General features: G+C 42.6%; 3 protein-coding genes across 6 annotated transcripts; 1 reads left to right on the forward strand and 2 right to left on the reverse strand.

Annotated features, from left to right (window-relative positions):
• Window positions 1–6,077: 6,077 nt before the first annotated feature.
• On the reverse strand, window positions 6,078–23,693 carry ATP5F1C (ATP synthase F1 subunit gamma). 3 transcript variants are annotated; one of them, XM_011762677.2, is made up of 10 exons: window positions 23,546–23,693; window positions 14,393–14,427; window positions 13,682–13,813; window positions 11,986–12,190; window positions 11,256–11,399; window positions 11,080–11,144; window positions 9,050–9,205; window positions 8,621–8,717; window positions 6,880–6,916; window positions 6,078–6,223 (listed from the first exon to the last, which is right to left on the reverse strand). In XM_011762677.2, the coding sequence occupies exons 1-9, from the start codon at window positions 23,599–23,601 to the stop codon at window positions 6,910–6,912; spliced, it is 897 nt and encodes a 298-aa protein (XP_011760979.2). In that variant the 5' UTR covers window positions 23,602–23,693; the 3' UTR covers window positions 6,078–6,223; window positions 6,880–6,909. The 3 variants fall into 3 exon arrangements, with proteins under 3 accessions (XP_011760979.2, XP_011760982.2, XP_011760980.2); XM_011762680.3 differs by lacking the exon at window positions 23,546–23,693 and adding an exon at window positions 14,776–14,909; XM_011762678.3 differs by lacking the exon at window positions 6,880–6,916.
• A 101-nt stretch (window positions 23,694–23,794) lies between these two features.
• LOC105494348 (Kin17 DNA and RNA binding protein) lies at window positions 23,795–62,774 on the forward strand. Of its 2 annotated transcripts, XM_011762681.2 has the most exons (13): window positions 23,796–23,989; window positions 29,705–29,799; window positions 35,679–35,722; window positions 35,808–35,930; window positions 36,963–37,144; window positions 40,167–40,215; window positions 41,070–41,130; window positions 46,535–46,664; window positions 49,096–49,146; window positions 51,379–51,447; window positions 52,610–52,709; window positions 55,100–55,200; window positions 59,222–62,774. In XM_011762681.2, the coding sequence occupies exons 1-13, from the start codon at window positions 23,876–23,878 to the stop codon at window positions 59,282–59,284; spliced, it is 1,182 nt and encodes a 393-aa protein (XP_011760983.2). In that variant the 5' UTR covers window positions 23,796–23,875; the 3' UTR covers window positions 59,285–62,774. The 2 variants fall into 2 exon arrangements, with proteins under 2 accessions (XP_024652500.2, XP_011760983.2); XM_024796732.2 differs by lacking the exon at window positions 59,222–62,774 and having other exon boundaries at window positions 23,795–23,989; window positions 55,100–55,281.
• A 4,298-nt stretch (window positions 62,775–67,072) lies between these two features.
• Window positions 67,073–113,295, reverse strand: LOC105494388 (inter-alpha-trypsin inhibitor heavy chain 2). The gene is made up of 21 exons (XM_071070494.1): window positions 113,086–113,295; window positions 111,425–111,499; window positions 109,471–109,503; window positions 107,521–107,690; window positions 103,391–103,495; window positions 98,836–98,998; window positions 95,731–95,838; window positions 94,912–95,040; window positions 93,010–93,126; window positions 88,794–88,962; window positions 88,084–88,209; window positions 85,765–85,946; window positions 83,931–84,116; window positions 83,455–83,594; window positions 80,816–80,985; window positions 77,150–77,287; window positions 73,548–73,661; window positions 72,516–72,714; window positions 71,830–72,002; window positions 70,092–70,203; window positions 67,073–67,407 (listed from the first exon to the last, which is right to left on the reverse strand). The coding sequence occupies exons 1-21, from the start codon at window positions 113,167–113,169 to the stop codon at window positions 67,260–67,262; spliced, it is 2,841 nt and encodes a 946-aa protein (XP_070926595.1). The 5' UTR covers window positions 113,170–113,295; the 3' UTR covers window positions 67,073–67,259.
• Window positions 113,296–137,378: the final 24,083 nt, after the last annotated feature.

Here is a 137,378-nt window from a genome sequence, read left to right on the forward strand (position 1 = left end):
AAGGGAGGGGAAGGGGAGAGAGCAGGACTGGGACAGGGAGACATTGGGCTGCAGCTCACCAAGGCCTCAGTCAAGCCCACCGAGAGCTGTGAGGCTGGAATGGCCCTTTGCAGGGTCCTGAGCCAGGCGGGGGTCTTTATGCTCTCATGCTGATCAGGCACTGGATGTGGGTGCTTCTGGAGAGGGCTGTGACCTAGGGCAAGGTGATCTCCAGCTGAGGCCAAACGAGGGTCGGCAGCTGGGGGCTGTGTGCTTCCGCCATTCCCAGTGGAAGGTCCTTCTGAAGGGGGACCGGGATGGTGCATCACAGCTCCCACCTCCCCATAATACCATGATCACACTCAGCAAATTAAGATTGACACAATAATATCCCACAAGATAAAGTGCATGTTCAGATTTTCCCATTGTCCCCAAATGCCTTTTATGGCTTTAAGTTTTATTTATTTTTTTTGAGACAGAGCTTTGCTCTTGTTGCCCAGGCTGGAGTACAATGGCGAGATCTTGGCTCACCACAACCTCCGCCTCTCGGGTTCAAGCAGTTCTCCTGCCTCAGCCTCCCAAGTAGCTGGGATTATAGGCGTGCACCACCACGCCTGGCTAATTTTTATCTTTGTAGAGGTGGGGTTTCACCATGTTGGCCAGGCTGGTCTCGAACTCCCAATCTCAGATGATCCACCTGTCTTGGCCTCCCAAAGTGCTGGGATTAAAAGACGTGAGCCACTGAGTCCAGCACGGATTCTTTTCTTTAGCTGGTGTGTCGTGATCCATTACCTTCGTGATTCTCTTGCTGCTTAAATTGTCCCATATTTGGCCAGTGGGAGCCCTTTCCAGCTGGCCACTGTATTCTTGTACTGTGTCACCATCATTCTTGGAGGACTTGCTACTTGGTGCCAGTAGATTTTCCAGACTCACTTTGTACTTCCCTTGCTCTAAGCTTGGAAGTAGCCATCTTAGGGGCCCTGGTTCTTTTCTTTTTCTTTTTTTTTTTTGTTTTTTTTTTTTTTGAGACAGAGTTTTGCTCTTTTTTTGCCCAGGCTGGAGTGCAATGGCGCTATCTCGGCTCACCACAACCTCCGCCTCCCGGGTTCAAGCGATTCTCCTGCCTCAGCCTCCCGAGTAGCTGGGATTACAGGCATGCGCCACCACCCCGGCTAATTTTGTATTGTTAGTAGAGACGGGGTTTCTCCATGTTGGTCAGGCTGGTCTTGAACTCCCGACCTCAGGTGATCCACCTGCCTTGCCCTCCCAAAGTGTTGGGATTACAGGCGTGAGCCACAGTGCCGGCCCTGGTTCTTCTTAGAAAGGAATATTATTTAGAACCAAGATGTGTGCTAGCTGATCTTCATTACTACAGGGAAATCATTGCTTCAGGGCCTTTGTAGTGGAAAGAACTAAAAAATATGTGTCTTTTTTTTGAGACGGAGTCTCCCTCTGTCACCCAGGCTGGAGTGCGATGGCCGGTCTCAGCTCACCGCCACCTCTGCCTCCCAGGTTCAAACAATTCTCCCTTCTCAGCCTGCAGAGTAGCTGGGATTACAGATGTGCACCACCTCGCCTGGATAATCTTTTGTATTTCTAATAGAGATGGGATTTCACCATGTTGGCTAGACTGGTCTCTAACTCCCACCCTCAGGTGATCCGCCCACCTTGGCCTCCCAAAGTGCTGAGACTACAGGTGTGAGCCACTGCATCCAGCAATATGTGTACTTTTGAAGTGCAAAGTAACGCAGATGCCTCTGATTCAAGTCTAAAATTACATATCCCCTTCCTCCTCCCATGTCTTATTTGCATATCCTGTTTCTCCCAAAGTGAGAAACCTGGCTTCAATATCAAAGATTTGACTTATCCTGCAATGTCTTTGCCTCCTTTTATTATTTATTTATTTATTTATTTATTTATTTATTATTTGAGATGGAGTCTTTCTCTGTCACCCAAGCTGGAACGAAGTGGTATGATCTCAGCTCACTGCAACCTCTGCCTCCCAGGTTCAAGCAATACTCCTGCCAGCCTCCCAAGTAGCTGGGACTACAGGCGCTGCCATCATGCCCGGTCATAGCTCACTGCAGCCTCGACCTCCCAGATTCAAGCAATCCTCCTACCTCAGGCTCCTGAGTAGTTGGGACTACAGGCACATGTCACCATGCCTGGCTCATTTTTGTCTTTTTTATAGAGACAGGTTTTGCTATGTTGCCGAGGCTGGTCTCAAACTGCTGGGCTCAAGCGATTTGCCCGCCTCGGCCTCCCAAAGTGCTGGGATTACAGACCTGAGCCACCATGCCTGGCAGCCTTTGTCTGCTTTCACAGTGTTTGTTCTCTTTTCATAGGATTCACCTCAGTGGTTTCATCATTAGCTGTGTAAAGATGACTCCTTAATAAAACGCTTTATCTCAGATTGTTCCTGAGTGCCATGCTACCATAGCTAACTGCATCTAATGACTAATGTCTGCTTGGACGTCCGATATGTAACTCAAATGTAATTAATGTTTGAGGGCTGTCCAAAACTAAAATCATTCTATTCTTTGCTGTATGCTTTGAGGGGGCGGGGGGGCAGGATCTGTGTTCATCTCATTCACTAATAAATAGTACCTAGCAGTTAGTCATATTTCAATAATGCCTTTGAATAATTCACCTCACAATGATGTATAGAGTGGATTAGAGCACAACTCTGTGAATATGTGAAAAACCACTGAGTGGTAGAGTTTAGAAGGGTGAATTTCATGGCACGTGGATGATATCTCAATGAAGCCACTATTTAAAGAGAGTAATTAGAGGTGAACAGTGGAGGCCAGGAATCAGGAACCTGTTCAAGAACAGCAGCGGCAGAAATGGAGAGCAGCTGTGAGACTGCACTGAGCTTAGTGGGACACGAGATCTGTAGAATGAAATTTTTCCCTGAGATCAGAGCTCAGACTCATCCAAAAGGCCTGCTCCTTATCATTCTGTCTTGGGGGACGAGGAAAAGAACCAAGAGCAATGTGGGAAAGGCGAGTACTGGGGCGCAGCGGTCAGGGCTGACGAAGGTTACAGTTGAGGACCAGTGAGTCCAACTTCAGCCAATGGCAGCACTTTTTCTTCAGTTGGTGCCAGGAGGAGCTCAGTGACTGCACACTTCTCAAGCTTCATTTAGAGAGTTTTGAATAATGATAATAAAGTTTCTGAAAGCTTCAACTATTCCATATTAAAGCACACAGAAAAAGAGTTTCCTAAAGGCACATAGACAACAGTTGTAATGATGGAAACTCAATCCTAGAATATTAACAGACCTAGCCCTTTACGTACTGTGTACGTGTTTTCTGAAAATAGGATAGCCAGGAGCAGTGGCCCCCGCCTGCAATCCCAGCACTTCAGGAGGCCGAGGCAGGCAGATCACTTGAGGCCAGGAGCTCGAGACCAGCCTGGGCAACATGGCAAAACCCTGTCTCTACTAAAAATATAAAAATCAGCCAGGCACGGTGTAGTCCCAGTTACTTGGGAGGCTGAGGTGGGAGGATGGCTTGAGCCCAGGAGGCAGAGCTTGCAGTGAGCCAAGATCCTGCCATTGCACTCCAGCCTAGGCGATAGAGCCAGACCCCATCTCAAAAAAAAAAAAAAAAGAAAAAAAAAAAAAAGATAGCAGTTTGAATTATGTAATAAGCCTTACCAGTGGACATTTATCACTGTAATTGCAGTTATGCTACTTAGCAAAAGGAGAGGACAGAAGTTGGGGGAAAATTTCAAGCTTACTCTATGATTCCTTCCTACATGTCTAAACCACACAGCATTTCCAGATTTATCTTGCCTTTCTCGTTCTCTGTATTAGCAGTTTTCAGAATGTGCTTTCGAACAGATTTCGGACTTTGCTTTTTCTGCTTCCTTGGCCTGAAATGCCTTCCCTCCCCACCAGTTAGCTCTAGTAATTTAATTTCTACTGTTGGTCACTGGTCCTTGAGGACTGTTTAGACCTCCCTTCCTCCAGGCTGGATGGCCTTCTCATGCCCCTTCAGTGTCTCTCCTGTGGCTCACCAGTTGTAACTTACCGCATTCTGTCATTTGCTTGTGTTCCTTCCAGGCTGTAAGTTCCTGCAAGGAAGTGTTTTGTTATCACTGTATCTTCAGAGAGTCAGAGTGCCAGGACACAGAAGGGCATCGCTAAATGCTACATGGAGCTGACGATTACTTTTACATAGAGCAGACATTTAACCAAGAATATGGCACTTATTCCCTGTTAGATTCTCAGTATTTTAAAATATTAGCTCATTTAATCCTAACGACCTTTTAATCTCCATCTTATAAATGATAAAACTTAAAGATTAAGTAACTTGCCCAAGGTCACTGTTGGTAAGGGCTGAGCTAGTAGTATTCCAGTTCAGGCACAGATTATTCTTACTTATATTGACTGATTTCAAATTCCTGCTTTTCCTCCTTCCATGGTTTTTACGACACTCAATTCACCCTCACAGATGTGTTCTGCTGTCCTGGAAACTGGAGGTGGGCCAAGCCAAGCTTAGAAGCAAAATACACAACAGGCTGGGCACGGTGGCTCACACCTGTCATTCCAGCACTTTGCGGGGCCAAGGAGGATCACTTGAGCCCAGGAGTTCAAGACCAGCCTGGGCGAAATGGCGTGTGTACACACACACACACACAAGCCCCCAGAGGCATGTGGTTCATTGCTAACGTTCCCCAAAAGGTATCTGGTACTGGTTCACACTACACCTCCATCCGATTCCTCAGTTGTGAGCTGTTTCTTTCTCCTAGCCTCAGCCACCAACCCCTTCAGAAGTGGCTCCTGAAAACTTTGAGGGGAGTTAGAAAATTACCTTGAAGCTCTGGTCAGTTCACTAAATCTTTCTATTCATTACTATGAAAGTAGTTGTAAATATTTAAAGAATCCATTCTAAATACATGCATTCATTTGTTTTTAAAAGTCAAGAAGAGCTTAAGAATGGGTTTTATATTGTTTATAATTTTATGTATTTTGGAATTTATATATTACTTTTGTAATAAAAAAAAAAAAACAAGTTTTCGATTTTAAACAAATAGAGAGGCCGGGCGCGGTGGCTCAAGCCTGTAATCCCAGCACTTTGGGAGGCCGAGACGGGCGGATCACGAGGTCAGGAGATCGAGACCATCCTGGCTAACACGGTGAAACCCCGTCTCTACTAAAAAATACAAAAAACTAGCCGGGCGCGGTGGCGGGCGCCTGTAGTCCCAGCTACTCGAGAGGCTGAGGCAGGAGAATGGCGTGAACCCGGGAGGTGGAGCTTGCAGTGAGCTGAGATCCGGCCACTGCACTCCAGCCTGGGCGGCAGAGCGAGACTCCGTCTCAAAAAAAAAAAAAAAAAAAAAAACAAATAGAGAAAAGCCTGAAATTTTGGCATGGCCAAAACTTCCAGTGTGGAATCAACGCAGGCATCTAATCTTAATTGTGATCTAAATGTGAATATCGTACTTTTCTCAGTGTTTGGAAAAGATATTTTAAATAATTTATTTAGAGTAAGTATATGCTTGGAATTTTGTATTCAGAATTCCAAGCAAATGCGTCCAGTGGCATTTTTTTTTTTTTTGGAACAGAGTCTTGCTCTGTTGCCTAGGCTGGAGTGCAGTGGCACAATCCCTGCTCACTATAACCCCTGCCTCCCAGGTTTAAGCAATTCTCCTGCCTCAGCCTCCTGAGTAGCTGGGATTACAGGTGCGTGCCATTTTTGTATTTGTTTGTTTTTAGTAGAAACGGGGTTTCACCATGTTGGCCAGGCTAGTCTCAAATTCCTGACCTCAAGTGATCCACCTTGAGTCTCGGTCTCCCAAAGTGCTGGGATTACAGGCATGAGCCACCGCGCCCCGCCTTGTTGACTGTTCTTTAAGGCTGTAATAAGGAATAGAACCGGGCTGAGGTTGTGGCTGCAGTGCTTTCCCTCTACCTTGTCCCCATAGAGGCTAGACATTTTAAGGTCAGTGGAGCACCATCAAATCAAAAGAACCTCTTAAATTATCTTCTACTAAAAAATTTTAATAGTAGCATGCTAATATTTTTAAATGTTTTAGTATCATCCCATTTCGAAAACTATATCTAATGTTCTTATATATAAGAAAAACAATTATTTTATTTTAAGTTGTTTATTGTAAGATAATTTACAAATATCTTGCTGTCTTCAGTAATTCAAATAATGGAGAAACAGTTTCTTCGGACAAAGACAGCAGTATGCTAAAAACAAAATCAACTGGCTGAATTTTCCTTCTTTACCTGAAAAACAAAGTACAGAACAAGTAAAAAAATCAAACAGCATTTTTTGGGAAAATAATGATGTCAAGAGATAATATTAATACCTATTTAAGTGGGGTACAGAGAACTGAATTTACACAATGATGTGTTACTCTATACCAGTGATTCTCACATTTTGGTCTGGGGAACCTTTCATGGGGTTCATGAGGGCAAAACTATGTCTATAATAATGTTATTTTGCCTGTTTTATTCTCATTCTCGAGTATACAGTAGCGTTTCCCAGAGGCCACATGATCCATGACATCACAACAAAATGAATAGAGAGAGATGAAAATCTAGCTGGCTTCTGCGAAATCAATCAGACATTACGGGGTCCTGAGACCATAAAGTGTGACAACCACCACTCTTCACCACCTATATATAATATCTCAAAATAATGTTAATTCTCTATCCTCAAAGTTTATTTCCTTATATCTACATTTTCTATGATCTACACACTCACTACAGAAAAAGTCCACTAGCGTTGCCCAGGTGCTCCCGTGAGTTGGCTGCTACTATAAAGTGGCCCATTCATCTAAATCTCTCAGAGGACACTTCTAGGATTACTAAATTAGCTTCACTCATATCTGAATAGGTTTCTTTTCTGAGCAGACATGGGAAGAATGTGTGAACTTTACCTCTTGTCTGAGGATGGAGCTTGATTTTCATTAATCCCTGGTTATTATATTAGAAGAAAAAGAAACACAAAACAAGCAGGTTAAGAAGCAATCCATGCTAGTTAATCACATATGCTTTCCCATGAAAAAAAGTCAGTTTTTAAACTTGATGCCTTGAGTATATCATGCAAAAATACTTACCACAAGATTATTTTAAAACAGACTCAATGACTGTTATAAAAAGTCATAGATTTCAATCCAGGTTAGAAGCAATAAAAATATGCTCATGCAAGTAGGCAAGACTATGAACATACTAATTTAAATTACAATTTTTCTATAAATTAACACAATATATTTAGAGTTTTTTTTGGTGGTGTTGAGATGGAGTCTCGTTCTGTTGCCCAGGCTGGAGTGCAGTGGTGTGATCTCAGCTCACGGCAACCTCCTCCCGGGTTCAAGTGAGTCTCCCTAATAATTTCATCTATTTCCACACTATAGATACTTTTTTCTTATAACTCTTTAAAAATGTAGAAACCACTCTTGGCTCCAGGCCACAGTTCAGTAACCTCTGTTCTGCTGTGATTTCTTATTTAGTGTCTGTCTTTACTGTTAAAACAAATATTGTTACCACTATATTCTCAGTGTCTAGCACAGGGCCTGACACTTAAGGGGCACTCAAATAATTACCTTTTTGAACTCAGGAGAGAAATGACAAGGATCTGCATTAAATGCACATAAAGAAGGGGAAAGATTCAAGAGATAGAAGGTGAAACTTAGCATGGTAACTGATTAGTAGGAGGTAAGAAGGAATGAGTCAAAAAGAACTTACCACCATTTTTATCTAATCACAATTACTTGTATGTTTCTTACCCTATTAGACTATAAGTGCCTTAAAAGAGAGAATCACATCCTTAACACTGTGTCTAGCACTGTACTGTGCACATAGTGGCTATTCAACTTAGTAACTTCTTGAAATTCCCATTGTCTTAACCTTTTTTGCATAAACATTAAAGTTTTTCAACAACTAAGAAATTTTCTTGAGGAAAGCAGTATATAGTTGGCCCTCAGTATCCATGGATTCAACCAAAGCTGATGAAAATATTTGGAAAAAAGACAAAAATAACGATAAAATAATAAAAATAAAAACCAATACAACAACAATTTACATAGCATTATAACTAGAGATTATTAAAAGTATATGAGAGGATGTGCATTTGTTATATGCACTACTGTGCTATTTTATATCAGGGACTTGAGCATCTTCAGATTTTGGTATCCTGGGGGAGGTGAGAGGGAGTTCTGGAACCAATCACTTGCAGATACTGAGGGATGGCTATACTATCTTTTGGTACTGATATAGAAAACATAATGATTAAAAAATTCCTGGACCTTCCCAACATGCAATAGTTTATAGATTTATGTAAAACCAAATCTGAAACTAGCCCTGTAACTCAGAAAGCTTACAATTGTTTAAATTCCAAAAAAAGATTTCATAAATGATACTGAATTATCCACATCCCATTCCTAATGCTTTAGAAAAGTGAAAACTAAGCCCGAGTGTTTCCAGCTGAAACAATAAAAATAAACCAAAGAGATCCCATTTTTACCACATCTTTATAGCCTAAGAGTTAGGATGCAAGATTCAGCAATGAGTCATTTCAACTTCAAAAGACAAAAACAAAAACTTTTAAGCATCCAAACAAGCAGACACAGCAAGAGGGGAAAAAAAATTCTCTGAAGGCAACAATCTACAATTACTTACAGAGCCGCAGCACCAGAGATAATTTCAATCAATTCTTTTGTGATGACAGCTTGGCGGGTACGGTTGAATGTCAATGTCAATTTGTCAATCATCTCAGCTACAAACAAGACAAAAAGATTGCACAAAAAATCTGAAACTAGAGAAGAATAACTTGTTAACTAACTTTTGTTGCTTAATTTAAAAATAAGAGATTTTTGGATAACAAAATTGGCCTCTCAAAAAATGTTAGGAAGATATTTTTACATCTTCCATAGGATACCTTTTCACAGTACTTGCAAATCAACTACCTATCAAGATATACTTTCCTACAGGTAGAGGAATATTAAGTTAATGTTGTTGATGCTACTCTCGGCAATGGACTCCTCTCAGCTGAGATTCACTGTGTGCTCACAAGCATTCCTGCTGGCACCATCCTTATTGTGTACTTACAAGCATTCTTGCTGGCATTGTCCATGGCTGTCATTCTGGCACTCTGCTCACTAGTGCTGGACTCCTTCAGAGAGTAGTAGATGATGTTGGCCAGATTGTATTCTTGGTAATTTTGTAGCACATCAGCATCAATATCATCATAGATACTCATGCTCTCTGTTAAAACAAGTGATCAGTTTCTTTGAAGTTATACAGAATACTAATTCATCAAAAACAGCTTTTCAGTGTAAAACTCCTTTATAATTACAGAGCAGAAATTAATGTAAGATAAAGTAAATGAATCTGTTCTAATAATTTCATCTATTTCCACACTATAGATAGCATATTTTTAGCAAAATATAATGTGTAAATAAAGCATTCGATATTCTACTCCATATAACTTTAGAAAAATTAAGTCAACATTTGAAATAACTGTACTACATTTCATGATTATGAGGCCCTCTGGACAGCATTAGCATGTGCCTGTTACAAAGCCAGCAAGCACTCAATGCTTTTTCCAATTAAAAAAAAAAAAGAGAATGAATTGAAACCAATATAGTGTAATACAGGTTGAGCATCCCAAATACCAAAGTCCAAAATCTGAAGTGCTCCAAAATCTGAAACATTTTGAGCACTGACATGACGCCACAAGTGGAAAATCCCACACCTGACCTTGTGTGATGGGGTGCATTCAAAACTTTGTTTCATGCAGAAAATTATTTAAAACATTGCATAAAACTGCCTTCAGGATATGTGTATAAGGTGTACAGACTCGGGTCCCATCCCCAAGATACTGCATTATAAATATGAAAATATTCTGAAATACCAAACATTTCTGGTCCTAAGCATTTACACAAGGGATACTCAACCTGTGCAATAATTCCAACTTAGTCATTTGATTACTGAAGAAATCTGAATGTATCAATCTGGAAAATGAGAGAGGGAAAACCTTTCTAAGCACATGAAAGAGGGGGAGAACTAGAAACTGATATGAATTGTAGTTTTAATGTTGTAGCAATTTAGTAGTACATTTCAAAATTCATTCATTGGGGTCAAGTGGTGAAACAGTACTGTATTTCATCAAACTGAAAATGGTACTGGTTGTAACACCTACTTTATTTCTCATTAAGAGACAAAAAAATGTACTCTATTACAAATGATACTCCATTGGCTGGTAGAGCCATCTCAATTTCAGAAACATTAACATATAAAGTACATACTTGCAAATAAATGAAGTATTAGAAAATAGATGAAAATAGATGGTATATACAAGGGGAAAAAGCCTTAGGAAACTAAAATCAGTTCTAGAATATTATTCCAGGATGCTTCAATGATCAATGACGGCTTTCTTCCAGCAATAAAACAAGAGAATTGGGTCGGTCAGTGTAAATTAGTTGTGAACACTGTTCAACTCTCTATTCTGTTGTATTGTAGTCAGAGGTCCCAAACATGAATTGCAAAGCCAGTTTCTAGCTACGCTCGTCAATCCTTGAGGACAAAAAATCTAATGATGAACCTTAATAGATACCAATTTGTTCAATTAATGACGGAATAAAGCAGGAATTATCGAACAATGACTGAATTAAGTATCATGGAAGTCAAGAGATGGCACTTCAACAGCCCCAGATCGGCAGGGCACAGTGGCTCACACCTGTCATCCCAGCATTTTGGGAGGCTAAGGCAGGTGGATCACTTGAGGGCAGGAGTTCAAGATCAGCCTGGCCAACATGGTGAAACCCTAACTCTACTAAAAATACAAAAATTAGCCAAGTGTGGTGGTGGCATGCACCTGTAATCCCAGCTACTTGGGAGGCCGAGGCAGGACAATTGCTTGAACCCGAGAGGCGGAGGTTGCAGTGAGCCAAGATCATGCCATTGCACGTTAGCTTGGGTGACACAGTGAGACTCTGTCAAAAAAAAAAAAAAAAAAGCCCCAAATCATTTGCTATAGTGCTATTGCTACCACTGCACATCTTGACACTGTCTGCCTTAGTGGACAAATCTCTTCATTCTACATGCCAAAAAATATATGTAGTAGAAAAACTACTCACCAGCACTTGCAATGGTATTAAGGGAAAAGATGGGCTTTTCTTCTGTCTTATAGGAGATGACAGACCTAGAATTGACAAAAACAAATGTAAATCTCAAAGTAATTTTTAAATGTTATTTCAAAATATGAACAAAAACATGAACATAAAAAAAGCTTTGATTTCTAAATCTTTCTTGCCTGAATCGATTAAAGATGATGGAGCCTTCATCAAATTCATATCCAGAATTTAGTAATTCAAGGGCAATGACTGACGCATCTCCAAAAGTGGGGGGCTTTCTTCCCACTTCTTTGAATGCCACCAGAAACTGGTCAGAATGAGTCCTATAAGAAAAGCATGAGCTCACATAGCTAGTTTAACAACACTTCTGAAAGAGCACAGGGGACGGGCAGGAAAAAACATCATCACCATGGATCAGGTCTTTTGGGGTGTGGGTGGTGGTGATTTCCTGAGTTGTTCCACACACTATCATAATTCCTTTCCCTCAGCACCTGCAAAGAACTAAGAACTAAAAATGAGGTCTGTCTTGTTTTATATTCGTTTTGCCTTTATTCCTCTCCTAATCCTAATGAACTATTGCTAACATTTCCAGGCTGGAACAGCTCCTCAGATGCCTCATTTGGCTGAATGCTGATAGCTTTTGATATTCACATGGCACTCAACTTATGATCCGGATGAAGAAGCAAAGGTAGAAAACAGGGGAAGGAAAACAGAAATGTTCCAATATATCCTGGAAAAAAAAAAAAGGAAACGAACACCTCCCTGTGAGTATACCAAAAAAGGCCCTGAAGAATATACCTTGTTTAATTAAACTATCGACGAAGGATTTCAGAGTTTGTCAAAACTTCTGCGAGAAGATTTATTCATGCTTGCACCTTTATGAAAATAAACAATATATATTTAAATTACCTATAAAGTATGCCTCTGATTTTGTCACCAATTCCAACAAGCATAACTTCTTTCCCAGCTGCTGTTAGCGTAGCAACCTCACTTTTCATCTGTTTAGCGACGGAGGAATGAATAGCACCACACAGTCCTCGATCTGAGGACACACCAATAAGGAGGTGTTTCTTCTTGTCTTCAGGAACCTTGATATCAGCTTTTTCATACAAAGCTTAAAAACAAACAAAAGCAGTAAGTTTTATATGCAGTTTACACTAAATACAATAAATCTCCAATTTACAAAGCAGTTGGTTATTTTCAAAATATGCATTTACATTTAGCTGGCAACTGCCTAGTATAAGCAAGTGTTCTTAGGACAGCTGTAAGTTGAGGCCGGGAGTGGTGGCTCATGCCTGTAATCCCAGCACTTTGGGAGGCCGAAGTGAGTGGATCACCTGAGGTCAGGAGTTTGAGACCAGCCTGGACAACATAGTGAAACCCCATTTCTATTAAAAATACAAAAATTAGCCAGGTGTGGTGGTGGGGCTGTTAATCCTAGCTACTGGGGAGGCTGAGGCAGGAGAATCGCTTGAGCGTGGGAGGTGGAGGTTGTAGTGAGCTGAGATTGTGCCACTGCACGCTAGTCTGGGCAACAGAGTAAGACTCCATCTCAAAAAAAACAAAAAACAAAACAAACAAAAAACAACACACACACACACACAAAGACAAAGGACAGCTGTAAGCTGAGATTATTGAAGATTTGGTAGATAAATAGGGGGTTCACTGCATGATTTTCTTTACTACCAAATTTGCATAAATCTTCCTTAAGTTAAAAATTCTTTTAGATACCCTCAATTCCGGATAAGAGAGCATGATCATAAAAAAGGTAAAAGAATGTAATTACAAGTTAAAATAGAAACTTCTTTCCCATTTCCAGCTCTTTACAATTTTATTTCCAAGATAAATTCATAATCAAATAAGTATAAAAGCATTTAAAAACACAATATCAATTCTTTTTAAACTGCCGTATCTCTTTTCCATTAAGAAGACTAATTAAGGATGGATTACATAAATTTCTGAAGGAAAAATGTCTTCATGCTTTTGAAAAGATAAGAATGGTGATTAAGTATCTTGAAAATGAAGGTTCTCAGCTGCTTTTCCTGCTTCAACATCATTCGGATTCGTCTCACAACACCATCAAGAGTCATATCCATGACCACCCAGTCAGCTCTCCACTGCAATGCCCCCTACCTGCCCCCACTGCAGTCCTAAAATGCCACACTACAAGGTCATAGGATGAAATTAAGCTCTTGCATCTAATGCATGGTTTCCAAGTTCTTCTGATGGTATACTTAGTAACCGGGAAAATTTCAGAATATTTTAAAAGTTAACACGGTCACGTATAATGGTTAACAAATACACAAGCTCTGACACCAAACCACATAGGTCCAAACAGAGGCTCTTCATCCTTCTATATGTGATCTTAGGCAAGTTACTTAACTTCCATGTGCTTCAGTTTTTCTCACTGGAAAGCAGGGATTCTAACAGTTCCTACCTGCATGGGTTGTTATCATTATGTGTCAGGTGGATATAGATGAAAAATAAGTACATGTCAAGTACTCGAATAGGCTTGACATCACTGTAAGCTCTAGATACAGGTCATCAGTAGTCTTCTTTGTGTTAAACAGTTCTTCCTAATTTGTGAATTACACTCTTCCCTTACCCAAAGATCCCAATCCATATATTCGAGCTGGTTTCAGCTCTCTCTCAGCTCGGGCATATTTTGCTGCTGCTACCATTTTCATAGACTTGGTAATTTTCTGGATGTTTTTGATGGACTTTAGTCTCCTGGTAACTGAAAAATAGAAGTACTGTGTTAAGACAAAGGAATTACCGTCTAACTTCATTGTGAATTTATTGAAATATCTGTCTAAGTCCAAGGCAGAATAATGAGCACTTAGATAAACAATAAACAGCATGATGCTAAACCAGTCTTAATAGTACTAATAAAAGGAAGGCAAGACTAGCTACTACTTAGGACAAGCAAATGGCAACATAAGACAATAATATACATTTAAAACATTAAATGGTATTGAAAATTGCCTTAACCACATATTCCGTAACATTATTTATATATAATTCCATAACATTATTTACCCCTCCCCACACGTACACCCACCCACACCCACCCTGGTATAGTTTTTTCTAGTTACGTCACGATCATTCTACAGACAACAGAACACAGCTTTCTCATGTGTCCTTTCTTACTGGTCTTTTCAGAACAAGTCCAGCGTCCCAAACATACAATGGAAATCCATTTGGTCAGTTTTGATCAAATATACAATGGGCTAAAGCAGTGTATTTTTGACAGTATTTGTATTTGTCAAAATTTAGTTCTTCTTAATTCACATATTGAAACAAACAACATACTTACTATCTTTCAAAGTTGCCATATTTCGAACTTGAATCCTGAGGATAAAAGTTTTAAAATTGTTTCAGTTTTTTGAAAAATAGTTCCGTTACACAAGAACAACTTTCAGAGTTAATACATTTATTTAAAGAATATCCCATAAAGAAGCAATCTATCAAATACAGGACTCAGAATGTATATGAATAGACATATATTTAAATTCCTTAGTAGTGGTGCGAATCCCTGTATCGAAGGCCTCCTTTCATTTGGCCTGTCTCTAACACCACCGTCCCTGAAGTCAACATGCTCTATTGACTCCCACATGTTCTACTCCCACCTCCATATCTTTGCTTATGTTGTTTCCATAACAGAAAAGCCCCTCCCCTTGTTAAGCTGCCCAGCTATACTTCAAGTCAAGGCCAGCCACTCTAAAAACTTCCTTAGTTCACAGCAACCTCTTCCAGCAACACTTGGAGTCAATGATGTAGTCGAACATGACTACACATGTAAAAGTAGTTTATATCCACTGATTCTTAACTTTTTCAATTCAGCTCAATAAACATCTGCCAAGCTGCTCTACATTCCAGGCACTGGTAAACATGACATGATCTGACATATTATTACCTCATAAACAAGGTTCATGAAAAATTACATTTACATAAAGTTTAATATTTTTTCAAGTCTTTAAAATTGAAATGCTAATGTGCAGAAGTCAAAATGATAAGACTTAAATGAAATGTTGGTGAAAGATGAATATGAGAGAATTCCTGCCCTAATGGGAGAAGACATGCTAAAAAATATGAGATTATCTTCCTGCCTTCAAATCCATACAAAGTGCCTGTGTCTGCAGGCAAAGCTACGCTGGAGAATTGAGCAACAAGTAAATGTGTTCACAAAGGAGGGACCTAAGGAGGGGATTCTCAGGAACGGGATGTCATTTTAAGAGGATTCATGTTCAGGAAAGAGTGAGAAATGGAGAAGGGGAAGCTGGAGACATGAGCTGGGTTTGTTACTTTAAATAATTAATATTTTTAAATATTAAAAAAAGCAAATCGGTTTAAATCTTATTTGTAGGTTAGTAGGGAAATGAACGTTTTTGTAGGTTAGTAGGGAAATGAATGTTTATAAGCCCACAAATCAGTTTAGTATTTCAGCAAAGTATCTCAGATGGCAGTGATAAGCGTAAAATGAGGTTGGAGTTTTGATGAACATTGAAAACATGGGGACATAGGCTGCCGCAGCCTCACAAGAGACCTCAAGAACCTGGACAAAGATGCCAGCAAAGCAATAGGAGACTAGATTTGCGAGCATTTAACTTCTTCACATGTACATTCATAGTAGAAAGGAAAACAATAAGAATGATTTAAGGTTTCTCTAATTGAATGACTTCAGTGGACAGTGACTAATATCGCTCAAGAGCATAGATTAGATGCAAAAATCCTCAACGGTGTATTAGCAAATCAAATCCAACAATGTATTAAAAATAATTATGCACTGTCACTAAGTGGGATTGACTCCAGGTATGCAAAGCTGGTTTAATATTTAAAAATCAATACACCAGCCGGGCGCGGTGGCTCAAGCCTGTAATCCCAGCACTTTGGGAGGCCGAGACGGGCGGATCATGAGGTCAGGAGATCGAGACCATCCTGGCTGACACGGTGAAACCCCGTCTCTACTAAAAAATACAAAAAACTAGCCAGGCGAGGTGGCGGGCGCCTGTAGTCCCAGCTACTTGGGAGGCTGAGGCAGGAGAATGGCGTGAACCCGGGAGGCTGAGCTTGCAGTGAGCTGAGATCCGGCCACTGCACTCTAGCCTGGGTGGCAGAGCGAGACTCCGACTCAAAAAAAAAAAAAAAAAAAAAATCAATACACCAACAGGTTACGTCAACAGGTTAAAGAAGAAAAAAGTATACAATCAATAGGTGCAGAAAAAGCATCCAACAAAATCTAACACCCATTCATGATAAAGTCTCTCAGCAAACTAGGAATAGAGAACTTCCTCAACCTGCTAAAAAACAAAATACAAAAACCTTGACTTAATGGGAGAGGCCAGGAGCTTTCCCCATAAGATTGGGAACAAGACAAGGAAATCCCCACTCATCACTCTTCTTCAGTATCATACTTGAAGTCTTAGCTAATGCAGTAAGACAAGAAAATAAGAGGCATAGAGATTTGAAGGGAAGGAATAAAACTGTTTTTGTTCATAGATGACATGCTTATCTATGTAGAAAATCCCAAAGAACAAAAATAACCCCTCCTAGAGCCGATAAGCATTTATGACAAGGTTGCAGGATATAAGGTTAGTGTACATAAAAAGCTAGTTGCATTCCTCTACAGCAGCCCTGAACTACTGGAGTATGAAGTTAAAAATGCCCGCACACAATTATATGGTTAAAATTATAAACTTCATGTTACATGTGTTTTACAATTTTAAAAATCCACTAAAATCTCAACAAGTTACTTTGTGGATATCAATAAACTGATTTTCAAGGTTATACGGGATGGCCAAAGACCTAGAAAAGCCAAGCAATGTTGTCAGGACTAACACTACCTGACTTCAAGACTTCCTCTAAAGTTACAGTAATAAAGAAACGGCCGGGGGCGGTGGCTCAAGCCTGTAATCCCAGCACTTTGGGAGGCCGAGACGGGCGGATCAGAGATCAGGAGATCGAGACCATCCTGGCTAATATGGTGAAACCCCGTCTCTACCAAAAAAATACAAAAAACTAGCCGGGCGAGGTGGCAGGCGCCTGTAGTCCCAGCTACTCGGGAGGCTGAGGCAGGAGAATGGCCGGAACCCGGGAGGCGGAGCTTGCAGTGAGCTGAGATCCGGCCACTGCACTCCAGCCTGGGCGACAGAGGAGACTCCGTCTCAAAAAAATAAAATAAATAAAATAAAGAAGCAAAAACAATTAAAGGAAAAAGGGATATTCTAACAAACAAATGGTACTGGCACAACTGGACACTTATATGCAAAAATACTAATCTGTACAATGACTTCACAAATTTCACAAAAATTAACTTAAAATTAATCACAGGCCTAAATATAAACTGCCAAACTGTAAAACTTCTAGAAGATACCACAGGAGACAATCCAGGTGCCTTGGGTTTGGCAATGAGTTTTTAAATACAACATCAAAAGCATCACCCATGACAGAAAAAATTAATTTGGGCTTTATTGAAATTTAAGACTTCTGTCCTGTGAAAAATACTGTAAAGAGAATGAAAAGTCAATCCACAGGCTGGGAGAAAATATTTCTAAAACTATCTCTGACAAAGGACTTGTAACCAAAACAAACAACTCTTAAAATGCAATAAGAGAAAAAACAACCCAAATTAAAAAATGGGCAAAAGATCTGGAGACTTCACCAAAGAAGATAAACAGATGGCAGGGCGGAGTGCAGTCGCTCATATAATCCCAGCACTTTGGGAGGCCGAGGCGGGTGGATCACGAGGTCAGGAGTTCCGAGACCAGCCTGACCAACATGGTGAAACCCCATCTCTACTAAAAATACAAAAAATGAGCTGGGCGTGGTGGTACGCGCCTGTAATCCCAGCTACTTGGGAGGCTGAGGCAGGAGAATCACTTGAACCCGGGAAGCAGAGGTTGTGGTGAGCAGAGATGGCACCAATGCATTCCAGCCTGGGCGACAGAGCAAGACTCTGTCCCCCCGCAAAAACCAAAAAAAACAAAACAAAAAAAAAAAAACCACATGGTAAAAAGCACATATAATGCTCAGTATCACATCATTAGAACACTGCAAGTTAAAACAGTAAAATACTACTACACACCTGCAAGAATGGATAAAACCCAAAAAACTGACCACCAAACAATGATAAGGATGTGGAACAAAAGGAATTCTCACTGATTACTGGCAGGAAAGTAAAATAGTACACAGCCACTTGGGAAGATGTTCTGGCAGTTTTTTACAAAGCTAAACCTAGTCTTAACTCATGATTCAGCAATCAGTATTGACCCAACTGAGATGAAAAGTTATGTCCACATAAAATCTACACATGAGCATGTAAAGCAGCTTCATTCATGATGCCAAAAGTTGGAAGCAACCCAGATGTCCTTTGATACATGAATGAATGGATCTAACTCTGATACATCCATACAATGGACCATTATTCACCAAAACCACAAAAGAGCTATTAAGTCATAAAAAGGCCTGGAGAAACCTTAAGTGCATAGTGCTAAGGGAGAGAGGGCAGTCTGAAAAAGACCAAATCCTGTATGATTCTGGCTATACGACACGCCAGAAAAGGCGACGATCCAGCAATAGTTGAGAGAAGTGGTGGTCAGGGTTTGGGGGAGTAGAAGAGGGAATTTTTAGGGGAGTGAAGCTCTTCAGTATGATATTGGTTTTTTTTTTTTTTTTTTTTTTGAGACGGAGTCTGGCTCTGTCACCCAGGCTGGAGTGCAGTGGCGCAATCTCGGCTCACTGCAAGCTCCGCCTCCCGGGTTTACGCCATTCTCCTGTCTCAGCCTCCCGAGTAGCTGGGACTACAAGCGCCCGCCACCTCGCCCGGCTAGTTTTTTGTATTTTTTAGTAGAGACGGGGTTTCACCGTGTTAGCCAGGATGGTCTCGATCTCCTGACCTCGTGATCCGCCCGTCTCGGCCTCCCAAAGTGCTGGGATTACAGGCTTGAGCCACCGCGCCCGGCCTTCAGTATGATATTGTAATGGTGGGTACATGTCATTACACATTTGCCCAAATCCATAGAACTGTATAACAAAGAGTGGGTCTTTGTTTTTTGGGGTTTGAAGACAGGGTCTCGCTCCCCTCACCCAGGCTAGAGTGCAGTGGCGTGACCATGGCTCCCTGTGGTCTCGACTTCCTGGGCTCAGGTGATTCTCCCACTTCAGCATGAAAAATATTAGGTTTGGTTTTAAGAATAAATCTACTACTTTGGGAGGCCGAGACAGGAGGATCACAAGGTCAGGAGATCGAGACGATCCTGGCTAACACAGTGAAACCCCGTCTCTACTAAAAAATACAAAAAACTAGCCAGGCGTGGTGGCGGGCACCTGTAGTCCCAGCTACTCGGGAGGCTGAGGCAGGAGAATGGCGTGAACCTGGGAGATGGAGCTTGCAGTGAGCCGAGATCGCGCCACTGCACTCCAGCCTGGGCGACAGAGCAAGATTCCGTCTCAAAAAAAAAAAAAAAAAAGAATCTAGTAAAGGAAAAGATAAAAGCTGGCAAATCCTGACAAGCTCTGTTATTTCAGAGCACAAACTACCTGCCATGACTGTTCTACTGGCAACAGCTTTTCATAATCACACTTAAAAAGTAATACCAGTTTTTGGCCAACCTTCCTTTTTTGGTGTAGTAATGACTTTTCTCCCTGAACACAAAATTTATTGGTTATAACAAGTCACACTTGGATATTATGGTTTTAGGCAGACACTTAATTGAACTGACACAAGTTTCTGGTCAGAGAATACCGTATGGAACAAATTTGAATTGCATACCATATTTGGACAAAGACAGAATGTTTTGGTTTCCTTAAGTACTCCAAGTTAGAGGTATGAAGAGGTAGCATCTTCTGTGATAATGCTATGCACTTGCCCTAATTTCATGTGTTTTAAAGCACTCTCATGTTTAGCTTTCATTTAATTCTGAAGATGTCTATGTTACTCCTTTAATTTTTAGGTACAATTTGAGTAAGAACAGTGATGAGCTAATTGAACTCTCTTTAGGGATAGCTTCCTTTACTAAATATACATTTTTTGCAAATGAAGAGATAAAGCTCTGAATCATTGCACGTCCTGACATCCTCCGGAGACTAAGAAACACAGCGGAGGGAGAATCAAATGCACTGTGGATTACCACTATCTACCATGATCCCACAGCACTGTTACAACAGCTGATGAAGGCAGGGGAGGAGGGAGTCAGGAATGACACCCTTCCAAGAAACTACAATTTGAGAGATTTTTAAGGAGTGTATTAAGATATATAAAACCTTAAAAAGGAAGCAACATTGGCTAATTCTCAAGGAAAAGAAAATTATGAAGTACTTCTAATTCTGATATTAAACGTGTAAAAGTCCATCACCTGCCACCAGCAAAAACTGATTCCTTCACACTTCTCTAACCCACACCACGGACTGCATCATCTTTTTTTTTTTTTTTTTTTTTTTGAGATAGAGTCTCTCTCTGTCACCAGGCTGGAGTGCAATGGCACGATCTCAGCTCACTGCAACCTCCGCTTCCTGGGTTCAAGCGATTCTCCTGTCTCAGGCTCCCGAGTAGCTGGGATTTCAGGCATGTACCAACACATCTGGCTAATTTGTGTGTTTTTAGTAGAGACAGGGTTTCACCATGTTGGCCAGTATGGTCTCTATCTCTTGGCCTTGTGATCCTCCCGCCTCGGCCTTTCAAAGTGCTGGGATTACAGGCGTGAGTCACTGCGCCTGACCCGCGACTGCATCTTCTTTTCCTCTTTTGGCAAGTCCAAGCAATCTTTCTTACATTACATTTGATGTAGAAACTGTACTTAAACTCTTCATTTATGTAATGATATACAGCATTTGGATCCCTATCAGCATTTCTCCCACTGTCCTACATGCTTTGCAAATACTCTAATCCTCACACTAACCCACTGAATTGTGCACTTTTATTGCATATATTTGACAGATGAGGAACTGGTGGGACAGACACTAAGTAACCCGCCCAAGGTCACAGAGCTGCTAAGTGGCAATCAGAATTCAATCCCTGCCATCTGAATGGAGCCCTTCAGGGCTGGCTACAGAGTCTCTCTTTTTATACAGTACTACACTCTGCTGCCTAACATTTTTTACATTTACTAGTAAATATCTGCCCTTATGGTCTCTGATGACAATTTGTCTTTTCTCTCCTGAAATGCCATCTCCTTTTCGGTGTATGTAGTTTATGACTACTGACACGCTATTATAGAACAGTTCCATTTTAGAGACTACTGAACTCTAAGACATAGAAATAAGTTTTTCCCAGATTTGAAGACAGTAAAATCAGGGACTCTTTCTCTCCAAATTTTTATTTCCATTTTCTTAAATGCTACTTTAAAAAAAAAAAGGTTTAATTTTCAAAAAGGGTATTTTACCGATACCCTAACAACTATTAAAATAACCACTGTGAATTTAAGTAAGACTAATGTTTAATTTATGTTAGTATGGTAACCTCTCTGAAAACGAAAACTAAAACAATAACAAATTGTACTTTAAAAAACTTCCAGTAATCAAGACAGAAGCGTGGAAATATGCCTCTTCATGGTTCGTTAAGGCAAAGGTATTTTTTTCCCCTTCCAAATTAATTCTGTGGAGTGGTTTTAATTTCTGAATTCAAAAGGCAGTTATAATTAATGGGAAGAGAAATGGCAGAAGAGGCAGGAAAGACATTAAGCACCAGGAGTGAAGGAATAAGTGAAAAGAAGAGGACAGAATATGCTTTCATAGTGGAACACTGTTGATTGATGACTTAAAACCACTATTCCAAAGGGATTAAGGTCAGGATTAGGACCTTTATATGCTGATTGAGGTTCCGATTTCAGCTCCTAACAGTGGTTGTCTCCAACTGAGAGCGCTTATTTAAAACGATCCTTTACTAAAAGAGCTTCAAATTATCTTACGAGTGCTTTTAAAAAAGATATTTCTAAATTTTTTTGTAAAATATTGTCTTTGCTTAAGAAACTCTTCCCATTTTTTTAAAGATCAACTTAGAAACTAAACTAAGGTTCTAAAAATACTGACAGATAACATTAATGCGTGGCAAGAAGGTAAGGACAGGAGAGCTGATGTTCGCAGAGCACCACTGCATGCCAGGCACTGTTCCAGGAAGCTGACGGAGACCTTATCTATTTGTTCACCATCACATTTTGGCACCTTCCAAGTACCACCGGGTGCAGTGCAAGCACTCAGCTAACGTCTGCTGAGTGGTTAGTTAACAAGTGGGGCAATCTATACAACTCAGAATCCAACTACAGTGACCTTTTAATTCCCATGAATTTATTTTTCCGTATTAGAGAAAAAAAATCTGACTTCTAAGGCCAAGCTACCAAAAATTCTATGTGGCTAATTCACATCAGATTTCATTCTGAAAATCTCGTATATTACTATCAGTTATTTGCTTAATGCAAAACGTATTTATTTCAATTAATGTTTTATGGACGCTTCAATATAAATTAGGATGCAAAAAACTGTAGCGCCTTAGAAATCCTCCATACTGTTTAGAGCAGGGAATTGCTACCACACAGCCTATAATCCCCTTAGCAGCGTGTCTGAAATTCTTCCAGATTCTGTCAAGATTCAAAACTCAACAGCACGACCCACAAACCAACTTTTACCTGCCCATTCCCAGGCCTTCTAATATGCATTCCCCCAGCCCAGGTCCCCCCACCTGGAACTAATGTTTAAAATTCTCGAGGCTCGTGGCACCATTTAGCTGCACCTCAGTTAACAAATACCACTTAAAGCCCACCGACCTCCTCCCCCTAGGACCTTGGGGCAATTTCATGACCTTGCAGGGTTATGGTGTCAGCAAGTGGTTTCAAGGCAGTGCTAGGTGTCCTTCCCTTCCCCGCCCTCAGACAGATCTATACCGTCCCTTCTGCACCAAGACCACCCTCAGGGGCATCTAGGATGTTCGCCTTTGCTGTTCCAGCACCCAGCAAAGCGTCTGCAACACGGGAGGTGCTCGACGGCCGCGCTCTCTGACTCGATCGAATCTTAAAGGGTCACTCTGTCCAGCACTGGAGGGTTTCAAAGGGCGTCAAGGACAAAAAGCACAACTTAACATTTCCCCTGGGCTATCGCTCAGGCTCCCGACACCTCGCGGGCCCTGAGACTGGGGGCCTGGCTCGCAGTGGAAGCTCAGGAAGTGTTGATTAGCTGAGGGAACTCAAGACCGCCCAGACGTCAATTTGGACTCAGGCCGCAGTCCCGAGGTCCCAGGTGGCCCTCCGGCCTCAGGGGACCGGGCGGAACCTTGCTCCGCCGGAGCCGGGCCCTGCGCACGCCTCGCCGGCCTCAGAGCCACTTTCTGCAGCCCCCGCTACCCGGCGCTTCCGAGGGGCCAGGGGCCCAGTCAGGCCCTGCGACCCCAGATCTGCTCCTGCGCCCATCTCCTCCTCCCTGCCCCGTGCCCAAGCTCTTCCATCCTTTGCGGTCCTGCCGATCTTCCCGCAAGTTGCCATACCATTGAGGCTGCAAGGTCCAGGCCGACAGCCCAGCTACGCCCGCGCGAGAGAACATGGTAGCCCCAGCCCTGCTGAAGGTCGGTCAGGCAGGCCTCAGCGCGCATGCGCAGAAGCCTCCTACCGCGCCCCTCCCACCTCGCTCTCTTCTTCAGTCTCGTTTCCTCGCGCTACGGCGAGAGGAGTCTCGCGAGCGTTGCAACCCAGTCTTCCCAGGCCCCACCTCTTTTCGCCTCTCAGCTGGGATTAGTCCCGCCCACCGCCGCCAGCCAAGTTCCGTTTCCGGCTTGCTGGGCACTAGGGTCCAGAAAGTGACCGCTGCCGTGGTCGCCATGGGGAAGTCGGATTTTCTTACTCCCAAGGCTATCGCCAACAGGATCAAGTCCAAGGGCCTGCAGAAGCTACGCTGGTATTGCCAGATGTGCCAGAAGCAGTGCCGGGACGAGGTGAGTGGGCTCGGAGTGGCCCCGTCTTCCCAGGAGGGCCCCTGGGAATCCAGGATCAGGTCCTGGACGCGGGACTGAGGGCGCGGGGCCGGGGCTCCTGGGATCCGGGTCGTGAGGCTTCTGAGGTCTGCACTGGGCGAGTCAACTACTCAGCGCACTAGAGCCGTCCCTCCCCGCAGCCCGCGGGGCCAGCGGGCAGCCTGTGTTCTGCGACCCCTCATTCCTTCCTAGATCCGATCCCCACCATCAAAGAAACGACATCAGAAAAGGTTTTGCAGCCCTCACAGGGGCGGGGATACTGCAATACTAGATGCCCGGGCAATGCCAGTAACAGTCATCAGCTCTGACTTGACTTGGCTCTTAAGAGAAACAGGGTGGTTAGGATTCACACCTCTTTTGGGATCAGTTGAAAAAGGAGAGCTAAGCTCTTCCACACAACTCATCTAGCAAGCATTTATTGAGAACCTACACTGTACCGGGCACTGAATAATACTGTGGTTAAGATTATGGATTTATCTGGTTTATGGATATATCAGACTGTCAAAATTTAAAGTCAAGCTGGGCCACTTACCAACCATGTGGTCTTGGTCAAGTTATTTACTTATATTCTCCTTTACTTATCTCTAAAGAGGGAATAATAATTTCACCTACTTGTAGGATTGTCGTTGAGTTTTAAGTGAGTGAAGTATATATAGAGTGGCTCAAGGAGTCTGGGCAGATCTTGAAAAGCCTTATATGCTGCACTATGGAATTTACGCTTTTCCCCATTAAAGAGGTGGTTGATGGAATGCTGTGCAGGCTAGCGATGTGATCATAATTTTCTCCGAAGATCGGACTGGATTGGGTAAGGGTGGAAGAACACTGAGGCAATTGGAATAATCTAATCCAGTGTTTCTACAAGTGAAGGAAGAGATATTTTAGGTGGGACTCATACTGACTAACATTGATACAGTTATTCTCTTTAGTTCTATTAATGAATACCTGTATATCCATTATCTAATGTCTTAGTCTGCTTGGACTGCCATATAAAGTGCAATAGATTGGGTGGTTTAAATGACAGAAATTTATTTCTCACAGTTTCGGGGGCTGGGAAGTTCAAGATCAAGGTGCTGGCATGGTCAGATTCTAGTGAGGGTCCTCTTCTTGGTTTGCAGAAACTGCCTCTATCCTCACGAAGCAGATACAGCAAGCTCTAGTAGACACTTCTCTTCCTCTTTTTTTTTTTTTTTTAAGATAGGGTCCCACCCTATTCATCATGCAGGCTCTACCCTTGTGACCTCATCTAAACCCGGTCACCTCCAAAGGCCCACCTCCTAATGCCATCCCCTTGGGGGTTAGGGTTCAACATATGAACTTTGGGGGGGACGCAAACATGCAGTCAGTAACACCCAGACTTAACACTTTAAGTAATCTTGCCATGTTTAATTTATAAAAAATATTTTAAAGTAAATTACCAATATCAAGATATTTCACCTCTAAATACTTAAATAGACATCTCTAAAATTTCAGGATTCTTTTCTATATAACCACAATATATGTAATCAACATAACAAAATTAATAGAAGTTCCTCTTTATCTAATACACATTCACACTTCCTCAGTTGTCCTCCAACTGCTTCTTGAAATCAAGATTCAATCAAAAGTCATGGACTGTTACAGATTTGGTTATTAGGACCCCCACCCCCCGAGTCTCCCTCATTATCAGCATCCTGCAACAGGCTGTTATATTTGTTACTGTGGATGAAACTACATTGACACATCAGTATCATCCAGAATCCATAGTTTACATTAGGGTTCACTGTTGGTGTTTTATATTCTATGGGTTTTGACAAATGCATAATGATATGTATTCACCATTATAAAATCTCACAAAATAGTTTAACTGCCCAAAAAGTTATCTGTGCTCTGAGTTATTAGGACTTTTAGTTTTCTCCAAATTTAATTCTCTCTATATTCTGAATTTAGAGTATAACCCATTTTCTCTCCACCCCTTTTTCTTTTTTTTTTTTTCCAGAGACTTGCCTGTCTCACAGGCTGGAATGCAGTGATGCGATCTCACTCACTGCAGCCTCTGCCCCCCGGGTTCAAGTGATTCTCATGCCTCAGCCTCCCAAGTCGATGGGATTACGGTCACCTGGCACCACGCCTGGCTAATGTTTGTATTTTGGTAGAGGCAAGGTTTTGCCACGTTGGCCAGGCTGGTCTCAAACTCCTGTCCTCAGGTGATTCACCTGCCTCGGCCTCCCAAAGTGCTGGGATTACAGGCGTGAGCCACCGCGCCTAGCCTTCTTTTTCTTGACATTGACTTGTTGAAGAGAGGAGGCCAGGCTATTGTCCTGTAACATCCCATGTGTGTTGACTTGTTTCCTCTGATTGTCTTTTGCCTTCTAAATCGTAGTTTCTGTCAACTGGAAATTATATCTAAAAGCTTTGATTGGGTTAGGTTAAACATTTTGGGGAGAAAGAATACTTTGTAGGTGATCTTGATAGATTAATTTCAGGTTAAACACTTGTGGGGAGGAATATAGTTTTTTTTGTTTTTTGGGTTTTTTTTTGTTTTTGTTTTTGTTTTTGAGACAAGGTCTCAATTGGTAGCCCAGGCTGGAGTACAGTGGCACGATCATGGCTCACTGCAACCTTGACCTTCCCAGCTCAAGCAATCCTTCTCCTGCCTCAGCCTTTCAAATAGCTGGGACCACAGGTACATGCCACCCATGCCTAATGAACTTTTTTATTTGTATTGAGATAGGGTCTCACCGTGTTGCCCAGGCTGGTCTCAAGCTCCTGAACTCAAGCAGCCCTCCTGCCTCGGCCTCCCAAAGTGCTGGGATTACAGGCTCAAGCCACCATGCCCAGCCTATAGTATTCGTTATAGGTGATCTTGTATATTTCATATAGCATCACATAAGGAAGCCAATAATGTTTGGTAGTACTTAAATTGAGTAAAGGTGACAGCTTGTAAATAATATTAGAAAGTAATATTTTCCCCCTTATAAGAGCAAGTGAGTATTGGCGCAATGCTTAGAAATCCTGCCTATATATCTAGTTTCCCATTATCCTTTTACTTGTGTGTTTTAGCATCCTTGCCTGAGTCAGTTATTTTATTAGGAGTGTCAAAGAGGTTATTTTTCTAATTTTTTTTAACATTTATGATTGGCTGCCATGCTTTTGTACAAATGAGCTTTTGCTCATCCACTAAGGCTATTTGGTTATCCTTAAACTTATTGTTTTCTTTTTGAGACAGGGTCTTACTCTTGGTCAGACTGGAGTACAGTGGCTCTATCACAGCTCACGGCATCCTCTAACTCCTGGCCTCAAGCAATCCTCCTGCCTCAGCCTCTCAAGTAGCTGGGACTATCGGCCCATACCACCCATGCCTGGCTAATTTTTAAAAAATATTTTGTGGAGATGAAGGTCTCGTTGTGTTGCTCAGGTTGGTCTTGAACTCGGAGGCTCACACAATCCTCCTGCCTTGGCCTCCTAAAGTTCTGGGATTACAGGCATGAGCCACTGTGTCTGGCCATCCTTAAATGTTATACTGAGATGCAATTTTTATGGGGAAGGAGTAAAGGATTAATTCTTTTTTGTAATTATCAATTTTCAGAGTAAGGCCCCCGTGGTGTTTCTGTGTCTATTTGTCCTCAGATCTATTCATTGCCCGGAATTCCCTACCTGGGAGGTGGGCTGGGAGAGGGAGATAGGTGACCCCTACGGTTTCGCTTCCCCATCTTCTATCTCCTGATACTGGAAGACTGAAGAGAGTGAAGGTCAGAGCCAGTGTATCGCCCCCGTCTACTCCTGGGTTTCTAGGATTTCATAACTTTATCGTTTGTTCACTTTATTTTTTCTTAGTTTATAGAAAGTGATACTTTTTTTTTTTAATTTATGAGGCTGATACCAAGTTTCTTTTTAAAATAAATTTAAATAATAACTGTGATTCTTATAGGGCACAGATGAGGCAAAAATTGTAAGAAGTCCATGATCTAAAGATTAGGAAACTATTTGAAGCAAAATCGAGTGTGGAAATCTGGACAGTGTCAGTGAGATTGAACAGAGGGACTGGATATGGGTTATTAAGAAGCTGAATAGGCCGGGCGCGGTGGCTCAAGCCTGTAATCCCAGCACTTTGGGAGGCCGAGACGGGCGGATCACTAGGTCAGGAGATCGAGACCATCCTAGCTAACACGGTGAAACCCCATCTCTACTAAAAAATACAAAAAACTAGCCGGGCGAGGTGGCGGGCGCCTGTAGTCCCAGCTACTCGGGAGGCTGAGGCAGGAGAATGGCATAAATCCGGGAGGCGGAACTTGCAGTGAGCTGAGATCCGGCCACTGCAGTCCAGCCTGGGCGACAGAGCCAGACTCCGTCTCAAAAAAAAAAAAAAAAAAGAAGCTGAATAGACTTCCTATTAAATTGAAGGTAGAAAGAGAAGGGGCCGGGCGCGGTGGTTCACGCCTGTAATCCCAGCACTTTGGGAGGCCGAGGCGGGTGGATCACCTGAGGTCGGGAGTTCAAAACCAGCCTGACCAACATGGAGAAACCCCGTCTCTACTAAAAATACAAAAATTAGCCAGGCATGGTGACGCATGCCTGTAATCCCAGCTACTCGAGAGGCTGAGGCAGGAGAATCACTTGAACCCGGGAGGCAGAGGTTGTGGTGAGCTGAGATCGCGCCATTGCACTCCAGCCTGGGCAAAAAGAGCGAAACTCCGTCTCAAAAAAAAAAAAAAAAAAAAAAAGAGAGGAAGGAATCTAGGATGTTATCTGGTTTCCTGGCTTGGGTGATTGTGCTTCAGTTAGAGATAGGGAATAGAAGAAAGGCACATTTTTCGTTTCTATTACTAGTGAAGAATGAGGTTCAAATATGAAGGACAGGAGATACTAAGTCAAAACTTGCATGTTTTTTTCCAGTCATTTTAAGAAGGTACAGATGTTTAACAAGGTTATATGCAGCAATGTCTTTTGGATAATGAGCTGAAGTAGAGGAAAGTGAGCGAAAGTAGTTTCTGTGTTGGAAATTCACTAATGACCCATTTTACTCTTTTAAACACTTGTCTGACACTTTGTATAAAGTAGGTGCTCAATAAGAATCGGTTAACTTAAGTCTAAAAACTGGAATCTCTCTTCTGTTTCTGTGCCTGGTATGTTTCTTTTTTTTTTTTTTTTTTTTGAGACAGAGTCTCGCTGTGTCGCCCAGCCTGGAGTGCAGTGGCCGGATCTCAGCTCACTGCAAGCTCCGCCTCCTGGGTTTAGGCCATTCTCCTGCCTCAGCCTCCCGAGTAGCTGGGACTACAGGCGCCCGCCACCTCACCCGGCTAGTTTTTTGTAATTTTTAGTAGAGACGGGGTTTCACCGGGTTAGCCGGGATGGCCTCGATCTGCTGACCTCGTGATCCGCCCGTCTCGGCCTCCCAAAGTGCTGGGATTACAGGCTTGAGCCACCGCGCCCGGCCATGTTTCTTATTAACGTCTGTTTTCTACAGCAGTCTTTTGCTGTCTCTTTGATCGCAAGGATTATTCTTTGATTAGCAGAGTTGAAAACTCAACTCCATAAAAAATTTTTTTGAAAACCTGATAGAGTAGTTACAGCTAGTGATTTGATTATTTTTTAATTTATCATCAAAGAGCAGACTTTTTGGGTTTTAACTAAATACTTCTATTTAGAGCCCATTTTGATGACCTAAATCAGAATTTATTACTTTTACATTTTTTATAGAATGGCTTTAAGTGTCATTGTATGTCCGAATCTCATCAGAGACAACTATTGCTGGCTTCAGAAAATCCTCAGCAGTTTATGGATTATTTTTCAGAGTAAGTAACTCAAAGAACTCTTTATCTTATAAGCTTTATTCAGTTGAACACTTAATAGATGGTTAATATTTTAAATATTGGAAGTTCTATTATTTCTTATATGTTAACATAACTGTATTCTCTCTATGCTTAGTTTTTATCTTCTCTTGAAAATTAATCATACTCTTAAGACTGTTACAAAATTATTTCTCACAACTTAGTTTTTCCTTTCTTCCACTTCAAATATATGAAGCTGTCTTTCATTCTAACACACTTGTGACAAAGAACATAGGTTCTGCGTTCAGACTTCCCAAACTCAAATCCTTCTCCATTTAAAAACTGTATGCCTTTGGATGACCTACTTACGTTTTCCTGTGGTTTATTCTCCTCATCTCTAAAATGGTGCTAAAAAGCCAGGCGAGGTGGCTCACACCTGTAATCCCAGCACTTTGGGAGGCCAAGGCGGATGGATCACAAGGTCAGGAGTTCAAGACCAGTGTGGCCAAGATGATGAAACCCCATCTCTACTAAAAATACAAAAATTAGCCTGACGTGGTGGTGGACGCCTGTAATCCCAGCTACTCAGGAGGCTGCGGCAGGAGAATTGCTTGAACCCGGGAGGCAGAGGTTGCAGTGAGCTGAGATTGCACCACTGCGCTCCAGCCTGGGCGACACAGCAAGGCTCCGTCTCAAAAAAAAAAAAAAAAAAAATTGGCACTAAAAATAGCAGCCTCTTCTAAATATTGCTGATCCTTCATAGAGTTTATATGAAGGTCAATGAATTAATATTTTATGAGTGCTTAGAAGAGTGCCTATATTCAATTCAGATTAGCTGTTTTTACAATTACCATTGATAACCATCTCTTTGCTTGTTACCATCTCTTTCTTTCCAAACTTCTAGACATTTTGGTCCTAGGACCCCATTATACTTATAAAAAATATTGAAGACCCCAAGAACTTCTGTTTATGTGGGTTATATGTATCAACACAGAAATCAAAACAAGTTTTTTTTAAAAAATTGGTTTATAAATTATTGAGACAGAGTTTCACTCTTATTGCCCAGGCTGGAGTGCAGTGGCATGATCTTGGCTCACTGCAACCTCTGCCTCCTGGGTTCAAGCGATTCTCCTGCCTCGGCCTCCCAAGTAGCTGTAGCTGGGATTACAGGCATGCACCACCATGCCCGGCTAATTTTTTATATTTTTAAGAGAGAAAGGGTTTCGGCATGTTGGCCATGTTGGTCTTGAACTCCTGACCTCAGGTGATCCACCCGCCTCAGCATCCCAAAGTGCTGGGATTACAGGCGTGAGCCACCGTGCCCAGCCATAAATTAATTTTTAAAAATAATACACTTATGTGTTAAAGTTAATAATGTTTTTAATGAAAAACAAGTACATCTTCTAAATTTTAAAACATGCATTGTTTTACATCTTTGCAAATCTCTTCAATGTCTCACCTAATAGAGGCCAGTTGAATTCTTGAATCTCCGTCTGCATTTAGTCTGTTGGGAAATGTTTTGATTGAAGCACAGAAAGAAAATCCAGCCCTTGAGTTCACAGTCTAGTAAGGAAGAAAGAAAAATCCAGCCTTTACATAGATATGTAGTTGGAAGCAGGGGGAGTATTTTAATAATATTTTCAGATAATTTTCTTCCTTGATACTACATCAGAACACAATGCATGGCAGTGTCTTAAAGATTAGTTCCAGTGGGGACTCTGAAACCAGGTCAGTGAACCTTTTGTACTCTGTTACATTAAAATCCATGGGTTGTCTTTGATTTTGAGTGACTCTTATACCCCATGCATGATTTTGTAACATGCACTGGTCATTTTAAAACTTATCATTTCACTGACTTTCATAGATCTTCCCAATGGTGACAGATTTTATCAAACAATGTCATAAAATCATTCATTAATGTCAACACTGAAGTCATCAGAAACATCTTTAAAAGTATTGGGAATTATGTCAGCCTCACAGTGGCAGATACTAGTTTGAGAGTTCAGATTTTATCATTGGCAACAAATACTGTCAGTTGTTTCCCTTAATGTGACAGACACACTTTATTTTTTAGAAACTGTTTGCCAAATACTCAATTTGGAATAATGGTAGTGTATATATCAGGTATTATTTCAAATAAAAATGTTGTTCCATGAAAAAGACATTTCAGCTCACAGCTCACCACGTGCTTTTCTCAGGCCAGCTGTTGTTCAGCAGCAGAAGTGGTTCATTCATAAATTTCATTTCCTGACACACAGCGTTAGACGTGAACTGGAGGGCTGACATTTGATACAGTCCTAATTCTGACTGCAAGTGTATGATGGTAAAGAACGCTTTGACCGCTAGCGTGGTTTGGGCTCACTGCTTGCTGCCTTGACTTTGCTAAGCTGCCAGCGAGCTTTCCCTCCATGGCTTTTATACCATCAGTGCAGATAACACGGTGACAGAGGCGACAGTTGTTTATCTGTGAACCACCTCAAACCATCTCGAGTGGCATGTGGTGCATGTGCTGTGCTGGAAAGCACCGTTTTGGCAAGAGCCAGCTCCACCCAGTGCCCTCCTCTCCACTCCTGTTCACTCCCCGGTCCCCTGGAGACTGACTTCCGCCCCTTCGGGGCCTGAAGAGTCCCTCACGCCTTTTCCATCTTCATCATCCTTGATCTTTCTTCTTACCTCTTCACTGACACCCCTGTCTTTCATTCTTTCATAGTTTTCCTGCTCCTACTCCCACTGTGCATCTTTCTTCATCAACCCCGTTCCTCTCTAGCTCCTCATACAGGAAAGTTCTTCCAGATGCCCACGTGACTCCTTCTCACCCCACTGCACACGGTCTCCTGGAGTCCCGTTATTCTTTTAACTGTTACCTTTCTGTCCGAATGATTCCGAAATCTTGATGTTTATTCCTAACATCTGCTTTTGAGTTACAGATTTTTTTTCCCTTCCTGGGTGATCTAATCTGTTTCTGAAGGCTGTGTCAAAGTTAACGTTTCTGAAGTTGAACTCAGTATTCTCTCCACACAACTTTCTTTCTTTCTTTTTTTTTTTTTTGTTTGAGGGGCAGGGAGAGGGGGGATGGAGTCTCACTCTGTCACCCAGGCTGGAGTGCAGTGGCACAATCTCGGCTCACCACAACCTCCGCCTCCCAGTTTAAGCGGTTCTCTTGCCTCAGCCTCCTGAGTAGCTGAGATTACAGGCACGTGCCACTGCACCTAGCTAATTTTTGTATTTTTAGTAGAGAAGGGGTTTCACCATGTTGGTCAGGCTGATCTTGAACTCCTGACCTTGTGATCCACCCGCCTCAGCCTCCCAAAGTGCTGGGCTAAGCACCTGTCTTTTGTTTTACTAAGACAGGGTCTCTGTGCCCAGGCTGGAGCATGGTGGTGCAATCATAGCTCACTGCAGCCTCTATCTCTCTGGCCTAAGTGATCCTCTCACCTCAACCACTCAAGTAGCTGGGACTACAGGCCTGGCTACTTTTTTTTTGTTTAGCAGAAATCAGGCCTCACCACTGTTGCCCTGGCTGGTCTTGAACTCCTAGGCTCAAGCGATCTTCCCTCCTCAGCCTCCCAAAGTGCTGGGATTACAAGTGTCAGCCACCTCACCCAGCCAAGCCTACTTCTTCTTCTGTGCTGGCGAATAGCCATCTCCCACCCTCCTCAGCTGTAAACCGCAAGTCCTCTTGGAATTTCCATTTGTCAGTTGTCCTGCACAACGTCCTTTATACTATGTCCTTTCCATTCTCACTGGCCTAGCAGTAGTTCTCTGCATCTCTCAGCTGAAGTATTTTAGTGAGGTTCTCACTGGTCGCCCAGCCTGCAGCTTCAGCCCCTTCTGTACGTGTTTTATACCAGTGATTCACAAACTGCTGAGTGCATCAGAGTCACCCGACTTCTGAGGCAGTCAGTGTGGGGCAGGGCTGGGGTCTTTTAGTTTCTGTCAAGTTCTCAGCGGCTGATGCTGCTGGTCTAGAGGCCACAATTTGAGAATTATTGTTCTCTGCTGTCTACCAGATTTTAACACATTTCTCCAAAGTTTTAAAAATATATTTAAAAATTTTTAATACTATATATATGTGTGTATGTATATATATATACGTGTGTGTGTATATATATATACATGTGTGTATATATATACGTGTGTGTATATATATATTTATATATATATTTTTTTGAGACAGAGTCTCACTCTGTCCCCTAGGCTGGAGTACAATGTCATGATCTCCGCTCACTGCAACCTCCGCCTCCCAGGTTCATGTGATTCTCCTGCCTCAGCCTCCCGAGTAGCTGTGACTACAGGCACCCGCCACCACACCCGGCTAATTTTTTGTATTTTTAGTAGAAATGGGGTTTCACCGTGTTAGCCAGGATGGTCTCGATCTCCTGACCTCCTCGTGATCCGCCCACCTCAGCCTCCCAAAGTGCTGGGATTACAGGCATGAGCCAACGTGTTGAGCCTTTTTTTTTTTTTTTTTTTTTTTTTTTAAGACAGGGTCTTGTTCTGTGGCATAGTCATGGCTTACTACAGCCTTGACCTCCTGGGCTCAGGCAGTCCTCCTGCTTCATCCTGCCATGTAGCTGGGAACATAGATGCACGCCACCACACCTGGCTAATTTTTAAATTTTTTTTGTTTAGAGATAGTGTCTCACTTTGTTGCCCAGGCTGGTCTCAAACTCCTGGGCTCAAGTGATCCTCCTGTCTCAACCTCCCAAAGTCCTGGGATTACAGGTATGAGCCATCGCACCCGGCCCAAACAAAATTATTTAATGCTTTTCTATTGACTGCACAAAACTCAGCCTCTTTCGCGTGACATTCAAGGTACTTCAAAAATTAGCCAAACCTTATTTTGGTTTTCCAGCCACATCATCTCCCTTATTCTACTCTACCCTCCCTCTCACTCTGATTTTTATCAGCCATAAATTTTAGTCAAATTAAGCCATTTCTCAGATATGTGAGGCTTTCATGTTTCTTTGCCAGCTGGAAAGAACTTTCTCTTGCAGTTCACCTCTAGGGTTCTACTTATCCTTCACCGCCCACAATAAAATCACCTCTGGGCGTCTCCTGTGACTCTTTCAATGATATTTTGTTACGTTTCTTTTTCATTATGATTGGTTCTGCTAGATTGTAACCTCCTTGAAAGTTAAGATTTATGTCTTATTCACCTAGGTTTATCTAGCACTTACTACAGTGTACCCAGCTCAGAGCCACATATTAAGTGCCAATTTCACGTGGAATCAGGGCAGTTTTGTTATCATAGATAGACTGGGGTCATTATGCCACCATCAGTGGCACTAACAGACTTCATGAAGGAACCATTCCGAAGGTACATGGTAACTTTTTCTATGACTGCTTTACCAAGACAAAACATTTCAACTCCAAACTGTCTTTTAACTTAATCCTTAAAAGCTGTAATCTTTTGGAGTTCTTTCCTTGATCAGTTTTTAAAGGTTCATAGCCATATTCATGTAGATGTTTAATATATCGTTTGGGCATTAAAACTATACTGGCTGGATGCAGTGGCTCATGCCTGTAATCCCAGCAACTTGGGAGGCTGAGGCAGGTGGATCACCTGAGGCCAGGAGTTTGAGACCAGCCTGTCCAACATGGTGAAACCCCATCTCTACTAAAAAATTAAAAAAAAAAAATTAGCCGGGCGTGATGGTAGACCACTGTAATCCCAGATATTTGGGAGGCTGAGGCAAGAGAAATCACTTGAACCTGGGAAGTGGAGGTTGCAGTGAGCTGAGATCATGATTGTGCCATTGCACTCCAGCTTGGGTGACAAGAACGAGACTCCATCTCCAAGAAAACAAAAACAAAAAACTATACTACTGCTTAAATTTCAGAAAGATTATGCTTTATGTTTGTAGAAATTACCTTAATGCTTTCCTTTCTTTCTTTATTAGGGAATTCCGAAATGACTTTTTAGAACTTCTCAGGAGACGCTTTGGTAAATATTTTAAGTATTGTGCAAATAATAACTTTATAAATCACATAATCTTCTGAGGATCATCAGTGTCGTATTTTGTTCTCAGGCACTAAAAGGGTCCACAACAACATTGTCTACAATGAGTACATCAGCCACCGAGAGCACATCCATATGAATGCAACTCAGTGGGAAACTCTGACCGATTTTACTAAGTGGCTGGGCAGAGAAGGTAAGAATGAGATTTCAAAGTTGCTTTTTCTTTCCCATTTCTAATCTTTGTAGGATGAGATGTTTGGGATAAGAAAAGAAAAAAAATTGGGTCAATGTTTTGCTTATTCATCATGTTACTTGATTCCATTTTGGGAGCATAATTTCTGCCTTAAGTTAATAGAACATCATATAACCATTGGGTATTAAATACTTAGATAGAATTGAATAAACACTATGCAAGATAATGCAGTTGTCTCTCGGTATCCATCGGGGATTGGGTCCAGGACCCCTTGCTGATAACCAGAGTTCACAGATACTCAAGTCCCTTATATAAAATAAAATGATATAGTACTTGCGTATAACCTATATACATCCTCCCTCGTACTTTAAATCATCTCTAGATTTCTTGCAGTATTTAATACAATGTAAATAGTTTTTATACTCTCTTGTTAGGGAAAAATGAGAAGGAAAAAATGTCTGTGCATGTTCAGTACAGATGCAACCATTCGTTTTTCTTTTTTTGAATATTTCTCACCCACAGTTGGTTGAATCCATATATAGTATCTAGATTTCATTAAATATAAATATGGAAAATCCCATTTGCTGCATGAATTTGTGTATTTGCATGTATTTTAGTATATTTGGTGTTCTGTTTTGTTTTTGAGACTTGAGTCTCACTCTGTTGCCCAAGCTGGAGTGCAGTGGCGCGATCTCAGCTCACTGCAATCTCCACCTCCCAGGTTCAAGCTATTCTCCTGCCTCAACCTCCTGAGTAGCTGGGATTACAGGTGTGTGCCACCATGCCCAGCTAATTTTTGTATTTTTAGTAGAGACGGGGTTTCACCATGTTGGCCAGGCTGGTCTTGAGTTCCTGACCTCAAGTGATCCGCCTGTGTCAGCCTCCTAAAGTGCTGAGATTACATGTGTAAGCCACAGTGCTCGGCCTGATTTGAGTGTATTTGAATGAATAAATATGCAGCGATGAAACACATTCATATTTATGTTTTGCTTTGATTGTATGCTAATTTATAGTGGCGGCTGTTTTTTTAAGGCTTGTGCAAAGTGGATGAGACACCAAAGGGCTGGTATATTCAGTACATAGACAGGGACCCAGAAACTATTCGCCGGCAACTGGAACTGGAGAAAAAGAAAAAGCAGGACCTTGATGATGAAGAAAAAACTGCCAAATTTATTGAAGAACAAGTGAGAAGAGGCCTGGAAGGGAAGGAACAGGTGGGCAAGCAATATCATCCTGAGAAGCAATGTCCAAAGGTCTAAAGAAGCACAATGGCTTGGTTTTTTGTTTTTTTTGTTTTTTGAGACGGAGTCTTGCTCTGTTACCCAGGCTGGAGTGCAGTGGCACAATCTCAGCTCACTGCAACCTCTGCCTCCCGGGTTCAAGCAATTCCCCTGCCTCAGCCTCCTGAGTAGCTGGGACTATAGGCGCTGCCACCATGCCCAGTTAATTTTTATATTTTTAGTAGAGACAGGGTTTCACCATCTTGGTCAGGCTGGTCTCCAACTCCTGACCTCAGGTGATCTGCCCGCCTCAGCCTCCCAAAGTGACAGGATTACAGACATGAGCCACCACACCCGGCCAGCTTGTGTTTTTTCAGCATTGAATCAAGTTTCTGTGCGTACTGTTCCTTAACTAAGAGGAGAACCAGCCTGGTGTCAAGAGCACATTTGATTTACTAACTTCATAATCTTGTATAATTACGTAGTCTCTCCAAACCTCAATTTCCTTATATCTCAATAGAGACGCTACCTAATGGGAAGACATATACACAGATCATTTCAACTGATTATAATTAATTCAGTACTGGAGGTAAACGCAGCGTGTGGAAACATAGAGAAGCAATGTTTACTCTGGCCTGGGGACGATAGGGTATTTGAGGGTGGATACAACCTCAGTGCCCAGGAGTCTTGAAGAATCAGTGGGTGCAAGCCAGATGAATGGGGAGGGAAGGAGCTGAGGTGTTAGAATAACTAGGTTGAGGCATTTATTTCAACATATATTTGTCAGCGCCTCCACTGTGCCAGGATTCTTATAGGTGCAGGGAATACTCAGTGAACAAAAGGTACAAAAAACTCTCTCCTGTGGCTTACTTTTGTTTTGTTTTTTTTTTGAGACGGAGTCTCACTCTGTCACCCAGGCTGGAGTGCGGTGGCGCAATTTCAGCTCACTGCAACCCCCGCCTTGTGGGTTCAAGTGATTCTTGTGTCTCAGCCTACCAAGTAGCTGGGACGACAGGCATAAACCACCACGCTGGGCTAATTTTTTGCATTTTTAATAGAGACGGGGTTTCGCCATGTTGGCCAGGTTGGTCTCAAACTCCTGACCTCAGGTGATCCCCCCCTCCTCAGCCTCCCAAAATGCTGAGATTACTGGCATGAGCCACCACGCCCAGCCTTCTGTGGCTTATATTCTAACACTTGTGTGTGAGCAGGCAAATATAGCCTGGTGTGTATGTGAAACTGAGTGGTTTTTGAACTGTTTATTGAGCTCTAACATACATTGATTAAAGTGTATGAGGTGCATTAATCTTATGTGTACAGTTCACTGAACTCTTACAAATATATGTGTGTAGAAAGAGTGACAGATAACGTGTGGAACCACCACCCAGATAAAGATATAGGACTTTTCTAGTATCCCAGAGGGTTTCCTCATGCTCATTGCCGATTAATACCCCATGTCCCAGAAGTAACCATTGTTCCAATATACCACTATTGATTATTCATTAGTTTAGTCTGTTCTTGAACAGACTTTAAAAAAAAAAAGTTTTTGCTTTTCCTAAAGTTTATTGCCTTATATTTTTGTTATTTCCTGTTTAAGTTGTAATAGAAATAAGAATATAGGTAAACCTCTGCCGTTTGGTACAGAAAAGCTACTTTTGGTATTTAGAATAATTCTCAATTGGATAATATATGCAAAGGATGTAAGTTCTAATTTTTTTTGAGAGACCGTGTCTCTCTGTCACCAGACTGGAATGCAGTGGCGTGATTACAGCTCACTGCACCCTTGACCTCTGGTGCTCAAGTGAACCTGTTGCTTCATATGAGTAACTGGGACTATAGACAGGCACCACCATGCCTGGCTAATTTTTTTTTTTTTTTTTTTTTTTTTTGTAGAGATGGGGGTTCTTGCTATGTTATCCAGGCTGGCCTCCAACTCCTGGCCTCAAGCATTCCTCCTGCCTGAGCTTGGCCTGCCAAGGTGCTGGGATTACAGGCATGAGCCACCATGCCCAGCCAAAGCATGTAATTTCTTTTGTTTTTTGTTTTTTGATTTTTTTTTGAGACAGCATCTTGCTCTGTCACCCAGGCTGGAGAGTGCAGCGGCACGATCTCGGCTCACTGCAACCTCCACCTCCCAGGTTCAAGCGATTCTCCTGCCTCAGACTCCCAAGTAGCTGGGATTACAGGCGCCCGCCACCACACCTGGCTAATTATTTTTAGTAGAGACGGGGTTTCACCAAGTTGGCCAGGCTCATCTCACTCTTTCGCCCAGTCTGGAGTGAAGTGGCGCGATCTCAGCTCACTGCAACACTCACCCCCTGGGTTCAGGCGATTCTCCTGGCTCAGCTTCCTGAGTAGCTGGCATTACAAGTGCCCGCCATCATACCCGGCTAAATTTTTGTATTTTTAGTAGAGACAGAGTTTCACCATGTTGGCCAGGCTCGTCTCGAATGTCTGACCTCAGTTGATCCACCTGCCTTGGCCTCCCAAAGTGTTAGGATTACAGGCGTGAGCCACCGTACTGGGCCAAAAACATGTAATTTCTTTTTCTTTTCTTTTCTTTTTTTTTTTTTTTTTTTTTTTTTTGAGACAGAGTCTCATTCTGTTGCCCAGGCTGGAGTGCAGTGGCACAATCTTGGCTCACTGCAACCTCCGCCTCCCGGGTTCACGTGATTCTCCTGCCTCAGCCTCCTGAGTAGCTGGGATTACAGGTGCACACCACCATGCCCAGCTAATTTTTTGTGTATTTTTAGTAGAGACAGGATTTCACTACGTTGGCCAGACTGGTCTCAAACTCCTGACCTCGTGATCTGCCCACCTCAGCTTCCCAAAGTGCTGGGATTACAGGCATGAGCCACCACATCCAGCCAAAAGCATGTAATTTCTTCATTAGGATCTTAATCACTTGCGTGTTAGAGCTGCCTGGCAACACAGGTAGCAAGTCATAATTTAGGCCTATTGAATGGTGATAGTAAATGCACTGTACACCAAAACCTTAAAACTTTCTTTTTTTTAGGAGGCCCCTACTTTTACGGAATTAAGCAGAGAAAATGATGAAGAGAAAGGTAGTTTTATTTTTTCTTTTCTTTCTTTTTTTAAACATAGATGCTTTTATATTGGTTTTGTCAAAAATGCAACTTGTCAACATATCTGGGAGTAAGACATCCAATCTGTCTGAGTTACATTATTCTTATTGATTTAATGAAAAGATAATACTAATGAATTAATTAGATAGGCTAACTGAAGCTGCAAGTAACAAAATTGACTACAGTTAGCTTAAACAATAAGGAAATATCTTGCCATAATAAGAATCTCAGAGGTAAGGTTCTGCATGCTGTATGGACACAAGGTAGCTGCCAACACGCCAGCCATCACATGCAGACTCTGCATTGTCGTGAGGGTGGCAGAGAGCATCTCTGGATGCTCTTCTAGAATCCTGTTAGGAGCAAGGATACTTTTCCAAGAAAACACTCCTCCCTTCAATAGATTTCCTTTCAGATGTCATTGGCCAGAACTGTGTCACACGTCCACCCAAAAAGCAGTCACTGGGATTATGTTGATTGGTATAGACAATCAGAATTTACCCCAGAGATGAAAATGGTGTTATGTCCCCCGAGCCACAGGCAAGAGGTATGGAGACCTAAACAGAATTGGAGTACTGTTCCCCAGGGGAAATAGGGATAGAGCAGGGAAGTGCCTGTGTGGTCTGCCACGGTGACATGGCGTGCAAGGTTCCTCCTGTTCTATGATTGTCAGTCTGGGACGTTTTACAGGAATATGTGGTCTCCGCATAGGAACATTTTAGCTCTCGTTTATTGAAAATGTCCCTGAGATCCTCTGTGAACACTTTGTAGTATCTGAGAAGTTTTATTATGATTTTCCTGAAATGTACATGTGGAATAACATTTTTTTCTTCTAGTCACGTTTAATTTGAGTAAAGGAGCATGCAGTTCATCCGGAGCAACGTCTTCCAAGTCAAGGTGAGCTGCATCATTCATGGATATCTTAACACTTTAGGATTTTTGTGAAATATTGGTTACTGCATTTTAAAGTATTGTGAATCTTTTTTTTCTAATTGTAGTTGTAGTTTTCACCTTTTTTTGGTTTTTGTTGGTTGCACTGTTTTCCTGTCAATTGTTCTTTTTTTTTTTTTTTTTTTTAAGAGATAGGGTCTTGCTATGTTGCCCAGGCTGGCCTTGAACTCCTGGGCTCAAGGTGATCTTCCTGCCTCAGCCTCCCAGGTATCAATAGCTGGGATTACAGTCACACCCTACTGTGCCCAGCTAGCAACTGTTCTTTTCCTATTTGCCTGTGATCAGATGATTCTGTTTTGTGAGGAAAGCCTCATTTTGATTATATGTTTCACATGAATAAACTTGCTTCTCCATGAATCCTTCTCCATTTAACAGTTCCTTGTTTGGTATATAAAACTGTTTATTTTCCTGTCTTAGCCCACTTGCCACAGTTTAAATGTTAGCTGGGTATGCATTTTTCTTTCGCTTGCTGCACTGTGAGTTTTCTGAGAATAGAGATTATCAACCTTTCTCCTTAGCCTCCAGTACAGTGTAAATATACCAGGAAACACTCAGTAATCATTACCTGCCCTTCTAGATGGTCTAGCACAGGGTAGGGGTCAGCAAACTTTTTCTGTAAAGAGACGCACAGTAAATATTTTAGGCTTTTTTGGCCAGATGTCTTTGTCACAATAACTGAACTCTGCTGTCGTAGTGAGAAAGCAGCCGTGGACAGCGCATGAAGGAACTGAGCATGGCTGGGTTCCAGTAAATTTATTTACAAAAGCTGGTGGCAGGTGGCAGCTGGCATTTGGCCTTTAGGCTGTTGTTTGCCAAAACCTGGCATAGCATGTGGTCAGGTAGTTCTACCTACTTTCTACATTACTTCTCTTGCAATTTTTAATGTATTCTTTCACCAAATCTTTATTCACTATTTCTGACATGCAGTACATTCAGTTTTGTCATGGAGGTTAAAAAAGATGAGTAAGACAAGATAGTCAAGGACTAGTATCTACTGGAATTTGCTTTTAAACTGGGTGATATTTTCTATGTTACTTAGTACTTTACATGTTTTTTTTTAAGATCTAAGTTTTTCAGGTTTGTTTATAGGTCATTGTTTATTTACACTATTGAATAAGCGGCTAGGAGTATGGAAGGAGATAGATAGGCTGAATCAGCAGTATAGATCAGCTTTAAAATGATTTGCCAGATGTCTTAACTTTGGTCAAAATAATATTTCAAAATTAACACCTACATTAGATATAATCAAGAAATTGGTTATTTGGGTTCTACATCTGGGTACATTCCGGAAGAATTGTCTAACATTGGCATGATATGACCTGGAAGATAGGCTCAAATATAACACACATGCCTTATTGTTTTAGAACGTTATGCATTTCTGTCTGTTCTTTTGAATTATGTGTTACTCCTAGATGTCGATAGATGTTAAAATGGGTTCCAATGTTCCCCAAATTGACCTCCCTTGTATTAGCTTTCTATGGTCGCTGTAACAGATTACCACAAACTGGGTGGCTTAAAACAACAGAAATATATTCTCTCTCTGGAGGTCAGATTCCGAATCAGCATCACTGGATTGAAATCAAGGAGCCTGCCTGCCGGCTGTGCTCTGGGGAAGAATCTGTCCCTTGCCTTTTCCAGCTCTGTTGGCCACTGGCATTACTTGGCTCATGGTTGCATCTCTCCAGTATTTAAGAGCAGCATCTTCAAATGTCTCTTTGCCCCATCCTCACATCGCCTTTTCCTCCAGGTGTCAAATCTCCCTCTACCTTGCTCTTACAAGAAAAGGAACGATTGCAGTTAGGGTCCACCCTGATAATCCAGGCCAAGCTCCTTATCTTAAGATCTTTAACTTTATCTCATTTGCAAAGACCCTTTTCTTAGATAAGGTAACATTGATAGGTTTCAGGGATAAGGACCTGATATTTTTGGGGGTCTATTCAGCCTGCTGTACCCCTATGCCACGCCTTGATATTAGAAAAAAGATTTGTTTTATTTGACCAATTTTGATAATTTATTTGATAAGTTAAGATGTTGTGACGTGAGTCCATGAATAAGGAACAATATAAGTATGTAAATAGTGTCATAGATAATACAACTGAAAGACATCTGATTTTTTTTTCTCTGAGATTATCGTACATAATATAGTTTGGGATTCATTCTTCTGTGGATTTATATCTCTTATATATCTAAAACCTAGAATAAACTAAATGATGTAGATATCAAAGTGGACATTTTAGGCTATGTTGAGGCACGAAAATGAGCCCCTTTATTGGTTGAAAAAGTTTACTTGATTTTCATTTCCGTTTCTTCTTTGGGCTTATCTCCTTTGAGAAGGGCCGGAATTCTCTCTAGTTACTGAAAGCAAAAATGAGGGCCGTTCAAGGAGCCTTCCTTTCCATTTTCTATCTGTTCATATTCATACCTTGCCTTGATTTTATTTTAACTCTGCCTTACCCCTGTCTCAGTCTCTCACCCTTCTAATGGAATCTTGATATTGCCAGCAAAAGGACCTTTCTAAACTTTAGCTCTTACCATGTCACTCATTTCTTAACGTCTCTTGGTTTCGGCATCTCTGAGATGACCTTGAATTTTTTTTACATACTATTAAGTGACTTTTGTGATCCTGTGTGTCTCCTGCCGTTTTCACTCAGCTGTGCCCACTGATTTGTGCTTTCCTAAATGAGCCTGGAGTCTCACCCTTTCTTGCCTTTATATCTGCTATTCCCCTTCCTGGAATGCCCTTTACATCTGTTTTCCCACTTCACCCTGAGGTCTTGCTGGGCTCTTCTTGTCGTCTTTTTTCCCCCATTATTGTCGCATTCTAAGCATTTAATGATGCTGAGTAAATTTTCTTTTTCTTTTTTTTTCTTTGAGACAGAGTTTTGCTCTTTTTGCCCAGGCTGGAGCACAATGGTATGATCTCAGCTCACCATAGCCTCTGCCTTCCAAGTTCAAGAGATTCTCCTGCCTCAGCCTCCCGAGTAGCTGGGAGGACAGGCATGCGTCACCATGCTCGGCTAATTTTTGTATATTTTTAATAGAAACTGGGTTTCACCATGTTGGTCAGGCTGGTCTCAAACTCCTGACCTCAAATGATCCACCCACCTCAGCCTCCCTAAGTGCTGGGATTACAGGCATGAACCACCACGCCAGCCCAGTTCAGTTTTAAGAAGAGTAAATAATAGCCTTAAATAAACTCAAGTGTCTAAGCTGAGATTAACACCAAAATACTGAAATAATTTATAGATGTATTAATATTTGGGGACTCACTGTTGAGAACCTCTGAGTAATCATGGAGATTGGTAGAGGAGCCAGAAGGCAGAAAAATAAGCAAATATATATTTTTTTAAGTGGAGAAAAATCTTCAGAAAATAATAGATTAACGAGCATTTCAAACAGATTACGATAGGAAATAGGTGGTTTGTGAACATGAGACGAGGAAGTGGTAATCACTCAAGCCAAAAATAACCACTTAATCCTAACTCCTCTTTTGCTAGGGTTATTAGTGCCTATTTTGTAGACATATTGTGGTTGATTATGATCTGAATTATCCCTGGATCCCTTGTTCAAAGTATACTTAAATCTAAAGAACATTTAAGTAGAAAGTTGAAGAGCTTATCTTTACATGGACTTGGCCTGTGCAAAACCCATGTCCATTATTTATAGTTGTCACACCCTGCGAAATGCGTTCAGTAATAGAATCAGAGTTTAAATATATGTTCGGTGGGTTGAATTACAGGTCAAAACCCAGTAAGTAAAATTTCACAAAGGTAAATGGAAAGCCTGACAGTTAGGTAAAGAGGAAACAACTCCCATAAAAACAGAGTGACAGAGTCCTGACCTACAATTCTCCATTGAGAAAAGATGTAGGGGTTTTAGTTGACTTCAAACTTAAAGTAACCCAGCAGTTCATCAATCTAATGCTACCTTTAAATGTATCTTTTTTAAAGTCCAAATAAAGGAAAATAATAAATCTGTTGTATTCTCTACTGATCGTATTTTTTTTTCTTGGTGAGCTCCATGGTAGCTTTGTATAAATATTTATCCTTTGCTTCATCTTTTGTAAATATGACACATTAAATGATTAGATGGGTAAAAGTCATTTGATCAGCAAATATTAATGGAGCATCTATTTTATGTGAGTTACAAGATAGTTACTGCTACTTTGTAGAAAAAAATAGATGGTTCCTCCCTGCTGCAAGAGAGGAGTCGTACATACAAATGATGATCGCACAAGGTGCAGTGTGATGCATGCCACAAGGCACTGTGGCAGTTCAAAACACCGCAAGATCCAAGAACCCTCAGGAAGAACGGACCTTAAAGAATTTTAACAAATGGGGATAAAAGGAGAGATTATTTTAGGTATAAAACAAGGCATGTGCAAATTTTCAGAGGCTCAAAGCATAGGGCATGGCTCAGTCAATAGCAAATTGTTCTTAGTGACTGGTGTACATAGAAGGTCAGGGAAGGTGACTAGAATGGTATTCTGAGGCCAGTGGTGACAATTGTATATTGGCAGTAAAGAATTTAGAATTTACACTGTCAGCCAGGCCAGTGGCTCATGCTCATGCCTGTAATCCTAGCACTTTGGGAGGACAAGGCAGGTGGAACCCCGTCTCTACTAAAAATACAAAAATTAGCCCAGCATGGTGGTGCGAGCCTGTAATCCCAGCTACTTGGGAGGCTGAGGCACGAGAATTGCTTGAACCTGGGAGGTGGAGGTTGCAATGAGCCGAGATCATGCCACTGCACTTCAGCCTGTGCAACAGAGTGAGACTCCATCTCAAAAAAAAAAAAAAAAAAGGATTTACATTGTCAACTCTGGGCAGTTGGGAGCAATTAAAAATTTTTGAGTAACATGTTGGAATTTTGCTTTACAAAACCAGAACTGAGAGTAACATGCTAGACTTAAATCGGTCATTTGAAAACATGTCATTTAATTATTGCATTTGAGTTAGGAGTTGGGTCATGTTATTATCTTCATTTATAGATGAAGATTTGAGGCTTAGGAAAGTGAATTACCCCAGGTCCTAATAGAGGTAGCCTCAAACCCTAATCTGCCTCAACACCAAAGCCTAAGCTCACTACCATCATTTTACTATGTAAAGTATAGTAGCACTGACTGAAGGAGTGAGGAGAAGGTATAGAGAGTTAAAGACAGCATGGGTTAAATGCTCACCTGGTGCTGATAGTTCTGTAAGAGATGTGGACAGGTACTCCGTGGTTTTCACTCATCTCCTGTAAATTAATCATGTCACACATTTATTCTATATTGTGAATTTTGCGCATCGTAAAGCATTCGTCTGTGTAACAAGTTCTTGGTAACAAGCATGATTCTCCTGTTCATCAGTACTCTGGGACCGAGTGCACTGAAGGCAATAGGAAGTTCAGCATCAGTGAAACGAAAAGAATCTGCCCAGAGCTCAGCTCAGTCCAAAGAAAAGAAGAAAAAGAAATCTGCACTGGATGAAATCATGGAGGTACAGTTTATGGACTCCATATGGATACCTTAGAACCCAAGGAAAATTAATCATTTCACCATTTATTAGATTAATAGAAAATTAGGAAAATTATCATATACGGACTAGGGAATAGTGACCTCACTGCATACAGTTCCCTGAACCGGAGTTGGAGCCCCTCTAAATAGGTTTATTTATTTATTTATTTATTTACTTATTTTTTATTTTTTTGAGACGGAGTCTTGCTCTGTTGCCCAGGCTGGAGTGCAGTGGCATGGTCTCGGCTCACTGCAACCTCTGCCTCCCAGGTTCAAATGATTCTCCTGGCTCAGCCTCCCAAGTAGCTGGGATTGCAGTCGTCCACCACCACACCTGGCTAGGTTTTGTATTTTTAGTAGAGATGGGGTTTCACCATGTTGGCCAGGCTGATCTCGAACTCCTGACCTCAAGTCATCCACCCACCTCGACCTCCCAAATGCTAGGATTACAAGTGTGAGCCACCATGCCCTGCCTATAGTTTCCTTTTATGCCTCAAGTGCTGTCTTTGAAACTCCCTGTGTAGTTAGGGTCAGTAGAATTCAATTAGAAATTGGAGTCCTCCGTGGTTGGCCTCCCTCCTTCAACTGCTACTCTCCTGTTGACTGTGACTTCCACTTAGCACCTCCTAGCTAGCAAGAGAAACCTGTGACATGTTTTTTTTTTTTTGGTTGTTGTTGTTGAGACAGAGTCTCTCTCTGTCGCCCAGGTCAGAGTGCAGTTGCACAATCTCGGTTCACTGCAGCCTCCACCTCCCAGGTTCAAGAGATTCTCCTGCCTCAGCCTCCGGAGTCACTGGGATGACAGGCACCTGCCACCATGCCTGGCTAATTTTTTACATTTTTTATAGAGGCAGGATTTCACTATGCTGGCCAGGCTGATCTTGAACTCCTGGCCTCAGGTGATCCGCTCGCGTCGGCCTCCCAAAGTGCTGGGATTACAAGGTGTGAGCCACTGCCCCCGGCTGGCTGTTCAGTCTTCTCTGTTCCTAGTCCTCACACCATGCAGGATGATCTAAAAAACTTCAAGTAAAATATAAGATGAATATACTATGAAACTGAGTCCCTATTATATGCTGCACTTTGTGCAAGGCTCCGGGTCTGTAAGTAGAAAGAAAAACAGTCCTTGTTAGTCATGGAGCTTTCCTTCTAACGACAGAGCTGTTCAGCAGTGCGCCAGTGAATGATCACAAAATGCTGAGCGCCAAGGAGGTATGAGAGTAGGGCCTGGGGAGAGATCCTGTGAACCGTGCCTAGACAGGAACGATCAAGCATCTGAAGGAAAGGCCTACGGGACTGGAGTGCAGCAAGCACATGGTGGCGTTTGAGGTCAGAGAGCCAGGAGGGCCAACACCACAGAGGTCTTGCACGCTGTGACAGGGAATTTTTAAATTTAATTTTATTCAAAGTAAAATGGAAAGCCTTCAACCTTCTTTGAATATAATGAATACTAATTTTAGAACATTGTTGAAAAGTTGAAGGATTTAAAATGAGTTTTTTTTCTTTTTTGAGATAGAGTGTGACTCGGTGCCCCAGGCTGGAGTGCAGCAATGTGACCTCGGCTCACTGCAGCCTCCGCCTCACAGGTTCAAGCAATTCTTGTGTCTGGGACTACAGGCGTGCACCACCATGCCTGGCTAATTTTTGTACTTTTAGTAGAGATGGGGTTTCACTGTGTTGGCCAGGCTAATCTCAAACTCCTGACCTCGTGATCCTCCCACCTCGGCCTCCCAAAGTGTTGGGATTACAGCCGTGAGCCACCGTGCCCAGCCTAAAATGAGGTTTCGAATCAACCAAGGGATTATTCCATTGTTTGATCCCATTGAAAATTGGTACTTAGGGTTAACTGTAAGTAGTTGAGAAAGAAAAGGATTGGATATTTTCGCCAAAACAGCCAGGCAGCACTCTTTTCTTTTGGTCACTCTCAGTTATTTACCTCTTGGTGGTATTTTTCTTCCCTTTCATTCATGAACTTTACTGTCATTTTCGAACAAGGAGCCCCCTGTTTGCTACCAGGCTGTATGCTTACCCATGCTGTGCCACACTGATCCATGCGTTACGATTTTACTGCATGAAAACGTGGCCTCTTTTCCAGCTCCTGACAGTCACATGGGAGAAAGTGGGTGAGGGCAAGTATGGGCTGGTCTTGCAGCTGGAAAAGGGGTTGTGTCTGTTTGCTTCCTAGGTCAGTTGACTTGCTTTATTACATACTTTTAAAAATGCAAGTTTTTTAAAATCAAAAACTAATGACAAATAATGTTTATTTGTATTTATCAGAGCTTGCAAATTATGTCGTTGGTCTTCTGTGAAGTAGAAGACTTCACAGTTTTATGGTGTTATTTTGTTAAATAGAATAGTATTTTGAAGTCCAGTGAGAATTTTAAGGAGATAATTTTCAGACATTATGTGTTCTACAGATTGAAGAGGAAAAGAAAAGAACTGCCCGAACAGACTACTGGCTACAGCCTGTAAGTATTCAGTTGGAGTTTCTTAAATTCTAAATGTATGTTTAAGTGAATGATTTAACTAGCATTTAGTATAAGTAACTAAACTTTTCAAACATGTATAATCTATATAGATAGAGTTAGTTATAACTTATAATGACTTTTCTTTCTATCAGATCTTTAATTATTGGTTGCACTTCTATTAGAGGGTTACTTCATGCTTATAGACTAATAATGTTCCTTAAGTTTGGTGCTAAACTTGTTTATGGACATCTTGAATTTGAGCCAGAAATTTTCAATTTTTGCTGTAAGACAAAAGGTTGTGTTTTCAGAATTGAGTAGAACTATAAATGCTCAAGTGTTGGTTTTCAATTTACAACTTACTGAAACTAGAATTGTCCATTTATTAATAGGTACATTGTGGAGAAAAGCAGGTTTTAATTTTACAAACTCAAGGGAGTTTTATATTTTATTGCTTATTTATTTATTTTTGTTTTAAAAAAATTTAAAATAGTTTTTAAACATTTAACAATATTGTTAAATGATTATTTATTGATGTTCTATTTTAGACTTACTGAGATGTGACATTTTCATAAAACTTTCAGAGTGTCTTATTCTTTTTTTTATTTTTAAATAGAGACAAGGTCTTGCTCTATTGACCAGGCTGGTCTCAAACTCCTGGCTTCAAGCGATCCTCCCACCTCAGCTTCCAGAGTAGCTAGGACTACAAGCATGCACCACTAATGCCCTGCTGATTTTTGTGTTTTTTGTAGAGACGAGGTTTTACTCTGTTGCCCAGGCTGGTCAACATAGCAGCCTCAAGTGATCCTCCTGCCTCAGCTTCCCAGGCTGTCAGGATTTACTGGCCTGAGCCACTGTGCCTAATTTCTTTTTTTTTTTTTTTTTGAGACGGAGTTTTGCTCTTGTTGCCCATGTTGGAGTGCAGTGGCGCAATCTCAGCTCACCGCAGTCTCCACCTCCTGGGTTCAAGTGATTCTCCTGCCTCAGCCTCCCTAATGGCTGAGATTACAGGCATGGGCCACCATGCCCGGCTCATTTTGTATTTTTAGTAAAGACGGAATTTCTCCATGTTGGTCAGGCTAGTCTCAAACTCCAGACCTCAGATGACCCACCTGCCTCAGCCTCCCAAAGTGCTGGGATTACAGGGGTGAGCCACCGCGCCCAGCCCACTGTGCTTAATTTTTAAACTCAGAAAGGAAATATTTTTAACAGATCTATTTGTGGGCAAGGGCCAATAAGTACAGTGGTGTAATGAATTATCTTCTAAGTACTGGATTGTGAACCCATGAGAGCCTTTGAGAAATTAGCCCAGAAAATAGTATGGCTAAATTGGAGAAGTTGTTTTGGTATTAATTGGCTTCATTTAGAAAGTCTTAAAAGAGAGACTTCCTTAAACATATCTTTCTACTATTAAATACCCTCTCCCCAAAGTCCTTCCTAAGGTTTTGTTAGTATGATTTTAAGCATGGCTTTATGAAGTACTTGCGACCATGTCTTTGATATATTCACTTGAAGTAGAAAATATAGAATCTCTGCAGTGAATATTGCATTGTTAGGCAATTTAATTTTCCTTATTAGCTCTTAGACAGCTAATCCAAATCAGGAAAAAATGGTAAAGAAGCAAACTCCAAATTCATTAATAGGAAATAAGTCCAGATTTTCCTCCCATTTGAGAATTAGATGCTCAGAAGAACAATACCTTTAGCTATAACTAATCTGGAGGAATCCTATTTGTACCAAAATTCAAAGCAACCTCATGAGAAAGGGGCATTGTGAGAACTGTCCTGCGTAAGCTCGAAGGCTCAGTGTCTTGCAGTTTCCGGTGAGTCTCTTGCAATCTGCGTTTTTATCAGCAGTGAACACCTCAGTGCTTTTCACTTCCTGCAATGGAGAGAAAGAAACTATCTACGAAAGACGTAAAGTACTAGAGTTGAGATTTACCGATAACAGTCCTAGATTTCCAGAACTCTTCAATGTAGAAATCAAACATTTTGTATATACATGTGTATGTTTTTTTCCTCTTGCTAACCATGATGAACAGAAAGAGGAAGAATGAATAAAAGTTTGCTAAGGAAATGTTTGCCATTGTTGGGAAGGCAGAGAACTTCAGCATTTCTTATTTGGCAGGGCAGTTACATTTTCCTGTGGTTTTGGGTAACCAGTTTAAAAGGAAGAAGTAAATAAATGATCACTTCTGTCTTTCCTTTCATCTTTTTTTTTGTTGTTATTTTCTAGGAAATTATTGTGAAAATTATAACCAAAAAACTGGGAGAGAAATATCATAAGAAAAAGGGTATCGTTAAGGTAAGGACATGCAATTATGAATGGAATTTGTGAAAAAAGCTTGGGTCACTAAGTGAAGCTATTTTGGTATTTCTTGAAAACCAAGTCCTGGTAGCAAAAGTACTGTGTCTAAAATTCTTGATTATCCCATGAAATGGAAGCTGAATTCATGATTGCTGGAGAAATATTTCTTTTTCATCCATAGTTTATACTCAACATTGATCTGTTTTCTTACTAGGACAGATTGTATGTATGAAGTCCCATCAGCACCTCTTCAAAACCTCAGCATGCATGCCTTGCTTGTCAGTAAAATGTATTTTATTTTTTAATCATAGGCCGTATATTAAAAGTAATGGCAAAAACTGCAATTACTTTTACACCAGCCTAATAATTATACTGTCAAGGTCTCACGAGGACTTCTTGTGTTTTGCTTGAGAGACCGCCTTTTGGCTACTCTGGGATTTTATTTATTTTTATTTTTATTTTTGAGACAGAGTTTGGCTCTGTTGTCCAGGCTGGAGTGCAGTGGTACGATCTTGGCTCATTGCAACCATCATCTCCTGGGTTCCAGTGATTATCCTGCCTCAGCCACCCAAGTAGCTGGGATTACAGGCACCTGCCACCACTCCTAGCTAACTTTTGTATTTTTAGTAGAGACGGGGTTTCACCAAGTTGGCCGAGCTGGTCTCGAACTCCTGACCTTAGGTGATCCACCCGCCTCAGCCTCCCAAAGTACTGGGATTACAGGCATGAGCCACCACACCCGGCCTACTCTGAGATTTTAAAGTTTGTATCAATATTCTAGGCCTTTTCTCCCTTTTTGCCTTTCCTAAATTTAGTTTTATTTTAGCACCCAGCCTTGTGCATGCCTGTTGCCCTTCTTCCACTGTACATTAAGCTAGGCAAAACTACCCCTCTTGTTAGATTTCTTAAAGTCTTATTCCAGTACCACCAATCTGTTATTCTTTCCCGATGAAAACCTTTACTAAGCTTTGAATTGAGTTCTTTATTGAGAACCATAGGCTGGGAAATCATGTATCGAATCTAGAAAATAGTGTCATTTATAGAAGGAGTAACTCCTATCTTTTGATTGATATTTTGTCTTCATTTCATTTACTTTTGTCCTTTTAAATGAGTGTGCACTTACTTCTTCTATTATAAAAGTGTTCATTTTACATGACAGGAAGTAATTGACAAATATACAGCTGTTGTGAAGATGATTGATTCTGGAGACAAGCTGAAACTTGACCAGACTCATTTAGAGACAGTAATTCCAGCACCAGGTAAATCTGTTTGCAGACCATTTAATACATATGCCATCAAAATGAGCGGTTCCATTCTTAAACCCCTGTATTTTGACAGTGCTTGATGGTTGTAGTTATTTTTCTGTCTTGGCAACATTAACTGCCAGCGTAACTCATCTCTGTTTGGATTCAAGGGCATCGTAGTTTACAGGCTCCCTGGTGAAGCTGTTTTGTGGTGTCAATGGATTTTCCTTTCCTGGAATACTTTTTTTTTTTTCCTGAAGCAAAACATAGACGTATATGGATAGCATTTGTTATATTAGGCTTATGGTTGTAGGTGGAGAATCTCTCATCTGAAATGCCTGGACTTTCACTCAGAAGTGTTTCCAATTTTGGATTTTGGAATATTTGCGTATACATAATTGGGTATCTTGGGGTTGGAACCCATGTCTTAACACAAAATTGATTTACGTTTTATTTTATTTTTATTTATTCATTTTTGAGACACAGTTTCACTCTGTCACCCAGGCTGGAGTGTAGTGGCACGATCTTGACTACTGCAACCTTCACTTCCCAGGTCAAGCAATTCTTCTGCCTTAGCTTCCCAAGTAGCTGGGACTACAGGCATGCACCACCACATCCGGCTAATTTTTGTATTTTTAGTAAAGACGGGGCTTCACCATGTTGGCCAAGCTGGTCTCGAACTCCTGATCTCAAGTTATTCACCCACCTCAGCCTCTCAAAGGACTAGAATTGCAGGCGTGAGCCACTGCACTCAGCCTCATTTATGTTTTATATACACCTTACACACATGACCTGAAGGTAATTTTATACAATATTTTAAATAATTTTGATTGCATCTTTCTTGACAGTGACCTGTCACTGGAGGTCAGGTGTGGAATTTTCCACTTGTGGCATGATGTCAGCGCTCAAAAGATTTTAGATTTTGGAGCTTTTCAAATTTTGGGTTTTCAGATTAGGGATGTTCAACCTGTAATGTGTTTGTTTAGCTCTCTGTGATAGTCAAGTGAAAGTCTGTTATTTTGCTTTTTTTCCCCCTTAGTTGTCTTTGCCTTCTGGAAACTTATCCGTATCTGAGTACGAACACTACTTTGACCAGGTTGTTTGCTTCTGACTCAGAATCTTCCTGGGGGGTGTCATTGCCAATGTAGTGATAACATCAGACCATGGAACTTCAATTGCCATATTCTTTATTCTTTTTTCCTCCTAAAGTAAAAATTTTTTTTACAAATTAGAAAAACTTGTGTTAGCTTTATTGTGGTAGAATTGGTGTACAATAAATCACACATATGTAAAGTATACAATTTGGTAAGTTTGAACATTGCCTACTTCATAAAACCATCACTGCAATCAAGATGATGGATAAATCCCCTCATTTCCCTCTCTAATCCCTCCCTCCTACCTTCTGCTCCTACGTCCCCCGTCTTCCTCGGCATCTGCTGGCATGCTTTCTGTCACTATAATTCAGTTCTTATTTTTCTAGAATTTTATATAAATTAAGTTTCTATAAATATAAATGTGTCCTGTTTTCTGGTCTGGCTACTTTTACTCAGCGTAATTATTTTGGATTCACCTATGTGGTGGCATGTATCTGTATGTAGTTCATTCTTTTTTCTTGCTATATGTCATTGTACGGATATGCAGTATTCCCCCCTTATCCTATACCTTCCAAGACCACCAGTGAATGCCTGAAACCATGGATAGTACCAAACACTATATATACTATGTGTTTTTCGTACATACATACCTATAATAAAGTTTAACTTATGAATTAGGCACAGTAAAAGATTGAGAATAATAACTAATAATAAAAGAGCAATTATAATAATATACTATAATAAAAGTCATGTGAATGTGGTCTCTTTCTCTCAAAATATTTTATTGTACTGTATACACCTATTTTTGGACCGCGCTGACTGAGAGTAACCAAAACCTGGGATAAGGGGGGACTCGTGTACCACTTTGTTTACCCAGTTATCTGTTGATAGACATTTGGCTTATTTACAGCTTTTGGCTGTTAAAACTGCTGTGAACATATATGTACAAAGCTTTGTGTGGATATCTGGTTTCTTTTTTCTTGGGTGAATACATAGAATGGCTCAGTCACATGGTAGGTATAACTTTAAAGTTTTGTAAAACTGCCAAACCATCTTACGAATTTTGCAAAGAGACAAAGTAAGCTAAATTTTCTCTGATTACTTCTGGACTCTGAACATTTTCTCCAAGTACCTTATATTCCTTGCAGTCTAAAAGTAAAACATCTCAAAAAAAGGGAACTTCTAAGAAAAAGGGTTTTGTTTTTTGTTATGTTTATTAAGTGTAGTACATTTTTGTACATTGCTGTAACAAGTTAGAAGAAAAATGGAGATATTTCTTTGCATTAATTTTTATATTCTTTTCCATCGTAGGAAAAAGAATTCTAGTTTTAAATGGAGGCTACAGAGGAAATGAAGGTACCCTTGAATCCATCAATGAGAAGACTTTTTCAGCTACTATCGTCATTGAAACTGTAAGTTTGTTTATACAAAGACAGAAATTTCAAAGTGCTTTAAAAATGTGCCATAGTGTTTTTTAATTGGATTGTTCTTTATTTTAGAATTTGAGTTTTTTATTAGCCTTGTATCCTACTTGGAAATCTGTAAACTTATTTTCTCTAATGACTCTGCCATTGCTACAGTATTTTATTTTCTGATTACAAAAGAAATGTTACTCATGCATAAAACCTGAAAAACATATTTTAATTTAATATAAATAAATAATTATAAAAATTAATCATAATCCCCAAGCTCAACAATAAACCTCATTAATATTTTGGTCTGTTCCTTTTCAATCTTGGTGTTTTATGAAAGTGTGTATAATGGGTACCGTTTTATATCCTTTTTTCCCCTCATATTGAATATAAAACTCAATTTGGTATGGTGAAGTTGGTGGGGGAAGTATAGTCATTGTCAAGAGGGAGGGAACCACAGAGGTCACCCACTTTTTTAAATGTCTTCCCTTTTTTCGTAAAGGATTTAAGGTAGCAGAGATCAATACAGTAATTTAAAGAACTCTGACATATAAATAAAGTTGGTTATTGACTTAGAACTGATATTTCACTGACAGGTCTGTGACTGAGGCCTGAGATACCTTCAGAAAGAAAGTTTCCTTTTAGAACTCTGAACTACTGCACTGCATTATCTTTGATGCTAAACAAAAGAATTTTTCATCTCCAGTACAGTCCGTTTTAGTATTTCTGGGGGAGCTTGGGAGTAATAGATCACTAAGAGAGTTTAATGAAAGTTCAGACTCTTCAAAACGTTGCACATAATTTACTAAATTTTCTTTGTTCTCTTGGGGAGTTTATAGGACCCCTAAGCCCCTGGGCCTGTTAGAGGATATGTGTCTAGGAAGGTTTTCTGGAAAAACCATTTAGGTCCTTATTTGAGAGAATTCTCATTTCAGTAAATCAAGCTTTTCATTTTTTTTTTCTTTCTGATCCTGACAATGCTAACCTAGAAACTGTTACTTGCTAACTGTTACTGACTAATGTAAACTAAGGGGAAAAAAGGGAAAAAGGACTCTTACTTGGCATTGAGGAACGTGTCAGTCTGACTAAATTAGCAGATTGAGTTTTAACAAAAAACTCTAAGATTTTCTCTGACTCTATCAGCATAAGGCAATAGAAAATCCAGTATTTCCTTGACAACTTGCTTATCTTTCCCTTATTAATTTCTTTTTTTTTTTTTTGCATGGACCATGCATGAAACTTACCTTATTAATTCCATAGCACTATCAAATGCAGATCCTGTTTCATGTTTTCATCTCAGGGAAACACAAAACAACTGATTACTGTTGAGGCTGTGTTGAGTTCCATCTCGATACCTTTGGTTTGCAGGTTGTGTCCATTCATCAAAAGCTAATTTCTCACCTTCTGCACTGTAGACCCAGTTTCATCTTCTGTACTGAGGTAGAACTTAGGAGCAAATCCACATGAAAAGCCTTTCTGTTTGATTGCAGAGCAACATGTAGTTCTTTTAGAAGAGGGAATCTACCAGCTGGGCATGGTGCCTCAACCCTGTAATTCCAGCAGTTTGGGAGGCCAAGGGGGATGGATCACCTGAGGTCAGGAGTTCGAGACCAGCCTGGCCAACATGGAGAAATCTCATCTCCACTAAAAGTGCAAAAATTAGCTGGGCACGGTGGCAAATGCCTGTAGTCCCAGCTCGGGAGATTGAGGTAGGAGAATCGCTTGAACCTGGGAGGCAGAGGTTGCAGTGAGCCGAGACTGTGCCACTTCGGCCTGGGTGACAGAGCGAGACTCCATCTCAAAAAAAAAGGGAATCTATCTCTTAATTTTTTTTCTACTGTTCTTCAGGCTCTCCTCATTAAAAAACAAAAAAACAAAAATATCTCTGTATGTGCATGTGTCGCCACTTGAACTTTGCAAGTGGTTATTTTTATCATTTCTGGCACCTTAAGTTTTCATGTCATTGGTAATGTTTGAAATTTATGCATTTATTAAGCAGATTTTTAACACCTAGTAAATTGTTCCTAAATAGCCTCTGCTTTTTAGCTATTTACTTTATAAACTCAAATGTCTGGCTCCCTTCTTATTCTCCAGATTTGTGGTTCTTATCAGAAAAATGCAATTGACCATAGACCATTAAACACTATAATGAAAAATCCAACCTAGGTTATACTTTATCTGGGAACTTAATTCCTTTAAATATGATAATTATTTGTTGTTAACGGAAGCAGTAAAAAAATGTTAAAATCTCAGTTCCAGGGTTAGGGTCATCATCATTGTCATCATTATCATCATCATCATCACGTTATATTTTGCAAGGGAAAGGATTAACTGTCAAATTTTATTTTTATTTTATTTTATTTATTTATTTTCAAGACAGTCTCTCACTCTGTCGCCGAGGCTGGAGTGCAATGGCGCGATCTCAGCTCACTGCAACCTCCGCCTCCGGGTTCAAGAAATTCTTCTGCTCCAGCCTCCCGAGTAGCTGGGATTACAGGCGTGTGCCACCACGCCCAGCTAATTTTTATATTTTTAGTAGAGATGGGATTTTACCACGTTGGTCAGGCTGGTCTCAAACTCCTGACCTCAGGTGATCTACCCGCCTCGGCCTCCCAAAGTGCTGGGATTACAGATGTGAGCACTGTGCCTGACCCAACTCTCAAAGTTTAAACAAAAGATTTTTTTTTTTTTTGAGACGGAGTCTCGCTCTATCCCCCTGGCTGGAGTGCAGTGGCACAATCTCGGCTCACTGCAAGCTCCGCCCCCCAGGTTCACGGCATTCTCCTGCCTCAGCCTCCTGTGTAGCTGGGACTACAGGTGCCCACCACCGCGCCCGGCTAATTTTTTGTATTTTTAGTAGAGACGGGGTTTCACCGTGTTAGCCAGGATGGTCTCGATCTCTTGACCTTGTGATCCGCCCGCCTCGGCCTCCCAAAGTGCTGGGATTACAGGCGTGAGCCACCACGCCCGGCTAAACCAAAGATTAAATAATAATTAGAGTTGAAAATTATTGAGCTCTCACTCATATTAAATTCCAGGTCTAGTCACTTTATATGAAATGACTCGTTTATGTTTCCCAGCAACCCAATCATACAGACATTACTATTATTTCCACTGGGAGATAATGGGGCACAGAGGGGAAACTGAAGGACAGAGAGCTTAAATCAATTGTTGAAAGTGAGATTTGAACTTGGGGAGTGTAGGTACACAGCCCATATTCTCTGTGTTCCCAGGTTATATCTGCTTTAGTGATAGAAGATATCTTTCATTAATTTTCCTCTTTCTCTTTTTGTTTGATATGAAAGAAAATAAATTTAAAGTTGAACTCTTTTTATAATCTAGACCAGTGTAACTATCATAGCCAACCTCGACAAACATGTTTGAGTATCTGTAATGCTTACAAAATGATATTTCCTATAAAAAAAAGAAAACCCCAAATGGACAATGGCACAAACATGGTAGAAGTTAACGTTTCACTGTAAAAACCCCAAATGGGTTTTTTTGATCAGGGAACTCTTTTCTAAGAGGTGATTTGTGACCCCGGGTCCTTCCAGCTAATGGCTGTACTGCCCTCAAGTGGCATCTCCAGTTGCCGTGTCTGTGTGCATGGGGCAGGCAAAAGGAGCTTGGCAGATTGTGTTTCGGGGATAGCACGTTTGGACCATCACTTCTGTTTGCTTCCCTGGGCTTGGAGCTCCATGCATGGCCACAGCGAACCACAAGGGAGCTAGGAAATTAGCTATTTATCCAGGAAGCAGAGGAGATACTGAACAGCTAGCGGGTCTCTGCCACAATATCTATTGATAACGAATGTCAGATGTCACAGAAGAAAATACAGATTTTCTTAATGAGGATGCCATAGATTATTCTTAAAATTCATAGATATATACAAATGTTAACTACCTTAATGATATTTTAGGGATACAGAAAAGGCAAATTTGTATCCATAAGCATGGTGTCATTTTTTTGTCTTTTGGGAATGTGTGTTTTTAACCTTCTTTTAAATTATTTTAATTTGTAGGGCCCTTTAAAAGGACGCAGAGTGGAAGGAATTCAATATGAAGACTTTTCTAAACTCGCCTGAGTTTGAAAATGTGTTAACAATACATTAAAATCTTAAAGCATCAAATTGGTGTTCGCCAGGCATTATGAGGCTCTACTGTGATAGGGTATTCTTTTGTATTAAAAAAACAGGTTTTTGAAAATATTACTGTATAGTTGTTCAGCTAAACTTTGAGAACAATTTAATTATGTCTCATGAAGTATCAAAACTATGTAATTTTGTCCTTGTTATTTTTGTTTCCTTTGTAATTTACTTGATGAATTTATATCTTCATTAAAGAATGTTATTATAAAGTGTTTTATATATGACAATTTAGAATCATGTAATTGGAGGAAATCCTTCATACACTCTAAATTTATATTTTCAGTAGTAGAGTAGTAAAGTTGAACTACAAGTGTAATTACATTTTAAATGTAAAACTATAAATACAGAAGCAGCTTTATTGTGGTAATAATTCATATACCTTACAGACCACTCATTTAAAATATACATACAATTCAGTGGTTTTCAGTATTTTTGCAGAGTTGTGCAACCATCACCGCTGTCTGATTTTAAAACACTTTCATGCCCCAAAATGAAGCCTTGTAATAGTCAATTGCTATTTTTCCCCTCTGCCCTAGCCCTAGGCAGCCACTCATGTACTTTCCGTCTCTATGGATTTCCCTTTCTGGACATTTCTTATAAATGGAATCATATAATACATGATCTTTTATGACTGGCTTCTTACACTTACCATCATGTTTTCAAGGTTTATCCATGTGGTAGCATGTAGGCCTGCTTCATTTGTTTTTATGGCTGCGTAATATTCCACTGTATGGATGTGCCGTATTTTGTTTATCCATTCATCAGTTGATAAACATTTGGATTGTTTCTACTTTTTGGCTATTGTGAATAATGCTGCCATGATCATCCATTTACAGGATTTTATGTGAACAGAAGCTTTTGATTCTGCCAAACTCTTCCAGAGCAGCTATACCATTTTACAGTCCCACCAACAATGTTGAACTCTACAGTTTTATTTGTTTTTAATTTTTTTTACTTTTAGAGACAGGGTCTCACTATGTTACCCAGGCTGCTCTCAAACTCCTGGGCTCAAGTGATCCTCCTGCCTCAGCCTCCCAAAGTGCTAGGATTGCAAGCATGAGCCACGGCACCCTGCCTAACTATACAGTTTGAAATAAGTAGGGCAGTATATTATTAGGGAATGCAAAAGACAGGAAACCCACACTTGCCTGTGCCAAAGGAAAAGAAGAGAAGGGATATTTATGGTGCACATGACTGAAAGGAGCAGACACTAGCTTCCAGGGCAGTGGGACCAGGTGTCAACAGCCTTCCCAGGCTTGCACTCTGTCTCTGGCTTCCTGTGCTGGCTCTCTACATTTACATTCTTGGGCACTCGAGGTTTACATCTTACCCTTCAGCAGCACCAGGAAGAGAGAGATGATCTATCTTTTCTTTTTCCTTTTTTTCTTTTTTTGAGATGCAGTCTCACTCTGTTGGCCAGGCTGGAGTGCAGTGGCACGATCTCGGCTCACTGCAACCCCCACCTCCCAGGTTCAAGCCATTCTCCTGCCTCAGCCTCCTGAGTAGCTGGGACTACAGGCGTGTGCCACCACGCCCAGCTAATTTTTGTATTTTTAGTAGAGACAAGGTTTCACCATGTTGGCCAGGATGGTCTTGATCTCCTGACCTTGTGATCTGCCTGCCTCGGCCTCCCAAAGTGCTGGGATTACAGGCATGAGCCACCGCGCCCGACCTCTTTTTTTTTTTTTCTTTTTTTTCTTTTTTGAGATAGGGTCTTGCTCTGTCACCCAGCCTGGAGTGCAGTGGCACAATCATGGCTGACTGCAGCCTCGTCCTCCTGGGCTTAGGTCATTGACTCTCCCACCTCAGCCTCCCGAGTAGCTGGGACTACAGGCATGCACTACCATGCCTGGCTAATTTGTTTGATTTTTAGTAGAGACAAGGTCTTGCAATGTTGCCCAGGCTGGTCTCAAACTCTTGAGCTCAAGCAGTCTTCCTGCCTCGGCCTCCTAAAGTGTTGTAATTACAGGTGTGAGTTACCACGCCTTGCCTGAGTTGATCTTCTATAAAAAACAGACCACACCAGGATGATCACTTCAAACATGAGGATGGGAATATGCTGACGTTAGACACAGGTACGGTGCCGACCCCTGGGATATCTCTCTTTAATTGAGAGTCAGGGAGGGCTGACAGCTTCTATTCTCGGAAGATGGGAGAACATACGCTGTTAGCAGAAATGTAAGAGGCAGTAAAGAAATACTAGCAGGATGATGTCAGTAGCTTTACAGAAAATGTTCTTCAGGGACGAATTAAGGTTTTTTCAAAGTAACCTGACAGCATAGTATGGAAAGCAACTAGGTTTTGGGTGTGGGCAGTCTTTAGATCAAATTCTGGCAGTTCTGTTCATTAGCTTTGTAATATTAGAATGTTAATGTTCTTCAATTGCGATGTTTTTAATGTATAAATTGTCAAAATGTTTTTCTGCCGGGTTGGTGTGAGACCTACAGAAAATACATATAAAGCATCAGACATGAAGTCCAGCACATAGTAGGTGTTGAATAAATGGCAGTGAGTGGTCATGTCCGGAAATGGAGCCAAGAAGTTGAGCCTGGACTACTAAGAATCTGGCCTGAAGAATTTCAAAAAGGAGAATGGTTCTCCCTGATAACAAATAGTGATGAGTAAAACCTGACAAATTACATATGCCTCCCCCAAATATGTAAGTTTGGAATCAACTCGGTGGTTTTCTTCAGGGAAAAACTGTTTCATGTCTGCCTCCCACATTTAATTCTCCAACATCTTTCTGAAATTATTTCAGAATGAAATGAGGTAGCATACTTGAGGTTAAATTCAATAAAAAATATCTGAAGCATAAAAATATGATTCTAGATGTAACAGTAGTTTTTTCCCTCGAGTTCGTAGAGCCTGATAGTGTTTATGCTAAGCAGAATGACTACAGATAACTAACAACAGGTCTTATGATTAGACTTCTATTTTTGAAGCATCATAAGCTATTTTTCTTTTTTTCGAACATAGACTTTACTTATTAGAGCAGTTTCTGTGGGTTTTGACAAATGTATAATGACATGTATCTGCCACTGTAGCATCACACAGAACCGCTTCACTGCCCTAGAAGTTTCCTGTGTTCTGCCTGTTCCCTGTCTCCCCCCAAATCTCTGCTGGCCACTGATCTTTTTACTGTCTCCCTAGTTTTGTCTCCCTCGAAGGTCATATAGTTGGAGTCGTACAGTGTGTAGCTTTTTCAGATTGGCTTCTTTCACCTAGTAGAACATACACATGTATGGTTCCTCCGTGTTGTTTTGGTTAGGTTTTTGTGGCTCGATAGCACACTTCATTTTGGCACTGAATAATATTCTATTGTCTGAATGCACCACAGTTTATGCACTCACCTACTGAAGGATATCCTGGCTGCTTCCAGGGTTTGGAAATTATGAATAAAGCTGCTACAAACATCTGTGTGCAGGAATTTTGTGGATGGACATTTTCAACTTATCTATGTAAAGACCACGGAGCACAATTGCTGGATCATATGCCAAGAGTCTTCTGAGAAACTACCCAACTGTCTTCCAGGGTGACTGTACCATTTTGTATTCAAACAAGCAATGAGTGAGAGTTCCTGTTGCTCCTCATCTCCACCAGCATTTGATGCTGTCAGTGTTCTGGATTTTGCCCATCCTAATAGGTGTACAATGGGATCTTATCGTTGCTTTAATTTGCATTTCTTTGATGAAGTATGATGTGGGGCATCTTTTCATATGCTTATTTGCTGCCTGTATATCTTCTTTGGTGAGATGGCTTTCAGGATTTTTGCCCACTATTTAATTGGGTGATTCATTTTCTTATTGTTGAATTTTAAGAGTTCTTTTTTTTTTCTTTTTTTTTTTTTTTTTTTTGAGACGGAGTCTCGCTTTGTCATCGCCCAGGCTGGAGTGCAGTGGCGCGATCTCGGCTCATTGCAAGCTCTGCCTCCCGGGTTCACGCCATTCTCCTGCCTCAGCCTCCGAGGAGCTGGGACTACAGGCGCGCACCACCACACACGGCTAATGTTTTGTATTTTCAATAGAGACGGGGTTTCACCGTGTTAGCCAGGATGGTCTCGATCTCCTGACCTCGTGATCCGCCTGCCTCGGCCTCCCAAAGTGAAGAGTTCTTTGTATATTTCAGTTAAGTGTTCTTTATCAAATGTGTCTTTTGCAAATATTTTCTCTCAGTCAGTGGCTTGTCTTCTTATTTTGTTTTAAGCTGTTCTTTTTTTAACAACTGACTTGAGGTCATATCAAATTATTAGTTTTGTTGTCCTGAGAGACCAAATTCTGTTTTCTTCATCAGAATCTCATTAAATCTCATTTGCTGATTTTTCCTTTGTCTTCTGCCATCTACTTCTAACTGCCTCTCAGTTTCAGTTTTTCTGATATGATTGCATGAAATTCATTCAGCTAGCATTTATGGAGTGCCTTCAGTAGGTAAGCCATTGTACTGGAGATATAAGTGAGAAGCAGAGACCCAAGGTGTGTGTTATAGGAATTGACAATGTTCAATGATAATCAAATGAAATGATAGGCCAGTAAGAGAAACTTGATCATGTATAGCAGCTACTTGAAAATCTGCCCTGACTGTTGGGCCTGAGAAATTGTTCACTGATACCAGTATACACCTCAGTTCCTACTTGGGTAAGATGGAATCACAGGATTAGAATATGATCAGCCTTTTTTTTTTTTTTTTTTTTTTTTGAGACAGACACTGTCACCCAGCCTAGAATGCAGTGTTGCGATCTTGGCTTACTGCAATCTCCGCCTCCTGGGTTTAAGCGATTTTCCTGCCTTAGCCTCCCGAGTAGCTGGGATTACAGGTCCATGCCACGGCACCCACCTAAGTTTTGTATTTTTAGTAAAGACATGATTTCGCCATGTTGGTCAGGCTGGTGTCAAACTCCTGACCTCAGGTGATCTGCCTGCCTTGGCCTCCCAAAGTGCTGGGATTACAGGAGTGAGCCACCACGCCCAGCCAGAATACGATCAGCCTTGATTATAAGTTAGTCATTAGGTTGACTGCAGTGACCCTAGAAACGTTAATTAGATAACTGAATAATTATGCCACTTAAGGAAGCTATCCTGGAGGGTTTTTTTTTTTCTCTTCTGTAGTTATTTTGGGAATAGTTACCAAGAAGTAGACTCAGCCATTGTGAAAAAGTTAAGAAAAATAACACTAAGTTCTTATAGCATACGAGCATCTCTATGTACCTAGATAGCCAGGTAATTTTTACTTTGATTTTACTGGGCCTTTGGAGTCATTTATATCTCCTTCAGTTGGGATAAGACTAAAGAGAAGATGCCACTGGATGGTAGTAAGTGATCCTTTAAAGCTGCAGTTTCTTTTGATAGAACTCTATTGACCGCATATAAGTATACACCCCAAGATTTTCATTCTTTCTTTTAAGACCACTGTGCACACATAAAATACTAAGAAGCTAAACTTAGTATCTGCAGGTAGAAGTTTTAAATTCAAGATTTTAACCGAGTCACAGAATTAATGTTAAAATCTCACTTTTGAAGTTTATGTTGAATATTAGCATTTTAATATTTAATATGTTTCTATTTTTGAAATAGGAAATGGAAAAGATGCAGTAGATTTTTCAAAAGTGTATCATAGGTGACCACTTCTTATAGAAGAAGAAGACTAAGAGGTAGTGCTATTTACCTCTTCAGCACTAAGGCTATCTTTACTTTTACTTATTTTTATGAAGAGATGGGAGTCTCACTATGTTGCCTAGGCTGGTCTTGAACACCTGGCCTCCAACGATGCTCCTGCCTTGGCCTCTGAAAGTGCTGGGATTATAGGCATGAGGCACCACGCCCAGCCAGTAATCTTTAGCTTCTAGAAACAATCACATTTCCTTAAGATTTTGCAATTAGGTTTGGAGATGCCCACTTGCTTTTTCGAGTACGGGTTGGATATGTGCAAAAAAAGAGTTTTGCCTCTAAAATGAAAAATGACTTTTATCAGATTACGGAAAGAAAGATTCATAAAAATGTGCCTTTAAAAAGCTTTTTTAAAGTGCAAATTCACCATTTTGGCTTTTGAGAATATGTTCATTTTAGGAATTGATTTTTAAGGAAAGTTGTAAACACAGCAAAGCACAGAATTACAGTGGTTCAGACTTGCATCTTAGCACCAAAATCCACTATACAAGAGCAGACAGCATAAAGTAACCCAGTTTCGCTTTAAATTGGTTGCTTATTTTATTCTGCCTTATAAATGTCATTGGCTTTTTGTTAGAATATAATTTACTACTTTATTTTGAAATAAAGTCTAATATAAGATTTAGCATGTAAGTGGTATTCCTCAGAAATGGTTTAAATGCAAATAAAGTAACAGTTCTACCAGGAGTACTAACAAAAATGCCGTGTTCAAGGTATATTAAATGTGTGTGAAACTTGATTCACAGACACACAGGGCTTCCAGAGAATTTGGAACTATGATTCAGAATTCACTTAGCAACATTCACAGTGTGTCTCATTAGCCATCTGAGGTAACATCCTGAGCGATTTTAAATATGTGCAGAATTTGGGAGCAACAAAAACTCCCAAGTGGGGCTGGGCATGGTGGCTCACGCTGGTAATCCCATCTACTTGGGAGGCTGAGGCAGGAGGATCACTTCAACCTAGGAGGTGGAGGTTGCAGTGAGCCGAGATTGCGCCACTGTGCTCCAGCCTGGGCAATAAAGTGAGATTCCATCTCAAGAAACACACACACACACACACACACACACAAAGTAAAGAAATCACCTTCCCTTGTGTGGGTGGGCCTCATCTAATCAGTCAAAGGTCTGAATAGAACAAAAATGCTGACCTCCCCAAGTCAGAGGGGATTCTCTAGTGTACGGCCTTCGGACTTCATCTGCAGCATCGGCTCTTCCTGCCTGATGGCTTTTGGACTGGAACACTGGCTCCTCCCTGGGTCTCCTGTACCATCAGCCTACTCGGCAGATTTTGGATTTACAAGCCTCCATAATCACATGAGCCAATCCTTATTGTAAATCTCCTGTGGGTTCTGTTTTTCTGGAGAACCATGGCTAATTCAGACCTCATACACTCACAAGGGTCCCAGGGACCAACACTATGAAGAGAATCTTGGACAAAAATACTGGGTTATCACAGGCACCATAGCAAGGCTATCCCTACAGAGGGTAGCAGGGCTTTAGTATAAATCTCTACAAAGCACCTAAGATCAAGTAACCCCCGTTTGTATTCTATGCTCACCATCTAACCCTCTCATAATCATACCTCCCATGCAACTAGTAGTGTAAAGATGGATGCAATCTGCAAGGTTGAGGACCTGAGACTCAACAACAATGAAATGATCAGCTGGGTGTGGTGGCTCATACCTGTAATCCCAGCACTTTGGAAGGCTGAGGTGGGAGAATCACTTGAGCCCAGGAGTTTGAGACCAGCCTGGGGACCATAGTGAGACCTCGTCTCTGCAAAAAAATAAAAATGAGGCAGGCATGGTGACATGCACCTGTAGTCCCAGCTACTAGGGAGGTTGAAGTGGGAGGATTGCTTGTGCCCAGGCTGAGGCTGCAGTGAGCTATGATCACGCCACTGCACTCCAACCTGGGAGACCCTGTCTCAAAGGAAAAAGAAAAGATTAATAAATGATCACAGTAAACACCACATTTAAAGCTCTGTCCAGATGCTGGCTTGTCTCAGCACCACCTTGATTCACACACTTTGGCGTCTAAAAATGCAACAAAATCCTAAAAGCTCATTTGTAAGATGTTTATTTTCTTCAGGTGTATTTACAGGCTTTATAAAACACCCTGATATCTGGTTCATTTTAATTAACCACCCTGATATCTGGTTCATTTTAATTATTCAAACCAAAGAATATCTGCAAAAGTGACAGGGGAAAGATGTGTATTAATATATATAATTTCCCAAACTATAAACCCTTAAGGCCGTTTGAGAAAGCTGTAGAGCTGAGGCACGAAGTAATCCTTGTAATGCCCGTCAATGAATCCTTTTCCACTGTTGTGCACAAACCAGCAGGTAACATCCGTTCCAAACACGAGATCCGTTCTGTAGTCTTTCTGTAAGCCCCTGCAAGGAAGCAAGGCATGTGGTTAGCGGGAGGCCGAGGGATGGCTGGCCGGGCACCTCTAGACACAAGACCCCGTCTTTTCCTTGCTGTTCGTTGTGTTCCGTCACCACATCTGCCGCCCCCCCACCTATCGCTGCTTCCCAAGTCATGTGAAACACCCAAGTCTGGGGCTTGGTGTTGGAAGGACAGAGAATCAGCGGAGTGTCCTTAGAGAACTCAAAGAACCCTTAGAGTTGACCCATATGGGCTTTTCCAGCAAGGAAAACAGTAGCCAATGGAAAGAAGGCAGGAACAAGACTCCACAGCGTTGAGGCTGACCTCACCGGTCACTTAAAGAATGAGTCGGTGGCCAGGCACGGTGGCTCATGCCTGTCATCCCAGCGCTTTGGGAGGCCAAGGCGGGCTGATCATTTGAGGCCAGGAGTTCAAGACGAGCCTGGCCAACATGGAGAAACCCTGTCTCTACTAAAAATATTTTTTTAAAAAATTAGCTGGGCATATGCCTGTAGTCCCAATTACTCGAGAGACTGAGGCATGAGAATCGCTTGAACCCAGGAGGCAGGGGTTGCAGTGAGCCAAGGTCGCACCACTGCACTCCAGCCTGGGCGACAGAGCAAGACTCTGTCATCAAAAAAAAAAGAATGCACTGGTGGCACCTCTTAACTGCACTTTCTGTGTGTTTAAGGGTGATACCTGCTGTTTCTGAGCAGATTCATGTCCTCCACTTGAAGGGCAAAGTAGCCAACAATTTGTAAAGAATCTGGCACATTGCGTGAATGAGCCTTAAAAGTGTGTCACTGCGCCCAGTTCAGGGGACAGCTCAGTTTCAGTTATGAACCACGAGGTGCTTGCAGTGGATGAAATGGAGGCCCAGCATTTACTTTTTGTCATTATAATAAACGCATGTGTGTGTATATATATGTATTTATTTATATATGTATATATATTTATGTACATATATAAATATATATCTATATCTATATAGATAAATATATATTAATAAATATCTATATATAAATATACATATATATTTAAATAAATATAAATATATAAATATAGAGTGCACCACTGCACTCTAGCCTGACTCCATCTCTCTCTCTATATATAAAGTAAATGCATATATAGACATATACATATATAAATATCTATCTATATATATGTGTGTGTGTGTATATATATATATATAGAGAGAGAGAGAGAGAGATGGAGTCAGGCTGGAGTATAGTGGTGCTATCTCCGCCCACTGCAACCTCCACCTCCCAGGTTCAAGCGATTCTCCTACCTCAGCCTCCCGAGTAGCTGGGATTACAGGCACCCGCCACCACACCCAGCTAATTTTTGTATTTTTAGTAGAGATGGGGGGGGTTTCAACATGTTTGCAAGATGGTCTTGAACTCCTGACCTCAGGTGATCCACCCACCTCGGCCTCCCAAAGTGCCGGGATGGTGTGAGCCACTGCGCCCAGCCTATTTATATATTATGTTTTTATTTATGAGACAGGTCTCACTCTGTTACCCAGGCTGGAGTGCAGCGGTACAATCATAACTCACTTCAGCTTTGAACTCCTGGGCTCAATGGATCCTCCCACCTCAACCTCCTGAGTAGCTGGGGCTATAGGCAGAATCTACTACACCTGGCTAATTATTTTTATTTTTATTTTTATAGAGATGGAGTCTTACTATGTTGCCCAGGCCAGTCTTGAACTGCTAGTCTCAAGTGATCCTCCCACATTGGCTTCTCAAAGCATTGGGGTTACAGGCATGAGCCACCATGCCTGGCAGTAAACACCCTTTTACCAACTTCAGATAGCTTAATATTAGCATTATTAATTTGTGCTCACAATTGCTTCTGTGACACACGCTCACTGATTTCCGTCAGTACCTTGTTCCTCCCATAAACTGATACTAATTGAATGGTGTATTCAACAAGAATCCATTGTTTCAGTTCACAAATCTACTTTCGTGGCAATACTTCCAAATACAATTTTATGGTTATCATTGTTATGGTTTAATTATGTCAAAGCCAATGACATTTGTTTGCATGAAGAATCCTTTCTAACAAAGCGAAGTTGACTGCTTTGTAAAAACTCTAAAAAGGGGTAAACGGCTTTAAAACGGTACCAAATTTGGCATGGGTGAGACAACTGTAAAGGACTGGGAAAAAATATCAAGATTTGTAAGATTTTTACACTCAGAATGTCTTACGAGCTTCTAAGTTCTCACTTTAGATGAAGCATATGGGGGTGGTTTGTATAAGAAAAGCTACAAAAAAAAAAAAGCAGTCAGAGATCTATGTGTAAGAGGAAAGCTCTAGCCTGATGTAAAAATCTATATTCGTTCTGCAGTACTATGGTAATAGGTGTTTTTATGATTCTCTCCTTTGATCCACGTGTCCAGTTATCCAAGTTGTGAAGCTCTCATGAGGGCTTCTAAAGTATGAAGATGAGAACAACAGGTTAGTTAATCTTGGCATCACATGACCCTAGATACCCCGTCATTATTTGCATTTAAGGTGGGATATCAGAAGTGCCCTTATGCGAATGCTGTGTGTGTCTATTCCTGATGAATTGCTTAGTGTGATGTAGGTAGTGCTTACAACACTTCTTCTTGCTCCTCTATTTTGCTGTGTGGGTCTAATTCTAACACGAGCCCTCTTCGTCACTGTCCTTACACCCGAGGCCTACCTGGTGACAATGAGCTTCTGCCCCTTCACTTCCATGCTGGCCTCTGGTTTCTCAGGGTCCTTTCCCGGTCTCTCATTGAAGATGTGTATCTTTGGTTCCTGCATGAACTGGCCTGGCGAAACAGAATCAGACATTGATTTACATGTAATCATAGTCAAATAAAAAGACAGGCTTGTTATTGGCTCCATGCTACATTTTAGTCCTCCCTCTGGGATTTCTAGGGTGGAAAGACAAGCTGAGAGGAAAAAGGAGTGGTGATGGGAGGGAGGGTCCTTCCTGGGAGCACATTTGTGCTGCTCACGATCTTTTTTTATTCTTATTTTTTTTCATTTGAGGAAGGATCTCCCTCTGTCACCCAGGCTGGAGTGCAGTGGCCAGATCTCAGCTCACTGCAAGCTCCGCCTCCCAGGTTTATGCCATTCTCCTGCCTCAGCCTCCCAAGTAGCTGGGACTACAGGTGCCCGTCACCACACCTGGCTAATTTTTTTTTGTATTTTTAGTAGAGACGGGGTTTCACCGTGTTAGCCAGGATGGTCTCAATCTCCTGACCTCGTGATCCACCCGTCTTGGCCTCCCAAAGTGCTGGGATTACAGGCTTGAGCCACCACTCCCAGCCCTTTTTTTTTTTTTTTTTTTTTTAATTGAAGAGATGGGGCCGGGTGCGGTGGCTCACACCTGTAATCCTAGCACTCTGGAGGCCGAGCCGGGCAGATCACCACCTGAGGCTGGGAGTTCCAGACCAGCCTGACCAACATGGAGAAACCCTATCTCTACTAAAAATACAAAATTAGCTGGGCATGGTGGTGCAGGCCTGTAATCCCAGCTACTTGGGAGGCTGAGGGAAGAGAATCGCGTGAACTGTGGAGGCAGAGGTTGCGATGAGCTGCGATTGTGCCATTGCACTTCAGCCTGGGCAACAAGAGCGAAACTCCATCTAATAAATACATAAATAAATAAGTAAATTTAAGAGATGGAGTCTCCCTTTATCACCCAGGCTGGAGCACAGTGGCACAGTCACAGCTCACTGCAGCCTCTAATTCCTGGACTCGGGCAATCCCACCGCAGCTTCCTGAGTAGCTGGGACTCCAGGCAGGATCCACCACATCCTGCTAATTATTTTTATTACCTACTTTTTTGATAGCAATGGGGTGCCCAAGCTGGTCTTGAACTCCACAAGCAGTCCACCTGCCCAGGCCTCCTAAAGTGCTGGGATTACATGAGCCACCATGCCTGGCGCTCATGGTCATTTTATACATGAGGTTGGTCTAGTGGATTGTAAGTAAATCGAGCACCCTGATGGCAGGAAAGTGAGGTGAGCACCTGAGAGCATAGCTCAGATCACAGGCACAAGATTTGTTTGTGATGTCACAGGCTTTACATTTGAGCCCTTCTTAAAATACTAGGGACAGTTGTCCAGGGTATTCTGCTCGTTATCACAGACCTCCTAAATGGGTTCACCTCGCTTCAGTTAGAAAAAAATCTTTAACGTAAAGCTTGAAATGTATCTGTCCCTTCTCTTAACTTGCCCAGTTTGTGATGCTGAAATCCTGGCCCTGGACAGCCTTGTCTAGAACGGCAAAAGGCTGTCACATTCCCGAGTGGCCCCACGCTGCTATGTTGGTCCTCTGTGCTCTTGAGTCCACACCTACCATGTCCTCAGCTTGTAACCACTGTCAGCCAAAGCTGCTAAAGAGTTAGAGTGGCCCCGCCCTCGTCAGATGGTCCATAGACACTTTACCTATTAGTCCGTGGGCATTAGGTGAAAACTTGTTTGTAGGGGGGACGTAGATTCCCAGAAAGTCAACATTAATGGGATGCTTCTTCCAAACACGATGAAGTAAAACAGAAAAGGACATCTCTTTGTCCAGGGTGATAGTTACCACTTTTGCTTTCTTCACTGAGATCTGCACCCTGGTGTGAAAGTCCAAGTGGAATTAAACCATTTCAGAACAGACCTTTTTCTAAAGTCATTCTTCTCACCCCTAATATGAGCTCTTCACTCCTCCCAGACAATTCGGCTAGTTATCTAAGCGCTTGCAACAGTTTATAGATAAATGATCGATGAACGGATACTCATTGGGAAGCTTCTATGCAGAGGACACAATCATGGCATTTGGAGCGCACTCTGCGATCGAGTCGGGTATAGATTTCAGCTGGTGGATTCGTTCGCTGACCAGCGCATACCCAGTGAGTGCTTACTGACGCCAGGCACTAGATTAGGTCCTGGGACCCATGGTGGCCAAAAACACTGTGCCCACTGCCAGGAACAGAGGAGGGAGTGAGAACAATTTTTCTGAACCTCAACTTCCTTATATTTAAAACGATGATTTTTTTTTTTTTTAATGTTGATGTCACTGATGCCTGGATTTAGTTATGCAGTCATGTGTCACGGACAGGCCTGAGTTCAGATGAAATCATACTTGCCTCTGATTCATGACTTGAGCCGTGTCGGACCAGGACAAGGCAAATGTGCTAGAACCACCACTCAGGGTGATGGCCTCAGTGCTGATTTCTATTTTTACGTCTTCACTTTGGAAATAAAATCCCAGTTTTCCAAAATAGGTGCTTAGTTTTCCATTGTTGGGCTTCTTGGCACCAACAAGCTGACCATTGATTACAATTCCTACAGGAAAGAAAAAAATGAGTTTTTCTCTTGTGTGCCCTTTATTTTGCATGCGTGGGTACTATAGTTCAAATTTATAAAACTTGGCAATATAGGAAAGTTATAATTTTGCTTCAAGATTTACATAACATTTTCTTCTTTGTGCTTCTCATTGTATAACATGTATTTTAATATAACAGTTATAAAATTTAATAAAATTTAATTTAATAATTTTATATCAGTTATAAAATTTAATTGTCAGTGTATAAAATGTAATTTAAATAATTTACTATCATATAGTGTTTAAATGAATTTTTGTGTGTGTGTGACGGAGTCTCGCTCTGTCACTAAGGCTGGAGTGCAGTGGCGCCATCTCGGCTCACTGCAACCTCCACCTCCCGGGTTCAAGCGATTCTCCTGGCTCAGCCTCCTGAGCAGCTGGGATTACAGGTGTGTGCCACCATGCCCGGCTAATTTTTTTTTTGTATTTTTAGTAGTCGGGGAGTTTTATCATGTTGGCCAGGCTGGTCTCGAACTCCTAATCTCAGGTGAACTGCCCGCCTCAGCCTCCCAAAGTGCTGAGATGGCAGGTGTGAGCCACCACACCTGGCTCGTATTTAAATTAATTATATCACAACAAGATCTGCTAGTTCATACTCAGAGAGAGGGTATATATTTTGAGCTATGATGGTTCAAAATAGTTAAGAATATATTTATAATTTAACTTCTCACTAATATCACTGAAATATATAGCACTTCTATTAAGGTGAGAAAGAAAGAAATCCAAGGCAGTGACAGGAAAGCATGACAGTGACCTAATTGTCTAAAGCAAATATAATTTATTTTTATTTTACCTGATTCTGGGTCAGAAACCAGGTTGAGGATTTTTCCAGGTTCCGAGTCAATATTGAAACAAATGTTCTTTTGGCTTTTTGGTAGATAAATGATGAAATGTGGGTCATTTTCAACTGGAAAATATACAAAGAAAATGTAAACAAAATCATTAAAAGGAAGATGATTTTGAGCACTATATCATTCCTGAACATCTTTAATTTAATCAGAACAAATATTTATTGTGCTTCTCCTTTATGCTCGGTACTCCTCCAGGCCTCGGGGAGCCAGTTGTTCATACTCCATTGTCCCTCTGTCATGGAGCACTTCCTCATAAACGTGAAGTGACTTGACCCTCATTTTAGGAAAGTTGTTGGTGGCAGTATGAATAAAAGCTTGCAGAGGAGTTACGGGAAGTTCGTGCAGTGGCTAAACCTGTCACTCAGGCCAGAAATGTTCAGTTCACACCTCCAGGTTCATGCTCTGCAGTCCACAAATACGTGGTTAGTTGATTTTTATTGGAGCCGGACACCACAGGGCATTGTAAAAACACAGAACAGGCCAGGTGCGGTGGCTCATGCCTGTAATCCCAGCACTTTGGGAGGCCGAGGTGGGTGAATCACGAGGTCAGGCATTCAAGACCAGCCTGGCCAGCATAGTGAAACCCCGTCTCTACTAAAAATACAAAAAATTAGCCGGGTATGGTGGTGGGCACCTGCAATCCCAGCTACTCGGGAGGCTGAGGCAGGAGAATTGCTTGAACCTGGGAGGCGGAGGTTGCAGTGAGCCGAGATGGTGCCACTGCACTCCAAGCCGGGCGACAGTGCAAGACTCTGTCTCAAAAATAAATAAATAAATAATAAAATAAAATAAAAAACACACACAACAAAGGCTCTTTTAAAAATAATCTTGGCCAGTCCTGGTGGCTCACTCCTGTAATCCCAGCACTTTGAGATGCCCAGGTGAATGGATCACCTGAGGTCGGGGGTTCGAGACCAACCTGACCAACATGGAGAACACCCATCGCTACTAAAAAATTAAAAAAAAAAAATTGGCCAGGTGTAGTGGCGGGCACCTGTAATCCCAGCTACTCGGGAGCTGAGGCAGGAGAATTGCTTGAACCCGGGAGGCGGAGGTTGCAGTGAGCCGAGATTGAGTCATTGCACTCTAGCCTGGGCAACAAGAGCGAAACTCCGTCTCAAAAATAAAAATTAAAAGGAACCCTTAAACAATCATTATATTATGATATCCTCTTTCTTCCTCTACACAAATATGGTAGTTTGAAATATTCTGTTTGAAGAAAATAGCTTTTATTAAAGACAACGATTGGTTTTGCCATTTAATTAACTCAAATCCCACCAATCAGACCTCCTGATAAGCAATAGTGAATCAGTGCTGCCATACTGAGTTGATAGAATTCAAGACAACAGAAATGAAGCATCATGGTTAAATGGGTCAGTCCAGCCTGAAATTTCGATCAGGCTGAAAGTAGATCGAGGACCTCCATGACTAATGTTATAGATTCCTAGCACCTGAGGTTTATGGGCAGAACACTGGTCAGTGATAACTGAGCTTCTACTAGGAAAAAGAAACTTGTATCCACCCTGCAGGGAGGGTATTATCATTCCCGTTTTAGTGGTGGGCTGCTTGAGCCCTAGAGGGATTTCAGTGTATAACCAAGGTCATGGGGCAGATGTATCTCCAGGACTGTCTGACTTTGAAGTCCTCGTCCTTTGTACTGCATCCTACAACAGAGATGAGAAACTTGGAAGAAGCACTGCAGTCTTAACTGGGAAGAATATTTAAAGGTAAATTAACTTGGTCTCAACAATTTTCTCTAAAAGTTTTATTTCGCAAAGCCACAGTTTAAGCAGCTCACTCCCTGGGCATCACGGTAGTGTCTGGCTCTCAGAAACTGCTGGTTGGAAATGTACAGTAAAAGCAACTGCTCCTCCAGCGTGGTCAACTTCCGCACGGATTCCTCACTCGTGCGTGGCAGCGGACATTTGCCACTGTTAACTGAGACTCCTGCATGGTCCCTCGTGGGACTCCCACTCCCACAGAGCTGGGGTAGGAGAGGGGAGTGTTGTACAAAGCACTACCAGCAATGGAGGGTGAAGGAGCAAGTTACTTGTGGCCTAGAAATCATTTTAGAGATAAGCCCTAAGGGTGAGATGAAGTTACTATTTTATCATCCTATTTTATCTTATCGTATTTTATTTTGAGACAGAGTCTTGCTCTGTCGCCCAGGCTGGAGTGCAGTGGCACGATCTCAGCTCACTACAACCTCCACCTCCCAGGTGCAAGCAATTCTCCTGCCTCAGCCTCCCGAGTAGCTGGGATTACAGGCACCTGCCACCACGCCCAGCTAATTTTTGTATTTTTAGTACAGACAGGGTTGGCCAGGCTGGATTCGAACTCCTGACCTCAAGTGATCTGCTCTCCTCAGCCTCCCAAAGTGCTGGGATTACAGGCGTGAGCCACCATGCCAGGTCTCTATTTTATTTTTTGAGACAGGGTCTCCCTCCCTCTGTCACCCAGGCTGGAATGTAGTGGTGAAATAATAGCTCACTGCAATGTGTTGAACTTCTGGGCTCAGGCAATCCTCCCACCTCAACCTCTTGAGTAGCTGGGACTACAGGTGCACCACTATGCCTGGCTAATTTTTTGAAAAGGGTTTTTTTTTTTTTGCTGGTCTCAAACTCCTGGCCTCAAGCAATCCTCTCCCACCTGAGCCTCCAGAAGTGCTGGGATTACAGGTGTGAGCCATGTGCCTTGCCTGAAATAACATTAAATGTCCATTCAAAGCCTTTGCTAAGTTTTCTCTGCTACAACATGATATTTGGTATGTGCTAGGCATACAACCTTGAGAACCAGCTTTGAGGCTTTCTTGATGGAAAGGTCTATATTCCAGGCAGTCAAGAAAGCTGCACAGTTCTAGGACCAGCAGGAACCACCCTTCTAAATTTCAAACACTCAAGTCAAGCTGGGACTTTGCAGCTTCCGATGTGCTCTGTCTCTGAGTGTTGAAACTTACTTTTTTTCTAATAAAAAGAAAAGTAAGGAAAGAAAAGCTGCACACAGGTTTTCTAGATGAACTAGCTAATTGCCAGCAGCTGTGATCTCTGTGGGTGAAGGCTGCAATGCAAGGAGCTGGAAACAGGAGAGGAGACACTGTCCCTCCCATTTCCCCGGGGCAGCTCCCCTCTCACATGCTGTGGGAGAAGATGCCAGAGAGGTTGTCAATAGAAAGGCAAAGAAATTGACAATGGAAGGCAAAGAAATCTGCGATTACACAAGGAAGCCACAGCCACCAAAACTCTCACAAAGAAATACATTTTCCTGGCTTTTAGATGACCACAGCTACTACCCAAACCTCCCACTGAAACTGTTTGCAGAAAGGTTTCTTTAAAGACTGAACACAACTAGGATTCTGTAAATACATGATTTAAAACAAACAAAATAAGGTGTATTTCTATAGAAAAACACGTGATCTGCCTGCCTTGGCCTCCCAAAGTCCTGGGATTACAGGCGTGAGCCACTGCACCCGGCCTCATTCACACAATGCTTCCCAGGATTATGGTCGGCTGAGTTCTGGGACACGCAAGCAGTGTAGAAGCTTTACCTCTCATCACATGTGGGGGTGGCGTGGACTCCAGCACCTGAGCTCCTTGTGCCAGCATGGAGATCACGGGTGTTGGTGAAGGATTGGCCCAAGACGGGATGGAATCTGGAGCCACTTTGCTGCCGTAATACAGGGCCCCTGGGTAGAAAAACCTGCATCTGTTAGTTTCTAGGTTTACATTTCCACGGAAATTGCTCACCATGTCAAGAATCTGTTTTATGCACCCCCAGATGTTGTCAGCTTAGGTTTTTCTCCTCTATTTTTATGCCAGAGTTCTCTCTTGTCGGGCTCCCTCTGGCATGTTGCTGAGGGAGGGGTCCAGTGATACGGTTCTTTCTGGAGTCTGGAACCTGAGCAAGGGTGGCCGTGGGAGGAACCACTTTATAGGGCTGGGGAAGGGCCCGGTGACTCCAGTGCAGGCTGGGGAGCTAAGTCTGGGAGAAGGCCCAGGTTACCGTGGCATCTTCCTGGCTCCCTCCCTATTCGCTCACAAACAAGCCGAGCAGGTTAGTTTCCCAGAGAGGTTTCCTTCCTGGTGAGAGAGATTTCGCGTGACAACAAAAGGCACTTTTTGCTTTCCGATAGCCAGGCTAGCTCTCTGTGAGAAAGCCATGCCTAGAAACTAATCCAGGGTTCATTTGTCCCTAGATCTATTTAGCTGTGAGTCTACAGGTAGTTGTCATGGGAACATTACAAGTCAGAGTTCCCCGAATCACGGACCAGTGCAGTAAACTTGGTGTCATGCTTGAACGAAATTAAAAATGCACAAAATCCTTCCATTGTGTGCAAAGCATTCTTAAGAATATATTTCACAGAAATCCAAATACCGCATGTTCTCACTTACCTTGGGTACTACATTGAGAAGTCAATACTGGGTACTACACGGACTAAAGATGGAAAGAATAGACACTGGGGACTTCCAGAGGGGAGAGGGAGGGAAAGGGGAGGTCGGGGGGAGGGTTGAAAAAGTACTGAGTACCATGGTCGCTACCTGGGTGACACGATCATTTGTACCCCAAGCCTCAGTAACATGCAATATATCCAAGTAACTTGCACATTTAGCCCCTGAATCTAATATATTATATATCATATATTATAGGTAGTATATAATTATACATATATAATATATATACATATATAATATGTATAATTATATTATATATAATTATATATAATATAATTGCCATTATATTATATATAATTAGATATCTATAGCTATAATATATATAATTATATATCTGTAGCTATAATATATTACATATAATTATATATCTGTAGCTATAATATATTATATATAATTATATATCTGTAGCTATAATATATTATATAGAATTATATATATTATATATAGGATACTAATAATTATATATTATCTATGATGTATAATTACGTGTGTGTATGTATATAGCATATATGTATATATGTTTCAGTAGGACCAGTCCCCAAGAAAGAGAAGAGAAAGAGATGTATAAGCCTGAGGTCTCCTAGCCCTGGGTGCGTGCACCCTCCAGGGTGCCTGGAGACTTTCTGCAGGACTCAGAGAGCATGGACTGTTTGAAAGGCAATTTCTAGAGTCTCAGTTTAGACATAGACTCTTTCCTAAAGAAACCCTTTTCTCCCAGTTTACAAGCAGAAGGCCTGCTCTTCCCCACTCCCCTCCCGAAAAAGTCCTCCAAGAACCAAAACATCCATTGGAATATTGATGTAGGGCGAAAAACATGATTCCAATGATCGGGAGCGAATGCTTGTATAAGCCACAGGGCTTCCAATTCTTTGCTTTCAACAAAATTGAGGAAGGGCTCACGTTGTCAGCTGATAAATTATACAAGATTTTTTGGACGCTAGGTCCGTATGCATGTTTTGGCATATAAATTTCAAAGAGTTCAGATAAGCGAGTAACTGTACCAACCAATATTTATCGGGACTTCTGCCCATACAAGTTCTCTTAGAAGTAGAATTGATGCTGAATCCTGTCTCTTTCAATCCATTCATAAATAATACTTATCCATGAATACATGAAAAACACCCAGTCACATTTTTCCCAGTAAGAGATTATAGATTATTTCCACTCCAATTTTACTTCTTACGTGTAATCAAATTTATAATTTATTTATATTATTTTGCTCACTTGGTTACTAGTAGTAATATTAATCAGACCCAGTTCAGAAGAGAATTTTGAATACTCAGAATCTTATGGTTATGATTTTTAAATTAAATTTTTAATTAAAATTAAAATTTATAACATTTTTTTCTTATAGATAAGTGAGGTGATTACTAAAAGAAGCGTAAAAATATATTACAATAGGATATAGTTCTGCTGGGCAAGTGGAGTGGAAATACAAGTTCAACTAGAAAAAAGAATAATGTAAAACTTCCAAAAAAAATTTTTTTTTTCGAGACAAGGTCTTATTCTGTCACTCAGGCTAGAGTGCAGTGGCATAATTGGCTCACTGCAACGGTCACCTCCCAGGCTCAAGCAATCCTCCCACCTCAGCCTCCTGAGTACTTGGGACTATGGACACGTGCCACCATGCCTGGCTAATTTTAGTATTTTTTTCTAAAGATGGGGTTTTGCCACGTTGACCAGGCTGGTCTCATATTCACAGGCTCAAGTGATTAACCCACTCCAGCCTCCCAAAGTGCTGGGATTATAGGCATGAGCCACCATGTCTGGCCAGCTTCTAATAATTGTAATACAGGAAATGCTTATGTATTTTTAAAAAATGAATGATAGTAACCAATTAGGTATTCTGTTTCATTAGATGTATTGAAAACAGTGATGTGGTCGGGCACAGTGGTTCACGCCTGTAACCCCAGCACTTTGGGAGGCCAAAGCAGGTGGATCGCCTGAGGTCAGGAGTTCGAGACCAGCCTGGCCAACATGGTGAAAACCTGTCTCTACTAAAAATACAAAAAATTAGCCGGGCATGGTGGCACATGCCTGTAATCCCAGCTACTTGGGAGGCTGAAGTCGGAGAATTGCTTGAACCTGGGAGGCTGAGGTTGCAGTGAGCCAAGATTATGCCATTGTGCTCCAGCCTGGGCAACAGAGCAAGACTCTGTCTCAAAAAAAAAAAAAAAAAAGAAAGAAAAAAGAAAAAGAAAAAAAAGAAAAAAACAGAAAACAGTGATGTAACAGTTTTATTTTAAAAGGTCAATATTTATAAAATACTGTAATTATGTTAGTTGCATATAGAAATTATATTTGTTGCCCAGGAGTTGGAGGCTGCAGTGAGATGTGATGGTACCCAGGCTGGAGTGCAGTGGTCCTCCTGGGCTCGAGAGATCCTCCTGCCTCAGCTTCCCAAACAGGTGATATTACAGGTGCCCACCATCACACCCAGCTAGTTAAAATTTTTTTTTCTTTAGAGATGGGGTCTCGCTATGTTGCCCAGGCTAAGATAAAAAATTTCAAATATTGATGTCAAAAATGTTGGAAGGGTATGCAGGTTTTCAAAAGTTCCTTTGGGAAACATGGGAGCAAAAGGGTCAATGACCACAGCAATAATCCATCCTCCTCCCAGCTGGCAGGAAGAGCTTGGGCACAGGAGGGCGCAGGGCTGGGTGCAAGAGGTGGGCTGGAGTGGGAGAGAGTGGAGGCACTAGGACTTCCCCCCAGGGCAAGAGAGCTGCCTGGCCACTAGTCCCCACAGGTGCAGCTCTGACCTGAGCAGCAGGAGGGATCCTGGGGCGGGGCGTCCGCCAGCATGCGCTCGTCCCCAGCCTCGTTCTCGATCACCAGCGAGGTCAGCGGGGTCACAATGTGGTGGTCTAGAGACATCTGCAGGATCGATCTTGTAATTCTTCTCTTGGCGGCAGCTGTAGGAGCCAGGCTTCTGCATTCAAGAAGTAGAGGTGTTATGGAGCATGGCTGCATTGGAGTGGGAGCCCAAGTCAGCTCCCCGCCCCTGCACCCCACCGCTGCTGGGGTCCAACCTGGGGGTGGGGCAGGACCGCAAAGTAACTGGGAAACAGAACTAACTCACTGGCTTCAAGAAGCTGAGTATTTTATCTAGCTAAGTCTCAAGGCATTATTTATTTACTTATTTATTATTATTATTATTTTCGAGACAAGGTCTCGCCCTGTTGCCCAGGCTGGAGTGCAGTGGCACAATCACGGTTCCCTGCAGCCTCAGCTTCCCTGGCTCAAGCGATCCTCCTCCCTCAGCCTCCTGAGTAGCTGGGACTACAGGTGCATGCCACCACACCCAGCTAATTTTTTTATATTTTTTGTAAAGATGGGCTTTTGCCATGTTGCCCAGGCTGGTCTCAAACTCCTGGACTCAAGCAATCCACCCTCCTTGGGAGCCACGTCTGGCTCCCAAGGCTTTTTTTTTTTTTTTTAACTTTATATTTTAGAGCAGTTTTAGGTTCGCAGTAAAATTATGCAGAAGGTATCAAGATTTTCTATGTGCCCACTGCATACACACGGTCCCCCATATACACGGCCTTCCCCACTGTCAGCATCCATCCCACATCAGAGTGGTGCATTTGTTACAAGGGAAGAAGCTGACACATCATTATCACGCAGAGGCCACAGCTAACGTGGCTGATCCTTGGTGTTGTACATTCTATGGGTTTGGTTAAATGCATAATGACAGGTGTCCACCTTTGGAGTATCATATAGGGTATTTTCACTGCCCTAAAAATGCTCTGTGCTCCACCTACTCCCCTCTCTCCCACACTCCAACCTTTAGCAACTGCTGATCTTTTTATAGGAATTGTTTTAAAATCAATATTTAACGTCTACCACAATTTGCTATATGCCTGTAATGTGCTTCTGTCAGACAGGGAGTTATTTCTCTTTTACTTCACAGTCATAGTTTACAGCCTTACGTATTTCTTCTAATCTTATCAACATCAGGGATTTTCTCTATGAGTTCAGTCATACAACAGCATTTCATTTTCCCAGCCTCATTTAGACCCTGTTCCATCTTCCTGCAACTCCTATCTAATAGATGGAATGAGGCTTGGGAATGGGAACTTTTATCAAACACCTCTGTGTAATTTTGATGTAGGTAGTCAAAGAACCATCCATTGCTCTAGGGACATAGTTTTCAGGTTGGAGAGTTGAGATGCAGCTCGGCTGAGAAGCCAGAGGGGACACGGATGAGCATGGGGGAGCCTTTCCTTAGGGAACATCATAATCACATAATCATTAAATTCTCTTTGGACAAGAATCCATTTTCAAGAGTAAATGCAAATACATGACTGACACATGAAGCAACCAGAGGGGACACAGATGAGCGTGGGGGAGCCCTTCCTTAGGGAACATCATAATCCTTAGTAATCATCAATTTCTTTTTGGACAAGATCAATTTCTTTTTGGACAATTTCTTTTGGACAAGAAGCCATTTTCAAGAATGCAGGGCTGGGCACGGTGGTTCACGCCTGTAATCCCAGCACATTGGGAGGCTGAGGCGGGCGGATCATGAGGTCAGGATCTCTTGGCAGCAGCTGTAGGAGCCAGTAAATGCAAATCCACGCCTGATACATGAAGCAACATGGGTGAATCTCACCAACATCATATTGAGTGAAAGAAGCCAGGAGCAGAGGAATACAGACTGCTTGATTATGTGAAATTTAGGATCAGGCAAAACTGATGATCACAGACATTGAAAGAGTGGATTCCACTGGAGGAGGGGGGTGGGTGTTGAGGGAGGGGAACAAGGGAACCTACCTCTGGATCTGGGTGGTGATTACATGGATGATAGATATAAAAATCCATTGAATGGTGCACTTAAAATTAATGCATTTTGGCTGGGCACAGTGGCTCATGCCTGTAATCCCAGCACTTTGGGAGGCTGAGGTGGGCAGATTACGAGGTCAGGAGATCGAGACCATCCTGGCTAATATGGTGAAACCCCGTCTCTACTGAAAATACAAAAAAATTAGCTGGGCATGGTGACACACGCCTGTAATCCCAGCTACTTGGGAGGCTGAGGCAGGAGAATGGCGTGAACTCGGGAGGCGGAGCTTGCAGTGAGCCGAGATCGCACCACTGCACTCCAGCCTGGGTGATAGAGCAAGACTCTCTCAAAAACATAAAAATAAATAAATAAATAAATAAAATAAAAATTAATGCCTTTTGCACATGTTACTGTATGTTATACCTCAATAAAGAAGAAAAAGAGTGAACCCAGCTTTCTCTAAAGTGTTCAGAACTAGTGGAGGATAATAATTCAAGCCTGTGCTAATTTGCTATCTTTCTCGCTTCCAAACTCTTTTTGTGTATGAATGCATATATTCATGGTGGACATTTCAGTTCTGCAGATCCCGTGGTGTGGGTACTCTTCTCTTCTTACCGTTCAGCTAGCAGTTGGTTGATGGTTAGATAGGCCCACAGTTTCCTGGTGAAATCGGGATCTGCATGCTTGTCTTTCGATAGAAAATCCTGCAAGTCATCCATCTGGGCCAGGGTCTCCAGGACTAACTGCGTGTTAGCCTAGATGATGGAAAGTTCAGTTGAGAGATACCAGGTAATTATAGTTAATCAATTCACATGTTTAGTACCTGCTGCGAATGAAGGAGAATAAAAAAGAAATGGAAGACAAAGCCTACTGAGGAAGGAAATGCATTTCTGTGCTTGGGATTGGGCTTGGGTGAAAGGGTAGGGATTTGTGGAATAGTGGGGAAGATGGCAGAGATATTCTCCTGTCTTCTCCATCACTGATTGCTTCTGTTCTACACCCATGATTTCCGGCAGGCAGAGCTGACGTTCAAGAGGGACTGTGTCTAGGGGGCCAATTAGTAGACAGAATAGGCAGATAAGTGGAAGTACCGAAGTCGCCGTGATAATGCTCTCTAGTTGATCCAATTTAGCAGGGTCAAATTTTCCTGCCACCACAATCTCTGAACCTCCAAAGTAGTTATGGAAATTGTTTTGAGTGACGTCCGTGACTGACGTATGGGGATAGTTGAACTGAACATTCCGGAGCAATGGAGTGGAGACCTGGTTGTAGAATTTCTACAATTCACAAAGACAGAGAGAGAGAAATTATGTTCATACTGCTTTGTAGATCTAAAGCATCTTATTTTATTTTATATTATATTTTATTTATTTATTTTGAGATGATGTCTCACTCTGTTGCCCAGGCTGGAGTGCAGTGGTGCGATCTCATCTTACTGCAACCTCTGCCTCCCAGGTTCAAGCAAGTCTCCCGCCTCAGCCCCCCGAGTAGCTGGGATTACGGGCACTTGCCACCAAGCCCGGCTAATTTTTGTATTTTTAGTAGAGACGGGTTTTCACCATCGTGGCCAGGCTGGTCTTGAACTTCTGGTCTTGTGAGCTGCCTGCCTCGGCCTCCCAAAGTGCTGGGATTACAGGGATTACGTGCCCAGCTGATCTAAAACATTTTACTCTGAGATTCTTCAAAGGATCAGCAGATACCTCTTAATTTATTCACATGGGATGTCTGGGACAAAGGGAAATGCTCATAATTATCAGATTAAAAACAGAGAGAAGACAAAGACTTGTTGAGAACATTACCTTTGATTTAAGAGCCTGGCATTTTTTTCCCTTTCTGTTATGGTCAGCATGAAAAACTCTTGGACAAACTTATGATAAAAGTCAGCAAGAGGTCGGGCATGGTGGCTCGACCTGTAATCCCAGCACTTTGGGAGGCCAAGGCGGGGGGGATCACCTGAGGTCAGGAGTTCGAGACCAGCCTGGCCAACATGGTAAACCCCATCTCTTCTAAAAATACAAAAATTAGCCGGGCGTGGTGGAGCATGCCTGCAATCTTGACTACTCAGGAGACTGAGGTGCGAGAATCGCCTGAACCCAGGAGGCGGAGGTTGCAGTGAGCCGAGATCACACCACTGCTCTCCAGACTGGGTGACAAAGCAAGATTCTATCTCAGAAAATAATAATAATAATTAAATTTTTTAAAAAGTCAGCTGGATTAATATTCCCCAAATCAGAATCTTATCTCTTACTTGTTCCCAAATTTAAATATGATGCCTGGTACTGACACAGGGCGGGGAAAGACATGTTCCTTCCTTACATCATTTTCTCATCTATTTAGTCAAAACAAACCAATAGTTTGTTTTTTTCAATATATGTATTTTAATTTTAAAAAATTTATTTTTTGAACAGATGGATCTCACTATGTTGCCCAGGCTGGTCTTAAACCTCTGGGCTCAAGTGATCCTCCCACCTTGGCCTCCAAAGTGCTGGGATTACAGGCATGAGCCACCACACTCAGCCTCTATCTTAATACTGAAGAAAATTTACATTGTGAAAAATTGATACCAAGGTGCCAATGCGTATTAAAGAGAAAATGGTTGGCCATGATGATAAGAAGACCAATTGCTAGCGGGGCGGGAGAGCTACAAGGAGCTTTGATGATGCTCAGAAGACCTTTTTGTTCAGGGGGTAGGAAAGCCGTTCCCATCACCCACCTGCCTCATACCTCACTGTTACTGCAGAAATATGAGGGTGAGGGGAAACGTGTGAGAAAGGAACTGAGCACTTTCCTGATCCTTCCAACCAAATATGGCTGAGATCATGACCATTCTGAGTTAAGTTCAGTGATGCATCATACATGCATCAGATATGGGTAGTTAAATGATTTCCAGTGAATAATAAAAAAAGAACAGAAGAAAAACGTTACCTTAAGCTGGGAAGACGTGTCCTGGTTTCCATAAATCCTCTGTGCAATTCCACGGTTTTCATTGGAGAGTCTCTTCAAAAAATCATAGTCCACATCAAATCCGATGCCCAAACTGAACAAGGAGATATTGTCTTGGATATTCTCCTTCACATTTTTCTGAATTTTTGACAGTTTTAGTTCACCTAAAGTGGGCGATGACAGAAAGGAAAGGAATAAACAAGTAATGTCATAAAGTTTCTGGAAAATCCAGGGAGGGCGGTTTAGTAAAATTTGTTCAGATTAAAATTGCATTTGTCCTTTGACCTAGTAACTCGATTTCTAGGAGTTTTTCTTAGAGATGCACTCATACATGTTGAAATGAAGTGTGGCTTGCGTTGCATAGCAACATTATTGGGGAATTAGCAACATACTGGAAACAACATAAATATACACCAGTGAGGAGGCACTTGGTTAGATGATGGTATGTTCAAACCGTGAGATACTATGCAGTTACTAAAAAGGACACAGCAACTCTTTATACCAGACAATCTCAAGGACATGTTTAGAGTAGAAAAAAAAAACTAGGTCAATATCAGGGTACATAGGATGCATTTGCAGGCAAGCTTGTATAAATGTACACATGTGTATGTATGCACATACACATGCCTGTGTACAAACATGTATATATAGTATACAGGCATGCATAAACTATCTGTGGAAAGATACATAAGAAACTGGCAACCAGTGACTGATTCCAGGGACAGGAACTGAATGGTTGAGAAACAGGAGTGAGAAACCATGATTAAACCAAATTATGGTTTAACTTTTTTGTTTTTGTTTTTGTTTTTGAGACGGAGTCTCACGCTGTTGCCCAGGCTGGAGTGCAGTGGTGAGATCTGGCTCACTGCAAGCTCCACCTCCCGAGTTCAAGCGGTTCTCCTATCCCAGCCTCACGAGTAGCTGGGATTACAGGCACACACCACCATGTCCGGCTAATTTTGTATTTTTAGTAGAGATGGGGTTTCACCATGTTGGCCAGGCTGGTCTGGAACTACTGACCTTAGGTGCTCCACCCACCTCAGCCTCCCAAAGTGCTGGGATTACAGGTGTGAGCCACTGTGTTTAAAATATTTTAAACTATATTTCCTTTTCTACCTTATGATTTTATTTAAAACTTGAATTTTAAAAGTAATCTGATGAGAGAGAGAAAACCTTGGCTCTACAATAAATACGTAACAATGGCTCTTTCTAGTCTCATTATTAATAAGATGGTTGCTCTCTGGTTTTCTAAAGCTCTGGCTGTCACTGTATTGCCTCGTGCATTGTCATTCCATTTTGCTGTGTCAGGATGTATCAGACCCAGTCCTAGTCTGTATGATAGCACACTCAGACAACACGATCTGCCATTCACTATTACTGACAGTGGCCAGAATAAAGACACAAGTAAAACAAAGATAGCTGGGTGCAGTGGCTCAAACCTGTAATCTCAACACTTTGGGAGACCAAGGTGGGAGGACTGCTTGAGCCCAGGAATTTGAGATCAGCCTGAGCAACACAGTGAGACTTCATCTCTCAAAAAAAAAAAAAAAAAAAAAAAAGAGAGAAAAAGAAAAAAAAGAAATTAGCTGAGTGTGGTGGTGCACATACGTAGTCCCAGCCACTCAGGAGGCTGAGGTGGGAGGATCACTTGAGCACAGGAGGTTGAGGCTGCAGTGAGCTGTGTGCGCTCCACTGTACTCCCTCCTGGGTGACAGAACAAGACCCTGTCTCAAAAAATAAATAAAATCAAACAATGTAACAAAGATAAAAGTAAATAATAGAAGAAGGGAGGTGTTGCTGCCATTTTGTAGAAAGAAAAATGTTTAACTTCAAGGTTGTGTCAGAGAGCAGTCATTTCTCCAGCTGCAACTGGGAGAAGTGTGGAGAATAATAGGGAATATGCTACTGTGGCCTCCAAATGTACTGCTGGGAGGTCTGGGATCAATATTCATCATCCACCACCCCCATACACCATCTTCACATACCTCAAGTTGAGGAAATAAATGCATTTCCCTAGAATGCATCAGCAATCCTCACAACCTACTGTTAAAATTCAGACTCAGATTTCCGCATATTGTGGAGGTGGCACTGAGGCACTCAAGAGCACCCTTGCTGAAAGTGTCTGAGCAGTAGCTTAGGGGGCGAGGGCTGCAGGATCAGAAGACCTCCTTTAGGAAGCATGGGTTTAAAATATTCTAGAAACTCAGGCAAATGCCATTAGAGTTCCCCTTTTAGGCAAACCACCATTCCAAGAAACAACAGTGAAAGTGTTTGTCGTGACAAAGTTGAAGTGACACTTGCCCACTGTTGGATCTCCATCAGAAACCAAAATGATCAGCGAGACGGAGTTGGGGTCCAACAGTCCCAAGTTATTGGCTTCATTCAAAATGAAGATTGCCCGCAGGAGTGCTTCGTTGATGTTTGTGCCTGTTGAAGTAGCATAATGAAACGTTGGGTATGTGTTCTCGCCACACACAGAAAACCCCATCCTGGATTCAGACTCGTATGTTGGTGGATCACTTATCCATCAGTTATTCCATGCCAAAATCATTTCCTTGCTTTCTGAGTGACACAAACTGTGCTCAAGCTGGTGGTCCCCCAGTGCAGTGAAAGATTCACTTGGAAGTAAACTATCCCCTTAGAGATGAATTAGCCCTTTCAAAGCACAGACTGTTAGTTTGTTAAACACCAGGTTAAAGTATCCAAATCAGCCTTGCCAAGACACTCTGAAGACAGTAACATTTTATGCTTTATGCAGGCAATAAAGAAGTCCAGTGTCACTGAACCTTTTTCTGAGAGAGATTAAAATGGTTCAAAGCTTGTGTGGGCTGGATTACAAATTCTACTTTCACTACAAACTTAGCATTCATCCATTACCAATACATGTATTATTTGAGGCAGGCTCTTGAAGGCTGGGGAAGGACTACCGTGATGGGAATAATGCTTCTTAAGTGAACCATGATTTGAACCCAAAAGAAGTGTCTCCTTGGGCTTTAGCCCAACACACTCACCTCCACTGGGCTGGATTTTCTCAATATACCTCTTGGCATCTGAAACCTGTGTTTTGGTAGCTGAAATTAAATCATTTCTCCAAGTTCGAACGTTCTGGTTGAAGTCAATCACAGAGAAATGGTCTTCCGCTCTGAGGTCATCCAATATGGTCTTCATTGCCTCCACAGTCTATTTCAATAGAGAATAAAGATGGGTCCCATTACAGAAAATCTGAGCCTTGGAGGAACTAGGAAGACCAATCGTTGGTCCTGGTCATCTTTCAAGTTATTCTCAAGCTAAACTTCTTCCAGAAAACCTCTTGAGCCCATCTCGGTCAATGCAGACCTACCCCTTATTTATTCTGAGCATGTATCGTTGGCTTTTTGATACTCTTACTATCTTATTTTGCTAGGCACAACCAGTTTGACTAGACTTTATGTTAAGGATCACAAACTTCGAGTGCCACCTTTATGATGCCTGAAAATAAAATATATTTCTCAAGTCCATCTACTCACCCAGTCTCTTAACCTATTTCCTCATCGTTCTCTTTAAACCACCGCCATCACCCTCTTTCTCTAGCTTACGTGTGATTACTTTGATTCCATCTCCACTGAGAAACTGAAGGAGACAGAAGAACATTCCCACAGACTCCCACTACCATAAAATCCCAACTAGCGATATTTGTACCCATACATTTTTCTTTCATACCTGACAACTAGCAGTATTTCTACCTAATGCAAACCCACCTACTCATGAACTAGATTTCATTCCCTCTCTTTGACTAAAGAACATGGTTCCAGCAATTGTCCTTTGCCTTCTCAATTTCCCTATTCTACTGGTACATTTCCATCAACATAAAAACATGTTATTTCTCATCCTTCTACAAACCTCATGTGCATCCACTTTCTTCATTTCTTAGCTTTCTTCTGCAATAAAATTCCCAGAGAGAATTGTCTAAACACACTGTCTCCAAATCTTCTCTTCCTATTCTCTCAGAAGCCCACTCCTTTTGGTTTTCCTCCCTGTCACTCTACTGAAACTGCCCATGTCAAGGTCACCAATGATGCTAATGTCGCTAAATCCAAAGGTCCATCTTCATTTCTCATGCAACTCAACCTGTCACCAGCAGGTGCTCTCATCTCCCTCCTGAACACAAATTCCTCAATTGTCTTCTAGGGCCTCATTCTCTCTTGATTTGTCTCCCCCACTTACTAATTGTTTTTATTAGTCTCTATCACCAGTTATCCTCTTCTTCCCAAATTCCCAATATTAGAATGCTCTGTTGTCTGTTCTTGGCTCCCTTGTCCATCTAATCCTTGGCATTCTCATCTAGTCCCAATGCTGCCAGTACCTTCTATATGCTGGTGAGTCCTAACCGTGTGTCTCCACATCTCACTGTTGAACACCAGGCTTGCGTGGCCAATGTGGGTATTTAATGAACATTTCAGACTTTGGATCCAAAAACAAACTGGGACATTCCCTGCAATGTCTGATTCCATCTCTGTCTTTGCCAACTCATGGATGGCCACTCTATCCTTCTAGTTGCTCAGGCTAAGTCCTGGGGCATCTTTCAGTTTTCTTTTCTTCCCTTGTCTCACAGCTGACCCTTCAGGATATACTGTTTACTCGACCTTCAAAACAGATTCCAGAATCCAGCTCTGATCATGACTGCACAGGCGTTCCATGAGCCACCTTGCCTCTTACTTCTCAGATCTCATCTCCCACTGCCCCTCTCTACTGGCGTCTCTCTCTGTACTTTGCACACTTTCGACTTAGAACCGTTGCATGGGCTGGTCATTGCATTTAATCCCCTTAGGTATCTGCATAACTCTCCCTTCACCTTCTCGGGGTCTCCTCAGTGGTCTTCTCCAGGAAACAAGCCTATTTAAAATTGCATCCCCCTGCAATTGCCACTCTTGATTTCTAACATACGCTTCTTTTTTTTTTTTAAATTTTTATCATAATGCTGCCATTGAACATACTTGTACATTTGTACTTGTGTGTGTATTGTTTATTCTCTGTCCCCTCTCCCCCAGATGTAAGTTTTATAAGCACCCAGAGGGTAGGCATGCGTTTTTTTGCTTGGTTTCTGTTTTTATGCTTTGGGTCTGTTTTGCTCACGGATGAACTAAGTGCATGAATAGTAGGTGCTTTGTAAATATTTGTTGAATGAATGAATGATGGAAGGAAGCAGTGAATAAACTGTTGTATTAAGGCCGGGCGCGGTGGCTCAAGCCTGTAATCCCAGCACTTTGGGAGGCCGAGACGGGCGGATCACGAGGTCAGGAGATCGAGACCATCCTGGCTAACATGGTGAAACCCCGTCTCTACTAAAAAATACAAAAAAAACTAGCCGGGCGAGGTGGCGGGCGCCTGTAGTCCCAGCTACTCGGGAGGCTGAGGCAGGAGAATGGCGTAAACCCGGGAGGCGGAGCTTGCAGTGAGCTGAGATCCGGCCACTGCACTCCAGCCTGGGAGACAGAGCGAAACTCCGCCTCAAAAAAAAAAAACAACTGTTGTATTAAAGCAGTTGTTCTCAACCAGAGGCAATTATTCCCCCCAGCGGACATTTGGCAATATCTGAAGTCATATTTGATTGTTATGATGCAGGGGATGTTGTGCTACTGAAATTTAGCAAATAGACCATAGACCATGCTGCTAAGTATCCTGCAATGCACCAGACAGCCCTCCCACAGCAAAGAATGACCCCATCCAAAATATTAATAGTCCCACTGCTGAGAAACCCTGCCTGGGAGTACAGACCCAGGCAGGCAGGGTCTGTAGAAAACAGGGACTTCTTCTCCTCCTCCTCCTCCTTCTTCTTCCTCCTCCTCCTCCTCCTTCTTCTTCCTCCTCCTCCTCCTCCTTCTTCTTCTTCCTCCTCTTCTTCCTCCTCTTCTTCTTCTTCTTCTTCTTCTTCTTCTTCTTCTTCTTCTTCTTCTTCTTCTTCTTCTTCCTCTTCTTCTTCTTCTTCCTCCTCCTCCTCCTCCTCCTCCTCCTCTTCCTCCTCTTCTTCCTCTTCTTCTTCCTCTTCTTCTTCCTCCTCCTCCTCCTCCTCCTCCTCCTCTTCTTCTTCTTCTTCTTCTTCTTCTTCTTCTTCTTCTTCTTCTTCTTCTTCTTCCTCCTCCTCCTCCTCCTCTTCCTCTTCCTCTTCCTCCTCTTCTTCCTCTTCCTCCTCTTCTTCCTCTTCCTCCTCTTCCTCCTCCTCCTCCTTCTTCTTCTTCTTCTTTTTTTGAGATGGAGTTTCACTCTTATTGCCCAGGCTGGAGTGCAGTGGCACAATCTCTGCTCGCCGCAACCTCCACCTCCTGGGTTCAAGCAATTCTGGCTCAGCCTCCCGAGTAGCTGGGATTACAGGCATGCGCCACCACACCCAGCTAATTTTTTTTTTTTTTTTTTAGTAGAGACAGGGTTTCTCCATGTTGGTCAAGCTAGTCTCAAACTCCCAACCTCAGGTGATCCAACTCCCTTGGCCTCCCAAAGTGCTGGGATTATAGGCGTGAGCCACTGTGCCCGGCCAACAGGGACTTCTTTTAGGTTCCTTACAGATCTTAGGGTAGTAGTGAACTCTTGGGTGGTCAAAAATAGTTGCTGAATGAATGGTTAGTTGGTTGTTCAACTTGGTTGAATGGATGGATGGATTGATGGGTAAGTCAAACATTTCCTTGTTTGGTCTTTAGAATTGCATCCATACATCTCACTTATCACTGAGTAAGCCTATATTGAGCTCTGAGCTGGAAAACATAGATGGGATAGCTTCCCTCAAGAAATTACAATATAATTAGAAATAATATGCTTATATTTATTCAATAGTTATATGTGGATAATGACAAGATATAATAAAACAGGTAGAAGAGCAAAAAGAATGTGACTGATCATTGAAAGAAGAGGTTATATAGAGATTACATTTTTCAAAGAGGTGAGTTTTGAGACAGTTTTTCAAGGAAATATTGGATACAGAGTGGAAAAGAGGAAGAGAAGGAAGAGGAAACAGGAAAGAGGAAGAAGAGAAGGAAGGGAATTTTACACTGGAGGAATGATTAGAAGATGGAGGTGTATGTGCTGTGAAATGCAATAATCGCAAAATTTTAGAAAGAGTTTACACCGGCAGTCAGTAAGCACAGTCCCTGAGCTTCAGCCATAAGTAGGGAGGAGGGATAGAATGATTGCATTTTTAGGAGGGGATCAAAGAAGATAGTGAGTCCCCCCCACCACTGCAAACAAGGGGGTACTTACTTGTTTCATTTTAACTCCCCACATGGAGCCACTCACATCAATGACAAAGAGGATGTTTTTGGGAATTGGGTCCAGGTTGTCAGGAGCAAAGAAGTGGACAAAATATCCATTAAACACCTGAAAAATAGAACGTCTTTGTGAGTCAAATCATGATTCCTGTTTAGAAGGTAGGGAGATGGGGACCTGGGGACTCATCTACGGGGAGGAGGAGGTGGAGCTTGATGTGTATTTGCCTCCACATTTTCCTGCCTGCTCCCCCACCTCCTCTCCTGTGAGGGTCAAGACCTTCCAGCAAAGCATTCCACTGCACTCCCTGCCGCTCCACTCCACACGGCTCCACTCCATGCCGCTCCACTCCACACCACTCCACGCTGCTCCACTCACTCCACTACACACCACTCCATTCCACTCGACTCCTCTCCACTCCACTCCACACTGCTCCACTCCGTTCTACTCCTCTCCACTCCATGCGACACCACTCTACGCCACTTCACTCCACTTCACGCCATGCCACTCCACGCGACGCCAGACCACTCCACTCCACACGATGCCACGCCACTCCACTCTACTCCACTCCACTCCATGCCACTCCACTCCATGCTGCTCCACTCCACTCCATGCCACTTCACTCCACTCCATGCCACGCCACTCCACTCCACTTCACTCCACTCCACGCCACTCCATGCCACTCCACTCCACGCCACTCCACTCCTCTCCACTCCATGTCACTCAGTTTTTACAGAGAGCCCCTGTTCCAGACGCCCTGTTAACCAGCGGTGAATCAGGCAGAGCCCCCACCCTCAGGAGGCTCCTGTCCAGCAGAGGATAAGGATAAGTGAAGGCGATGTGTAGTGCAGCGTGTTAAACACCATGATCAGAAAGTAAAGGGCTCATCAAGAGCGCGGTGTGCATCTAACGCATGCAGGGGACAATTCTCTGGGAAGCAGCATCTCCACTGGGACCTGAGGATGAACTCAGACTTAGCTGCCCTCTTGAGAGCTGGGTCAGGTTGAGATAGTTGGGAGTGGTGAAGAGAGTTCCAGACAGCGCAGCCCCAGAGATGAGAGAGCATGGCATACTTGGAGCTCCACATGTGGTTCAGCAAGATGGGGCCATAGAATCCAAGAATTCAGGGAAGTAGGTGAAGAATCAGCAGGACAGATCATGAAGGACGTGTCTAGGCCACTTCAGAAAATTTGGATTTTTCTGGAAGTTAATGAGAGTCTGCCCCAGCTGGACTCCTGACCATTCTCTTTGTCTTCTGCTGCAGGCTTGATGACTGACTCACCTAATTCTCTTTCCACTGCCCTTTGGCTGCCTCTTTCCAGGACACTACAGTATCCAGGTACAGGGTGTGTGCTCCACTCGCTGTCCCTAGAGAGACTCTTGGAGTTTTGGGTACATTCCTTGTACTCACCTTAGTACAAGGAAAGGAAGACACACATCTAAGACATGGCCAAAGGGGAAAGGTAACTTTTCAAGAAACTTCATGGTAAACCTTGGCCCTGAAATTCACCGTTGGCTCTTGATCTTTCTAGGCTGTGGATGTGCCTTCCTCCTCCCCGCTAATCTCTGTGCTTTCTTTGACTGTCTAATTGCAAAGGGCCATGGGAGCCTATCTAAAATTCCTGTTCTGTAATTATTCCATTGTTCTTCATATGAGGCCCAGGAATGCCCTCCTGGGACAAGAGCATGAGATCCGATGACCTTTCATTTAGTTTTTAAGACACAAAAGATAATGCTTAGCGGTATAATCGAATAATATGATTTTAGTCCCTTCTCTGCAGCTAGAAACACTTGCCCTGGCAGCTGGAAACCACCCACAGGCCTGGGAATTTGTTCAAAAAGGAGCAGCTCTTTGCCATGAGCTTGGCAGTAGAACCAGAGCCATTGCGCACGCACCTCCAGTTCACCAGCCTTCTCTTCTCTTTTCACATCATACAGCACCACCAGTTCCCCGTCTACCACAGTCTCCCGGCAGTTAGGGCATATTCTCTGCTGTGCTACTGTGGGCTTGAAGGAGACGTGCGCCTAGAAAGAACAGTGACGTCAGAGCCTCTGCCTCTAGCCCCTTCCCAGTGAGGGCTTGGCGCTGCCCCTTCTCCAGCACACAGGGAAGAGGAGCTGCCCAGTGGACGTTCTGCATCCCGGCAACATCGGTAGACTCATTACTGATGGGAAGGACAAGCCAGGGCTTTTTCAGGGAGCATCTCCAGCCTGCCATGCTGTTTGCAAGGTTTCAGGCCTTTTTAGAAGACAGCCAATGAATTTTCTTCATCCCCTACAGAAGGGCTGACCACCTGCTTTGGAAAGAGTTTGTGAAATGTTTTAATGTTCTTAGAGGAGTTTCTCCTTACAGGAGTCATAGTTGGTTATCATTGGCCATTGAGGCAGAGAGTTGAACATTTCTAGCTATGGTTAATGAATGAAAATCCACCACATAGGATGTGAAAGCTGTCCTTTAGCTACTGCTTAAGTAGGTGACTTAGGGGAAATGAGACTCAAAAGGGACAATCTCTGGTCAAAATGGAAAGAAACCACTGGGAGTGTTGTTCTGTGTGTCCTGGGGAGACCCTAGACTCTTCTTGGGGATCCCCATTTCTTCAGTGTCCTCAACTCAACACCAGCCTGACTTTCTATTCTCCAGAGCACAGGAGGAGAACAGAACCCACGAGCCAGAGGCCCCCGTGGATGCCTGGCAACACGCAGGGCTCAGGGTACCTTCTGTTGTCCTTTAGAAATGACTGGAACACCATCGAAATGGCCTTCAAATGTGTCGGGAACATGAAGAAATCTGATTCCCTGGGGTTCGATAACCCACACATCTACCTAGAAATGCAAGAGAAAATTACCCAAAGCATTAAAAGTCTTTAAAGTCTTTTTAAGCAAGAAGTAAAATTACAAGTAAGTCCTCAGATGCTTTTCTCCTCCACAGGTTTCCCCAGTGTGGCTTCATGATCTCTTCTGCTGGACTGCAAGTTCCTGCGATGGGATTCATCTCACTGCAGAGGCTGAAGCCCCGTCTGTCAACTCAGAACTCTCCTTCTGCTGCCTCACTCCCCCAGGAGTCAATTCTCTTCTTCATTCTATTGGAGTCTTTTTATTTATAAGATCATTTGCATTGTTAGGGAAAAAAAGAATTCCTTCTTTTTTTTCTGTCTCATTGTTGAATAGCACTGCATTTACTCTGTAGACCTGCCATTGTTAAATAGTACTGCATTTACTTTGTAGACCTGTCAAAAGTAGACCATTTTCCCCAAATATTGGGTCCTTTTATTTCTTCTCTGTCTCGCTTTGAACAGAGCTCATCTAGGGAAATCCCCTTTGGTGATTCTTGACCAAACCACAGTCATGGCTGCCATTTGTTTCTTTTTTCATTTAACTCTATGATTTGTTTATTTATATTTTTGTGTCTTTATTTTGAAAAATTTGTATAAATTGAAGGAGTACAAATGCAGTTTGATTACATGAATATATTGCACAGGAATGAAGTCTAGGCTTTTAGTGAAACTACCACCCAAGTAATGTACCTTGTATCCATTAAGTAATTTCTCATGCCTCACTCCATTCCCACCCTCCCACACTTCTCCCAAGTCTCCCCACTCCCACTCTCCCACACTTCCGAGGCTCCAACATCTATCATTCCACACCCTATGTCCCTGTGTACATATTATTCAACTCTCTCTTATAAGTGAGAACATGTGGTATTTGACTTTCTGTATCTGAGTTACTTAGCTGCCTTTCTTTCTTTCTTTCTTTCTTTCTTTCTTTCTTTCTTTCTTTCTTTCTTTCTTTCTTTCTTTCTTTCTTTCTTTCTTTCTTTTCTTTTCTTTTCTTTTCTTTTCTTTTTTTTTTTTCAGACAAGGTCTTATTTTGTCATCCGGCCTGGAGTGCAGTGGCATAATCATAGCTAACTGTGGCCTCGACTTTTTGGGCTCAAGCTATCCTCCTGCCTCAGTCTCCCAAGTAGGTGGGACTACAGGGGCACACCACCATGCCTGGCTAATTTATTTATTTATTTTCAGTAGAAATGAGGTCTCACTGTGCTGCCCAGGTTGTCACTCAGTTTTTGTTAATATTGTTACCATCAACAATCTCAATGATTGTCTCTTTCTAGGCTTAGATGCTAATCACATCTAACCATCGTTTCAAATTATTTATCGTGGGATTCATGGCATTGAGCAAGAGAATGCGTGACTGACACCTATCCATCATCAGTACTGGAAAAACATCCAACACCACACTCTTAGTTGTACGGAGCATTTTGGCCAAGTCACGTGCCCTGGTAAGGGGCTGCATTTACCCGAAGGAAGGGCGTCTTTTTTTCAATTCACGCAAAAGCACCGTATATGCTAGGAGTGGCCCAGAAAAGAATCAACAGCGTAGACTCTGATAGTGAACTGATGCCAAATAGTGGGCATTATTGATCAGACGAGCAGCTTTTCAAATGGGAATTAAAGTTTCATCATGATTAATTCATTCCCTTTCATCTCCCATGTCTCCGGGCAATTCACAACGTGTCTGCTTCACTCTCCCATCTGCCAGGGGGAGGGGCACGCTGGCCTCTGTACTCTCTTAGGTTTCCTCTTGTCTAGCTCTGCCTCCTACACTAAACAGTCATAGGATGTCGCATAGATTTGAGCAAAGAAAAGAGCAGTGTAGTCTTTATAGCAAGAGACGAAGATGACAGCAGAGGTGAGTTCAGATGGATAGTAGCACAGTGGATGTCCGAGGCACTGCTCCCCTGCTGTGATGATGGCTGGGGTGGCAGGGAAGACAACTCACTTAACCTTCATTAAGCTCCTGTCATTGGCCACATATTACAGGAACAGGTAACCAAGTATAGGACGTTCTCACTTCTAAGTGGGAGCTAAACATTGAGTACACATGGACACAAAGAAGGGAACAATTGACACCAGGGCCTACTCGATGGTGAGGGAGGGAGGAGAGAAAGGATCAGAAAACTACCTATCAGGTACTATGCTCATTACCTGGGCGGTGAAATCAACTGTACACACCACCCCTGTGACATGGAATTTACCTATATAACAAACCTGCACACATGCCCCTGAACTTAAAATAAAAGTTTAAAAAAAGAACTGAGAAACAAAAATCTGTTACAGTACTCTTTTCAGAGATGAGACAGCGGAGACTCAGGATAACTGGTCCCTGAAGATTAGTGTCTTGGGATGAATGGTGGCCTCTCCACTAAAGATATGCCCAACCCTGGAACCTGTGAACATGGATTTATCTGGAAAAAGAGTCCTTGCAGATGCAATTAAGGATCTTGAGTTGAGATCATCCTGTACTACCTGGTGGACCCCAAACCTAATAGGTGTTCTTGTGAGAGAAAGGCAGAGGGGCATTTGAGATGCTCGGAGGGGGAGAGGCTGCGATCGCAGAAGAAGAGATTGGAGTGATCTGACTAGAAGGCCACAAGTCAAGGACGGCTGGCAGCTGAAAGACAGCAGGAGAAGCAAGGAACGGGCTCTCCCATGGAGCCTCCAGAAAGACAGTGCAGCTCTGCAGACACCTTGACTTCAGGCTTCAATTCAGAATCAATTTCTGTTCTGTTAAGCTGTGGTGTTTGCTGTAACTTGTTATAGCAGAGCTTGGAAACCATAATACAGCTGTTAAGGAGACTGACCGCTGTAAGGAAGTGGTGTGGCTGACTCCAAACCCCCCATCTTTTCAATACATCCCACTGTCTTGCAGAGTTGAGTGGCATCCAACACCACAAGTGGTGGTGATGAGCAGAAAGTAGAAATCAGGGTCAGGGACCATCAAAGGACAGTGTCACTGTCTACCCTACAGATCCAGGCTTACCTCCAAGTGTTTGGCCAGCCGTCCAGGCTGCAGATAGATCCTGTGTTCATAGGAGCCCAGCTTCCTCCACTTCACCTCCTGGTAGTGAAGTTCGAACTGCACCTTTGCTCCTGGGAGGACATTTACTTCCGTTCTGAAGTTTTCCATGTCAAGAGCCCTGCTCCTAAAGGTGACAGCCCCCAACAAAAGTCAACAGATACATGATTGAGCAGCAAGACTCACAACCTAGGCAGAGGGTATGTAGACTTTCCTGGACAGTCCGACCTGCTCAGTAGTTCATGAAAGTCAACAGTAGGTACCCCAGAGGTAAGTGCAGCTTCTAGATCAATTGAATTCCAACAAGAGCTTCCGTCTCCTCTCCTACCCGATCTCTGGCTCCCAGAGCTTCTTACTGACTTGAGTGTTGTCTGCAAAAAGCTACCAGGGATTGGCCCCTATCCTGGGCCAGAAACCTGACATCTATCATTGTTGATATAGCAGCTCTGCAATATGGAAATCAACACCCTGACTTTTCAGATGATAAAAAAAATTAGGCTTGGGCCGGGTGTGGTGGCTCACACCTGTAATCCCAGCACTTTGGGAGGCCGAGGCGGGCAGATCACGAGGTCAGGAGTTTGATACCAGCCTGGCCAACATGGTGAAACCCCGTCTCTACTAAAAATGCAAAAATTAGCTGGGCATGGTGGTGCGTGACTGTAATCCCAGCTACGCAGGAGGCTGGGGCAGGAGAACTGCTTGAACCAGGACCCAGGAGGCGGGGGTTGCGTTGAGCCAAGATCACGCCATTGCACTCCAGCCTGGGCAACAAGAGTGAAACTCTGTCTCAAAAAAAAAAAAAAAAAAAGGCTTATAGAGGACCTGCTCAAGACCCCATAGCCAGTCCACTGTGGGACCAGGACTCACACCCAAGGTTGGATGGTTCAAAGATGGCACACTCTTCCTATACTGCATTTGAGGCTCACTGTAAGAGTTCTTGATATTTTTGAAGGTCTTCAGAAAGAAAAACTTTATTATTGCAACAAATTGAGTATGTTTCTCTCTCTTTTTTTTTTGAGCTGGAGTCTCGCTCTGCTGCCCAGGCTGTAGTACAGTGGTATGATCTCGGCTGACTGCAACCTCTGCCTCCAGGGTTCAAGCTGTTCTCCCACCTTAGCATCCCGAGTAGCTGGGATTACAGGTGTGCGCCACCACACCTAGCTAATTTTCATATTTTTAGTAGAGTTGGGGTTTCGCCATGTTGGCCAGGCTGGTCTCGAACTCTTGACCTCAGATGATCCACCCACCTCCACCTCCGAAAGTGCTGGGATTACAGGCTGAGCCACTGCACCTGGCCTGAGTATGTTTTTCTATCAGAAGGACTTATTTTAGTCACATACATATTGAGTTCAATGTGATCATTGATCTTGAGGTATTTATGGTTTAAAGAGAAAGCAGCAGAATTATCAACACTGGTGATTCCAGCATTAGCATAAACAAGGAATGATTCTTTTTAAACGAAATAAGTAATCACTGGGCATGGAGGCTGACGCCTGTAATTCTAGCACTTTGGGAGGCCGAGGTGGGTGGGTCACTTGAGGTCAAGAGTTACCAGCCTGGCCAACATGGTGAAATCCCATCTCTACTAAAAACACAAAAATTAGCCAGGTGTGGTGGTGGGTGCCTGTAATCCTAGCCACTCAGGAGACTGAGGCAGGAGAATTGCTTAGACTGGGGAGGTGGAGGTTGCAGTGAGCCCTGTCTCTACTAAAAATACAAAAATTAGCTGGACGTGGTGATGGGTGCCTGTAATCCTAGCTCTTGGGAGGCTGAGGCAGGAAAATTGCTTAGATCTGGGAGGTGGAGGTTGCAGTGAGCAGAGATCATGCCACAGCACTTCACTCTATCCAGGGTGATAGAGTGAAACTTCATCTCAAAAATAATAAAATAAAATAAAGACAAAAAAAGAAAAGAAATAAGTGAGTAAGCAAGGTAAGATGTTGCATAATCAGCCTATGGGACTGGGGAGTTGTTGTGGACAGTCAGCGTGAGATAATTGAAGAAAAAGACGAGCATGACCTTGTGCAAAGCTTTGAGACAGAGCCTGTAAGTGAGAGACCATGTTTACCCGAGGGGTGCACTAGGATGGGAGCTCTGCGTTCCCTGCAGTATCTCCAGTGCCTAGAAGAGTTTCTGGTAGAAATAAGTATTTGTGGGATGGATAAACAAATAAATAAGTATTTGTGGGATGAATAAACAAATAAATGAATGGGTGATGTGGTCAAAATGAGGATAAAGATGGCAAAATCTTCCTTCCTTCCTTCCTTCCTTCCTTCCTTCCTTCCTTCCTTCCTTCCTTCCTTCCTTCCTTCCTTCCTTCCTTCCTTCCTTCCTTCCCTCCCTCCCTCCCTCCCTCCCTCCCTCCCTCCTTCCTTCCTTCCTTCCTTTTCTCTCTCTCTCTCGACAGAGTTGCTCTGTCTCCAGGCTGGAATGCAGTGGTGTGATCTCGACTCACTGCAACCTCTGACTCCCTGGTTCAAGTAATTATCCTGCCTCAGCCTCCCATGTAGCTGGGATTATAGGCACACGCCACCACACCCAGCTAATTTATGTATTTTTAGTAGAGACGGGGTTTCACCATGTTGGCCAGGATGGTCTCGATCTCATGACCTCATGATCTGCCTGCCTCAACCTGCCAAAGTGCTGGGATTACAGGTGTGAGCCACTGTGCCCGGCCAGCAAAATGATTCTTAACGGTAAAAGAACTGATTTACTGGCCAGGCGCGGTGGCTCACGCCTGTAATCCCAGCACTTTGGGGGGCCGAGGTGGGTGGATCACGAGGTCAGTAGATCAAAACCATCCTGGCTAACACGGTGAAACCTCGTCTCTACTAAAAATACAAAAAAATTAGCCGGGCGTGGTGGCTGGTGCCTGTAGTCACAGCTACTTGGGAGACTGAGGCAGGAGACTGGCATGAACCCGGGAGGCGGAGCTTGCAGTGAGCCGAGATCAAGCCACTGCACTCCAGCCTGGGCTACAGAGTGAGACTCTGTCTCAAAACAACAACAACAACAACAACAACAACAACAACAAAAACTGATTTACCTGCAGGAAGGCTAGAGGCATTTCCTCTGCTTGGAGCTTCTTCTCTCCTTTCTCTACCTGGCTGAAGTTTACTACAGTTGGTGCTCTGTATCCTCTGGAGTTTGGTTCCAGGATTCCCCAAGGATACCAAAATCCAGCGATGCCCAAGCCACTGTTATAAAATAGTGTGGTGTGGTCAACCCTCTGTATCCACAAGTCTCCATCCACAGTTGGTTGAATCTGAGAATGTGAAACCCATGGATATGAAGGCCAACTGTAATCTTCCTGGGCTCCGCTTACACACAGTCTTCTGGGGGGATTTCCTGGACCCTCAGACGGGATTACACGCTCGGCACTCGGAACTCCCACAGTGTTTTTTGTGTACCCTCTCTGTATTTCTGTATTAGCACTTGCCCACTACAGATATTGTTGTCACAGGTTCCTTGTCTGTCTCCTGTACGGGACTGATGGTGTCTGCTTTTGTGGTGCTGCTGCCTCTGACAGAACCGGGTACAGAGCTTGCGTTTGATGCATTTCTGTTGGATGAATAAATGCATGAATGAAAGGAAAAGAAGTTCAACTACAGGTGAGTTTGGGGATGTAGGAGAGGAGGAGATGAGGAAAGAAACGTGGCAGGATTTGGCCTGATAGTGAGTGTGCACTGCAAGCAGTGAGAAGGTGAAAATTCCTTTGAAGATTTTTTTCCCTTTGAAGAGAAGCTGCTTTTTGAGGGTGAGTTGGCATTCCTAGGTCTTACTTAGATTATAAGGGGAAAAAATAAACAAAACCTAAGTATCGCAGCCCAGCATGGTGGCTCAAGCCTGTAATCCTAGCACTTCGGGAGGCCGATGAGGGAGCAGTGCTTGAGGCCAGCCTAGAGAACAAAGCAAGGCCTTATCTCTACAAAAACTAAAAAAATTAGTCAGGCATGGTGGTGCACCCCAAGTCCCAGCTACTTGGAAGGATGAGGCATTCCCGCTTGGGGCCAGGAGTTTGAGGTTGTAGTGAGCCGTGATCACACCACTGCATTCCAGCCTGGGCAAAAAAGTAAGACCTCATCTCAATAAATAAATAAATAAATAAATAAATAAATAATTGTCTTATCCCTGCAAATAGGCAAAATAAATCATTAAGGCAAATTTCAAACTTTCCCTTCTGCATATATGGTAAGTTTTGTAACAAGATCACCAACATTTCTGTAGTTTCTCTCTTCGCTCTTTAGAAAAATCACTGTTTATTTACAGAACATCCATCTACTTGCTAGACAAGTGATGTAAGCACAACCAGCATGCGATCACCCAGAACCCATTGGTTGAAGAAGGACCTTTAGGCAAATAGAAGCTGCAGTGCCTAATTCTCCCATCTGGCTCCGAGAGTTTGCCATTGGCTCAGGTGCTGTGCCTTTCCGGAGGCTGGTTTGCTGCTGTGGGAAGGAGACAGGAGAGGAAACCACCATCGAGAGGCAAGGGCAAGCCTTCCTCACTCACGCCTTACCTCACCAAGCCAGCCGTCTTGCCTTTTGCTCTGGCCTGTGCGTAGAGAGCTCGGCCCACAGTTTTCTCCTTAATAGAACTCCTAAATGTCGTGCCATCCACAGTCCTAGAAAACAACAGAAGGCAACTGGTTGGTCAGAAAAATAATCTTTTTTTTTTTTTTTTTTCTTGAGATGGAGTCTTGCTCTGTCACCCAGGCTGGAGTGCAATGGTGCAATCTCGGCTCACTGCAACCTCTGCCTCCCGGGTTCAAGCGATTCTCCTGCTTCAGCCTCCTGAGGAGCTGGGATTACAGGCTCCTGCCACCATGCCAGGCTAATTTTTTGTATTTTTAATAGAGGCGGGGTTTCACCATGTTGGCAAGGCTGGTCTCGAACTTCTGACCTCGTGATCCTTCTGCCTTGGCCTCCCAAAGTTCTTGGATTACAGGTGTGAGCCACCGCGCCCAACCCAGAATAGTAATCTTAGCAAAACAAACAAGAGCAAGCAAAGAACCCAAGGCTGATTTAATGAATGAGGGCAATGATCATTTTGTGTCTATAAGAAATAAGAAGGGAGGCCTTTGAATAGTTTATAGACAGGACTTCCTTTATTGATTGGATAGTGTGGCTTGAGAGGGGTTTGGTAGGCTCCCACCCTAAAACTTTTCCCTCATGTACTGTTGTTTGTTTTTAGATTTTTCCTCATTTTTGAATTTCATCCTTTAGATGAAGAATGGTTCTCTTTGGGTATCCCCTTCGAATGACAAATGTCATAGGAGAGGTGACTGATAAATTCCGAATTATCTCGTTACCTTTGGTTCAGCAGGTCAATCTGTGAGTTAAGAATTTGGCATAGCTGTGGGGTATGCAATGGACTGAATGTTTATGTTCCCCACAAATGTGTATGTTGAACCTTACTTCTTAGGACGATGACATTAGGAGGTGGGGCCTTGGAGAGGTAATTAGGTCTCATGAATAGCCTTTAGTGCTCTCACAAAAGAGACTTCAAGGAATTCTCTCATCTCTTTCCATCCTGACTGAACCAGGAAATGGGCCCTCATGAGACATGAAATCTTTGGGCACCTTGATCTCAGACTCGCCAGCCTTCAGAACTATGAGAAATACATTTCTGTTGTTTATAAGCTACCCATTTTATGGTACTTAGTCATAGCAGCCTGAGCTGATGAAGACGGACTATTATGCTCCTCTGCAAGGGTGGAAAAGAATAGAGAAAAATGGGGGAAGGTGCTGGTGGGTCCACTGCCAAAGTGGTGCTTATCTGGAAACCGTCTCCCTTGGGGACCTCTGTCTTCTATTTGCACCTTGTCTCTTTCCACCATACTTTTAGCTGGCTAGCAACTAATCCTTACCAAGTAATGGTTGGTCAGAGAGGTAGAATCCAGAATTTTGGAAGTAAATGGGAACTTCCAGTACTCAAATGGGCAGTGTCTTTTCCAAAGGAGCAATTTAGAAATGTGTGAAGTTTGGGTTGTTGAGATGACTCGGAAGTGCTGCTGGCATTTGTGGGAGGACACCGAGAATGTTAGTCATCCTGCAATGTGAAGGACAGCTCCACTGAAGAATTTTCCTGCCCCAAATGCCAACAGCACGTGTGTTGAAGCACACTTCTGGGTTTGCCCCTTTAGATGAGAGACATCAGACCCCAGGAGACAGGTGACTCTTGCTCAAGGTCACGCTGCTGGTCAAGACCATCATGCTTCTATCAAATCATAACTAAGTCTCAAAGGCCAAGGAGTCTTTAGGACAAAGGAAATCATCTCCCATAGAATATTCAGGATCTTGACAAAAAAGTAGAAGGGATATTTTGGCTAGTACATAGGTCTACACAGCTCATTTTAAGTTGTGATAATTAAGCAGGTATCTTCTCTGATCTTATAAATTCAGCCTAGAGCAGAGGGAGATAAAAGGAAATGCATGTTTCACAATTCTGTCCTTTGTACTTCAAATCTTCTATGTAATGAAATGGTAAAGAAAGAACAGAATGAAAGATGGAATAGTATGCAGGCATAAAAAAAGGAATGAGGTCATGTCCTTTGCAGGGACATGGATCAAGCTGGAAGCTATCGTCCTCAGCAAACTAACACAGGAACAGAAATTCAAACACTGTATGTTCTCACTCATAAGTGGGAGTTGAACAATGAGAACACATGGACACAGGGAGGGGAACATCACACACCAGGGCCTGTCGGGAGGTAGAGGGCAAGGGGAGGGAGAGCATTAGGACAAATAGCTAACACATGCGGGGCTTAAAACCTAGATAACAGGATGATAGGTGCAGCAAACCACCATAGCACATGTATACCTATGTAACAAACCTACACATTCTGCACTTGTATCCCGGAACTTAAAGTAAAAACAAAACAAAACAAACAAACAAAAAACAGAAATAACAGATCTTTAGAGTAAGTTCTGATTATGTGGTTTAAAAATAGGAATTTACTAAAATAGTTTTCAATGTCATTTCTAGACACAGGTTCATATAATACCACTACAGAAAAGCTTTCCCTTCTCCCTTTGCTTTTTAGAAAAGGCAGACAAAAAAAGCGATACATTTTAAAGCCAATTCAAAGGATACCAATCAAAGTGACACAATGCCTTTTTCTGCCTACTTGGTTTTGTTTGGAAAATGGAGTTCACATGACTGCCAAAGTGCATGGTAGTTGAACCCTTTACTGTTTATCCACAGTGATCACTGATTACCCTGGTGTATGAAAGACAAAAGTGGATGAGAAGTAACTCAGCCTAATGTCTTCATAAAAAAAATAGCCAGACTTTATGCACGGTACTTTGCTGTGTTCTTGGCAACTTAAGAGGGACATTGACCACTTGGAACATACTCTGGGGTGGCCACCTTGATATTTGGACATAGAAATCATTCCACTTAGAGGAACAGAGAATATTTAACTTTGATACATGAAGGCTCCAAGTGGATAAGATAACTGGCATTAACTGTTTGGAAAGTATTGGAGTAGTTTAACATTTTTTCATTATGAAAAATTTCAAACACACGGAAAATAGAGGGAATAATATGAGATGTCCATGAAACCATCACTGAGCTACACCATTATGAATACTCAGCCAATCTTAATTTGTCTAAACTCTCATGCTTTCCACCTCAATTGTTAAGAAGCCAAGCTCAAGGCCGGGCGCAGTGGCTCACGCCTGTAATCCCAGCACTTTGGGAGGCTGAGGTGGGTGGATCACGAGGTCAAGAGATTGAGACCATCCTGGCTAACACGGTGAAACCCCGTCTCTACTAAAAATACAAAAAACTAGCTGGGCATGGTGGTGGGTGCCTGTAGTCCCAGCTACTTGGGAGGCTGAGGCAGGAGAATGGTGTGAACCCGGGAGGCAGAACTTGCAGTGAGCCGAGATGGTGCCACTGCACTCCAGCCTGGGCCACAGAGTGAGACTCCATCTCAAAAAAAAAAAAGCCAAGCTCAGATGGCACATCATTTCATCTATGAACACTTCAATATGTATTTTGTAGAGAGCTTTTAAAAAATTCATGTGATTATCACTAGAGACATTGGGTAGAAAGTGGAAAATATTTAAATGAAGTATAAGAAAGGACTCTTAACAGAGCTGTCAACCGTTGAGTTGATTGCCTTGGGAAAAGTGAGTTTATCATTAAGGAAATCATCACACGCTTGTAAGTGGTGTTACAGAGGAGGTCAAGCACTGGATAAGTAATTGGATTTAATCTGTGGTTCTCAACTTTTTTTTTGTTTTTTTTCCTACAGAGAAACATATGGCAGATGGCATTGACCTGCTGTGCACATGCTCTTACGTGGTTTGCTATAAGCCAGAGCAACCCAGTATATTCTTCTCCTCCCAAGAAAGTATATTAAAATGCAAGTAAGTATGAGGTTGTTACCATAGAGATAGACTTAATTTTGCTTTAGCTTATTAGAAACAAAAAGCAAATAATTCACAAATTCTAATGCTTTGAACAGGAGCAAATTATTGGGACCAACCTCACAAAGACCCTTGCCATCCAGCCGGTCCACAGTTCTGGAGGTAAGCGCCACTGGGAGAGTTGGCCATGAAGGTCCACTCTAACTATGAGGGGTTTTGATTCTGTGAATAGAGCATCTACAATTTCTGGCTCTACACAGAAGTTACTCACATGGAGAAGTTGGAAATGAAGGCTCCTTTGGGGATCTGAACATCAAACACGACATTCTGAGGCTGTGGGGAATTGTTCACCACTTTGCTCTGGATCATGGTAGTAGCCATCCGAGAAGTAATAGTAGACTGGACTTTATAGCTATAAAGAGTTACTTGATCAGCCTCTTCCTGAAATTGGCAAGAAAGCATAATGGTACTAATTGAAAAATCACACAGAACTTCATCAAATGTAGAGCATTTGATGTTAACAGCACTATATTTTCCTTGTTTTACTAGCAGAACAATTCCGAGGCCTTGATAAGGGCAGAACTCGGGTGTTGTTAAGCATTCTCCTAAATTCTTGGAACACCCAACGAGCAGAAGTCTGCCTTCGTTTCAAGATACTTTGAGCTAAAAGGCATTTTCAGCCCTGTGAGTCTATAAATAATGATTTTTCAAAAATTAGAATACATGTAGAAAATGGTTGTGGGAAGCCAGATTGGATTGAGGAAGTCCAGGAAATAACTCCAAATGCAGGACCATCAGCTGGGGAAAGGATACTGGATTGCGAGGTTGAATATTCCTCAACAATACCCTGGTTGTATCTTCTGTTAGGGTCAGACAGGGGTGCTGTGGGGTGGATACACACATGTGGCCTCTACCAACCCCTCTTACCGCTCTCTACCTTCTTTAGTCTCCTCTATTACAATTTCATCTGCAGTCCTTTTCTCCTCCCTCAAGTCAAAACAAGTTAGGAAAACAGTGATGGGTGTAAGCAAGGGGCATTGATCTTGGACCAGGCATTCTGATATAAGTATTGGTCCAACACTCTGGACCTCCTTACCCAGTCGCTACTGATTTAAAGCAGCTCCAGTATAAAGGATCTCATATGTAAGTGTTCTCAAAGGCAAGGTCCTAGAAACCCATGTCTTTCAGGAGGTGACTGAGAGCTGCAAGCTCCTTCAGGTCTATGACAACTATGGGACCCATTAGATTTCGCCTTTTTCTCCAAAAGAATTGACTTGTCTCAATACCAGGTCTCATTCCCCAAACTTTGTAGTCCAACATTAAACCTTTTGACTAACCATGCAGCTCACCTCAAGCTAAAATAAAATCCAGGCGAAACTACGTGTCCTTCCTCCCTCTGAAGTGTGTACTTCTGGCAGTTTCTGCCAATTCAGGGCAGGAAGCACAACATAAACCACTTCCTCAGGTTGTTTTCTTGCCACAGGATGGTCTACTCTGAACATCTCAGGGACCTGGGCCATTTTGTATTTAAGAGTTCCTTCCCACGGGCACTCTTTTATTATCCAAAGCTGTCAGGTGTCATACTTTAAATCAAAATGGTGTCGGAAGTGATGGCTCACACCTGTAATCCCAGCATTTTGGGAGGCTGAGGCAGGCAGATCACCCGAGGTCAGGAGTTCGAGACCAGCCTGGCCAACATGGTGAAACCCCATCTCTACTAAAAACACAAAAATTAGCTGGGCATGGTGGTGCATGCCTGTAATCCCAGCTACTCAGGAGGCTGAGGCAGGAGAATCTCTTGAACCTAGTGGGCAGAGGTTGCAGTGAGCTGAGATCACGCCATTGCACTCCAGCCTGGGCAAGAAGAGTAAAACTCTGTCTCAAAAAAATAAAAATAAAAACGTAAAAATAAATACTTAAAACGGTTAAGTTGGAATAAATCCATAAATTTATACAGTGGGATGGAACCTATGTTATATGGCAAAACTCAAGAAAATCAAAAGAAGGGCCCCTTCAGCCCTTGGTGACTTCTCTCCTGTCTGAAAAGACTGCACTCTTTAATGCTGAATTTTAGAAACACTTCCAAACAGTTGAGCAAGGCAGTATTTCGAAAGTCAGGTAAATACTCGGTGACGAAGACCGAAGAGACACCCAGATTGATTTCCTGGGAATTATTAGCAGGAAAATCATTCAATCTGTAACAGCATCAAAGTCAACTTACCATTATTTCTCCCGATTCTCCCGGAAGGCTTCTCTGTGAAAGGAAGTTAGACAATCATTCTTCAACTGTATGTCACTTATTACCTTGAGGGCCAAAACCGTTTTCTCAGTCAAAAAAGAAATTTTAGTTTTCTTCAGTACTGAGCTGTTATTCATTCACTGAAGTTGAGACATAAATATTGAACATTCTTGGAAACTATTTTCCCATTGGTGAGTTTCTCAACGCCTTTCTTTACCAATTTTGGTGGCGTGCATGTCGTTCTTGGATATAATGCTAGAACAAGTAATTTTAAAATAAAAATATACAACCAAATGCATCCTGGGTGGTGTATATCCCCTTGATGTTATTTGCTGTTTTTTACTCTGTCAAATGGAGACTTTGAGTCTCCCCTTCAGATCTCAGCTCCAGCAGAATTCCTCCAGTGAACATCTCTAATGCCTCAAGACTAGGCCGGTTTCCTTTACTAAGTGTTTTCGCAGTAGCATATCCCTTCCTGTAGCGCACTCACCTTGTTTCATAATGATTCATTCTATTTGAGGGATTATTTGACTCAAGTCTGTCTCTTCCTTTAAACTAAACATAAAAGCAGGGATTTTCATGTATTTCCTCCACGGTGCAACCCCAGAGCCAAACACAGTGACTGGCACCTAGAAGATTCTATGCTTGTAACCACCATGCTAGGAGATTATCCATACACTTGACTGTCCTGCGGAAAGGAACAAAGGCGATTCCCTTGCCTTTGAAAGTGAATGGCTTAAGGGTCGTGGGTGAATATGTAATGTTTGGTGAGCTGTTAATAATAGATCCAAGAAGTCAGGTGTTGGATAGAAGCTCAGCTCACCTGATTCAGGGTGAACTGAGGTTCTGTGCTATGTGACATGGTAAAGTCAATGGTTGACCTCTTCTTGTAGACTTCTTGAATGCAATGCTCAATGACAAATTTTTCCCTCTTGTGGCTAAATAAATCGTGACATGAAGTCTTGCTTATTAGATTTTAATATTATTGGTCTACAAAAAAACCCTGGATTTTCAGAAAGTAGAAAATTCATACCCATACAAAATAAGACATTGATCAGCTTAGAGTTTGCTGCTTCCGTAAATACCTCCTTTCTCAGCATGTGGGCTCCATGGGGAAGGAGCCAAGCCCTTCCTGGTGTTCCAGACTACTCATCCCCTTAATTAGAGGGTTTTGTCTATACTGCCGCTGGTGGCCTCCAGGACTGCAACTCCCAGTGTGGCCAGTTCTCCTTTTTAGGTGCTCTCAGAGTGACCAGAGGAAGGAGATTGTAAGGCTGCAAGGGGAAGTGTCTGGCATCACTAAAAGAAGAAAAGTCTTCCTAACAGAAAATCCTTCCCCATAAGGCAGGAAATAATTTCAGAATCTTAAGTGTTGAAGAAAACACATAGCCATGTGATATTTTTTTTTAATTGAGTGGGGACAGGGTCTCCTTCTGTTGCCCAGGCTGCTGCAATCATAGCTCACTGCAGCCTTGAACTCCTGGGCTCAAGCGATCCTCCATCTCAGCTTCTCAAATAGCTGGGACTACAGGTGCATGTCAGCTAATATATATCTATATCAGCTGGGTGGCGGAGATCAGGTCTCACTGTGTTAACGGGGCTGGTCTGGAACTCCGAGTCTCAAGTGATCCTCCCTCCTTGGCCTCCGAAAGTGCTGTAATTATAAGCGGGAGCCACTGTGCCGAGTCACGTATTCTTTAAAGGGCTAACTTGAGCATTATGGCGTGAAGGCTGCTAAACAGCCGTGTGAATTTCCCTTTTGATTTCACCTGGGTGATCTCTTCCACCAAGGTGTAAGAGCACTGGACTCTTCTGTGCTAAAAAAAAAAACACTCTTAAGAAAATCTAGCAGAAGGCATCTTAACACTTATCTTGCTTCTTCCGCCATAATCTCTTTCATTTTTTTCCCCCCTTTTGGAAGTAAAGCTTACTATACCTGATATCTCTGGTTCTCTGCCAGCAATTGAAATTTGCCTGGGGCCAGTTCCACAAGATCTTCATAGTCTACAAACTTAAAAAAAATTAGGATTTTAACTTTTTTTTTTTTAATTATACTTTAAGCTCTGAGGTACATGTGTACAACGTGCAGGTTTGATACATAGGTATACATGTGTCATGTTGGTTTGCTGCACCCATCAACTCATCATTTAGCTTAGGTATTTCTCCTAATGCTATCCCTCCCCCAACCCCCAGCCCCCCGACAGGCCCCGGTGTGTGTTGTTCCCCTCCCTGTGTCCATGTGTTCTCATTGTTCAGCTCCCACTTATAAGTGAGAACATGTGGTGTTTGGTTTTCTCTTCTTGTGTTACTTTGCTGAGAATGATGGTTTCCAAAAGATCTAGAGCCAAAGAGATAGCTGTTGGTATTCATTATTTTATATTCTTTCCTCTACCTCTGGGCAATCACAATTTTGTATAAAATGATTTCTTTAGTATATTTCTATTTGCTGGTTACGTCTCAGAGGTGTACAAATGGAAGGTAACAACACCTTCGCATTTGTTGGACACGGGAATTCATTTCTGAGTTTGCCCGCGGGTAGTAAGACAGGGATCAAAACAACCCAGTGATTAGGTGGGTGTCTGGGGAAGTAACTGGGTAGACCCTGGAGGCATTTGCAGTGTCTGACTGGACAGACATGAACCATACATCTCCCCCAAGTTAAAAATATAGGTATTTTCTAAAAGGAATGCCAGTTAGAAATGACTGAAAAAGCACAAACGCATTTAGATGTCTTGGCTTCCATTTGAGATTTCCAACACACTCTGGTGACTTTTAAGTGTTGGAAAATATGATAGTTTCAAAGCAGACAGAGTGATATTTTCCCTCTGTAAATATGCCGTCATATTCTCTGGCATTTTTGTAGGTAATCCACTCTGCAAGTATCATAAGCCTTCGCGTTTGCTGGGATGTTCCCATAACACGCTTTGCTTTTCTGGCATAAAAATAGCTCTTGTATGACTTTCAGAAACAGACTTTCAGTCCAAGACTTTCCTTACATTGGAGATGGCTAAGGGACAAAAGTGGAGACCTACACTCCGTGGGAGTTATTCTTGTACTTTTCCACCCTTCTTTCTGTCTTCCCCTTTAATAGGAATACTTAAAGTGTCCTTATTACAAGTATCACTGTTCACTTAGGTATGGAAAACAGTGTGCTTTGATAATGACTTTTCTTACACTCTTAGTAAAAGAGTGATAATATTTCTTCGTCATCATAACAGCTAATAATGATGAAGCACTTACTAGTCCAGGCACTCTGCTAGAGTTTACACTGTGCCATTTAATTCTCAAAGCAAACCTTTGGGTTAGGTCTATTCTTACCCCCATTTTTTTAGATGAGGAGTGAGCAGCTGTGCTCCATAAATGCTACACTCTGATGCCTGCCCACTGAGCTTGACTTCATTCTCATGCAAAAGCTGTTAATGCTGTAAAAGGTAAATACACATTCCAGTAATTATAACAGTAAACACTTGCACTCAGATGAATTTTATCTTAAGTTTCCATTACACACAGAATAAGGCCATTGAATAGCAATTGCAATAGGCTATTTACTGAGCTGATGAGCAGGCCAACAGCAAGGAGTGATCTGGAAGTACTTACTTCAGAAAGTCCATTGATGGGGATTTCGAAGCCTGATACTTCAGAAAGAAAGAAGCAGATGAAAAAGCACGTGAGTTGTTTCATTTTGCTGGACAGTTTTGCCAAAGCTCCCCAGAGCAGATGGCCTGGGGAGGATATCACTTCTTCCTACTGAACCAAGTTCAAAGGAACAGCAGAGGAGACCCGTTCGCTTTAAGAAAGAAGAAAAAAGAAGAAAAAAAACTCTCTAACTTTGCTCAAAATTGGGACAAATATTTGTTCTGGAGCTCAAACTTGAGCTGTGTGGGTGGATCGAACACCCAGAGGTTATTCAAACAGCAAAGTCAGAAGCAGTCACTCACTGCGAGGACAAGTCAGGGGCAGATGGATGTGCTTGAATGTTCTTATGTGCTTTTTTTTTTCTTCTCTTTTTGGATTTTGCTGATTTCTATTGATCTTAAAATCAGAGAGACCTAAAGATAATTGTCATCCTTTCTAAAGGACCAAGTGCAGAACTATTCCCAGAAACAAAATCCTTTGATCTAAATTAAAGCAGAAAAAATGTAGAAAAAGTGGGAGAAGACGCAGAGTGGTTGTTCTGAGCAAAGAATTCATTGTGCGCGTTTTTCCCATCTCTCTGATGACTGATTACCTGTTACCTATAAAAAGCCAGGCAAGTGGCTGTGCAGGATACTAGGGCAGATCTTCAGTGAGGATGCTTCGTGAATGCCTTTGGTTAAGGTAACAGTGTCTGTCCTGCTGCCCCCATCAGCCGGGCTCAAGTCAGTGGCAAATCAATACTCCCCGGTTTCGGAATTGGAGTGCACTGGTGAGATCAAAGCTCATTGCAGCCTTAACTTCCCCCGGCTCAAGCCATCTTCCCACCTCAGCCTCCAGAGTAGCCGGACTACAGGTGTGCACTACTGTGCCCGGCTATTCTTTGTAGAGATGAGATTTCATCATGTTGCTCACCCTGGTCTTGAACATCTGGGATCAAGCTATCTGCTCGCGTTGGCCTTCCAAAGTGCTGGGATTCCAGATGTGAGCCACCATGCCTGGCCTCCATCCTGGTCACATTCTATTTATCTTGCAACGAACAGGAAATGTAACTTCTTGGATGCAGCAGTGAAATAGGAAGCTCCAGCTGCGGGCAGCATTACAATACAAGGGAGGTTGTCTCATCCTCAGGACCAAGCACCCCAGGCCAACTTCTGGGATCCTGGAGCTCCTTGCAACATTTAAAGCCCAATTTACAAGGCATGCAACAGAGAGTTATCTGCACTTTCCTCCCTGGTTTCCCCTCAGTCTTTGAAGCTGCACAGCCGTGTATCTGCTGGGGAAACATAACTTCTGAAATAACGGCAGGGAGAAAACAGATTCTCCCCCCCTTGCCTAGGTTGCACTAGGTGAGCACCCACCTTGGCCAGTGAGTGCCTCAGTGGACCCCTCATGGAAAAATCCTGCCACAGCTTTGCATTCTCGGCTGAGATACTGTTTCTGGGCAGTTAAGACCTAATGGCATGTTTTCCCAAAAACAATAGTGACTTTCAGCATCATGCCTCCTTCCATTGATCATTTCCTTTCTGATTATTTTAAGCTGATATTCAGAATTATCTCAGAATAAACCAAACCAAAATCAGGCTGGGCCTTTTTTCCATGCTGATAGCCTGTCTTCAGATCCCAAAGTCCTTTTTTTTTGAGAGGGAGCCTCACTCTGTGGCTCAGGCTGGAGTGCAATGGCGCAATCTTGGCTTACTGCAACCTCCACCTCCCAGGTTCAAGCGATTCCCCTGCCTGAGCTCCCAGGTAGCTGGAATTATAGGCATGCACCACCACACCTGGCTAATTTTGTGTGTGTGTGTTTTTTTTTTCAGTAAAGATGGGGTTTCGCCATATTGATCAGGCTGGTCTCAAACTCCTGACCTCAAGTAATCCACTTGCCTCAGCCTCCCAAAGTGTTGGAATTACAGGCGTGAGCCACTGTGCTCGGCCTGATCCCAAAGTCTTGAAACAAACAAACAAACAAACAAACAAACAAACAAAAACAGCGTTTGCTCTCTCTCTCTCGATGTTCAGAAGCACAACAGCGTAGGCCATGTATTCAGGCTACTGGGTTTTTTTATTTTCTGAGATGGAGTGCAGTGGCGCGATCTCGGCTCACTGCAAGCTCTGCCGCCCAGGTTCACTCCATTCCCCTGCCTCAGCCTCCCAAGTAGCTGGGACTACAGGCGCCCACCACCACACCTGGCTAATTTTTTGGTATTTTTTTTTTTTTTAGTAGACATGGGGTTTCACTGTGTTAGCCAGGATGGTCTCAATCTCCTGACCTCGTGATCCACCCTCCTCGGCCTCCCAAAGTGCTGGGATTACAGGCATGAGCCACCACGCCCAGCCTGGGCTACTGAGTCTTGAACCTGAGACCCTTTCCCCTTGCACTCCCCACCCCACTGCCAACCCCTCCTATCATGCCTGGGCAGCTGTCATGTGGTGAATTGAACATATCCACTGTTACTTAGATGCCTCTGATTTCTAGGATGGAAATCACTACCATAAATGCCACAAGAATATTCACTTTTGTGTATGTGAAAATCAGTAGGAAATCTACAAGAAAAAAAATCACAATATTTCATAATGTTTGAACAAAGAGATAACATTTAGTACTCATTGGGAATTCTGGGAAATATCAATAAAGTTGAGATTCATCACTGAGTGTAAGTCATTGTGGCTTAGCTGACAGTATGACAATAGCCACCTCACATGTATAGCATTCAGCTACAGCCCTATCATTGTGAAAGAGCATGTTTGTAAAAGTTCGAAGTCAAAGCTGGATGAATTCACTGGAAAAAAAGCTATATTTGACCCTGACCTGCTTGTTCGGTGGGTCAGGTTGCACATAACATGGAGCAGGTCTGTTTTCTACACGTATTTGAGCTGTGATGCCTTCCTTCTGATTGTAAAGACATTTTCTTACAGCTTCTTCAAGGACTGTCTGTTTGAATTTCCAAAGATGACATTTGATTACTCTGCTACGTCTTTTGCCCTCTCTAATGCAGAGGTGTGGTTTTTTTGTTTCTGTCTTTTTTTTTTTTTTTTTTTTTTTGAGACAGAGTCTTGCTCTGTCGCCCAGGCTGGAGTGCAGTGGTGTAATCTCGGCTCACTGCAAGCTCTGCCTCCCGGGTTCATGCCATTCTCCTGCCTCAGCTTCCCAAGCAGCTGGGACTACAGGCGCCTGCCACCATGCCCGGCTAATTTTTTGTATTTTTAGTAGAGGTGGGGTTTCACCGTGTTATCCAGGATGGTCTCGATCTCCTGACTTTGTGATCTGCCCGCCTCAGCCTCCCAAAGTGCTGGGATTACAGACGTGAACCACTGCACCTGGCCTGTTTTGGTTTTTAAATGGAGACAGGGTCTCACTCTGTCACCCAGGCTCGAGTGCACGGATGCAATCATGACTCACTGCAGCCTCAACCTCCTGGGCTCAAGCAATCCTCCCATCTCAGCCTCCTGAGTAGCTGAAACTACAGGTGCACAGTACCACACCCAGCTAATTTTTGTGTGAGTGTATATTTTGTAGAGGTGTGGTTTCACCATGTTGCCCAGGCTGGTCTTGAACTCCCGGACTCAAGCGATCTGCCCATGTTGGCCTCCCAAAGTGTTGGGATTACATGTGAGCCACTGTGCCTGGCCAGGTGTGGGTTTATATCATTAGAGGCCAGAACATAAAGATGTTTCAGAATAAAAATATTTGAAACTGAATAGCAGTACCATAAGCCAAAAATGGGAAGTGAGAGAGCATGGAGTGGATTCTCTCATTTGTTCTTAAGCCATGGAAACTTGGCTTTGCTTTTGAGCCTTTTCAGTTCTTTCCTCTCCGTTCCTTACCTCTGAAGTTCCAATTCAAATCCATTGCCAGAGTAGAGAAATGGAGTGTGGAGTGGACATGTGAGCAGCCGCGACAGGGCAATTCCAGCGTAGCAGCTTTTGCTGTTCTTCCCAGGGTGTCTGTGTGTTTTCTGGCAAGGAAGGGGTCTCATCTGGAAGCGGTCGCACCATCGCACTAAGATCTGGCGCTGGTATTTCAGGTACAGGCTGGGAAGCACCTTCATATGAGTAACTGTGGCTCCCTCCAAGGTGTAAACGGGACGAGAGTGTGTTTGGATATCTGAGCCACCAGGCATGTTAGAGGTTATCTAGCTGGATCCTCTAATCTAAAAGATGATGAAAGTGAGGCGCAGAGTGGTTAAGTCATGTGGCCAAGAGAAGGGAAAGATATAGCAGAGTAATCAAACGTCATCTTTGGAAATTCTAACAGACAATCCTTGAAGAAGCTGTAAGAAAATGTCTTTACAATCAGAAGGAAGGCATCACAGCTCAAATAGGTGTAAAAAACAGACTTTCTCCATGTTATGTATCCTGCCAGGCCATGGCTAGAGAAGTAGGGTAGGGTCAAGATACAGGGTCCAGGTTGGTGGTGATGATGGGAAATGGACTGAACAGTATGAGTCGGCAGCCTCACCATCAAACCCTTCCCTGGCCTGCCTCTCTGACTAACGAGCTGGCTTCATGACTTTGGGCAAATCTCTGTGTGCCTCAACGTCCTCATCTGTAAGATGGGAATAACAATAGTGCTCACCTATGAGCATGTATGAAGGACTTAGAGCAGTTGCTGGAACACATTAGGTGCTAATGAAGTGCTAGTTACTAATAGTAGTGTTAAAACAGGTCAGCACAGTGGCTCATACCTGCAATCCCAATACTTTGGGAGGTCAAAGTCGGGAGGATCACTTGAGGCCAGGAATTTGAGACCAGCCTGGGCACCATAGCAAGACCTTGTCTCTACGTAATAATAATTATTATTTATAATAATCTATTAAATACTATTTATAAGTATTATTTAATAATGTATTAAATATTAAATATTATTTATAATAATAATTATTATTTGAGACGGAGTCTCACTCTGTCACCCAGGCTAGAGTGCAGTGGCACCATGGCAGCTCACTGCAGCCTCTGCCATCCTGGGTTCAAGCAATTTCCTGCCTCAGCCTCCTGAGTAGCTGGGATTACAGGTGTGTGCCGCTATGCCTGGCTAATTTTTGTATTTTTAGTAGAGATGGGGGTTTCACCATATTGACCAGGTCAGGAGTTGGTCCAACTCCTGATCGCAGGTGATCCCCCGACCTGGGCCTCCCAAAGTGCTGGGATTACAGGTGTGAGCCACTGTGCCCAGCCTGAAGTTGTTTAAATGAATTGTTTACCAGACTAATTACACTGCAGGGCACAGAAGGAAGTTCTGAATTGAAAGTGCTTATAAATGATGACTATCAGGTTACTTCAATTTTCAAAAAGGAAAAAATTCAGATTTCTGTAAATATAGATTGGTGAGCTTGTAGTAGACTTGATTTAAAAAATGACATGCATGATTAAAAAGATGGTTTGAGAAAACTTTTCAAAAGGAAGCAATTTGACACGTGTGTGTGGGAGGGGTTTGACGACTGAGGCTCACTAGCTATGGGATGGGGACAAAGTGGAAAGCTCACTGGGCACCGAGAATAGGTGTGCAGTGGGAGGGACCACAGACCGACGAGGGCAGAGGAATACAGCCTGGGCCCCGAAATCCAGGAGGTGGGAGCAAAGGGGGCAGAGAGTCTGGAAATGAAGCTAGGCAGAGAAGATGCTGTCAAAACCTTCTTATTTTTTTGCAGAGACAGGGTCTTACTGTGTTGCCCAGGCTTGTCTCAAACTTCTGGACTTAACAGATCCTCTGCTCAGGCTTCGCAAAGTGCTGGGATTATAGGCATGAGTCACTGCACCCCGCCAAGACCTTCATAAGGGTCTTAGGAGGCAGCAGGAGTCACATCTTCAGGCATAGCAGATGTCCGGCTTGAGTCCAAGCCAGAGACGTGGGCCCAGTCCTCGTCAGATATTGAAAGGCAGACTAATTTGTCAGCAGACCCAGGAGCTGGTAACACACACATAACCCACAAACACTTCCCATATGTCGTAGCCAGATTCTTCCCTTGGATTTTAGAGCTTGCAAATGGCAAGGGGCCATTTACTGCCTAAAGAATTGGTGATGATAGAGTGCTTGGTTGAACATTAAGTTGAGCTAATTTTACTTCTCTTTGCTGTGCTGTTTCTAAACGGGTAGATCCAGATTCGATAAGCACAGATTGACTGTAATGTGTTTATCATGGATGAGGTGGGAAATGAAAATGCAATGAAGTTTTATCTGGTTAATTATAGAACCAGTTGTTTGAACAAATCTAACCGGAAAAGCATTGATGACTACAATGATGTTAACTTGAAGAAATTAATTTAGTGGTAAGAAAAAAGGCCCTAGAATTCACTAAAGTGGTTCAGATGAAATATGCTTGAAATAAACATGAATGATGAAAAAGAAGGTATGCTGAATATAAATTCTAGAAGCACTACAGTAAAGTCTCAGTGCATTCTCCAGTGTAGACCATACCTAAAACATTGCATTCAATTCTGAGTGAAATATTATATAAAAGACTTTATTAAATTAAACCATTGAAGGTGGGTCAGGATAGAGATTCAAAACTGTTGTACAAGAATATGCTTATTAATACACAGTTCAAGAAAAAAGAGAAGGTGAGGTAAGTATGACAATGATCCATGTGCGAGGCCAGAGGAGGTTCATTACGGGGTTATTTTTCTATTTAGACTTCGTGCTGGAATTAAGGAATAAAGTCAGAATCCGGGAAAAGAAATCAGAAGTTTGGAGAATATGCCAGTCTATGTGGCAGAAGAATGCGTGAGGTCCACACTGTGCAAACAAGGCTGGGGCAGAGGGGATTCAAGTAAGTGAAACCAAGCCATTCTGGCTGTTCTGGAACTCACCCGATGAGTGCTGGGCACCTGCCAGCACATTCCTTTGAGGTGCAGTGAGGCAGGATTTACTGGGCCAGGACAAGCTTCTCCTGGCAGCCAGTTGGGCCAAACTGCCCTGTGAAGCTGGGCTTAATCACTTTATTTCTAGAGAGTTATTACCTCTAGGATGCTTCAGTTATTGACTGCTGCACAACTCAGTGTTTCAAAACAACAGTTTAATCTCTCTCCTGAGTCTATGGGTTGACTAGGTTCAGATGGGTGGTTCTTCTGTTGCATGGCCTGTTGGCCAGGCCCATGGTTGGCAGAGGTTCGGCTAGGGAATAACATCCAACTCAATTCATCCATGGCTGGCCATTGGCACTGTTGACAGGGAGCACAGCTGGGGCTGCTGACCAGAGCACCTCAGTTCTCCTCTGCGTGGCCTCCCCACATGACCTAGCCTTCTCCCCACATGGCCGAGGTTCAAGAAGGGGCATTGTCAGTGTGCAGAAATGGAAGTTGTCTATCTTGCAAGGCCCATCATTGAAGGTTACACTGTTGCACTTCTGCTGGGCAAATCAAGTCTCAAGGACAGCCATGATTCAAGGGGAGGGGCAGACAATAAACCCCACCTCTGATTAGAAGAGTGGCAAGGAGTTTGGGACCATCTTTAATCCACTACAAGGAAAATGGGGCATGGAAATGGCATAAGGAAATAGAGTTTTAGAGATTCTGAGTCAAAGATGAAAATGATGGCCTAACAAATATTATGTTATTAAAGATGATTAGAAATGACACATGTAAAGATCTTTATAATAACTGGAACAGAGCAAATTCCCATTAAATAGCTGCTATTATTATTATTATTATTATTATTATTATTATTACTGTTTCTGCTATTGAAGTGTCTAAACAGAGGCTGTAAGACCAGATTTTAGGAAGGGAATGAAGGGATTCTTGCACTGGAGATGTAGACTATTGAAAGACAAACTCTAGGGACTATGAAATTTCCATAATTCAACAGAAAGCTGGAAAAAGGCTTCCTCCCATCACCCTCTTGACTCAGAGCACCTCTCTCCTCTTGTTCAGCTTTCTTCTTGCTTTATTTGGAGAGTCCTTTTGAGATAAACTTTGAAAAGAAGGCAGCATACAAATGCAGACCAACAAGAGAAGATGCCGTTAAAAGCATTAAGTTTTATAAGGGAAGTAGAGCATAAAAGTCTGGAAAATTTGCAGTCTGACAATGCAATAGAAAAGGAAATTCCACCATGGAATACTATGCAGCCATAAAAGGAACTTTTATGGCTTTAGCTGAGGAAGGGTCACTATGCATCACATATTTGTACTTTTTTTTTTTTCAATTTTTGTTTTAAGTTCAGGGGTACATGTGCATCTATCATTGATGGGTATTTAGGTTGATTCCATGTCTTTGCTATTGTGAATAGTGCTGCAATGAACATACACATGCATGTTTCTTTATAATAGAATTATTTATATTCCTTTGGGTATATACCAAGAAATGGGACTGCTGGGTCAAATGGTATTTCTGCCTCCAGGTCTTTGAGGAATGGTCACAGTCTTCTACAGTGGTTGAACAAATTTACACTCCCACCAGCATTGTAAAAGTGTTCCTTTTTCTCAACAACCTCAACAGCATCTGTTTTTTTTTTTTTTTTTTTTTTTTGACAGAGTCTAGCTCTGTCACCTAGGTGGGAGTGCCTCAGCCTCAGCCTCCCAAGTAGCTGGGATTACAGGCATGCACCACCAGGCCTGGCTAATTTTTGTATGTTTAGTAGAGACCGTTCACTATGTTGGTCAGGCTGGTCTTGAACTCCTGACCTCAAATGATCCTCCTGCCTCAGCTTCCCAAAGTGCTAGGATTACAGGCGTGAGCCACCGTGCTCTGCTGTTATTTCAGCTTTTTAATAATTGCCATTCTGACTGGTGTGAGATGATATCTCATTGTGGTTTTGATTTGCATTTATCTAATGATCAGTGATGTTGAACTTTTTTCATATGTTTTTTGGCTGCATGTATGTCTTCTTTTGAGAAGTGTCTGTTCATGTCCTTTGCCCACTTTTAAATGGAATTTTTTTTCTTGTAAACTTGTTTAAATGCCTTATAGTTGCTGGATGTTAGATGTTTGTCAGATGGATAGATTGCAAAATTTTTCTCCCATTCTGCAGGCTGTCTGTTCACTCTGATGATAGTTTCTTTTGCTGTGCAGAAGCTCTTCAGTTTTGTTAGATCCCACACACATTTGTGCTTTCCATTACAACTTGCAGCCTCTCCGGAGGCACCAGGCAGTGACCCTGACTCTGCCAGGAGCCCCTTCCTTATATCGTGTAGAAAGTAAGTCTTTGCGGTCAACGGATCAGGACAGTGCTCTCTTCTAAAATGACAGAAGGGTGTTTTCCGTAGGAAGCTACTGTGTGGACTCAGGAACAAGGGGCAGCGACCTGGGAGAGTTTGGGAAAATAATTTGAGAGCAGCCACTTATGGGGGGAAAGATTCCAGTTTTACTGAGTGTCTGTTGTTACTTTCATGTGGCTGGACCTGGGAGAGTTTGGGAAAATAATTTGAGAGCAGCCACTTATGGGGGGAAAGATTCCAGTTTTACTGAGTGTCTGTTGTTACTTTCATGTGGCTGTTGGATGGCATCCCTATGAGACTCCCATAGTTAAGCAATTACTTTGAAGCGGTCTTCAAAGTGCGTCTCCGCTAGATGGCGTGAGGTGCTCGCCTGTTTCCAGCTGATGGAAAGGACTTGAGCTAAGCAAGGGACCAGGAACTTGAAGGTAAAACAGCGCCTCACGCTGGGGGCTGATGAAATATGCAGTCGGCGGATGTAAAGAACTATGTCGTGCTAGAATAACAATACAATAAGGGGCTTTATTGCAGTGGTATTAAATAAATACACACCCAATATCACTAGAGCCAATGAAGTAGTTTTTCCTCTCCAAAAACATAGTCATATATAAAAACTTATTATAGACTGATACAAATACAGAATGAATATATAAGGGTAATTCATTTATAAAATAGTCTTCAGAAGTTGCACTTACAAAACAGAAGATATAGATCCTTATTGCAGGAAACTAAGCAGCCAATCAACCATTCGATATTTACCGAATATATCTGAACGCAGCACACGTTGTTAGACTGTACGGCACATGAGACAGTGTACATTATGGTTAGGAGTACAGTACTTGAGACCAGACAGCCTGAGTTTGTATTATTTATTAGCTATGACCTTGGGCACGTTGCTGCACCTCTCTGGGCATCAGTTTCCTTGTCTGTAAAACAGAAACAGTCATACCTATCTCATAGGGTTATTTTAAACAGTCAGTCTTTGTGAAGCATTTCAAATATAGCCTTGAACACAGTAAGTGCTACGCAAATATCAGTCATCATTATAATTGTTTGTTATGACATGGCTCTTCACTTTACAAAGGAACTCATTCATTGTAGGGTTCAATAAAACAAAAATGTGTCAAGTACCTATTATGTGCGAGACAGGGCATTGTGGACAGATCAAAGGACTATGAGAATGGCTAAGGCGTGGCTCCTGCCTTACAGGATGTAGGACTCTCACAGGGGAGAGGGATCACACAGTTAACTAACCATGAAGAAATGCAAAGGGTGATGGTACTGATACAAATGGCTGTGACAATCTGGAAAGGAGGAAATAGCGTTTGAGTAGAGCTTGCAAAAATGGGCAGGGTTCAGTGAGCGGAGGTGCCAGGAAGCATTTTCAGTGGGAGCAGCATGAGCAAAGGCTCCCAGGCCGGGCCATGTGGACACTTTTGTAAGGTCTGCAGAAGGCTGGAATGACTGAAGTGTGGAGACGTGTGGGAAGATATGACTGAAAGCTTGTCTCCGTAATGACCACTTCCATCATCTTCAACGTTTTGAAATCTTTTTTTTATTTCGTTTATTTCTCCTACATGTTATTTCCTGGATTATTTTTATTTTTTTAAATTTTTAATCATTAATTGTTTTAGAGATGGGATCTTGCTGTGTCACCTAGGCTGGAGTGCAGTGGCATGATCATAGCTCACTGCAGCCTCAAATTCCTGGGCTCCAGTGATCCTCCTGCCTCAGCCTCCTGAGTAATCTGGGACTACAGGTGCATATCACCACACCTGGCTAAATTTTTGTTGCTGTTGAGACTGGGTCTTGCTATGTTGTCCAGGCTAGTCTCCAACTCCTGGCCTCAAGCAGTCCTGACTCCACCTCTCTTGGACCTGGGTCTATATGTGTGAGCCTCTGTGCCCAGCTTTTCCTGAAGTTTGTTAAAGCAAATTCCAGATATTGAGTCATTGCACTTAAAAACACTCAAGATGCACCCTCAACCGAGAATATCTTTTTATGTAACCACAACGTCATTATTATGGCTTACATAATGAATCATATTTCCTTAATATTACCTATTTCAAGTGGTTTTTTATTTGCTTTTAAGAGCAAGAAGACAATCCTAGTGACATTGTGAAAAGATTAGAGAGGAGAAAAATTGGAAGAGAAACTAGTTAGGAGGTTATTGTGATAGTTGTTAAAAGCTTTAGTTTTAGACTTTGGCAGTGCATGAAGCAAAAGAGATGGTGGAAAAGCAGCAAGAAGTCAAGATTGTGTGGGAGGGAGTTTTTTTTTTTTTTAGATGGAGTCTCACTCTGTCACCTAGGCTGGAGTACAGTGGCGGGATCTCGGCTCACTGCAACCTCCGCCTGAGCCCTCTGAGTAGCTGGGATTATAGATGTGCACCACCATGCCCAGCTAATTTTTGTACTTTTAGTAGAGATGGGGTTTTGCCATGTTGGCCAGGGTGGTCTCAAACTCCTAACCTCAGGTAATCCACCCGCCTCGGCCTCCCAAAGTGCTGGGATTAAAAGTGTGAGCCTCCACGCCCAGCCAGGAGGGAGTTTTAAGAGCGAGGGAGCATAAACTGAGGAACAGAGGGGAGCAAGAGATGGGCAGGAAGATTTAATGGACTTTATTAGGAATTTAAATTGTATGGCTCCATTTAGACAGCATTGGCATATGCATTATTAGGGACATAGATGCATTGTTTTATTTTTTAATTTCAACTTTTATTTTAGCTTCAGTGGGTACATGTGCAGGTTGGTTACCTCGATATATTGTGTGACGCTGAGGTTTGGTGTATGAATGATCCCATCACCAAGGTACTGAGCATAGGTAGTTTTTGGGTCCTAGTTCCCCTCCTTCTCTCCTGCCTCTAGTAGTCCCCCGTGTCTGTTGTGTCCACAATGTTTAGCTCCCACTTATAAGTGAGAACATATGATATTTGGTTTTCTGTTCCTATGTTAGTTTGCTTAGGATAATGGCCTCCAGCTCCATCCACGTTGCTGCAAAGAACATGATTTATTTCTTTTTTATGGCTGTGTAGTATTCCATGGGGTGTATGTACCACATTTTCTTTATCCAATCCACCACTGATGGGTACATAAGTTGATTCTGTCTTTGCGTCTCTGAATAACACTTTGATAAGCATAAAAGTGCATATGTCTTTTTGGTAGAATGATTTATTTTCCTATGGCTATATACCTGTTAATGGGATTGCTGGGCTGAATGGAAGTTCTGTTTTAAGTTTGAGAAATCTCCAAAATGCTTTCCACAGTGTCTGAACTAATTTACATTTCTGCCAATAGTGTATCCCTTTTCTCCACAACCTCACCAACATCTGTAATTTTTGAACTTGTTATCAAAAGTCATTCTGACTGGTGTGAGACGGTATCTCATTGTGGTTTTAATTTGCGTCTCTCTAAAGATCAGTGATGTCGAGCCTTTTCTTCATGTTTCTTGGATGCTTGTATATCTTCTCTGAGAAGTGTTTGTTCATGCCCTTTTCCCGCTTTTAAATGAGGTTATTTGGTTTTTGCTTGTTATACTGTTTAAGTTCCTTATAGATTTGAGATATTAGACCGTTGTCAGATGCACAGTTTGTGAATATTCCCTCTCATTCTGTAGATTGTCCGTTTCCTCTGTTGATAGTTTCTTTTGCTGTGTGGAAGCTCTTTAGTTTAACCAGGTCCCAATGTCAATTTTTGTTTTCACTGAATTGCTTCTGAGGACTTCGTCATAAATTCTTTGACAACGCTGATGTCCAGAATAATATTCCCTATGTTTTCTTCTAGGATTTTAATAGTTTTTGGTCTTACATTTAAGTCTTTAATCCATCTAGAGTTAATTTTTGTATATGGTGAAAGGTAAGGGGCCAGTTTCAATCTTCTGCATGTGACTAGAAAGTTATCCCAACACCATTTGTTAAATAGGGAGTTTTTTTCTCACTGCTTGTTTTTATCAACTCTGTCGAAGATCAGGCAGTTTTAGGTGCATGGCTTTATCTCTGTGGGGGGGTGTAGTTCTATGCAATCTTATCACATGTGTAGTTTTGTGTATCTAACGCCACAGTCAAGCAACATTTCATCATCTCAGAGATCTCCTTCATGCAAATAACCCTTGATAGCTCCACCAATCCTCCCTCCCTTCCCCCTCCCTGACAAACACTACTCTTATTTCTATAATTTTGTCATTTCAAGGGTGGTGTACAAATGGAATCCCACAGTAGATAACCTTCTGGCACTGGCTTTTTCTTTTCTTTTCTCTTTTTTTTATTTTTATTTTTTTTGTTGGAGTCTGGCTCTGTTACCCAGGCTGGAGTGCAGTGGTTCAATCTTTGGCTCACTGCAACATCCACCTACCGGGTTCAAGCAATTCTCCTGCCTCAGCCTCCTGAGTAGCTTGGATTACAGGCGCCTGCCACCACACCCAGCTAATTTTTGTATTTTTAGTAGAGATGGGGTTTCACCATATTGGCCAGGCTGGTCTCTTGGCCAGGCTGGTCTTGAACTCCTGACCTCGTGATCCACCCACCTCGGCCTCCCAAAGTGCTAGGATTACAGGCATGAGCCACCACGCCCAGCGGATTGGCTTTTTCACTCAGCATAATGCTCTTGAGATGCATTCAAGTTGCCACACACATCGATGGTTTGTTCTTTTTTAATGCTGTGTAGTAGTCCATGGGCTCAAAGTACCCAGTTTGTTTAACCATTTACCTACTGAAGAACATTTCAGTCCTTTCAAATTTGGGACTATTACAAATAAAGCTCCTATAAATATTTATGAACAGGAGAGGTGCGTTGTCTCACACCTGTAATCCAGTACTTTGGGAGGCCAAGGTGGGAGGACTCCTTGAGTCCAGGAGTTGGAGACCAGCCTGGGCAACAGAGGGAGACCTCATCTCTACAAATAACAAAAAGTTATCTGGGCATGGTGACATGCGCCTGTGGTCCCAGCTACTTGGGAGGCTAAGGCAGGAGGATTACTTGAAACTTGGAGGTCAAGGCTGCAGTGAACTGTGATTGCACCACTGCACTCCAGCCTGGGCAATGCAGAGCAAGACCTTGTCTCAGAAAAAAAAAAAAAAAAATTATGTACAAGTTTTTATGTAGACATGTTTTTATTTCTCTGGGATAAATGCCTAGGATTGGGATACCTGGGTCATATGGTATGCATATGTTGAATTTTTAGGATTTTTTTTTTCCTTAAAGAAGCTGCCCAACTATTTTCCAAAATGGCTGTGCCATTTTACATTTCCACCTTCAATTCTGAGAGATCCAACTTTTGGTACCCTTGCCAGCTTTTGCTATTGTCACTGCTTTTTGTTTTAGTGATTCTAACAGGTATGTACTGATATTTTTACTGCTGTTTGAATTTGCATTTCCCTAACAGCTAATAAGATTCACCATCTTTTCATGTCTTTATTTGCCATCTGCCTATCCCCTCTGGTGAAATATCTATTTATGTCTGTTGCCTATTTACTAATCAGATTGTTTATTTACAGTTGAATTTAGAGTTTTTTTTTTTTTTTTTTTTTTTTGATGGAGTTTTGCTCTTTTTGCCCAGGCTGGAGTGCAATGGCATGATCTCAGCTCACTGTAACCTCCACCTCCCGATTTCAAGTGATTCTCCTGCCTCAGTCTCCCAAGTAGTTGGGATTACAGGTGCACGCCACCATGCCTGTCTACATTTTTTTTTAATTTTAATTTTTTTAGTAGAGACAGGGTTTCACCATGTTGGCCAGGCCAGTCTCGAACTCCTGACCTCATGTGATCCGCCCGTCTTGACCTCCCAAGGTGCTGGGATTACAGGCTTGAGCCACCGCGCCCGGCCTAGAGAGTTCTTTATAGTTTCTAGATGGGAATCTTTTGTTAGATACATGGTTGGCAAATATTTTCTTCTGGTTTGTAGCTTAAGTTTTCATCCTTTCAGCAGGGACTTTTATAAGCAAAAGTTTTAGATTTTGGTGAAGTCCAATTTATTGATTGTTTTCTTCCATAGATTGTGCTTTTGGTGTCATGTCTATGGACTCTACAACAAGCCCTCACTCCTGATGGAGAGGGAAGGAGCCCAGGTTCCCCTAGGTGACCAAGGAGGTGGGAAGTGATATAGAAAATCAGCCGTCCTAGAGAGGTCCTGCAGGTGGGAGAAGAGGTCTTGGGTAGACAGGGATAATCCTTATAACCGGTGGCCAGATGGGCACTTGTGCCGCTGTGTGGAGTCCAGCACAGAGGCAGACATGGTTCTAAACCAGATGTGATGGTGCCCAGACCAGCCTGGACGGATCGTATTGGCCAGCTCAGCCTTCTATAACAAAACTCCACAGGCCAGTGGCTTAAATAATAGATATTTATGGCTCACAGTTTTGGAGGCTGAAAGTCCGAGATCAAGGCCCCAGCTAATTTTGTTACTGGTGAGGGCTCTCTTCCAGGCTGGCAGACGGCAACCTTCTCTCAGTGGTGGGGGAATGGGGGAGGGAACAAAGGGAGACAGAGACAGAGAGAGTGAGAATGACAGAGAAAGTATGCAGACAAGAGAGGCTGAGAGAGAGAGAGAGAGAAAGAGAGAGAGAGAGAGAGACAGAGAAAGAGAGAGAGAGACAGAAATGAGTTCTTTGGTTCTCTCTTCCTCTTCTTATTAGGATGCTCATCCTATCATGAGGTCTCCATCCTCCTGACCTCATCTAAGCCTAATCACCTCCCCAGAGCCCCACCTCCTAACACCATCACAGTGGGGGTTAGAGCTTCAACACAGGAATTTGGGGAGGACACAAACATTAAGTCCGTAACACAGGTGATCACAAGACCAGTGGCTCCTCCCTCACCCCCACCCTATTCCCTGATGACTTCATGGAACTTAGAACCAACTCCATGGATAGGTGGGAAGGCGAGGAACCCTGAATTGTTTAAGAAAGTAAGACTCTGATTTTTGAGAAAACCCATATTGATGGTTTATCATGCATTGGGCAAGAATAAATTTTGTTCTGTTCAAGGGAATGGGAACTCAGTATGGAGACAGCTCTGACATGTAGGGGAAAAAGGATTACATATTTTGTTCAACATGTTTCTTCCTGGGAGATGCAAACCTGCCACATGTATGGCAGTGAAAAGAAGCTTTCCTCCCTGCCAGCCGGGCAGCCTGCCCATCAGTACCACCTAAAGCACCCGATGATGCCTCATTGTTAGGGTTTGGTATCTCTCAGCATCAACCACAAAACCAGCACTGCCTGACGTTAGCCAAAACCCTTCCAAAGACACGCCTATGGCTTTCGGCAAAAACTCTCTGGAGATTCCCCAACATCTGTCTGAAACACATCTGGCAACTCTTCAGGGAGAAAACACACCCTGGGGATTAGCTTTATGTTTTTCTGGCTTCTCTGTCTTCATGCCTTGGAGTAAAGGAAAGCACGAGGGTGGGGGACTAGCATGGGGTGTGGAGACAGGTGGAACTGAAGCTCCATCTAATTCCATAGTGTTAGCACATCCTCTGTTCTATCCCCGGTCTTCTGTGATCCCAGGTTAAAGCCCAGAAAACTAGGATGCAACTTGTTGCTCTGGCATCTTCCCCAAAGAAAATAAAAAGAATTCTTGAGTTTGGACTAAGATTTTTTTTTTTTTTCAGTATTTAAGTATTTCTGTAGAAAGAAATCATTGCTCAGCTGATAAATATTTCTTCAGAACTGTTGGCCTGGCACTGAATTACACATTAATTCAGAACAGCAAAGATGAACCCAAGCGCTGGCTTTGTGTGTGTGTGTGTGGGGGTGCACTTTTAGGAAATAAGACAAAATTAATGCTAATTGTGCCTTCTGATGACTTCAGGAATACAATAAATATATTAGTACATATTATGAACCTTAAATTTTTTCAAGGGAAAACTATTTTTAGTGTGTTTGGAGGATGGTTGTACCAGTTTTTAAGAGCAGATTTTTCAAAACGGGGAGAACCTTGAAGAGGCGAGGGTTTGAGATAGAGAAATAGAGACGAGGAAGGGGAAATGCATGGATTGGAACTTGCTTCTTCTGCCACAGAGAATTCAAGACCATGGGAATCCAGCACTCTAAGAAAAGATTGAGCATCAATATAGTATTATATCTAGTGTCTAAAATTCAGTTACTTTTTTCCAGTTTTCATAATTATAATTCCCTCAAAATGAATAAATAAAAAAGAGGGATGATTGTGTCCTAACATGTTTTTGGCAATGGAGGAGCCAATATTCTGCTGCTCTTTAAAAATACTCCCCTTTAGAGAGGTATACACTTGGTCCAAGGTCTTGTATCCAGTCAATGCCTTTGCAGACTGATGCTACAGGAATTTCAAAGGAAATCCCAACATGAAAAGCATACTAAGTAAACTAAGTCTAAGTGTACCATACTAACTAAGTTTCCTTTATTCATTCAACAAACATTTCCCAAGCTCAGGTACATGCCGAATGTGGACAAAGCACACAAAAGTGAAAAGAAGATAGCTAGGCGTATTGGCTCATGCCTGTAATCCCAGCACTTTGGGAAGCCGAGGCGGGTGGATCATGAGGTCATGAGATCGAGACCATCCTGGCTAACATAGTGAAACCCTGTCTCTACTAAAAATACAAAAATTAGCCGGGCTTGGTGGTAGGTGCCTGTAGTCCCAGCTACTGGGGAGGCTGAGGCAGGAGAATCACTTGAACCCAGCAGGTGGAGATGCAGTGAGCCGAGATCATGCCACTGCACTCCAGCCTGGGTGATGCAGCCAGACTCCGTCTCAAAAAAAAAGGAAGAAGAAGAAGACAGAGCCCTCTGCTGGGTCTTGGTTTAGTGAGAGAGAGACACACAAACAAACAGCTGGGTGCTCTCTTGGAGGCATGAGTGGCATTTATCAACCTGATGAGATCTGGGAGACCCCTGATGGAGGAGGTGACATTTGCAGGGTGGGGTGGGAGGTAGAGGCAGACATTCCAGAAAAGAGAAGAATCCATGCAAAACAAGGGGCAAGAAGGAATGGGGGTGCTGAGGAAACCAGAAGGAGTTGAGCATGGCTGGCGTGTGTGTGTGTGTGTGTGTGTGCGCGCGCGCGCGCGCACGCAAATGAGCCCAGGAGGGGAAGCTAGAAGAGGAGAGTGCAGTTCCTTCCCACCGTGAGCCACTGAGTTTTGTATCTACCCAGCAAACCCAGGAGAGATAAAGTCTTCAATAAGAGAGACCTGAGGGGTCAGCTGTTCTCCTCCTCCTCCTCCTCCACCTCCTCCTCCTCCTCTTCCTCCTCTTTCTCCTCTTTCTCCTCTTCTTCCTCCTTGTCCTCCTCCTCCTCTTCTTTTGGCTGTAGTTTTAAATTAATTTATTAACCCTGAATATGTAGTACATCCACTATGGTCAAAAATAGAGAATCAAATATTTAAAAAATACCGTAAATGTATAATGCAGTAACAAAACAAAACCCATCCCTTCCTGAGATCAAATCTGTCCTGTTCCCATCCTCTTACCACCCCGTCCCCACAAATACTTTTCTTCATGGTTCATGTTTCCTAGAATTTCTTTATGCAAAACATGCAAGCAAATATGATTATGCTTTCTTATTTTCTTTCTTTCTTACACTAAAGGCAGCCTGCACTTTGCTCTTTCTTCCCTAATTGCATGATACTGGCTATCTTTCTGTAGCAAGACATAGAAGCTTTCCTCATTCTTTCGTACAGCTTCACAGTATCACATTGTATCTAATCAGACTTCAGAGTACCAAACTGTATCTAATCAGACTTCGTAGTATCACGTTGTATCTAACCAGACTCTTGTTAATGAACTTTTTGGGTTGTTTCCAATCTCTGGACATTACTAACGAGTTCATGCTGTAATGTATAATCTCGTGCCTACACCTTTCTGTACGTGAGCAGGTTCGTTCATATGATAAATTCTCCAAAGTGGGTTTGGTAGATCAAACAGTAGATGCACGTGCAGTTTTGATGAGATCACTGCCAGAGGCTAGAGTTCCTTTGGCATTTCATGTTAGGCATATCACATAATCGTATAGAGCTCTTGACGTATATGACTCTGGACAGGTGTCACAGTCTGGATGAATACTGGATAGAGAGCCAACAGCACTGATGTCATTGGAAAAGTACTCGTGTTCAACTCCTCACTTTATAGTATTGGCAGTGGCAACCAGCATGGGGAACAGAAATAGTAATAATTGTTATAAGTTGCATGTGTATGCTACTACATCTGTGGGATGTGTTAGCAGGATTTCTATATTATCAAGAACGTTATTCTTTTCTTTCTTTCCTGCTTTCTTTTCCTTCCTTCCTTACCTTCCTCCCCCTTTCTCTCTTTGTCTTTCTTTCCCTCCCTTTCCCCCTCCCCTCCCCTTCCTTCCTTTCTTCCTTCCTTCCTTCCTCCTTCCCTCCTTTCTGCTTTCCTTCCCTCTCTCTCTCTCTTTCCCTCCCTCCCTCCCTTCCTTTTTTCTTTTCTTCCCTCCCTCCTTCTCTCTTTCTTTCTCTTTCCATCCCTCCCTCTCTTCCCCCTCCTTCCTTCCTTCTTTCCTTCCTTCCTTCCTTTTTTTCTTTCCTGACGGCGGTCTTGCTATGTTGCTCAGGCTGGTTTCAAACTCCTGGTCTCAAGTGATCCTCCTGCCTCAGCCTCCTGAGTAGCTAGGATTACAGGAATGAGCCACCATGCCCAGCTAAGCAGGTTTTCCACTGTCTTCCTGAGATCTTGGTTTACCATCCCCTTCCCAATATACATACCTCCCATGGGGACATATATTTTTCACTCTCTACCCCACAGGCTCACAGTGAGGCAGTGTTATCAATATTGTTATTGATGAAGGAGTAACAAAAACCTTAGAGCACAACAAAGGACAATTCTTTAAAGTAAGAAGTTGGTGGGGCATTGTGGCTCACACATGTAATCCCAGTACTTTGGGAGGCTGAGGTGGGCGGATCACCTGAGCTCAGGAGTTTGAGACCAGCCTGGGGAACATGGTGAAACCCCATCTCTACTAAAAATACAAAAATTAGCCGGGCATGGTTGAGGCTGAGGTGGGAGAATAGGTGGGAGAATTGCTTGACCCCGTGAAGCAGAGTTTGCAGTGAGCTGAGATCGCACAACTGCATTCCAGCCTGGGAGACAGAGATCTTGTCTCCAAAAAAAAAAAAACAAAGAAAGAAATACCACATGATGACTTCAGTTTTCTCCTTCCATAAGCATATGGAGAAAATGGGGTCAGGAATCTGCACTGGCTGGCAGATTTGTGTTTGGGATCACTGTGTTACACTTTCCCATTTTTCAGCCCCCACCCCCCAACAAATTCCACAGGCAACTGCCCAGACTTGAACCTCAGAATTTTATATTGTTCTTTCCCCAATGTCAAAGCCTTTTCCACTCGTGTTCCCCCTCCTTCTCTGTCTCCTTGAAGTTTTCTCTTCTCCACTTGGCTTTCAAAATCAAATTCATGCAAATATTAACTTCCACGTCCTTCATGAAGCCTTCCAGACCACAACTACAATCACAATCTTGTCCCTTCTCCTCTTAGAAAATCACTATCGAGTTCCAATTTTGTCCATTTTGTTAGCTCCATCTTCATATCTAAATGGTAACTTCTTCAAGGTCATGGACTCTGTCTAAAACTTGTCATGTCATACACAACTAGCACAGGGTAACATAATGGCAGATATACATTTTTTCATTCATTCGTCAAACATACAGCACGTCTACTCTATTCCAGGCCATGTGTCAGAGCCTGAGGATGTCAAAACAAGAATGACATATCCTTGACCATGAAGAAATCAGAGTCTAATTTGGGTCTCAAATCTGCAAGCCAATAATTAAAACACGGTAAGTGTCACATTTTGTGAGCAGTTGATGAGCTCAGCAATCACCAATCATAAATTTGAAAACTGCATTCCCTGTTTCTTCCTTCACAAATCTCTGTGGACAAAACTCAGTGCTTGGTGAAGCAGATGAAAAGTGGGTATAACTAGACTCCTGACAGGCCGTAACTGGGCTTCTGAGAAATCATCAAGTCAAAGTCAAAAGGAACCCATTTCCTCCCTAGTAGTCCCTTCTAATCAAGAAGAAAAAAAAAAAAAAAAAAAAAAGGCAAGGTTGTAAAAAACTGTAGCCATTCTACATAGTTGTCAGGGGGCCAAGAGAAACACACAAGGCCATATAAGTAGATAAAAAAGGAGCAGACCAAGGATGGGGAGAAAGAGCTGGCCCAGAATAGAACAGTGGCCTTACAGAGGCTCAGAAGGGAGGATGGGAGAGGGAGAGGAGGTGGAGACCGAAGGACTGGGTGGTGGCTTGACTCTAACCATAGCTGGATTTAGGAGCTATGGGGCGTCAGGATGTAAAATCAAGGGAGAGGTTTAAAAGAAAACAAATATGCAGCCTGCTTTCAACTCTTTAATCTCTTTAAGTCATGGTTGTTTTGACCATGATTTTGGGCCCATCCGTTGGTAGTCTCCAGTAGGAGACCAGGATAAAGGGATAAAGCTCAGAAGTGTGATTCGACGATTCCAGAATACTTTGGCCCATCGTTCAGTTACTTGTGGGAATCATTTCCTAGAAGTGGCATGGACAGAGCAGCATCTCTGGCCCAGGAGAAACAGCTCCTATTCATTTTTGGACTCTGAATTCCTTGTCACTGAGCTCTGCATCTAGATCCTGTCTGTGAACACCAGAGTCCTTCCCTGTGATGTGTCACTCATGGCACATGGTCCCAGTGAATGAATTGAGCTAGACATCCTGCAGGGTCTTTTCTAGCTTTGAGATTTTATGTGTTCAGTAACCAGAAATTCAGCTCCTCCTGGAGGTAATATGAGAAACGTGGAATCAAAGGACAAATGTATGTGGGGACACCTTGGCCCTTATTTATAAGGCTGATATAAATCACTGCCTTTGCTTGTTGGCAATCTTGGAAAACTTTCACTAGGTCTTATTTTTATCACACCTACCTAGATTTTAAAGATCATCATACAGATACACAAGTGTCACACAGAATACTGAACTATTACAGCTTGAAAATAATAGGAAGTTCAGAAACTCTAACAAGTCATACAGCTAGGTAGTGGTCAAGTTTGCACTCTAGCCCAGCCCCACCTCCCTGGCACAGCCTGGCTCTACCTTCCACACTCATTCCTCCCATCTACTAATCTCATTCATCAAAAGGCCGTTAAATGCTAACAATATATTTAGCACAGTACTAGAAGTTGGGGGAGATGCCTGTCCTCAAAGAACTGATCCAATTGGAGAAACTGGCTTTTTATTAAACAAAAAACACATTAGCACCACAGTCTAGGGTAGAATCAGAGGGTCCTCCCAGAAGAAGAAAATAAAACTCACTTTTCTTAACGTTAGACTGCTGTAAAACCCAGTTAGTATGAATTTGGAAAAAAAAAAAAAGAGAGAGATCAGCTATAAAGGCAAAAATAGTTTAATATGGGCCCTTTCAACATTTCAAGAGAAAGGGATGGTAGGGCAGGAAAGATGATGGAGTCTGTTCTGTTGCAATCATGGATTGAAATAATGGCAGCTGTATGGTTCCCCACTGCAAATAACCTGGCTTTGTCCATTCAACTTCCGGTTCACAAATAGTTACTTTCCTCTCCTGGGAAAAATAACCAGCTACAGTTGTTTCCTATTGGTTGCATGCTGACTAGTGGTTAGGCTACTAAAGGATTAACTGCTGATGACAATAATTTTCCTTCCATTTATTTCACAGTAGCAAGGTGTTTGTTTGTTTTTAACCTCTCCTAATTTGTTAAACAAACAGCATTTCAACAAGAATAAATGTTTTCGAGGGTCTCACCACAAACTAACCTACCCACTGTTTTTATTTTTCATGTTTTTTTTTCTAGTTATATCCATTCATATGTATTTCTACCTAATTGCAATCATACTGTTGATACGATTTGGTGATGTGATTTTCTCTTTAGATCACACTATCAACATTCTCCATGTTTCTGGAGACGTCGCAATGATTATTTAACGGCCCCATAGTTATCCTACATGGAATAATATTCTCTATTCCATGGTTCGAAGTTAGCCACTTCCCTGTTTTTGGTCCTTAAGGTCTGTCACTCACCTCATCCATTAAATGAAAGTGTCACAGAGACATAAAAAACATCCTTTGCAAGATGAAATGAACAAGTAGCCCCAACTGCAATGTGTATCACCAGATGATAAAGACGCACTCAGCCTATAGAAGGCCAGGTGTAGACGACTTGTGGATAAGAATTCTTACAAAGGCAGGATGGAAGTATCACCAATAGTTTGTAACTAAGATACATAATGGCACTCACTTTCATGATTAATAACCAGAAACTCAGAAATACTACACGCTGCCAAGACACTTCCCTAGTCTCGTCTTTTTCTCCTTAGTCCAGAACATAAAGGCCGGCAGCCTTGTCAGTCCCTCCTGCGCTAGACTGCAGGTAGCATCGTTTGTCCTGCCTGCTAAGCGTCCGTGGCCGGTGCAGACCGGACGATCTGCCGGCTTCAGGCTGGCAGGTGCGGGGTGGGCTGTGTGCTGAGGGCCAGGCTGGCCTTCCCGCGTCCTCTGGCGACAGAAATTAAGCAAGTCCACAAAGAAACATCTTGCACCTTGAGGGAGAGGAAGAAAGAGTTGCGGGGCGGGGGAGGCAAGAAACGGAGTAGGAGGCTCGACAGAGGAGACTGGTCCTTAGCAAAGTGTCACAGCCGCAGGATGGGAGGGTGTGTGTGTGGGGGGGTCTGTGGGGACAGCACAGGTGGCCCCTGCTGTGCGCGGCGAGGCAGGCTTGGAGTGCCTTCTCTCCGAACAGAGCGAGCCCGGCGTTGGGGGCTGGGGAGGCGCGGCCTCTGGTGGGACTGAGGCGGGGAAGGCGGCGCCCGGGGCGGGGTGGGGGCTAGGGAGGCGGGGCCCGGTGTGGGGGCGCTCAGGGAGGCGGGGACGGGTTTAAGGGGGTGGCGGTAGGTGGGGTCCGGGAAGTTGGCCTCGGTGGGGACGCGGACAGGAGAAGTGGGGCCGGGACGGGGGAGGTGGGGGGAAATGGGGGCATGGAGAGGCGGGGCTTGGGGTTGGGGACCTGAGGAAACTGGGTCCTGACCGGGGCCCAGGGAGGCGAGGCCCGGGCCAGGTGGGGGTCCAGGGAGGCAGGGTCTGGTCAGCGGG

The sequence above is a fragment of the Macaca nemestrina genome, chromosome 9, assembly GCF_043159975.1.
Source record: "Macaca nemestrina isolate mMacNem1 chromosome 9, mMacNem.hap1, whole genome shotgun sequence".
Taxonomy (NCBI): domain Eukaryota; kingdom Metazoa; phylum Chordata; class Mammalia; order Primates; family Cercopithecidae; genus Macaca; species Macaca nemestrina.

Coding starts and splice junctions, on each gene's coding strand:
- LOC105494348 (XM_024796732.2), top strand. CDS start 23,876: ATGGGGAAGTCGGATTTTCTTACTCCCAAGGCTATCGCCAACAGGATC. Junction 29,800..35,678: donor TTTATGGATTATTTTTCAGA/GTAAGTAACTCA, acceptor TTTCTTTATTAG/GGAATTCCGAAATGACTTTT. Junction 49,147..51,378: donor CAGACTACTGGCTACAGCCT/GTAAGTATTCAG, acceptor GTTATTTTCTAG/GAAATTATTGTGAAAATTAT.
- LOC105494388 (XM_071070494.1), bottom strand. CDS start 113,169: ATGAAACAACTCACGTGCTTTTTCATCTGCTTCTTTCTTTCTGAAGTA. Junction 109,504..111,424: donor CAGAGAACCAGAGATATCAG/GTATAGTAAGCT, acceptor TTCCTTTCACAG/AGAAGCCTTCCGGGAGAATC. Junction 103,496..107,520: donor TTCATTTCCAACTTCTCCAT/GTGAGTAACTTC, acceptor GTTGTTTTCTAG/GACTGTGGATGGCACGACAT.
- ATP5F1C (XM_011762677.2), bottom strand. CDS start 23,601: ATGTTCTCTCGCGCGGGCGTAGCTGGGCTGTCGGCCTGGACCTTGCAG. Junction 14,428..23,545: donor TGGACCTTGCAGCCTCAATG/GTATGGCAACTT, acceptor TTTTATCCTCAG/GATTCAAGTTCGAAATATGG. Junction 13,814..14,392: donor TATGGCAACTTTGAAAGATA/GTAAGTATGTTG, acceptor TCTATTTTTCAG/TTACCAGGAGACTAAAGTCC.